At 43.0% G+C, this 136,085-nt stretch overlaps 1 protein-coding gene across 1 annotated transcript; it reads left to right on the forward strand.

Annotated features, from left to right (window-relative positions):
* The first annotated feature begins 11,455 nt into the window (after nucleotides 1-11,455).
* Nucleotides 11,456-120,005, forward strand: LOC132870906 (probable ATP-dependent RNA helicase ddx6). Its single transcript, XM_060904883.1, has 13 exons — nucleotides 11,456-11,569; nucleotides 55,165-56,077; nucleotides 56,208-56,271; nucleotides 75,285-75,389; nucleotides 75,477-75,606; nucleotides 84,183-84,329; nucleotides 93,838-93,932; nucleotides 96,203-96,325; nucleotides 96,413-96,541; nucleotides 96,667-96,783; nucleotides 96,874-96,937; nucleotides 116,738-116,839; nucleotides 116,954-120,005. Exons 2-13 carry the CDS (start codon nucleotides 55,899-55,901, stop codon nucleotides 117,145-117,147), a joined length of 1,449 nt encoding a protein of 482 aa, XP_060760866.1. The 5' UTR covers nucleotides 11,456-11,569; nucleotides 55,165-55,898; the 3' UTR covers nucleotides 117,148-120,005.
* The last annotated feature ends 16,080 nt before the right edge of the window (nucleotides 120,006-136,085 follow it).

Genomic DNA, 136,085 nt, shown 5'->3' on the forward strand with positions numbered 1-136,085 from the left:
CCTAACCTGCATGTCTTTGGACTGTGGGGGAAACCGGAGCACCCGGAGGAAACCCATGCGGACACGGGGAGAACATGCAAACTCCGCACAGAAAGGCCCTCGCCGGCCACAGGGCTCGAACCCGGACCTTCTTGCTGTGAGGCGACAGCGCTAACCACTACACCACTGTGCTGCCCTCATATTGTGGTACGTAAACGTTTTATTCCGAGAGAAAGCTTGCAGTGAAGTTGTCAGTTGTCAGTGCAATAGCTATGCAGTCTGGTTAGTCAAATGAGTTTCTATGGATTTTCCCCACCAAGTTGCCGTTGCCTTGTCCACGGCTAACGTTTACACATCGCTAGTTAACTTGGACACTGTTAGTCAGTATGGAAACACGGAGTTACGCTAACGTGAATAACGTTAACTTATCTGAAATCCTTTCAGAAATATGTTTTAGCATAATCTTGTTAAATGAGCATAATCTAGAAATCTTTCTTTTCTAGTAGTGTTAGCTATCCAATATGATTGAGTTTGAAAACAGTTTGCTAGCATGTCAGGTGAAGCTTCACTGACTAGCTAGCTTAACGTTAAACTACCATGATGGCACAGCATGCGCTCATTTTGTGAATTAACATTTCTGTCTTTGGTAACGGCACTAGGTTTTGTAAGTGTTGTGGCAATAATACAACAATGCATTGATAGAAAATGTACTTTTAATACTTAAGTATTTTTAAAAGTGAGTACTTCAGTACTTTAACTTAAGTAAAAAATTTGACTGGACAACTTTCACTTATATCGGAGTAACATTTGACCAGTCTGATCTGTACTTTGACCAGAGGTGGACAAAGTACCCAGTGTGGCAGCAGGGGCGTGGTCAAGCGCCGGTCTGTGACAGGAGGGTGGAGCCAGGGAAGGTGAGTGGCAGAATCGCTTCACCTGACTGTAATTAACCTGTGTTTGTGTGTTTTCCCAGTAACCGCTCCCTATTTAAGGAGGCAGAGAGAGAGGAGAGGGAGCGCAACCCGGGATCAGACGAGTGTGTGTGTGTGTGTGTGTGTGTGTGTGTGTGTGTGTGTGAATGAATGAGAGTACTTACACTGAAAAGTTGTAAAAATAAATCGCCTTGTCTGCCTCCAAACGTTGTCCTGCCGTCCTCTGTGCTCCACCCACACTCGATACGCGCTACAGTGGTGCCGAAACCCGGGATTAAGGTGGAGCACCAACACAGCAGCCCCATGGAATCCTCCCCGTTCGCAGACTTGGTCCACGCCCTCGCCACGGCTCAGCAGAGCCAGCACCAGGCACTTGTCACGCTCTGAAAGGAGCAGGAGCGCCGCTTTGAAGCCCTGGTGCTGGCCCAGCAGGAAGATCAAGAGGCATTCCGGCGTCTCCTCGCGTTGGTGGGGTCCACCAGCACCCCGGCCGCAGGCCCATCTCCCCTCACCTTGACCAAGATGGGCCCACAGGACGACCCCGAGGCTTTCATCACATTGTTTGAGCAGCAGCGCCAGCGCTTCCGCGCGCTGCGGATGGAGGAAGTCGGCAGCCCGTTCGCGTTCGGCCAGCAGCTCTGGGACGCCTGCTGACAGTGGCTGAGGGCCGAAGATCGCAACGCCGAGGGAATCATCGACCAGGTGGCGCTGGAACAGTTTATCGCCCGCTTACCAGCTGGAACCGCGGAGTGGGTCCAGTGCCACCGCCCGGCGTCGCTGGATCAGGCCGTAGGACTGGCAGAGGATCATCTGGCGGCTGTTCCGGTGGCAGGACAGCGGACGACATCATCTTCTTTCTCCTCTTCTCTCTCTCTTTCTCCCCCCCTCCTCCCGTGTCCCGTCCTCGCCCCATTCCCCCACCGCGGAGGCGGGGGCCGGCTCCACCCCAGCCGGCCCGCCGCACCCGTGGTGCCCTCCCGTTTCTCCCTTCTGTGTCTGTCTCTCCCCCCCCTCAGGTGAGTGAGCCCCAGAACACAGCTGCAGAGGGAAGGCCCGGGCCGGTTTGCTGGCGCTGCGGGGAACCGGGCCACCTGCAGCAACAGTGTGCAGCGATGGAAGTGGGGGCGGTGGTGCGGATCCCCGACGCGCCAGAGGCTGCCCTCGATCGGGCCGGAGCGTATCGCATACCGGTAAGTGTACAAGGGGCTACATATCAGGCGTTGGTGGATTCAGGTTGCAATCAGACCTCGATCCGCCAAAGCCTGGTGCAAGACGAGGCATTGGGGGGAGCACAAGGGGTGAAGGTGTTGTGTGTGTGCACGGGGATATTCACAGCTACCCGTTGGTGTCGGTCCACATACATTTCAGAGGGGAAAAATCGATAGTGAAGGTGGCGGTTAATCCTCGCCTTACCCACTCTTTGATCTTGGGGACTGATTGGCCGGGATTTCGGGGTTTAATGGCACGCCTAGTAAACAGTGGGTCCTGCCGGTTAACAGGGGAAGGTCCCGGTGTCGCTTTGGCTGGAGCTGCGGTCGCAGAGCCGTCTACGTCATCTCCGCGACAGAGTGAGGAGCCACCGGCCCCTCCTCTTTCTATTGGGGAATCCCTCGCGGATTTCCCACTGGAACAATCGCGAGACGAGACTCTGCGACAAGCGTTTGACCAAGTGAGAGTAATCGATGGTCAGACGCTCCAGCCGGGCGCCACCCCGTCCTTCCTCTATTTTTCCATTTTGAAGGATAGGTTATACCGAGTGACGCAGGACACTCAGACGAAAGAGCGAGTCACCCAATTGTTAATTCCAAAGAGCCGCCGGGAATTGGTATTTCAGGCGGCTCACTTTAATCCCATGGCTGGACACCTCGGGCAGGATAAGACACTCGCCCGGATAATGGCCCGATTCTATTGGCCGGGGATTCGCGGCGACGTCCGTAAGTGGTGTACGGTGTGCCGCGAATGCCAGTTAGTAAATCCAGCACCCATTCCAAAAGCGCCCTTGCGCCCCCTACCATTAATCGAGACCCCGTTCGAAAGAATTGGGATGGATCTCGTCGGGCCATTAGATCGGTCAACACGAGGGTACCGCTTTATATTGGTTCTGGTGGGCTATGCAACGCGATACCCGGAAGCAGTGCCTCTTCGCAATATCTCAACACGCAGTATTGCGGAGGCCCTCTTCCACATCATCTCCCGGGTTGGAATCCCGAAAGAGATTCTGACTGACCAAGGCATCTCGTTTATGTCACGAACACTGAGCGAACTGTATGGGCTACTGGGTATTAAGCCGATCCGCACCAGCGTTTATCACCCACAGACGGACGGTTTAGTTGAACGGTTCAATTGCACCCTCGAGAATATTATCAAAAAATTCGTAAGTGAGGACGCACGTAACTGGGATAAGTGGCTCAAACCCTTGTTGTTTGCAGTGCGAGAGGTCCCCCAAGCCTCCACGGGGTTCTCCCCGTTTGAATTATTATATGGGCGTAAGCCGTGCGGCATCTTAGATGTACTGCGGGAAAACTGGGAGGAGGGACCTTCACCGAGCAAAAACGAAATTCAGTACGTTATGGATCTGTGCGCAAAACTCCACACGCTCACCCACCTAACTCAGGAGACTTTGCGGCAAGCCCAGGAACGGCAAGCCCGCCTGTACAACAAGGGCACACGCCTTAGAGAGTTCACTCCGGGAGATAAGGTACTCGTCCTGTTGCCCACGTCGAGCTCCAAATTAATCGCCAGGTGGCAAGGACCCTTTGAGGTCACACGGCGAGTCGGGGACGTCGACTATGAGGTTAGGCGAACGGACAGGGAGGGGGCACTACAGATCTACCACCTCAATCTGCTGAAACTCTGGAACGAGGAGGTCCCCGTGGCGTTGGTGTCGGTAGTTCCGGAGAAGGCAGAGCTGGGGCCGGAGGTTCAAAAAGGGTCATTGGCATCACGTATCTCTCCGGTCCCCTGTGGAGACCACCTCTCCTCGACCCAACTCACGGAGGTCGCCCAGTTGCAGGCCAAGTTTTCGGATGTGTTCTCGCCCCTGCCCGGTCGCACTAACCTCATAGAACACCACATAGAGACGCCCCCGGGGTGGTAGTGCGTAGCCGCCCTTATAGACTACCCGAACACAAAAAAAAGGTGGTTCGGGAAGAACTTCAGGCCATGCTCGAAATGGGCATCGTCGAGGAGTCCCACAGTGACTGGAGCAGCCCGGTGGTCTTGGTTCCCAAGGCCGACGGCTCGGTCCGGTTCTGTGTGGACTATAGAAAAGTCAACGCGGTGTCTAAATTCGACACGTACCCAATGCCTCGTATTGATGAGCTGCTCAATCGACTAGGCACGGCTCGCTTTTACTCGACACTGGATTTGACGAAGGGATATTGGCAGATCCCCTTGACTCCATTATCCCGGGAAAAAACTGCCTTTTCCACACCGTTCGGCTTACACCAGTTCGTCACACTTCCGTTTGGGCTGTTTGGGGCGCCCGCTACGTTTCAGCAGCTGATGGACCGGGTCCTCCGGCCCCACGCCACCTATGCGGCCGCTTACCTAGACGATATCATCATTTATAGTAATGATTGGCAGCGGCACCTACAACACCTGAGGGCCGTCCTTAGGTCGCTGAGGCGGGCGGGACTCACTGCCAACCCGAAGAAGTGTGCGATTGGGCGGGTGGAAGTACGGTATCTGGGCTTCCACTTGGGCAACGGGCAGGTGCGTCCCCAAATTAATAAGACAGCAGCGATTGCGGCCTGCCCGAGGCCCAAGACCAAAAAGGGGGTGAGACAGTTCCTGGGGCTGGCTGGCTACTATCGTAGGTTTATACCTAATTATTCGGACGTCACCAGCCCGCTGACTGACCTCACTAAAAAGGGGGCGCCAGATCTAGTCCAGTGGACGGAGCAGTGCCAGCGGGCTTCTCTGAGGTAAAGGCTGCACTGTGTGGGGGGCCACTTTTACACTCCCCTGACTTCTCTCTCCCTTTTTTGTTGCAGACTGATGCGTCGGACAGAGGGCTGGGGGCCGTTTTGTCCCAGCAGGTGGAGGGGGAGGACCGCCCAGTCTTATACATCAGCCGGAAGCTGTCAGTGCGAGGGGCGATACAGCACAATTGAGAAGGAGTGCCTGGCGATCAAGTGGGTGGTCCTCGCCCTCCGTTACTACCTGCTGGGGCGCTCTTTCACCCTCTGTTCGGACCACGCGCCCCTCCAGTGGCTCCACCGCATGAAGGATGCCAACGCGCGGATCACCCGTTGGTATCTGGCACTCCAACCCTTCAACTTCAAGGTGGTCCACAGGCCGGGGGCACAGATGGTCGTGGCGGACTTCCTCTCCTGTCAAGGGGGGGGGGGGGAGTCGGCTGCGGGCTGGACGGGCGCCCGGCCTGAGTCGGGCGGTGGGGGTATGTGGCAGCGGGGGCGTGGTCAAGCGCCGGTCTGTGACAGGAGGGTGGAGCCAGGGAAGGTGAGTGGCAGAATCGCTTCACCTGACTGTAATTAACCTGTGTTTGTGTGTTTTCCCAGTAACCGCTCCCTATTTAAGGAGGCAGAGAGAGAGGAGAGGGAGCGCAACCCGGGATCAGACGAGTGTGTGTGTGTGTGTGTGTGTGTGTGTGTGTGTGTGTGTGTGAATGAATGAGAGTACTTACACTGAAAAGTTGTAAAAATAAATCGCCTTGTCTGCCTCCAAACGTTGTCCTGCCGTCCTCTGTGCTCCACCCATACTCGATACGCGCTACACCCAGCTTCATTACTTAAGTCTAAGTACAGATCCCACTGGTCAAATGTTACTCCGATACAAGTGAAAGTTGTCCAGTCAAATTTTTACTTAAGTTAAAGTACTGAAGTAGTTGCTTTTAAAAATACTTAAGTATTAAAAGTACATTTTCTCTCAACGCATCATTGTATTATTGCCACAACGCTTACAAAACCTAACACCTCTGAAACAATCAACCGGATTCACAAAATGAACGCATGCTGTGCCATCATGGTGGTTTAATGTTAAGCTAGCTGGTTAGTAACGCTCCACCTGACATGCTAGCAAACGCTTTTCAAACTTGAAATCATACTGGGTAGCTAACGTGACTAGAAAAGAAAAATTTCTACATTCTGTTTATTTGGCAAGATTATGATGAAACATATTTCTGAAAGGACTTCAGATAAGTTAACATTATTCATGTTAGCGTAACTCCGTGTTTACATGCTGACTAACAGTGTCCAAGTTAACTAGCGATGTGTTAACATTAGCCATGGACAAGGCGACGGCAATTTGGTGGGGAAAATCCATAGAAACTCATGTGACTAACCAGACTGCATAGCTATTGCAACATTATCACTCGCTCTAAAAGCACAGACAACTTCACTGCAAGCTTTCTCTTGGAATAAAACGTTTACATACCTCAATATGCTTCCACAGGTCGGACGGCAAGTTTTTGCAGGCAGTGATGTGGTTCATTTTAGGCAAACATTTAAAACAAAACAGATCTTTAATCCTTTCAGAAAACTGAAACATGGGTTCTAGCTATAGCCATGAGTGCGTGCGTTCTCCAGAAGAACCGCCTCCTTCCATTCTGTCATCAACTGATAGGGTTAAATAACGCTGCTGAGAAATCATTGATCTTGATTTTATGCAGTCTATAGACGTGACGTGACCCTAGTGATTACTGATAGTCTGTCTCAGTGTCACCTGCGAAAAAAGCAATCACATTTTAGAAAGGAAAAGAAAAAAACATCCACTTTCAAAGCTGCTTCATATTAACAAGGGCCTTGACAGAAATGTAATGGAGTGAAAAGTACGATATTTGCCTTTCAAATGTAGTGAAGTTAAAGCGCATATTCTGGACCAATTTTTTTTTTTATATGAAAGAATGTCCCTTTACACACTCATCCAGAAGGGTAATTTTGCACAAGGCCATCTGTCTACAGCAGAAAAAAATAAAATAACAAAACGCGTCTGGAAAAATCCCAAGGGAGTCTGGAGCCAGATTCGTGACGTCACCTGCAGAAGCGCCAGCAGGCTGCGCGAGCTTTGCACGGTTTCAGTGCACAGCCTGTGTAGACCAAGCGCTCCCATTTCTCTCTCATTGTCCGGTCTTTTGGGAAACGATGAGTACTAATCCCATCAAGATTGGTGTTGCTACACCCTCCTACGATACATCTGTTAACCATTTTAATAATTACGCGATAACGTTGAAGAAATTTGCAGAAAACCACCAGGTCGTTTTCTCATAAACAAACCAGCGCTGACGTAGGATTCAGAGGGAGGCGTCCCACACGCGACGTCACGAAAATCAATGTTTGCTGGGAAATCCAAACGCCAAGTTTTTTCAGAGGCGGACCAATTCGCCTCAAATGGCTTGATTTCAACTGAATTTTTCTGGTATTGCGCAAGGTAAAAAAAAAATTGCACAAAATACAAAATGTTACAGATATTTGACCAAAGTTTAATATAAAATAGGAGAATCACATTGATCTTGCTCCTGAATTTACCCGTGATGTGCACTTTAAAGTCCTAAGTTTACAAAAAAACAATACTCAAGTAAAGATTAGATTAGATAGAACTTTATTGATGCCTTTGGGCGGGTTCCCTCAGGGAAATTAAGATTCCAGCATCATCATTACAGGATAAACAGAGAATGGAAAATAGAGAAAAAACTTCTAAATAAATTAAATTAAACTAAGTATTTACATATACAAATATAAAAAGAATAAGATATGGGGAAGAGAGGAAGGGGGAAGGGGGGGGCGGCGGCAGGAGATATCTTGCACTTTGTATTGCACATTGTCCGGTATTGCTTATTGTCAGGCTAGGCTACTGCTCCTTCCCGTCCTCTGTCCTCCTGTTACTCCTCCTCCCCGCCAGAGAGGAGTTGTACAGTGATGGCGTGAGGGACAAAAGAGTTTTTGAGTCTGTTCGTCCTGCACTTGGGAAGGAACATTCTGTCACTGAACAGGCTCCTCTGGTTGCTGATGACGGTGTGCAGAGGGTGACTGGCATCGTCCATGATGTTCAGTAGTTTGTCCATCGTCCTCTTCTCTGCCACCGTCACCATGCTGACCACAGAGCCGTCCCGCCTGATCAGTTTGTCCAGCCAGGATGTGTCCTTGGATGTGCTGCCCCCCCCCAAAACAGGACACTGGTGACCACAGACTGATAGAACATCCACAAGAGCTTCCTGCAGATGTTAAAGGGCCGCAGCCTCCTCAGGAAGTACAGCCTGCTTTTTGAGTATCTGTACTTTATCACTTGTACAGGAAGGGACAGTCCTGTACAAGTGATAAAGTACAGATACTCAAAAAGTGGATCACTCAAGTAAATCTCCTTTGTTACTGTCCACCTCTGACTTTGACTTTAGTAATGAAGTTGGGTACTTTATCCACATCTGGGCTACAGAGGATGGATGGATGGATGGATGGATGGATGGATAATTTTGACTAACAACAGTCTGACTAAGCAATCCAGGGAATGATAATGCCATTTAAATGCATTTATACCAGACCCTCCAGGATGTTGCGATTTGCAACTTCAACGCAAATTCAACCAATCCCCGCGAATTCATGTGCGAGTCAGTGTTTATGTAGGCTTAAATTCTGTTACTGAAAGTGTGTTATGTTTACAGTGAAGGACTGTGTGCACTTTACATTATTTTTTTACTTAATACAAGAAATTAATGGATGCCAACATTTTTGCCAAAATGGTATTTTATTTTCCATTGTTTAGGCAGCTTCAGCATCATACTGTGAGATTCTGCTCAAATTGTTTTTTTTCTTCTATGAAGCCTGAGCCATTTATTTTATTAGTTTATAATTATTGTTTAATTTAGGCTTCAGGAGAGACTGCCTGCACACAGTACTAGTCTCATCTCATTATCTCTAGCCGCTTTATCCTGTTCTACAGGGTCGCAGGCAAGCTGGAGCCTATCCCAGCTGACTACGGGCGAAAGGCGGGGTACACCCTGGACAAGTCGCCAGGTCATCACAGGGCTGACACATAGACACAGACAACCATTCACACTCACACATTCACACCTACGGTCAATTTAGAGTCACCAGTTAACCTAACCTGCATGTCTTTGGACTGTGGGGGAAACCGGAGCACCTGGAGGAAACCCATATGGACACGGGGAGAACATGCAAACTCCGCACAGAAAGGCCCTCGCCGGCCACAGGGCTCGAACCCGGACCTTCTTGCTGTGAGGCGACAGCGCTAACCACTACACCACCGTGCCGCCCACAGTACTAGTATTAATAGTTTTTTTTCTTACATGAAAGCTGAGGCATTTATATTATATTTGAAGGTAACTTCATGTTGTGCTGTGAGGTTCTCTGCACTTTAACTTTTGAACCAACAGGTGCATTTGGATAAGTAAAGCCTATTTTTCTGCATTTTTGTAGTCCTGGTAATCTTTTATATTGGTAAAGTTGTTTATAGGACCAGGCCCTGTCCACACGGCAACGGATTCAGGTGAATCTGATAAAATTTATCGTTTCGGCCTGGCGTCCACACGGCACTGGCGTTTTGGGTGCCCCAAAACGATATTTTTTGAGAACGGGTTCCAGAGTGGAAAAATCTGGCAACGGCGCCATTGCGAAGTCGTCTGGATGAGTAGAACGGATTTGTTTACGATGACGTCACAACCACATGACTAGAACAAGCAGCACTCTCGTGCGCATCATTCGTAACAACAACAGAAGAAGGGGTTTATGCGCATGCGTCCTACTTCTTCTATTGTTCTGGTGTCTCCGAAGGGACCGTCTTACAGCGCACGTAGAGGTGTGGCATGTGTATTGCATCGTTTTCAGCAAGCGTTGCGTTGCCATATGGACCTGATATTTTACTGATCCGTTGCCCATGTGGACGTGATATTTTTTTTACCCGCTAAAAAAAAAATCTCATTGTTGTGTGGATGTAGCCTCAGTGTCTTTGTTTTTTAATCAATAGTTTTTCGGTAATAACTTAATATTTAACATATCACTCAATTTTAATCACAAAAAGAGAAAATCGCAACAATTTCTCGCAACTTTCACTTCCTCCCGCAATGTAATCACAACAAAAACCTAAAAAACACTAGCCTGGCAAGCCAGACTAAATGTGAATATTTAGTCTGGCCTCAATCCGTAGACATTTCCAAAGGGGGTGGGAGGAACAACCCGCTGTCTTTCAAACTGTCTCTGTGCGTATAGGCCAACGCTCTGACCAATCAGCGCAACCGTGACTGTGACGTAGTCAGAGCGACAGAAAGCAGTGGGGGAGGCCTTGAAATAAATCATTTTTCAAAATGCGTATTAATTAATAAACAGGTTCTAGATATTAAGAAGTTTGGAGATAATGACCACAAGTTTGGAGTCTGTACCACATACTTAACATACACTCTTTTTTTTTTCAAGTGTTTTTCAAGGGTTTGCTGAAACTGTTTTTGAGAGTTTTTATTTAGTGGTGTTTGGTGAAATAATTTCCCTTAAATTTAAAATAACGGAAAAATAAGAAACAGTCAAAAGTAATGTTTCAAAGCTGTTTATTAATTCTTTGTACTGCACAAACTAGCCCCATCCTTTTGGCTACGAGCGGAGCCAGCTGGTAGATCAGACTTTTGCCATAGCCGGTCGGCAAAACAGCGAAACGTCCTTCTTGAAAAGGAATGCGCGGAGAGCCTCTTCCTGCTCATGTTTCAACGAAAACTCCAAGTCTAATTCTTCTAAAACTGATTCCAAAGCAGAGTCAAACGCGCACTGTTCACTAGCCGTAGCCATCTTTCCTGCTGCGCTTTCTCCAGCGTCGCGCAGCTTTGTCGTCACTCCTGCAAAAGCCCGCCCAAAGAATCCAAACAAAAACCTTGCGTTGTGATTGGCGGGCACGATTTGATGCCCGGGGTGTTTTTGTTTATATGGTGCGAGGCTAGACCCACTCGCTAGGCAAAAATATTTTTGGCCGCTAGGCGGGTGGGTCTAGTTTACTAGGCTAAAAAAACACCGCAACATCAGACATTCTAGCCCCTCAACAATCACAGAAAAGGCCGGCGGAATCCTGGGAGGACTGAAAAACACTTCACTGGTCTTCCACAGGGCGGCACGGTGGTGTCGTGGTTAGCGCTGTCGCCTCATAGCAAGAAGGTCCTGGGTTCGAGCCCCGTGGCCGGCGAGGGCCTTTCTGTGTGGAGTTTGCATGTTCTCGCCGTGTCCGCGTGGGTTTCCTCCGGGTGCTCCGGTTTCCCCCACAGTCCAAAGACATGCAGGTTAGGTTAACTGGTGACTCTAAATTGAGCGTAGGTGTGAATGTGAGTGTGAATGGTTGTCTGTGTCTATGTGTCGGCCCTGTGATGACCTGGCGACTTGTCCAGGGTGTACCCCGCCTTTCACCCGTAGTCAGCTGGGATAGGATCCAGCTTGCCTGCGACCCTGTAGAACAGGATAAAGCGGCTACAGATAATGAGATGAGATGGTCTTCCACAGAGCTTTCCATCTCTGCCAGTTCCAGGCTCCGGGGTGCAGTGTGCTCCTCCAGCCTGTAGGTGGCGGTGTCGGATATTCCTCGCGCTGTGAGGCGGTAAAGAGAGGGCGACCGTGTTGTTGTTGTTGTTAAGAAGCACAACAAAAGGCGAGTGGATGTAAGACGCGCTATCGCTGCTGAGGTGTTTGAGGCGGTTTGTCCGGAGCGTGCAGGTGAGTGTGCGGAGGGGAGGAAGCCCGGCTTGGGGTTCTGGAGGAAGCGGCTGAGTGCGCTCTCTCTCTCTCTCTCTCCCTCTCTCCGCCCGAGTGCGTCACGCGCAGCTCTGGATCCGCACACAATGGCGGAGTGGAGAGGAGTTAGCATATTAGCACATTAGCTCTCCACAGCACAGCTCTCAAGTGTGTGTGTGGTGGGTTATTATTATTATTTTTAATAAACTAAACGAGCAGTTTTTCCTCTCAGACAGCGTTTAGTTAAATGGTTCCGGGCTGTAGTTGCTGTGCTTCCCCCTCGCTGTGTGTAATGGCTTCCAGCTGCCTCAGGACTGCACTGGCTTTACTGGGACACCATGCAGGGTTTGTCCAGTTCAGAGATTAAAAGTAAATATTGTCGGTTTATTCGGATATCCAGATTTATTTCAGTAAACAGATGCGTAATACACTCTGGTTCTTTGACTTGGATAGATAGATAGATAGATAGATAGATAGATAGATAGATAGATTTACTTTATTGATCCTAAGCTGGGAAATTTTGTTACAGCAGCAAGTTATCTTAAAGTTAAAATAGAATTAAAAAAAAATCCCAAGAACAATCTGACGAAACAATATTCAGATTTAAAAAAATAAAAATCTAGATATAGGCTTACTTTAATGTGTCTTTTTAATACTTTTTAAATTGGAGTCTCAATCAATTAATATTTAATTGTGATTAATTGCATCATTGTCCATAGTTAATGCACAATTAATCGCATCATTGTCCATAGTTAATGCGTGATTAATCGAATCATTGTCCATAGTTAATGCACGATTAATCATGAATAATCGCATCATCGTCCATAGTTAATGCATGATTAATCGTGATCAATCGCATCGTCCATAGTTAATGCACAATCGTGATTAATCACATCATCGTCCACAGTTAACACGCAATTGTGATTAATTGCATCATCAGCCGTAACTAATGCACGATTAATCGTGATTAATCGCATCATCCATAGTCAACGCACGATTAATCGTGATTAATTGCATCATCCAGTCAATGCACAATTAATCGCATCATCCATAGTCAATGCATGATTAATCGTGATTAATCGCAATTGCATCATCCATAGTTTAATGCATGATTAATCACGATTAATCGCATCACCCACAGTCAATGCACGATTAATCGTGATTAATCGCATCATCCATAGTAATGCACGATTAATTGTGATTAATCGCATCATCCATATTTAATGCACAATAAATTGCATCGTCGACCATAGTTAATGCACAGTTAATCGTGATTAATCGCATCATTGCCCATAGTTAATGCACGATTAATCGCATCATCACCCATAGTTAATGCACGATTAATCTCATCGCCCATAGTCAATGCACGATTAATCGTGATTAATAGCATCATTGTCCATAGTTAATGCACGATTAATTGCATCGTTGTCCATAGTTAATGCATGATTAATCGTGATCAATCGCATCGTCCATAGTTAATGAACAATTAATCGTGATTAATCACATCATCGTCCACAGTTAACACACAATTAATTGTGATTAATCACATCATCGGCCATAGCTAATGCACGGTTAATCGCATCATCTATAGTCAATGCACGATTAATCGTGATTAATCGCATCATCCATAGTCAATGCATGATTAATGCATCATCCATAGTCAATGCACGATTAATCGCATCGTTGTCCATAGTTAATGCACGATTAATCATGATCAATCGCATCGTTGTCCATAGTTAATGCATGATTAATCGTGATCAACCGCATCGTTGTCCATAGTTAATGCACGATTAATCGTGATTAATCGCATTGTCAATAGTTAACGCACGATTAATCGTGATTAATTGCATTATTGTCAGTAGTTAATGTGCAATTAATTGCATTATTGACCATAGTAATGCATGATTAATCATGATTAATTGCATTATTGGCCATAGTTAACGCGCAATTAATTGCATCATTGTCCATAGTAACGCATGATGAATCGTGATAATTGCATTATTGTCCATAGTTAACGTGCGCTTAATCGTGATGAACTATGGCCAATAATGTGATTAATTGCATTATTGGCCATAGTTAACGCGTGATTAATTGCATCATTGTCCATAGTAACGCATGATAATTGTTTTTAATAGCATTATTGTCCATAGTTAACGTGTGCTTAATTGTAAATTTATCGCACTTTAAAAAAATCTCTTCTAAGTGTACCTTAAAGGAGATAGACAGAACCTTTTATTTTTAAATACATTTCTGAGTGGATAGTATCTCCATCCTTGACTCTTGTATGCTGCATAAAAAGGAATTTAAAGAAAAAAATGAGTTAAAATCAACCGCAAAGCTGGCATTCGAGCTGCCCCGCTGAGCCAGCCAGCCCTGAGCGCGTGATGTCACAGCGCTAACCGGTTTTAAGGCCGAGGCCTTTTACAGCTACAGACCAAAGTCATATAAATAAAAATTTCTGGTGAAAGTAAGAAATAGCGTTACCGACTCGCTCAACTAAGACTGATTTGACTTCATTGATTGTGGGTTGACTCTCATTAAAACAGGATGGGTGTTATAACTTACGCAACATACATGTACATGCATGCATTTTCACTGATAAAACGTAAAAGGCTCATTAAATAATCAGATGAACTGAGACGATCACATTCTGAAGCAAATTAAATAATCTTATACCGCTAACTTAAACACACAATACAAGTTACATGGATTAATCTAAATGCAGGTAAACGAGTGCTGTTTTTGTATCCAAATGAGTCGCATCTTATCAGTCTGTGTTCTCACTTCTTGAAGGCTGACCTTTTGTTTTGAAACAATTTGACTTTCAGTTGTTTGTTCAGTTCTCCGTTCATTCGCTTCTTCCATGGAAGGGCAAGCTATTGCTGTTGAGGCGAGCATATCCAGCGGAGAAATCAGACGGCTGCTACACTTATTCTCCGTTTTCTCCAGACGGAGTACTCCGCCATTACTGCTCAGCTCGCACTCCGAGAGAACTGGTGCAACTGAACTTGCTTTCCTTTTCTTGTAGTTTTCTTTTCCTTTAATTGTTGGGACCGCACCCTTTTTCAGTACGGGCTTATAGCCGACACTCCTCAACAGATCAGAGGTCTCGTACGAGTGTTCAGTAAAACGTGCAGAGCAGAGGAGAGACCACTTCGTAGCCGCCCAATGTGCTCATGAACTTCTCGCAAAACACGTCCAAATCTTTGCAGTTTGAACATTCTTGGGCCATGAATGCAACGTAAATCCACCTTTTTTCATGTCGCTGTACCGTCCAGCAACACATCTACGTGGCATGCCGATAAATTAGCTCAAAATGGAGGATCGGAGTTGCAGCTCTGTGTTTTAGTATAGCGCAAATGGCGATGAGACCGATAGACTTCCTGCTGTGATGTCACAGATGTCAAGGTCATTCACTCAGACCGCTACCTATATAAATCACTTTAATCGTAAAACTTACTATATTAGATTTATTGCTAACGCTTAAAATTATTCCTGTGCCATTCTTGAGGTCTCAAGGCATTTATAAACAAAAAGTGAGGCCATGGTTTAAAGGGATACTTTTGAAGTTTTTGGGGAGTGGGAGTGGACAAATATTTTTATTATACCCCCGCTCCGGTTTTTTTTTTTTTGGAAGCACCCTTTTACTCAGCAGCCACAAATCATAATCACTTGGTACCGAGGTTCAGCTTGGTGTTCTATACCGTGTATACTGTTTTCAGGTCTGTACCACATCGACTTCCTGTTTACCGACTGAATGGTTTTACGAAACGTATAGGGTGGATTTTGACGCTATTTCAAGAAGCAAAATGCGATTTCAAAATGACAGTTTAGCAGGATGCTGTTTGAAATCCCTGGGGAGAGACACTGCTCTTTACTTACTTGTTTCAGGGTTCATTATTTGTTGAAGTCAACATTCATAATAATAAGTGTCCTGTTCCTTCGATTGCTTGCATTCTGATATAAGTGAGAGCGGGGGGGATACGGAAGTGAGTGGTAGCTCACAGGTTTTGTTTTTTTTTTGTCTTTTTAATGAAGGTAGCACTAAATAGCGATGCTAATGAACTTGTGGCCCTCCCTAAAATAAATGTATACAATATAAACTATAAAAACTATTTACACTAAATTACAATAAAAACAATACGATAATCATATAGCCTCACAGCAAGAAGGTCCGAGTTGGAGCCCCGGGGCCGGCGAGGGCCTTTCTGTGCGAAGTTTGCATGTTCTCCCCGTGTCCGCGTGGGTTTCCCCCACAGTCCAAAGACATGCAGGTTAGGTTAACCGGTGACTCTAAATTGACCGTAGGTGTGAATGTGAGTGTGAATGGTTGTCTGTGTCTATGTGTCAGCCCTGTGATGACCTGGCGACTTGTCCAGGGTGTACCCCGCCTTTCGCCCGTAGTCAGCTGGGATAGGCTCCAGCTTGCCTGCGACTCTGTCGAACAGGATAAAGCGGCTAGAGATAATGAGATGAGATATAAAAGGCGCTGCTCAGAAAACGCCCGCTCTGAGAGATTCCTTAAAGGGCATAAGCTGTTCGATTCGCCTTGTAGAGAGAGGGAGAGTATTCCAAAGGCGGGTAGCAGAAACCGAAAAAGTGCGCCCGCCTTCTGTCTCCCTTCTGGCAGCGAAGATTAAGATCAGCATAGCGCGTGCGTCTTTTATTGACATAGCTATTTAGAACGAGTTGCTCACTTAAAAAGGTAGGAACGTTACCATAAATCCGCTTATGAACGAGAGCGCATTTGTTTATCTTAAACTGTTCGTGTACTGGAATCCATCCAAGTCTATTAAACAGTTCCACAGATGATGCTTGCGGTTCTGCGAAAAGAATAACTCTGGCAGCGCGCTTCTGTAATTTAAGAATTCGATTTAAACATTCTTTATCGCACTCAGACCATACTGCACTACCATATAATTAATGATTGGTTGAATTAAAGCATTATAGTATTGTTTACGTTGTGCTAACGGCAAAAACGATCTTATTTTCCTTAGAATTGCAATAGTTGATCTTGTTGCTTTATGCGAATGTATGTGGCCAGGTCAGGATGGATAAGGCTGGACACAGCAAAACTTTTTGTGCGTATTTTATTCCCCCCCCCCCCCCCCCCCCCCCCCCCCTTTTAAATAATTTTGAGGGTTTAAAAAAAAATCCAAATGCCAAATTTTTTCAGAGGCGGACCAATTCGCCTCAAATGGCTTGATTTCAGCTGAATTTTTCTGGTATTGCGCAAGGTATTACATTGATCTTACTCCTAAATATACCCAAGATGTGCCCTTTAACATCTGATCGCATTAACTTCGACAGCCCTACTTTTAATACATTTATATTTCACAGTTGGAGCTTTTTATGCCTGTACTTTAATGTTCTGGATCGTCTATCAGTGGCCTCGAAGTTTAGGGGAATTAAAGGGTACGAGTAAAAAGGCTGAAGCCGTGAGCCCCAGGCGAGAAAAATGGGAAGCTGGGTTTATCTGAGACGGTTTCAAGGCGTTTGGGGAGGAATTTCCAATTTACTGTAAACAGCAAAATAGAGTCTGAAGTGATGGGAATCAATACTAAAATTTTCACAGAACTGCCATATAGGAATGAATAAAAAAAAAATTTGACAATACAAAAGTTTATATATTTTTCATGTTTACAAAATCAAGTTACAGTAACTTGATTTTGTAAACATCGAAAAATATATCTAAGTTTTGTACAGTCAAATTTCTTTTTGATTCATTCTTCAATTTCTGAGCAATCGGAGTATTGATCCAATCCTAAAGGTTCTATAACAGCGTCTGTAGTCAGATCAGGTACTGAACTCGATTCAGGTGTTTTACATGTTCGATCTTCCCCTTTAGCCGCCTTTTTTTTTTTTAAACGAACCGCTCTGCTGCCTTTTGCACAAGTCTGTTCACTTCAGATCAATTCAAATTAGGTCCAATATAACACACACACACACACACACATGGAGTTGTGGTCAAAAGTTTACATACAGTGACCTGAATGTCATCTCGGATATGAATGTCATGGCAATATTTGGGCTTTCAGTCTCCTCTCATTATCTGTAGCCGCTTTATCCTGTTCTACAGGGTCGCAGGCAAGCTGGAGCCTATCCCAGCTGACTACGGGTGAAAGGCGGGGTACACCCTGGACAAGTCGCCAGGTCATCACAGGGCTGACACATAGACACAGACAACCATTCACACTCACATTCACACCTACGCTTAATTTAGTCACCAGTTAACCTAACCTGCATGTCTTTGGACTGTGGGGGAAACCGGAGCACCCGGAGGAAACCCACGTGGACACGGGGAGAACATGCAAACTCCGCACAGAAAGGCCCTCGCCGGCCACGGGGCTCGAACCCGGACCTTCTTGCTGTGAGGCGACAGCGCTAACCACTACACCACCGTGCCGCCCCGCTTTCAGTCATTTCTTTGAGCTGTTCTTTTCCTGTGGCAGAATGATTGTACAGCATACATCTTTAATTAAAAAAAACCACACACTAGAATTTGGTGCACAAGTTTTAATTTTCTTTGGGTTTTCTGAAATCAACACAGGGTCAAAAATGTACATACAGCACACCTAATATTTGGGTAAAATATCTCTTTGCAAGATTCACCTTGACCAAACATTTTTTGTTTACCATGAATAAGCTTCTGGCAGAATTCTGGTTGGATATTTCACAGCTCTTCATGGTAGAATTGGTAGAGTTCAATTAAATAATGTGTGTTTTTTTTTTTTTCCCTCCTTCTTGGTGTGGACTCGACTTGTAAGCACGCTCCATATGTTTTCAATAGGCTTGAAGTCAGGACTTGTTTTAAACTTAATATTCGCCTGCTTTATCCTCCACAACCAGCTCTGGTGCGTGTTTGGGTTTGTTGTCCTGTTGTAACTCCCAAGTCATGTTCAAGTTTCTGATGGTTTATGCTGAATTCTGAAGTCGTCCTCCTTCGTCATTATTCCATCCACTTTGTGCAATGAATCAGTTCCACTGGCAGCAAAACAGCCCCAAGCTCGCCAACTACTTCGTGCTGTTGAATCGGTGCCTTAAAGTGCACATCACGGGTAAATTCAGGAGCAAGGTCAATGTGATTTCTCCTATTTTATATTAAACTTTGGTCAAATATCTGTAACATTCTGCACTCTGTGCAATTTTTTTTTTTACCTTGCGCAATACCAGAAAAATTCAGTTGAAATCGAGCCATTTGAGGCGAATTGGTCCGCCTCTGAAAAAACTTGGCGTTTGGATTTCCCAGCAAACATTGATTTTCGTGACGTCGCGTGCGGGACGCCTCCCTCTGAATCCTACACCAGCGCTGGTTTGTTTATGAGAAAATGACCTGCTGGTTTTCTGCAAATTTCTTCAACGTTATCGCGTAATTATTAAAATGGTTAACAGATGTATCGTAGGAGGGTGTAGCAACACCAATCATGATGGGATTAGTACTCATCGTTTCCCAAAAGACTGGACAATGAGAGAGAAATGGGAGCGCTTGGTCTACACAGGCTGTGCACTGAAACCGTGCAAAGCTCTCGCAGCCTGCTGGCGCTTCCGCAGGTGACGTCACGAATCTGGCTCCAGACTCCCTTGGGATTTTTCCAGACTTGTTTTGTTATTTTATTTTTTTCTGCTGTAGACAGATGGCCTTGTGCAAAATTACCCTTCTGGATGAGTGTGTAAAGGGACATACTTTCATATAAAAAAAACACAAAATTGGTCCAGAATATGCCCTTTTAAAGTCAGCTTGAGAATCAATTCAGGCAAGACAAAAGCAGTGTACTTCAATGTGGATGTTCAACCATTGCACACTATGGATGGGTCGCAAATAAATCAAGCCTTGGCTGTTGGTGCAACAAAGAGGGAGAGGGAGCTCTATACTCACAAAGCCCTTGCCTGGAAATCTCCTACACAAGCTCAACAAAATCTGGACTAGTGATATACCAAACAAGATCAAGGTAGTTGTTCCAAGCAACTGTTGAAACGATCCTTCTGTATGGAAGCTCCACTTGGTTGCTGACCAAGCAGGAAGAGATGTCTCTAGATGGCACCTATACCTGCATGTTGAGGAAGGTTCTAAATTTTAGCTAGAGGGACAGAGTTGACAACAAGACGCTATACGGTAAACTACCAAAAGTCTCTGATCAGCGCTCGAAACTAACGGTGTCCCGATGTCCCGGGGACCATAAAAAATGTCATCGGGACACAAAATTATCATATCTGGGACAATCCCGGGACAATGGAAAAAAATAGATCTAGAAAAAAAGTTCTACATTAATATTATTTACAAAGTCGTAACACATACGTAGACATTCACCTAATTTGTCAATTTTAATTTTAAAACGTTAACAGCGAAACATACATAGTAGCTACACTTTCGATGCACCTGCATCCGTAGGCTACAGAGCAGCGCATTCTGTTCTAGAATCTTCGGCCGGAGTCCGCGTTATATGGACTTGGAATGGAATTGCTACCGCACACGCTGCGCCGACTCTTGCCAGAACAAAAATGCTGAAGTGGTTGAAGCGGACCGACCGCGGGGAAGAAACTGAAAGCCCAGACATAACGTCTCCGGGACCTTCAGGATCCAAAGTGTCATCGCCTGGTCTGCAGGCAACGCTAGCAACTGAATGAACTTAATGAACACTGTTAGACACGTTATAAAATACAACAGGAATGATGTGGATGATACTGACGGAAGATACCGTTCAACAGAATAAGTGAGTTTTCTTGGTGTCTTTCTAGTTCAGAAAGTTTAGTCAATCAGCAGCACAGCTAGGCTCAGACCTGCCACTATGCTGATGTCGCTAACATTTGCACCCGGCAGCGAAAGTTCATAAAATGGATAACGGAAAGTTCATAAAATGGATAACGGAAAGTTCATAAAATGGATAACGGAAAGTTCATAAAATGGATAACGGAAAGTTCATAAAATGGATAACGGTAATGGATAACGGAAAGTTCATAAAAATGGATAACGGTAATGGTGAAAATTATAAGTTGGCCTTATAAGTGCCAACAGATGTTCAAGGTATAAGTAGATGAAATGAACATACAGTAAAAGGGATCTTATTTTCAACTAAAGTGTACTGCAGATGTAGTGAGTTGAAACATTTTCTGAATGAGCTAGTTGGCCCCTTTAAATAAACGGGTATCTATTCATACAGTGAGATCGCCAAAGTTTAATAAACTGAAAATGCAATAACTGTCATTTTGAAGTAGATGATGTATAGGACATGTGTCGCTTGTGTCTTGTGACCAGGGCTGGAGTGGGCCCTGTTTTCAGTCCGGGAGTACATTTGAGTACATTAAAAAAGATAAAACAAATAACTGTTCTTTCACAATGCTTTTTATTTGGTTTAAATTCAGGTAGTGACAATGTATGTTGTTCGTCGTTCTCTGCATTACTTTAGGGTTAATAAAACTTCCATTACGCGGTAGTTTAATGACCACAAACGTAATGCAGAGACCGACGAACGATTTCATCTAGTATGAGACGGGGCTCCACTTAAAATTGGATGGTGTGTGGCCGCGTGTCTAATCCGCATATACATTTATCTGTGTCACCAACATGTCCCAAAGTTCCTTAGTGAAAATATTTGAAAACACATCCAAAGGACATGCATCTTCAGAAATCGGCATCTTCGGCCCGGGTGTGGGAATGAACTTTTACGTCGGGGGCGAAATCCAGCTGACTGCCACTCCAAATAGCAAAGCAGCGAGTATGGATGATTGTTTCACGTTATTTAAGACTAATTACACAACACATTTTTAGTCATATAATCTTAAAATAACGAAAGCACCCATCTCGCGTGCATTTGAACCAATGCTTGTGCATTACATGCCGCATACGCCTCGAAAATAATGGCAAATCAACAATGCTGGGTACTCAGCAACCGGCAGATAAAGCGTGAGGGCGCATTAGGCAACTCAAAAATGGTTAAATGAAATGTAGACTAAAGCAAGTGTTCGATTCTGCTTAGAATATTAGCATACGCATACACCTCTTCTAAGTTATATATTTAACAACAATTATTTAACATCAAATATGACTTCTAGGCCTATGTGTTCATAACCACAATGTGCGCACGCCTGTGGAAATGCACGGTGTGACAGCGAGATGAAATAGGCTGGATGAGGAAATAACGCGCAACAGCACATTTGGGACCTGTTCATCTAAAATTGTTAATAACTGAGATGTAAAGCAATGTCCGGTTCGTCTTAGAATTAAGACATACACCACATCTATACCGTGTAAATTGCGAGATTTCACATGACATCAAAAAGCTGAATTGACATCGCAAACTATCGACACATTATAGGCCTAGCATAGACTGATAAAATCGACAAACAGGGTTATCATACTCCATATCTTTCGTAACCTACCAGCTGGTCTTGAGAACATATCTGTCAATTTGGCACATTTTGCTGCCACCTCCTTCCTTTTTTTAAGCTCCGCCCTTTCGGTTCCACCTGGCCTCTTTCTGCCCTCCATCACTGACGCGTGCTGTTTCACGCCAATGTTGTTTAAGTTCCCCGCAATACAGAGGAGGAGTCGGGGGCGTCGTGGCTCAGGTGGTTAAGGCGCCATGCCATGAATGCGGGCGACCCGGGTTCGATTCCGGCCCGAGGTCATTTCCCGATCCCTTCCCGTCTCTCTCCCGCTCATTTCCTGTCTCTACACTGTCCTATCCAATAAAGGTGCAAAAAGCCCAAAAAAATATCTTAAAAAAAAAAAAAAAAATACAGAGGAGGAGTCTTGGACCAAACCAACTGCAATAGAGGGGAGGGGAGAATTTCCTTATTTGGTAGCGCCTATTTAATCTGCTGCGATGCTGTCGGCGTCTGGGCTGCCATGTGAAAATGCAGAGTGCAGTTGAATTGATGATTAATGCAAGAATAAGATCAGTGACCAAAATTAGTGAAAATTATTTTCCCCATGCTCCAAGCAGGCCACCATTGATGGTTTGGGCCGGGGATGGTCCCGGCTAAATATAGGGCCACCCCGGCATTGCTTGTGACTTATTGTAAAAATGATATAAAGGGTTCAAAATCACATAGTTACAAATATAATAGTAACTTCATATGATAATATTAACCACTGGTTATTTCAGAGAGGAAAAAAATGGGGACACTATTGCTTCCATTCGGGACAATACAACACAGAATTCGGGACCACTGGGGGACACAAAGAAAAAAAGTTAATTTCGAGCCCTGTCTCTGATACTATTCAAATCCGTAGACTCAATCTTGCTGGTCACGTGGAAGACCACAGTCAACATTCGTCGACACGCTCAGAGACACAGGCCTGCAACACATCGACAAGATGGAGTCTAGCATGTTAGATAGGAATGTTTGGCATTTGGGCCAAAAAAAAAAAAAAAGTGTTTCCGGTAACCCGACCGATCGAGAATTTCCGCGTCGAAATTGCTGACCGTAAAGATTTATTACAAATTTCCCTCGATATTTTAGTGTAAGCGGCGTTAGTTTGTCATAATTTTTTGTTTCAACGCATTCAAGTTGTGAAAGAAACGATAAAAAGTAAAATGTTTTGCCACTTCTATCAGCCCTCCTGCATAAACATGGAAGCGCACTTGTATACTGAAGGAGGAAGGCAAAACTGAGCCGAGCCGCCATTTTGAATCCTCATTCAAGGCTGTAATGCAAATTGCTTCCTCTTCAGTATACAAGTGCACTTCCATGGCAGGGAAAAACACTACATTTTGCCGCCTATGTAGTCCCCTATTTATACAAATGGGAGTCATTCAGGATTCAGCTATGTTTTTGCTCGACCCAAGTTCTACAGTAGGCTAGGCCGTCTGCTTTTAATGGAAGTAGCCTAGGACGTTATTTTCACGTTATTTCTTGATAGTGTTTTCACGTTATTACATGAAAATATCATGAAATAACGTGATAAGTTCGTATCATGAAATTACGTGATATGTTATTACATGATAAATATATTGTAAAAACGTGATAACTTTAACAATATCTTTTCACGTAATTACTTGATTCTAAGCCAATTTTTTATTTTGAGTGTGGCAGCAATACGCTTCTGTAGATCATAACTCGAACTCTCGCGATTTTTTTTTTTTTATTCGTTTAAAGATTTAAAACACTTATTTTATTATGATGTGTGGTATAAAGGATTCTGTGCCAAAATACTATTTTGTAAGATGTTTACTTAATTTTTTCGTACAAAATAAAAGAAAAATTAAGAGAAAAAAAAACCTTTTCCCTACCTACCGGCCTTATTTTAGTATTTCATGTTACCTGAAACACGCTATTTTTTTTTTTTTTTTTTTGGCCTTATTCTCGTTGTCCTTAGACATTGACCTGAGTAGTAGTAGAAAATAGCCCCAGAGCATGATGATCCTACCACCACCACCAGCTGGTAGTGTCTCTTTGTACATGGTGGTCATTGTGGCCAAACAACTCAATCTTTGTCTCATCTGACCATAGTTATCTTCCAGAAGGCTTTTTCTTTGTCCCTGTGGTCAGCTTCAAACTTTAGTTAAGCTTGAAGGTGTCAATTTTGGAGCAGGGGGTTATTTCTTGGATGGCAGCCTCTTAGTCCATGGTGATCTGTACTGTAGACAGTGATCCATCAGCTTGCACTTCATGGCAGGGCTGTGCCATGGTGGTTCCCAGGTTGTTCCTGACCATCCAAACCAATTTCCTTTCAGCTGAGGGTGACAGTTAGGGTTTTCTTGAAGCAAAGTGACTACACCTCACAATAACTTGCATAAAATTGTTTTGAACTGATCTTGGGATCTGCAGTTGTTTAGAAATGGCTCCAAGAGACACAACTCCGGAATGTATATCTGCGATCCTCTTTTTCTGAGATCTGCACTGAGCTCCTTGGACTTTCCAATTGTATGATGTTGGTCAATCCTAGGCCTGTCACGATGACGAATTTTGTTGGACAGTATATTGTCTCAGAAATTATTGCGATAAACGATATTGTTGACGTCTTTTCAGGACAATTTTATGCCACTAGTAAAATAATGATCATGCAAATACACCCTTTTCAAAGAACACTAAACTTTTTAATTAAGTCAACTTATTCAATTCAACAGTGGAACATAAATAAATAACCTAAAGAAATAAAACAAACAAAACCACTCAACAAAAACAATAAATAAAATACAATCTATGGCTCTTAAAAATTGCACTTACAGTGGTGCTTGAAAGTTTGTGAACCCTTTAGAATTTTCTATATTTCTGCATAAATATGACCTAAAACACCATCAGATTTTCACAAGTCCTAAAAGTAGATAAAGAGAGCCCAGTTAAACAAATGAAACAAAAATATTATACTTGGTCATTTATTTATTGAGAAAAATGATCCAATATTACATATCTGTGAGTGGCAAAAGTATGTGAACCTTTGCTTTCAGTATCTGGTGTGACCCCCTTGTGCAGCAATAACTGCAACTAAACGTTTGCGGTAACTGTTGATCAGTCCTGCACACCGGCTTGGACGAATTTTAGCCCGTTCCTCCATACAGAACAGCTTCAACTCTGGGATGTTGGTGGGTTTCCTCACATGAACTGCTCGCTTCAGGTCTTTCCACAACATTTCGACTGGATTAAGGTCAGGACTTTGACTTGGCCACTCCAAAACATTAACTTTATTCTTCTTTAACCATTCTTTGGTAGAACGACTTGTGTGCTTAGCGTCGTTGTCTTGCTGCATGACTCACCTTCTCTTGAGATTCAGTTCATGGACAGATGTCCTGACATTTTCCTTTAGAATTCACTGGTATAATTCAGAATTCATTGTTCCATCAATGATGGCAAGCCGTCCTGGCCCAGATGCAGCAAAACAGGCCCAAACCATGATACTACCACCACCATGTTTCACAGATGGGATAAGGTTCTTATGCTGGAATGCAGTGTTTTCCTTTCTCCAAACATAACGCTTCTCATTTAAACCAAAAAGTTCTATTTTGCTCTCATCCATCCACAAAACATTTTTCCAATAGCCTTCTGGCTTGTTCAAGTGATCTTTAGGAAACTGCAGATGAGTAGCAATGTTCTTTTTGGAGAGCAGTGGCTTTCTCCTTGCAACCCTGCCATGCACACTATTGTTGCTCAGTGTTCTCCTGACAGTGGACTCATGAACATTAACATTAGCCAATGTGAGAGAGGCCTTCAGTTGCTTAGAAGTTACCCTGGGGTCCTTTGTGACCTCGCCGACTATTACACGCCTTGCTCTTGGAGTGATCTTTTTTGGTCGACCACTCCTGGGGAGGGTAACAATGGTCTTGAATTTCCTCCGTTTGTACACAATCTGTCTGACTGTGGATTGGTGAAGTCCAAACTCTTTAGAGATGGTTTTGTAAGGTTTTCCAGCCTGATGAACATCAACAACGCTTTTTCTGAGGTCCTCAGAAATCTCCTTTGCTCGTGCCATGATACACTTCCACAAACGTGTTGTGAAGATCAGACTTTGATAGATCCCTGTTCTTTAAATAAAACAGGGTGCCCACTCACACCTGATTGTCATCCCATTGATTGAAAACACCTGACTCTAATTTCACCTTCAAATTAACTGCTAATCCTAGAGGTTCACATACTTTTGCCACTCAGATATGTAATATTGGATCATTTTCCTCAATAAATAAATGACCAAGTATAATATTTTTGTCTCATTTGTTTAACTGGGTTCTCTTCATCTACTTTTAGGACTTGTGTGAAAATCTGATGATGATTTAGGTCATATTTATGCAGAAATATAGACAATTCTAAAGGGTTCACAAACTTTCAAGCACCACTGTAAGTAAATATTAACTTGGCACAGGGTAATAAAGACATTCTTTTCTTCACAGGCAGCATTCTGCCAATCCAGTTTCTCAAAGGTTAGTACCCAGATAAACAAGGTGCAAAATAACTGTGTTGCCAGCTGTCATTTGGATGAACGCGATAACGTGTAGGCGAGGGCGTAGGTTTGGTATTAACATTGGTGAGGACAAAAACCCGGTGCCAACTTCAGGCCAACATTAGAGCGTCACAATATTTTGCTCCGTTGTGTTCCACCAAAAGAGTCTCCATCATCTCTCCAAAGGCCAGACTTTTAACATTTTGAAGTTCAGAACTGTAGTAATTCATGAATAATAATATGCAATTCATTTGATTAATTGCAAATCTTGCATGTGATGATTAACTCATTCTACCAGTTTGCAAATGTGTTTTACAAGCGAATACCGCACTGACTGTCGGGAGGGTGTATGTTCCTTTCCCTCATAAACGGAAATAAAACTCATCCGGAGCCTTAAACACTGTTCCATGAGGCTGCAGGGGGAGTCGCTCTCTTCTGTGGGATCTGTAACTGGTTTTAGAATGCTAGTTTAAGCTGATATGTGATTGGTCTAACGGTAAAACAGGACGAGGGCTCGAGAACTTTTTTTGACACGTTGAAAGGTTACAATTTTACTCGGCAACAGAATGTATCTGAATTCTGATTGGTGGTTGTTATATTATTGCCCTTTTGTTGTCTTCTTGAGCCCAGAGAGGGTTGAGTGACAGGGTTCTACAACAGGGTTTTTTCTAGAAAAATTTAGTATGAGGGCACTCACCATGGCGGGGGGGGGTGCCGGTTGTCCCCCCCCCTGCTGTGCAAAGCCTTTGAAAAATGCTCCAATGGGACATTCTGAGGCTATCTGAGAGGGAAATTGTAACAAATTGTCTGTCAACATTGAAAAAGAAAGTAGTAAGGCCAAATTAAAAAAAATAGTGTTTCCGGTAACCCGACCGATCGAGAATTTCCGCATCGAAATTGCCGACCGTAAAGTTATTACAAATTTCCTTCGATATTTTAGTGTAAGCGGCGTTGGTTTGTCATAATTTTTTGTTTCAACGCATTCAAGTTATGAAAGAAATGATAAAAAGTAAAATATTTCGCCACTTCTATCAGCCCTCCTGCATAAACTGAGCCGAGCCGCCATTTTGAATCCTCATTCAAGGCTGTAATGCAAATTGCTTCCTTTTCAGTATACAAGTGCACTTCCATGGCAGGGAAAAACACTACATTTTGCCGCCTATGTAGTCCCCTATTTATACAAATAGGAGTCATTCAGGATTCAGCCATGTTTTTGCTCGACCCAAGTTCTACAGTAGGCTAGGCTAGGCCGTCTGCTTTTAATGGAAGTAGCCTAGCCTAGGACGTTATTTTCACGTTATTACATGAAAATATCATGAAATATCGCTTCCGTAGATCATAACTTGAGCTCTCGCGATTTTTTTTTTTTTATTTGTTTAAAGATTTAAAACACTTATTTTATGATGTGTGGTATAAAGGATTCTGTGCCAAAATACTATTTTGTAAGATGTTTACTTGTGTTAATTTTTTCGAACAAAATAAAAAAAAAATTAAGAAAAAAAAAAAACTTTCCTACCTACTGACCTTATTTTAGTATTTCATGTTACCGGAAACACACTTTTTTTTTTTTTTTTTTTTTTGGCCTAATCATCTTCTGCCCCAGACAGTCATTGGCTTTCTTCCGCTTCGTGCCGCGGGATGACATCTTTAAATGCCCAAGTGTCAACAAAAACAACTCGCGAACTACTTCTGTCAAAAGCTCCCGCGCCGGTGGGTGAAAGGTCATTCAGTCTCGAGAAATCTCGCTCTACAAGTCAGCTGACCTTGTATGTAACCCATGTCAAATCTCGCGAGAGCAGCCGCGACAAGTAAACAACTAAACAACATGGCGCCTCAGTCTGGAAAACGCCAATCCGGATTGTTTTTGCACCGTCTGGCGGTGTATCTACGATTGGAATATTTTTGGAGCAATTATAACGTATTTGATGATCAGACACATTGTCACGGAGTCGGTAAGGGGGCGCACGCCAAGAGTAAGAGGGCGCAGCGCCCCTGTTCCCCCGTTTAGACGAAAGCCTGTACAGAGAAGTTTTTAGCCACCGCTTTCAAATGAACCCCCTCGAAAACAATCAGTTCAGCGGATGCATGTACTCGGTATGTGACGTTTTCAAAAGAGAGGCGGAGTCACCAAAAATTTCTGATTCAGAATGCGGAGGCTGTTTTGCTTATTATGTGAATGTTTTATTTGATTTAAAGGTGTCTGGGCCATGAACAAATGTCCACATCACTATCGGGTGGTTGTTGTTTATATGTGTCACGCTACCCGAACTCGGTCAGGGCTCTGCAGGGCTTAACTGAAGCGCTTCAAATTCAGGGTTAGCCGGCCGCTAAAGTTTGCAGGCGCTTCACAAGCAAGACTCGGTGCAATATTCGCCAGCATTAGCACGATATGATTTAATAATGTCTTTGTGACCTTAATGAACACCAGCAGCCGGTTTCACTAAAGTAGTTTAGACTGGTCTATGGGTTAAGATTGCTCTTAAGTTTCTTTATAGACCAGTCTAATGCAAGTAAGACAGTTTCACGAAAGTTAAGACTAATTTTTTTTTTTTTAAGTCTAATTTTAGGCTTAAAAAGTAAGACACACTCCCCCCCCCCCCCCCCCCCCCCCCCAGTCTAATATGGGTCTAAGAAAGCTTGAAATGTTAAGGCAGTGAAGTACATTGAAAGTATGTAATGCACAAATTTAGGCTATTAATATAATCTAACTATGAAGTATTCAATAAAGAACAAACAGTGTAATGCCAGCTTATTCATTTTATTACTTATAAATAATATATATCAATTCATTTATACATATAATTACATCACCACTCATCACTTATCTATCTCTCTCATACACACACGCACTACTACATCACTCCTCCATCTGCGCGAGTCTCTTCAATTTAAGTTGCAGTCTTTCCTTTTGGAGCTGCAAGACCACAATCTCCAGAAGGAGTTTTTTCTCCTCCAGATGAAGGTTGTTGTATTGCTTGTCAAGCACCATGGCCATGGTGGTGGTGGCAGATGTCTGGGAGTCCTCCACAACCGGTTCAGGGATCAAGGAAACTTAAAGGTCCCATGGCATGAAATTTTCACTTTCTGAGGTTTTTTTAACGTTAAAATGAGTTCCTCTGACCTTCTTAAGTCGCCCCAGTGGCTAGAAATTTCATAATGTGTAAACCAAACTATGCCCAACATTTGAGAATGGCGCGTCAAAACGGCGCGTTGATAAACTCTTCCCTTGCCTACGTCAGCAAGGGAGATGATCCCCACGCCCCCCCTCTGGATTCCCACCCACTGTATGGATTGCCCGCCCAGCTCAAAAGTTGCCACCAAACATGGAAGTTGCGCTGTACATGGATGTGACAACATAGAAAGGAGTCTGTTTTCACTGCCGACGGGAGAGCCCCTGAAGACGCAGTGGCTTAATTTTATTTACTCCAATAATACGCCGTCGAGTCTACCTAAGACGGTGCATGTTTGTCGGAAGCATTTTCCTGAGGAATGTTTCCACAACTTGGGACAGTACAGGGCAGGTTTTGCACATCAACTGTCACTGAAGCCTGGGTCCGTACCAAGCATCCCTGCCACATCAGCCACAAACACCGAACAAGTAAGTGTAGAACTGTTAAGTCGTTTTGCCGTGTTTTAAAATCGGTGCCACGTTAGCCTTGCAATGGCTACATTAGCTGTGCAGCTAACCGCTTCCTGCAGTTAGCCAGGTACTCTGCGCTACAAAACCAAAAAGCATGCAGCATGCTCTGTTATAATAGCCAATCAAAACAGTTTTTACAAAGACACCCACATTCTTTTTTTTTTAAGTCACTCGTTCATTTTATTTGTTTGTTTGTTCAGTAAAAACCCAAACATTTGTTGAATTTATTTTATTTCCTCGCGTCGCACCTTAATGACATCAGCGCGCAGTATTTTTCCCTTTGCGGCTTGTTCCTTCTCTCTCGCCATAGTAAGACACCCACATCCGCTTGTTCTGACCCACTGGAGGGAGCGTCACAGTGCTGTTAGCCAATCAGAGGTAACACGTTTACATGTCATGAATATTAATGATAAGACCCGCCCCTACCCTTTACCCTTCCCAGCCTCCTGCTTCTCATTAGCAAAACGACGCACTGGGAAAAGCGCTGAAATGGGGCTTTCTCCCAGGAGGCTATATCTACGTGCCGAGGGTTCATTTCGAGAAAGGCTGCGGATGTAACATCCGGAAACCTCCACGAGCCCGTTTAAAGCATCAACAAACCACCATGCCATGGGTCCTTTAAAAAAAAAAAAATCAGACCAAGGTTTTCATTATTAGAAACTGTAGTCACACCACAACATAGTATTTAGGTCAGCTTGTTCCAAACGTCTTTCTTTACGTGTACTACCTACTGTAGCTGAATTTAAATCTATGTTGGTCAAACCAACGACTATATAGTCTATGGGTCAAACCTATGTTCCATCATTTAGTAACAGACCTTGGCATCAACCGAGTGGAATAGCTATTTCGCCATCGCAAGGTAACTGTAGCTTAGCTCAGTGCTGTGGGAACATAATCTCCCCTACTGTTTATGCTGAAATGACAATAAAACCCCACTTGACAATGTTTATAACTTAAACAAGACACTACCTGTAATTTCCTCCTGATCGGTAGGCTCTTCGTGTAGGTACTGGGTGATGACAACTCCGAGGGTGAAGGAGCCTCAGCTTCAACGTTGCTAGGGGAGTTGCTGCTGGGTCTGGCGAAGCCGGTTACTCCGCTCTCCTTTCACTCCCCAGAATAAGGGCGACTTGTCGCCATAAATGTTGACCATTTCGGTGGTTACTTTTAGTTTCCGTTTCTGCACGGCAGCAACATCTCTTCTCGCAGATGGATTAACGCTATTCACAGACTATGTTATTTTTTCCCACACTTCGTTTTTTCTTATTGCTACATTCTTCGCTGAATTTGCCTAATAAAATGTCTTTGTAGGAATTAAATTCCTCTAATATAGCCAGATTTTCTGAGTGGCTAAACAGCACTGAACGACCACTGTCTGCCATTTTTTTTTTTTTTTTTGAAAAGTCTTAAAATACCCACAATCCTTTGCAGCATAGTATGACTTAAGATAGTTGGAGTCTTAACTGCTTTGTGCAACAGTATTTGTTAGACGTCTATGCTAAGCCCGACTATACCCGCTAGGGCTGCACAATATATCGAAAAAGTATCGATATTGCGATATCATAGTTTGCGATACACATACCGCAAAAATTACTTAAATTTCGATAAAAGGCACATTTTTCTGTGCCGTCCAATCACATTTGAATGTCAACAAGCGCCGCGGGATAACTCCGCCCCCTATTGCAAAACAAGTAAAAGCCTCGTGGTGATGGCGGAAGGCGGGAGCAAGTGTGGTGAGACAAACTTGATTTGGATTCAGGAGGGGTGACGCACTGCAAACTCAGCTACTTTGCAAGACGTACCTGTAAAACAGTGGTGGGGCGGCTCACTGGGACAAACACTGCTGTACAGAAGCATAAAAACATAAAACCGCGCGCGCGCGCTCTCTCTCTCTCACACACACACACACACACACACACACACACACACACACACACACACACACACACACACACACACACTATCTCTCACTCTCACACACACACACACACACACACACACACACTATCTCTCACTCTCACACACACACACACACACACACACACACACTATCTCTCACTCTCACACACACACACACACACACACACACACTATCTCTCACTCTCACACACACACACACACACACACACACTATCTCACACACACGCGCACACACTCTCGCGCGCGCGCACACACACACACACACACTATCTCTCTCTCACACTCACACACACTACCTCTCACTCTCACACACGCGCGCGCACACTAGCGCTCTCACTCACACACACACACACACTACCGCTCGCTCACTCACACACACACACTACCTCTCTCTCTCTCTCTCACACACACACACACACACACACACTACCGCTCGCTCGCTCACACACGCTACCTCTCTCTCTCTCTCTCTCTCACACACACACACACACACACACACACACACCACTGCTCTCTCACCCGCATGTGTTATTAACAGATTGCGTTTGAGTTTATGGTGAATCTGTGTCGCTCACCTTCATCTCCCGGGAGCCGCTGAAATTGCCATTTTGAATGCTTTATGTTAATGTAATGTAGTTTTCAGTTTTTTGTTTACTTCAACTTAAGACATTTTCTGCTGCGCTCACAAAAATTAAGAGATTTAAAAATGATTGATGGACACCATTGCAGGTGTAGCCATGTTTTTCCAATAAAAAATAATGTTGGAATGGAAGCGATGCATTGGGTGTTTTTTTTTTTTTTAAATGCTAGATACAGGGCAGAACGGCGAGTAGAGGTAAGAAAAACATTATATATTTATTGTGATACATATCGATATCGAGATATTCAGTCATGTTATCGAATATCGCATATTTTTCTAATATCGTGCAGCCCTAATACCCGCTGTCTAAGTTAAAGTCATAGTCTAACTTAGTGAAACCGGCTGCAGTTGTCTGTATCAAGTCGGATTGTTATTTCCATGCCGCACAAACTTAGAAACAGTCCTATTTGTATGTTGTCGTTTTTGCACACTGAATATGAACTGTCGTTAATAGGGCTGGGTATCAGTCAATTTCCTAGACCGATTCGATTTTGATTCTTAGGGTTTTAAATTGATCATGATTCGATTTGATTCAATCTGAATCAATTCAATCTGCTCCTTAATAATGAAAATATCCCCGTACAATACATTGCAAAATACACGTCTTAACAAAACAAAGACTGTAAACTTAAACTGTCACACTTAGGACTGCGTTGACCGCGATGTCCAGGTGTCACACGTGATAGCGACTCTGTTTGCTGACTGCATTTTCATTCGTATCGCGTCTTTCACAGATGTATACATCATGGGTATCACAGTTTCAGTCAGATGTTTACGTTGCACTAGCCTGGGAAATCCCATGCTGCTTTGCACAATCGTTCCGATCTGAAAAGACGGCATGGAAACTATGGTCTAAAGGCTCGCCTGAGTTAGGGAGCCAATCAGAGAGTGGGGAGGGGTGGAAAGACGGTGACGCGTACTACTCGACAAACAGAAGCTTGTAGTTTATTTGGGACTGTTTACGGATCACATTTAACATGGCGGCGAGCGATACGAACCAAACTTTCGATCAAGCTTTAGACACTGTTCTGAATTTTTTTTAAAATTATTTTTGTTTTGCCTTCTCTTTCTCTTTCCTTCTCTTCTTCGCCTCTTCGTCGCTCTAACTACATCACCAGGTACAACTGCCATGATTGGCCATGGGCTACGTATACGCCAAATGATGGACATTCGCAATGTCCAATAAACGGCCGTTGACAATCGTAAACCACACCTCCCCTACGAGAAATTCACTAGGTGGATTCCAGACCATATTTCACTTGTGATATGGTCTGGTGTTAACCAGACTAACGTTGCACCATAATGTAGTGTGGTGAGCCGCCTGAATCCTTAATTTTCCACTACCGAGTATGGGCGTAAATCTCTGCAAACAAAAGTTGCGATGGCCTCTGTTATCTTTATGGCCCGTGGAGACCCTGACGGTAATGCTAGCAGGTCCTTCAGTTTCTTTTGTTTGCTCCGGGCGGCTTGCTGTCGGAAGCTAAGGTTGGCGTAGTGCGGTACCTTGTCAGGTGGTGTCTGAGGTTTGTAGTATTCCTACAATAACTGAGCTCTGCTTGGCATAGCTTGCAAACTACCTCGGTTTTATCAAGCTCTTCGTCCTTTGTCGTTTTAAATTTGAAATGATTCCACACGTCAGATTTCATTTGAGACGGCTTGCCGAGCGGCGTTTTCCCTGCCTCAGCCATGGCTCTGGCCTCAGCCATTTTGTGTGTGCTTGAACGTCACGACGTACGACTGCGCAGCTGCGTCATCACGCACGAGACGGCTGAGGGAGGAAAATCACACAACATGCGAGATCAGGGCTTTGAACCGGTTCAAGGAACGAAAACGAAAACCGGGAACTTTTTCTATTTCCCATGGAACAGAAACGAAACCAGAAACTTTTATTATTGTTTGTTCCGGAACAGAAACGCTTATTAAAAATAATGGTAACCGGTTAATACCGGTTTTTATTTCGTTCCTCAAAGTTTCCGTAGCCTACAAATAAAAAAAGTCATTCTTCTCCTGCGCAAGTTTCTATGACCCGCTGGGGTTCACTTCCTGTGTGACGTTCGCTGACTGAATGGAGAGAGCGGGAGGGTGGACTACTATCACGTCTCCACATCTTAAATAAGAGGTAAATATTGCAGTCTATCGTTATTCGAAAACGTCAATTTCAAACACGATATCAATATATTTGTCCACGTTAATGAGAGGCTCGCGAACATTAAATGACGTTAACCTCTGTTAGCCTATCAATGCATAGGGCCTGACTAGCCTTTGGTAACACACTAAACGAATTATCTTTCATTTTTGGCACTTTTTCTGTTTGTGTAGATGGGAGACATACTGAGAATCCAAATCGCCAACATTTGAAATAATAGTTTTGAATTATTTCTTGTCTTATTTAATGAAGGTTGTAATAGAATTAGCCTACATTTGGCTTAAGCTGGATGAGACCGAGGCATAATTTTATAGCCATTTGTTAAACAGCTGACAGGGAACGTAATTAACCATTCCGGGAACGAAATTTTTTTTGTTCTAACCGGTTCGGGAACGTCTATTTAATGGTGGAACCCAAAACCAGAAACGTTAAAATTCAGTTTCTGTTCGGAACGAACCAATAGGAAAAAAATTCTGGTTCAAAGCCCTGCGTGAGATTGTGTTGTGGGGGGGGGGAAACTCGATCTCATGCCCTGTGAATCGATAGTGCGAAATTTAAATGAAATTGATCCAAAAATTGATTTTTTTTTTTTTTTTTTTTTAAACCCAGCCCTACTCAATCACAGCACACGAAACCTTGTCAACACCTCATCAGCTAATCAGATTCCATCTTAGTTACAGCACACGGCAGCGCAAGAGCTGCCTCTGTTTCCTACGGATGTATTCCTATCTGGCCATTGTTGAGTCCAATAAAACTTGGTTTCACATCGCACGTTGCTTGGTTTTGTACCGATATGTAGACAAATATTTTTGTTACTCCGTGAAAAATCGCAGGATTTGCCGCCACCGACCGGCTACTTTTGAGACCTCTGGTATGTTTATGGTGAAGAAAGCATGGCTTTGAAGAATTTATATTTGACTCCCAGGAAAGTGATTTAAAATGCTTACAGCAGGGCTCGAAATTCGCGGTGGTCCGGTCGCCTGAGGCGACTTAATTTGTTATTTGGCGGGTAATTCCTGTCACTAGGCAGCCCGGCTGACTAGTTGAAAATAAAAAAAAAATATACGGGTTGTTTTACAGTCAGGGTACAAAGTTTGTGTCACAGGGGTCCAAAATTCAAACTGGTTCTTGTACCAGTTTTTAAGTGAAGGACAAGTTAAAGAACAGATAGGCATGTGTAATAGTTTGTATTATAACAAGATTAAGGGCTGGGAGAAACGAAGTGATTCTCGGAGAGGACTTTTTTTTTTTTTTTTGGACAATTCAGAATCCACGACTTCCATAGTGCTTTTAAATATAAGGCTGTAAGCTTTGTGTTAGTCGTCTCTAATATTTATGTCCCAATATCTTGACCACATTTTAGGATGAAAATGATCATTTTAGATATGTTATTTTATATTGAAAAATTAGCTGTCTCGGAGAGGACTTTTTTTTGACACAATTCCATACTAATCTGATCAAAATAGTCTGAAAACTTACTGGCATTCAACATTAAAACTTAACTATGTTTCCAATGATATGGAACCAACTATGTGTTTGGTGGTATAAAGAATGATTTAAGTGCATCCCTTTTGGAGCTACCTGTGGTCAAAAAAGCACTTTTTCTAAATGACACGAGTAATTTTGCTAAATATGACACACATTGCCATACATTCACCAAAAATAACGTCATCACCAAATTGTTTCTTGCATGGTAAATAGAGCTATCACAGGGCTACAATAAACAACCAAGTTTATTTAGTCAAGCCTTTTGATATTGAAGATAATTGTTAAATGTGATTTTTAGCTTGCGTACCCTGATTGTAAAACAACCCATATATGAAGCGGAGATTCAGACTAGGGCTGTGCGATAGAGCCCTGCACTCCCGCGGGACCCGACGCAAAGCAGTGCGGCGTGCGGGACAAATTTTGAAAGCTCATTGCAGGCAGGAGGGGGAGTGCACAATGCAGGAGCGGGTGGGAGAGGTGATAAGCTGCAGTCCCGCTAACTAAAAACGTGTTTAAAATAAAATTTATAAATTATTAATTTATCATATATAATTTGTGCTGGATATTTTATTTGGCGGGGCGGCACGGTGGTGTAGTGGTTAGCGCTGTCGCCTCACAGCAAGAAGGTCCGGGTTCGAGCCCCGTGGCCGGCGAGGGCCTTTCTGTGCGGAGTTTGCATGTTCTCCCCGTGTCCGCGTGGGTTTCCTCCGGGTGCTCCGGTTTCCCCCACAGTCCAAAGACATGCAGGTTAGGTTAACTGGTGACTCTAAATTGACCGTAGGTGTGAATGTGAGTGTGAATGGTTGTCTGTGTCTATGTGTCAGCCCTGCGATGACCTGGCGACTTGTCCAGGGTGTACCCCGCCTTTCGCCCGTAGTCAGCTGGGATAGGCTCCAGCTTGCCTGCGACCCTGTAGAACAGGATAAAGCGGCTAGAGATAATGAGATGAGATTTTATTTGGCATTAATAAAAACATTTTAAGATGCCTACATTTGCGGATGTGGTCTAATCTCGTGTACGTTTCCAATTCCTTTCCACTCTTCCGTGTTTGAGACCTCTACTGTGCGATATATCGAATATACTCGATATATCTCTGAAAATTGTGTGTGAGAGACTTATAATTATTATATCATAACTATCAAGTATTTTATGGTCATCTCTGCCGACGTGCGTTTGTTTCATGTTTTGTTGCGTTTGTTTAAAACCTTTTCCGGTGGTTTTCTCCCTGTCCCTCAGGCAGTAACGCGAGAGACTGCCTAAGGGTAAAAAAAAAACAACAATAACGTCACTCAATCCCGGGTGACATCTCAGTGCTGAAAGGAACTTGCGGGAAGATTTCCTAGTTTCGGTTTACAGCGCTGACTCAGTTCGTGCAATCGCTGGTGTTGCATAGGCGACTGTGTAAGCTCTGTCAATTTCAGCGACAAATTAAAAATGGAAGCGGACGAATTGGTTCCTAAAAGAACGAGTAAGGGGTCAGTCATCTGGTGCTTTTTTTTTTTTTTTGGATATCGCGAGGAGGACGTGGAACAGCAAATGCCAGTTTGTAAAGTGTGCAAAAAAAAAAAAAAACAGTATCAAAATACTCGGGTCTTGAAATAAATGCACATTAGTCATGAACAATGGGAACTACTCTCGTGTTATTTTTGACAGAAGTAAAATTCATACATGAACAAATTTTGGCGAGTTGATTTTCTGTTTGGCGAGTTACTTTGGAAGGGAACTCGTCCGGCTGGCTGGTGGGGAAAAAAATAAATAAATTTCAAGCCCTGTTGCAGGATGAATCATCAAAATGCTGTATTGTGTTGCCCAGTCAGATCTTCCCGACGATGCGTGTCCCACCCCCAGGAAGAGGCTTGTGCCGTTGCTGTAGAGTAGCAGCTCGCTAGCAGCGAACATGGCTTGTCGGTTTAAAAAGTGTGCAGGTTGGTGGTTATGCGAGTGCTTTACCAACTTGGTGCTGTTTAATGCTGAAATGTTTTCCTACTTCAGACGGCGTATACGATTCCCAGAGTCTGTCGATACGCTTGGAGCTTCTCCATCGGTAAGAGTCGCAGCGTGTCTCAGTTCGCTGACTTTCATAGCTGCGCTTGCGATTTTGAGGGCGTAAGTGTGGTCACGCTGACCGGTACGGCAAAATACAGCGCACTGAAGACCAAGCGTACTCAAAACAGTCGAAATGTTGAATGTGCAATACTGCACGCTTCTCATCCTCAATGGGCGCCAGCTTGGCTCTGGAAGGGAGGGACCATGTCATGTGAGGGATCCATGCACACAAGTGAGGAAGATATTAAAAACACATTTGTTTTTAGAGGTGACCAGATGTGGACAAAGTACCCGACTTCATTACTTGAGCCCCAGTACAGATCCAGGGTTCCCGCGGGTCCTTAAAAAGACTTAAATACAACTTTCGGTTTTTAAGGCCTAAAATGTCTTAAATTGTTTGGAATGAGTGGAATTTTCGAGAGGGAGGTATTAAATTTAATATTGGACCGAACGAGTGAAATGTCTCCATCCGGTTTGGGGTATTTTTTTAACCGTAATTTTAAAAGTGACCCGCGCACCTTTTGGGGGCAGCATTGGTTCTGTGCGTTCTGTGCATTCCGTAGATCAAGAACTAAAGCTAGGAGGCTGCTGGAGGAAGTGTGGTGCGGTGCAGTGGTTGTGAAGAATGAGAGATACACAGGTAGCTTACGTGGACGCTAGAAAGCGCCCCCAAAATAAGAAGAATTGTTTGCGATAAAAAGCGCTGGATCGCACAAATGTGTTTAAAGCCGGTACCGCAGCGCTGGGGACACGGCGGACTGGGAAACCTGGCTTTTCACGGACACGAGGCGCGCGCGTGTTAGCGGTCAAGCGCTCTGGAGTGAAACGCAGGGGGGTTCGCGCATGCGCACAAGAGTCAGGTGGAAAATGGGACTTATGGGAAATAATGATTAGCATCATTTTTTAAATATAATTAACATTGTTTATTGTACCAAGTTTAATATAAATATATAAACAACCTTTATTTCAAAACTCAATTAAAAAGAACTCCAGAAAATACAATAATTCTAAATATAGTACAATATAAATAATTTGTACAAAAAGTGTTTTATTACTTATCTACAACAGTGTTTTTAATATAAGAATAATATTAACAGCCACTAATAATAATTAGTAGTAATAGTAATTATTATTGATTGATTATTAATCATTACTACTTATGAATTAGTGATTAAGTACTAGGGATTATTAAATGTTATAGAATTAAGTTATTAAAAATTATTACAAATTATTAAAAAGTAGTAATTGGTAAATACAAACAAATACTCGGATTATAATTTTTTTAAATAGTGAACATTGATATAAAATAACTGTACTACTACTACTACTAATAATAATAATAAACTAATACTACTAGTAATACTTATCAGTACATTGTTATATCAATGTTCACTATTAAAAACAAATTATCTATAATCCATGAATAATTTTGTATCACTACTACTACTAATAATAAATATTTTTAAATAATTTTAACTAATCTTAACTCAATTTTATAGCATTTTTATAATCACTATTAGTATAATTTAGTAGTTGATTGCTACTTATTATTAAATTACATTTTGATAATCACTGCTTATTAAGTAGTAATTAATAATACTGAATTATAATTGCTACTCTAAGTATTAATTAATATAGCTAATAAGTAGTGATTAATGTTATAAAATTGAGTTAATTTTTTTAATTATTATTAAAAAAGTAGTTGTTTATTATTATCAGGGCTTTGAACCAGAATTTTTTTCCTATTGGTTCGTTCCAAACAGAAACGGAATTTTAACGTTTCCGGTTTTAGGTTCCACCATTAAATAGACGTTCCCGAACCGGTTAGAACAAAAAAATTTCGTTCCCGGAACGGTTAATTACGTTCCCTGTCAGCTGTTTAACAAATGGCTATAAAATTATGTCTCTGTCTCATCCGGCTTAAGCCAAATGTAGGCTAATTCTATTACAACCTTCATTAAATAAGACAAGAAATAATTCAAAACAATTATTATTTCAAATGTTGGCGATTTGGATTCTCAGTATGTCTTCCCATCTACACAAACAGAAAAAGTGCCAAAAATGAAAGATAATTCGTTTAGTGTGTTACCAAAGGCTAGTCAGGCCCTATGCATTGATAGGCTAACAGAGGTTAACGTCATTTAATGTTCGCGAGCCTCTCATTAACGTGGACAAATATATTGATATCGTGTTTTGAAATTGACGACGTTTTTGAATAACGATAGACTGCAATATTTACCTCTTATTTAAGATGTGGAGACGTGATAGTAGTCCACCCTCCCGCTCTCTCCATTCAGTCAGCGAACGTCACACAGGAAGTGAACCCCAGCGGGTCATAGAAACTTGCGCAGGAGAAGAATGACTTTATTTGTAGGCTACGGAAACTTTGAGGAACGGAATAAAAACCGGTATTAACCGGTTGCCATTATTTTTAATAAGCGTTTCTGTTCCGGAACACAAAAAATAATAAAGTTTCTGGTTTCGTTTCTGTTCCATGTGAAATAGAAAAAGTTCCCGGTTTTTGTTTTCGTTCCTTGAACCGGTTCAAAGCCCTGTTATTAGTAGTATTTCAAACAATTATTCATGGATTGTAGATAATAATTTATTTTTGAATAATGAATATTGATATAACAATTGCACTGATGATAATTAGTTTAGTTATTACAACACATTGATTAATATTGATAATGGTTATGAAAGGTGACAGTAGTTTTTCTGTGTTGAATGTAACGCTCTGATGATTGTATGACTGCATAAACAGGTTCACGCTGTTACCTGCTATAATGCAGAAGATACTCGAGAGCTTCCTCAGCCAGCTGTGTACTGTACCACACTCAGACTGATTTTGCTGTCGGACACAATCACACAAAGATAATCTTTGGTGATTGAAATAACGCCGGCTAAGGTTGTTCAGCTGGTTCTACTTGCCGTTTATTGTTTTCGTTTTTGAAATGATTCATGGTGTTTTCTCCAGTAAACCCCAGTCTTCTCCTTGCTGCTACAGTAGTTCTGCAGCCCAGAACACACGACTTTGCTTCAGCTGTTTGCATGTCGAACAGTTGCCATTGATGCACCCTGTTGTTCACCAATTGTGTGCATTCTTCGTAAAAAAAACTATTGCAGAAAACAGTTTTAAGTTGTCGTATTTATTATTTTCTTTGCCATGGTACAGTCTTAATTTTTCCATTTAGACAGGCATGTGATTTTTCCGCGAATTCGCGGAATTCCGCTTTTTTCACCTCAAAATTTGAAGAAAAAATTTTTCCGATTTTTCGCTCAAAAATCCTCATTCGTATCCTATTCATTCTGACTTTCAGTAATTCCATCATTGAGATGAAACGAGGTACGTGATTGGCCCATCGCTCTGTAACAACCAATGAACGCGCTTGTTAGATAGCTGTATGTAAGCTCGCTTCAAACAAAGAGTTGAAAGATGGCAGCCTCCGTGATCGAGCGTAAAGACTGTGAGACGTTTGTTCAGCGATTTCGTTCTTTGGGGATAGGGCAGAGGTCTCTGGCTGTCAAGTTTGGGGATGCTGGGACCTCCCCTGCCCGAGCTACGAGCGTGCAAAGTCGGGCTGGAGCCCGGGATAGAAACGAAACCTAAGTGAGTGAACATAGTAGTTTTGAATATCCTTAAGTGAGTGAACACTGGGGTTCTGAATATCCTTAAGTGAGTGAACACTATAGAGTTATGATTATCCTTTGGTGAGTGAACACTATAGAGTTATGTATATGAACAGGCTTTCGTCTAAACGGGGGAACAGGGGCGCTGCGCCCTCTTACTCTCGGCGTGCGCCCCCTTACCAACTCCGTGAAAACATCCCAGCAACACTACGTGACAATGTGTCTGATCATCAAATACGTTATAATTGCTCCAAAAATATTCCAATCATAGTAGATACACCACCAGACGGTGCAAAAAACAATCCGAATTGGCGTTTTCCAGACTGATGCGCCATGTTGTTTACTTGTCGCGGCTGCTCTCGCGAGATTTGACATGGGTTACATACAAGGTCAGCCAGGCTTTTAGGCAGGATTTTTTTTTAGGGAGTCTAACTTTTTTGCAGGTGTCACTGTATGTGGCGAGGTGTAGCGGCGCGTTGAGCGCCGCTGGCACGAGTGTTTTAGGGGGTTCCGGGGGTACTCCCCCGGAAAATTTTGAAATTTCTAATGCTCTCAAATGCTATTTCCTTCATTTTGACAGCAAATTTTGAGCAATACCGAAAATACATACATATTTTTGAGAATTATGTAAAAATGTTAAAGAAAATGTATTCAAAATACATGTAGGTATAACAGATTGGTAATACAATATCAACTTTGGGAACACCAAAACAAAATACACTGCAAACTGCGTATATTTTTAATGAATATTATTATTAAAATGGGTATATTTCTGGGATTTTTTGAGCTGGAGTTGCATATTAAGCATGACAAATTAGCTATAAAGCTTTCTGATCGCAGAATACTACATAAAGCTTGTTGTAGCTGTGTTTGTCTCAGTCAGTAGTGCACCTATTGCAATTGCATTACATGTGACAACCAACCCCGAACACGGTGTGACAACCAACCCCGGCTGACCAGTTTTGCTTTCAAAGCCGCTAGCGTCCAAAGATTTAGTATAACAAAGAAAAAAACACACAGGAAATATGGCTAAGTCTTCAAACATTATAATGGTATTCGTTTTTTATTTATTTATAACGAGGGCTCTCACAACTTTGAAATTAGTGCAGCCATAGAAACGCGTGTTTCTGTAGCTCTGCGGCGGGTGCCTATATTTTGTACTCTGGGCTCGTGCTGTTGCTATGGTAACCCTGGGCGTCTTCGGGAAAGACAGCTGTCAAAGCGAGACTTCTGAAATTTCCAAAATGGCGGTGTCAACAAAGCTTGTAGATCCTCGGAAAGCTCAGACTCGGCGATTTTTTAACATATTCAGCTAAGTTACCGGACATAACACGGGCGGAAATATTAGGGCGTCTTTAGGGCGTCGTACTAAAAAGTAGGGCGTCCAATTTCTTGTTTTTTTCAGTACAGGGCGTCGAAAAGACGCCCAGACGCCCCTCTATCTAAAAGCCTGAGGTCAGCTGACTTGTAGCGTGAGATTTCTCGAGACTGAATGACCTTTCACCCACCGGCGCGGGAGCTTTTGACAGAAGTAGTTCGCGAGTTGTTTTTGTTGACACTTGGGCATTTAAAGATGTCATCCCGCGGCACGAAATGGAAGAAAGCCAAAGACTGTCCGGGGCAGAAGAAGATTAGGCCAAATAAAAAAATAAAAAAGTGTGTTTCCGGTAACCCAACCGATCGAGAATTTCCGCGTCGAAATTGCCGACCGTAAAGTTTTTATTACAAATTTCCCTCTATTTTAGTGTAAGCGGCGTTAGTTTGTCATAATTTTTTGTTTCAACGCATTCAAGTTGTGAAAGAAACGATAAAAAGTAAAATGTTTCGCCACTTCTATCAGCCCTCCTGCATAAACTGAGCCGAGCCGCCATTTTGAATCCTCATTCAAGGCTGTAATGCAAATTGCTTCCTTTTCAGTATACAAGTGCACTTCCATGGCAGGAAAAACACTACATTTTGCCGCCTATGTAGTCCCCCATTTATACAAATAGGAGTCATTCAGGATTCAGCCATGTTTTTGCTCGACCCAAGTTCTACAGTAGGCTAGGCCGTCTGCTTTTAATGGAAGTAGCCTAGTCTAGGACGTTATTTTCACGTTATTTCTTGATAAGGTGTTTTCACGTTATTACATGAAAATATCATGAAATATCACTTCCGTAGATCATAACTCGAACTCTCGCGATATTTTTTTTTTATTCGTTTAAAGATTTTAAACACTTATTTTATTATGATGTGTGGTATAAAGGATTCTGTGCCAAAATACTATTTTGTAAGATGTTTACTTGTGTTAATTTTTTCGAACAAAATAAAAAAAAAATTAAGAAAAAAAAAAAACTTTCCTACCTACCGACCTTATTTTAGTATTTGATGTTACCGGAAACACACTTTGGCCTTACTTCTTTCTTTTTCAATGTTGACAGACAATTTGTTACAATTTCCCTCTCAGATAGCCTCAGAATGTCCCATTGGAGCATTTTTCAAAGGCTTTGCACGGCGGGGGGGGACAACCGCCCCCCCCCCCTTGAATGAGCCTTGAATGAGGATTCAAAATGGCACCTCGGCTCAGTTTTGCCTTCCTCCTTCAGTATACAAGTGTGCTTCCATGTTTATGCAGGAGGGCTGATAGAAGTGGCGAAACATTTTACTTTTTATCGTTTCTTTCACAACTTGAATGCATTGAAACAAAAAATTGACAAACTAACGCCACTTACACTAAAATATCGAGGGAAATTTGTAATAAAGACTTTACGGTCGGCAATTTCGACGCGGAAATTCTTGATCGGTCGGGTTACCGGAAACACACTTTTTTTTTTTTTTTTTTTTTTTGGGGCCTTATATCCAAATGAGAGTCGGAGCTTAAGCCAGTATCTCACTGGGCTGCGAGAGCCCGCAACTAGTTGGAGACACAATTGCGATAATTGTCGCTAATGCGCATATTTTTTTCATTTGGAATCACACTGAATTGATATGCGCGTATTTTACCGCAAGTGTTGTGTCTCCAACGAGTCGCAGGCTATCGTAGCCCGGCTTTCCCTCGGCAGGCAGGGAAGCAGAAGAAGCCTCACGGAAACTGACTTGAGAAGGGTTCGCAACGGCTTTGCGACGCATTTGCGGCTATTTTGAGAGAAATTTTGTCGCACAAATTTTTTGAACATGTTCAAAATTTCAGCAACGAAGGAGTGACACTTTGCAACTCATGCGAGGAAATTGAGAAGTGCCGCGAATGTTTCAAGGCACTTTTGAAGCTATCGCAGCCCAGTGAGAGACTACCCATACCCGTCTGGGTTTCTCGCTTCTTGAAGGCTGATTTTTGTGGCCGATTGTTTTGAAACAATCTGACTTTTAGTTCTTCGTTCATTCACTTTTTCCACGTAAGGGTGAGATGGCAGCGATATCCAGTTTAGAAGTCAGACGGCTGCTCCACTCATTCTCTTTTCTTCATACTGTGTACTCCGCCATTACTGCTCAGCTCAGGCAGTTACTAAAACCCGGGATGGAACGGGACGTCACCGGTTTTAGCAATGACCATGGGGAGGTCACTGTCCAAGCAATAGGTCACGCCCTGTTCCATCCCGGGTGTTAGCAACAACCCTCGGCTCACTCCGGGAGGACTGGTGCAACTGAACTTACTTTCCTTTTAATAAAAAAAGAACAACATTTCTTGTTTTCCTTTAATTGTTAGTACCGCACCCTCTTTCAGTACAGGCTTATAGCCAACACTCCTCAGCAGATCAGAGGTCTCGTACGAGTCTTCAGTAAAATGTGCAGAGCAGAGGAGAGACCACTTCATAGCCGCCCAATGTGCCCGTGAACTTATCGCAAAATGCGTCCAAATCTTTGCAGTTTGAACGTTCTTGGGCCATGAATACAACGTAAATCCACCTTCTGTCATGTTGCTGTACCGACCAACAACACATCTACGTGGCATGCCGATAAATTAGCTCAAAATGGAGGATCGGAGTTGCAGCCAGCTCTGTGTTTTAGTATAGCGCAAATGGCAATCAGGCCGATAGACTTCCTGCTGTGATGTCACAGATGTCAAGGTCATTCACTCAGACTGCTACCTATATAAATCGCTTTAATCGTAAAAATTACTATATTAGATTTATTGCTAACGCTTAACTATTCCTGTGCCATTCTTGAGGTCTCAAGGCATTTATAAACGCAAGTGAGGCCATGGTTCTGTGTACAGGTAGTCGTCGACTTGCGACCGATCGACTTTTTACGACCGTCTGGTTATGACTGGCAAGTGTTTCCCAGCTGAGCGTACGACAGTTTCCGCTCCTGGCACATGTGCAGTCTCTCTCGCGCTCCTCACACACGCCGTCATATAGTTTCCGCCCCAGCTCCTGGTTTATGAAACGAGCAAATCCTCCCGCCAGCCCGAGCGCTGCAACAGCTAATGATGATGTAGACGACCCACAGCCAAGCACCAGTGATGCCAGCGGTCACTAAACTTTGTATTTTGCTATGTTTATATTTGTATTTTGGTATGTGTTAAACTAAAATGTTTTCTATTTTTCACACCTGTATTTCGTATTTTTTGTTTTGCACATATTAAACAAATTGTACTGTACGCAGTGTAGTATGTAGTGTTTGACTTCAACCAAATAATGAGCCAAAGTAATGAAATAAGAGTGTTGATAAAATAAGACTTTAAGATGATTACAATATCATTACACATCACAATATACTTGCGTTCATTTAACATAGGCCGACTTACGACCAGATCGGTTTACGACCGGTCAGTCGTAACCAAACGCAGTCGTAAGTCGCCGACTACCTGTACATGCTTTGAGTACAGTACTCAAGTAAAGGCCAGTTTATGCTGACAACCCAGATCTCGCAGATGGCGTCTGCGTAGCCCCCCCTTCGCAGACGCTCTGCGCGCACCTCTCAAAAATTGTGACCACCGCAGACAGCGTCGCAGACAAGAGGGCTCGGATTGGTCCACTCTCCATCCGCTGTACACGCACTTCCGCTTCCCTACTTTCCCGGTTTGTTTTGTTTTCACGACTGCCATTTTTAAAAACACGAGCGAAGATGGAGCAGCACGAAGAGCGGTTGATCGAGGAAGTATGTACATCTATACGACTCCAGTTCTAGTCATTATAAGTAACTGGAGGATAAACACTCCACTAACCACACCCACCAACTACTCCTAGCGACTTCGCGCCCCCTTGCGTTGTGGCGGTGAATAACATCACGCACGCTTATTACTCCCCGCTCAACGGTAAATTACAACTGTCTGCGAAAAGCTATCTGCGAAAGCCTCGTCACAAGAGCATGCAGAGGCCCTAAATCTACTTTGTTACTGTCCACCTCTTGGAGGTGAGCAAGATGTGTGTTTTTTTTTTTTTTTTTGGGTCAGGTTCCACGACACTCGTGATCAAATGTCGTGATCGTCAGTACAGAGTGTGCTAACAGAAGTACACAAATTGAGACACAGCATAAGAAAGAAGCCGCCTTTATTTTTGTCACATGTACACTGAAGCACAGTGAAATTCCTCCTCTGAAGCAGTGAGCGCACACACAGAGCAGTGGGCAGCTATGCTACAGCGCCCAGAAAGCAGTTGCGGGTCCAGTGCCTTGCTTAAGGCCACTTCAGCCATGATACAGAAATATCAAATGTCATTTTGTTCAGACACGCGAGAGATCTGATCTCCTAGTGATGATGAACCTCATGTTGAACGTATACTTCAGAAACACGCAGCATCTCCTTGTTGAGGATAATGGCTTGAATTAAGGTGGCGGTGAGAAATCCTCCACAACTGAAAGAAAAAGACCTCCCGTTAAAGCCTCGGTCATAACCAGCTGTACGTGCTCCTACGGCCGGTCTACGTGCAAGAAACGCACGGAGGGCGCGTGTGTGACTTGCTGATTTTCGAACCGTAGACTGGCCGCAGACCGGCCGCAGAGGTTCTTTGTCATGTCAAACTCTACGGGCGCTTACGTTTTTTTCAGGTTGCAAGACAAACTTGCGGCCAACGTGCGTCTTTCTCCACGAACAAAAAAAACGCAGCGATTTGGGGAAACGCCAAAAATCGCACGGCCAAAAAATTGTACGTCCGGTTGTGACCTAGGCTTAAACTCTTTGCTGTTCTCAGTGTTTAGCCAGCTCACTAAACTACTGTTAGGTTTGCTTAGATTCAGTGGGGGTGTGGTGGATCATTAACCATTAACTTTTTAATCCACATGTCCACTCGGACAAGCAGCAAGATTTTTCACCCCTCCTGACCGTAACCTTTTTATCCCCCGCTGGCCGAAAGGCCCGAAGGAGGATTATCATGGCGATGTTCGTTCGTCTGTCCATCCCGGGAAGGGTACTGGCCTTCTGAAATCAACTCCTCTCTCAATTTTTGGAGGAATTTCATGAAACTTTGTAAGAGGCATTGTTGTATGTCGGTAATACACAGTGATTTTTGTGCAATTTTGGCACATTTTCCCCAGAGTTGTGGCCCTCGATTAACAACCTTGTACTTTGACAATTTCATGAAGGTGTATTTGCCTTCTGAAATCAACTCCTCTCACAATTTGTGGAGGAATTTCACCAAACTTGGCAAAAGGCTTTATGTGACGGTTATACACACATTGAAATTGCGTTTAATTTTCCCAGAGTTATGCCCTTGATTATTAACAAACTTGTACTTTGGCAGTTTCATCAAGGTGTGCTTGCTTTCTGAAATCAACTTCCCTCACAATTTTTATCCCCCGCTGGCCAAAAGGCCCGAAGGGAATTATGTCGTAGCGATGTCTGTCTGTCTGTCCGTCCGTCCCTCCCGGGAAGGGTACTCGGCTTCTGAAATGAACTCCTCTCACAATTTTGAAGGAATTAAACGAAACTTGGCAGGATTCTTTGTCGGTAATATGCATATTGCAATTTCATTCAATTCAGTCGCATTTTACCAGTGTTATGGCCGAGTTGCCAGCGGGGGATATTGTGCTCTGAGTACTCCATTTTATTCCTATGTATTTACTAGTTCAGTGAAAGGAAAGTGATTAACTTTGTTAATCAAAAAGTAGGTACAGTTCTGATAATCATTCTGCTTTAATGATTTATAATTTTTCAATTAAAAAAAAAAACCTATCCAAAGCCCCATTATGGTGCATGTGTTATAACGGGTGGTGTAGTGGTTAGCGCTGTCGCCTCACAGCAAGAAGGTCCAGGTTCGAACCCCGTGGCCGGCGAGGGCCTTTCTGTGTGGAGTTTGCATGTTCTCCCCGTGTCCGCGTGGGTTTCCTCCGGGTGCTCCGGTTTCCCCCACAGTCCAAAGACATGCAGGTTAGGTTAACTGGTGACTCTCTAAATTGACCGTAGGTGTGAATGTGAGTGTGAATGGTTGTCTGTGTCTATGTGTCAGCCCTGTGATGACCTGGTGACTTGTCCAGGGTGTACCCCGCCTTTCGCCCGTAGTCAGCTGGGATAGGCTCCAGCTTGCCTGCGACCCTGTAGGACAGGGTAAGCAGCTACAGGTACTGGATGGATGGATTGTTGTTTTTTCACTTTCTTTTGATGAAATGAAACTGAAAGAAAACAAGTTAGACATGATCAGCGGGACAGAATCACACTGAATGAAAACAAACCGTGAGTGAGTTTGGCACGGTCATAAAAATCCCCTGAAATATTTGACGTACAAAAAAACCCCCACAATGAATGAATGTCTGAATGAAATAAAGATTCACCACAGATATTTATTTTGAGGTATTTGATCGCCATTTCTCCCATTTCGATGAGTCTAATAATCAATAATTAGATATTACGACGTGGTTATTTTTACACACGCGTACACCTGCTGTATTTTTGCTTCCCCAGAAACAATAACACGGTCGGATCACTAGTTTTGTCAGAACTTTGATATAGCTAACTCTTGAATAATTACTATAAAAATGGTGGCGTTCACCGAATATTCAGCATGCGCTGTCGGCCAGCCAGATGCGGATTTGATTTTTCCGGACCCAACATTTGGTTGTCCCGGACAGTCGGGCTGCCGTTAATGCCAAGCACTATTGAACACCATTGGTGGTCGTGCGAATCAGTCAAGCACTTCCGTGTGCCGTCACTCCGACTTGATGTGAGATCACATGAACTCAAGCCATTTCCAGGGCTCGACATTAACGCTTGTCCGGGACAAGTGATCCTTTGTCAGACAAGTTCATCGTCTCCGTTACTTGTCCGATTGGACAAGTGCCAAAATACACAGATATTCGGGTTACAGATCAAATTTATCAGTTTATTGACATGATTTCCGAAGCATCTCACTCGACATATTGTTTTGATGAATCACCGGATGTTTCTGTTCGGAAAGAGCGATGTGCGCATGCGCAATAATCAGACCCTCCAGGATTTCACGATGTTGCGATTTGCAACATCAACGCAAATTCAGAGATTGAAACGGGCGGTCGCCCACTCGCCAATGCGAGTTAGAAAGGGTACGGGCGACTAGTGACATGTACTCGACCGAGTGGGCGACTGGCTCGCCACGCTATATATATCAAACTACTCACTGTCTCGATGGTTTCTCGCCCATTTTAAGCAGAACTTGGTCTATTTTACCGTTTTTTACGATAATTTCAATAGATTTTGTGAGACATTTGTCAAGTTGGCATAGACGCGGGCACCGCCATATTGTTTACGTGCACAGTATACACCGCTACATGCAGCATGGCTGCACGAAGTTTCGTTTCTTCCCGTTCATTTTCGTTGCTGCCCGTGAAGACAAATGTAACTTGAACCGCTATTGGTCAGGTAGATTAGACCCCCACAAAGTTTAAAAGTCCTTGGCTTGACATTTCTGACAGCTATCAAAACAAACGGATATCGCTCAACAAGTATGTGGCCCTTATTCAAGAGTGTTCACAAGAAGTCATCCACCATTCCACCCAAATCATCCACCAATCCATCTAGGAATCAGAATGAGCCGAATCAACCTCGCACCAGCAAGGATACACGGATCAATTAACCCAAGCCCTAAGGTTTTGAAGATTGTGATGATAATGAGATGACTGAGGAAGAAGTTTATAGACAGTTGAAATTGATCACTCGTGTATAATATGGTTGTATTGTATGAATAAATATATAAAATCGGCTTGAAATTTGTAATTATAAATACAGACCAGTGCTACTCCATTCGGACCAGTAACCCCAAATTCCCGTTTCGATCCCTGAAATTCAACCAATCCCCGCGAATTCAGGGCGGTGTTGCAATTATATCCAATCACCGCAACTTTCCCGCAAATTTGACCAATCGTTGGCGTCGTCTTGAGGTGATGTCGACAAACTACCTTCCGTGTATACGTTCAAGAGAAGCAGCATGCGTGAGTCAGTGTTTATGTAGGCTTAAATTCTGTTACTGAAAGTGTTATGTTTACAGTGAAGGACTGTGTGCACTTCACATTATTTTTTTACTTAATACAAGAAATTAATGGGTGCCAACATTTTTGCCAAAATGGTATTTTATTTTCCATTGTTTAGGCAGCTTCAGCATCATACTGTGAGATTCTGTTCAAATTGTTTTTTTCTTCTATGAAGCCTGAGCCATTTATTTTATTAGTTTATAATTATTGTTTAATTTAGTCTTCAGGAGAGACTGCCTGCACACAGTACTAGTATTAATAGTTTTTTTTCTTACATGAAAGCTGAGGCATTTATATTATATTTGAAGGTAACTTCATGTTGTGCTGTGAGGTTCTCTGCACTTTAACTTTTGAACCAACAGGAGCATTTGGATAAGTAAAGCCCATTTTTCTGCATTTTTGTAGTCCTGGTAATCTTTTATATTGGTAAAGTTGTTTATAGGACCATTTCTCAGTGTCTTTGTTTTTTTTTTTTTAATCAATAGTTTTTCAGTAATAACTTAATATTTAACATCACTCAGTTTTAATCACAAAAAGAGAAAATCGCAACAATTTCTCGCAACTTTCACTTCCTCCCGCAATGTAATTGCAACAAAAACCTAAAAAACACCGCGCAACATCAGATATTTTAGCCCGTAACAATCACAAAGGCTGCGGAATCCTGGGGGGGACTGGCTATTAGGGTGCATCAGTTGCCCCCTAAAAATGAAAAGTTCCTCCGATCATGATGCCTTTTTGGTTTTATGTTCCTTTTGGTAAGAAAACGCACTGGGTGAAATATTTTGACAAAATTCAAAAGTTTAATGGTGGCACCAGGAGCTCAAAGTTATGGAAAAAGCTGCTATTTTATGACAAAATTTCGATCACTTTTCATGAAACATTATGGCACCTTATAGAGTATACCAAATATCTTAGATCCACATTTTTAGTCCATATTCTAAATATATTATCAAGCACAGTTTGAGTTTTAGCTGTTCATTGAATCATTGTTCAACTACTTTTAAACAATGTAAATGTATTATGAATCACATAAATGCTTCTCAATCCCTTGCAAAGGTTCTTAACATGATCTCTGGGTCACAGGAAATCAATAAATGGAGTCCAACATTGTGATTCAAACTAGGGATGTTAACCGATGCCTGTTTGACCGATGGTTGACCGAATCAACGTCAACCAGTTAAAAAAAAAATCGTTTTGGAGCAGCGAACCTGGAATTCTGTAAACGCTTGGGGCACGCCATGCGGTGTAAGGACGACAGCTGACAAATCAGAAACACCCATTCAGTCATGTCCCGCCCTCCCGCCCCAGTTGAAGACAGCTGCCACTCGGCGAAAGAAAAGCCTCAGTGTTGGATTACATTTTATTTGTGTTTATGAATAAAAATGAGTGATTTTCGGAGTGGGGTATTTTGTAGACCAGTGTCTTCTATTTCAACTTGTTTAAACCTGTTAACTTGTTAGCCTATGCATTTCCAAGAACTGTTTTTTGTGTGACCCTTGACAGAAGTTGACTGTATTTGTGAAAAATAAAGTAATCAGGCTAGACTCTCTAGCTTACAAATTACTATTTTTTTTTTTTTTTTTAATTATTATTAGAAGGCACATGGAGTTTAGTCCTGCCTTGGCCAGTGCATTCCTTTATTTTCAACGCCATCATGGCCAACTGAAACTGTCTCCAAGCTGGGCATACGCTTTTTTTTTTTTTCTTCTTCCCAATCGCAGTATTCAGCTGCTGCTCACACTGTACGAGTGAATCGCAGGGGTAAACGGCACGCAGCTTACGATTCCTGTTCTCACACTATACGATCCGATGCTCGGATGCGATGCTCAGGATTTCAAACGGGTTTGATTTACATCCGATCGATCGGGAGGAGGTCGTGAGGCGTTAATCGCTTGTCGTTACCCCATGTATACTACACGATCCGAGACGCATGATTGAGCCAAAACTCGGCCCGATCTCCAAAATAGTCGCACGACTGAAAATCGTGTCAAAATCGGGCCAAAAATCGCACAGTGTATGCCCAGCTTAAGCTGGAGCCATTTGTCCTCCGCTCCAATACAAACCCCTCGACATCAGTGCCGCGTTTGACTAAATGTTTCGCGCTGTAGAAAAGGTAATGCGAGTGGAGGGCAGCGACTGGGACTGAATGTGCGGATGCTCGCAGTTAGATTTAGAATAGATTCTAATTCCAATTCTAGAATTTTAAACTAATAGGTTAACCGACTTTAACCGGCTAATGAGGCTCGGTGGTCAGTCAAGATTTTTTTTTTTTTTTAAGTTTTCGCCATCCCTAATTCAAACCTTACGCGAAAACATAAGCATTTTTTGGCAAAAAATGAACCTCATGGTGCCACCATTAGACTTTTGAATATGGTCAAAAAATTTTACAGGATGTCTTTATTGGTGAAAAGGAACACCCAAACAAAAATGCATCAGATTTTATGAAAGTGACGGCAACTGATGCAGCCTACTGAATATTCCGCTTGCGAAACCGGCCAACACCACTTCGTGTATTTGAGCTGAAAAGTAAACGGTCGTTTATGATTGGTTGGTTTTAATCGTGTCATACACGTGGATTTGTTGGCGGGATCATTATTCAACTGTATGTTTACGTTGAGTGTGGTAATTTCCAAATCTTTGGATTGTTGTTGTTCATTATAAAAATTTAGACATTTAGAAAACGTCCCCCCTGAAGTTCGGCTTCACAAAGAAGTCTAGTGAATCCAAGGCATCTGGTGCTGAAAAAAAGAGGAAACGATCACAGCAGAACTATGAAGGCAAGAGAGAGCGGAAATTTCTCAATTCTTGGAAGGATGAATTTGAATGGGTCCAAGACACCGGAGATGGAACGCAATGTTCTCTGTGCATATCGCATCCTACTGATGCTGACGTCTCGAGCAGCACGTTTAAAGGTACAGCTTCATATAGGCGAGACATTCTAGTGTCTCATGGCAAGAGTACAAGCGGTGTGATGCAATAAAGATTGTTGGGTTACAAATAGTGTTTTTTCTCTCTCTCAAATATATTTCTTCGGACAAGTAAATTTCCTTTCAACTTTACCCGACAAGTGGTTTCAAAAGTTAACGTAGAGCCCTGGATTTCATGATGAGTTTAACTGGTTTGTGTGTAGAGGTCTGCGCGGGACATAATTTTCAGTCCCGCTCCCGCAAAGAATTATGATTTTCAGTCCCACTCCCGCCCTCAAATCCCGCATGATGCAGACGTTCGCGTTATTTCTCACGAAAGTTCTCGTCATTGGCTTGGGGAATTAAACATGCTGAGCTCTCCACTGACCGATCCTTCACGTAGCGAGGGTGCGCGTTGCCAGGCGGCATGCGCAGCTGAGGCTTTACAAAGATGCCCATTGTGAGCTTCACTAGAGGAGCTCTGCTCTTCTGCCACGATCGGAGATCTCAAACACGGAAGAGCGGAAAGGAATCGGAAACGTACGCGAGATTAGACCACATCCGCAAATTTAGGCATCTTAAAATGTTTTTATTAATGCCAAATAAAATATCCAGCACAAATTATATATGATAGACGTAAATTAATAATTTATAAATTTTATTTTAAACACGTTTATAGTTAGCGGGACTGTAGCTTATCACCTCTCCCGCACGCGCCCGCATTGTGCACTCCCCCTCCTGCCCGCAGTGAGCTTTCAAAATTTGTCTTACGCTGCACTGCTTTGCATCGGGTCCCGCGGGACTCCCGCGGGAGTGCAGGGCTCTTTGTGAATGACGGCGCATCTTTCAGTCTCTTAATTCATCTCTGTAATAACATTTCACTCTAATGCTAATTATACTCCTTCCCCCCCCCCCCCCCCCCCCCCCCCCCCCAGTTTTACAGGTCTACTTGGAAGACCACACTGAGAAATACACACTTCCATACACACCATAAAAGCCGGAGCTGGATGCTGGAGTGCTGTACGGAAACTATAAAGTCATCTTTCAGTTTTGGACGTCTGTCTCTGGGGAGCGCCGATTTAAGCTTTGTGGATTTACGGACAACCAGAGAGCCCGTTTTTTTCTGACAAACAAACAAGCTTCAAACCTGGATGTTCTATTTAATCACCATTACCAAGGATTGACTTGTGCTTGTTCTTGGGGACAAAAATTAGTGACAAACTGTGAAGGAAAGGTCACGTGATCCAGAAAATATAAATTCAGGACAATACAAAGACACACAAAAAAAAAAAGAGCAATATTGAACTTCCTGATTCGAAGAGAAACCTTTTTTTGCTCGTCCTTTCTCCAACCTGCAGGCGTATAATTTTCTATACTCCGAGCAGGTGTATTATATTTATGCATATAAATGGTTATTTCTCTTCATTTGGAAGAGCGTTCATGTTAAACCTATTCCTGTGACGTCAGTGACTCTCCTTTGAAGAGGTTGCACTGTACATGTACATAGCTGTAAATATTTTTAAATGCTAAACGACCTAATTGAGATTCTATTATACCATTGTAAATGTTTTATTAGACCTTTTATATACCAGTTGTTGTAAAAAGACAAAAGCGATAGATAACTGGTGAACTTTTGATAAAGCGAAACAAAAGACGACGAAAAGACGTGATGGCTACTGCGAAGATGGAGAATGTAGGCGCTGTCGCAATGGGGATCAGCAAGCAGAACGGGCAGCTCAGGGGGCTGAGCTCGCAGTCGGGACCCACCGTTCAGAGCAATCCATTCGCAAGAGTTGCTACTGGAGGCCAAAAACCTGCTGCAGACTCTCAGGAAGGATCTGGAATCAGGTGAGTCATGCATCAGTCGAACGTTTTATGATAAAGTGATAGTGTGCCAGGGATGCATGCGTATCTTTAGAAACAAAAATGTGTCTACAGTATCTGTGTCTGTCGTCTTGAGCTGTTCATTTGGTCCTAGGTTTGGTGAAGACTGGAAAAAGAGCCTGCAGCTTCCACCCAAAGACAATAGAGTGAAAACTTCAGTAAGTCCCACACAAGCTGCCGTATTCTGATTTGTGTATTATACAACCGCAAACCTGAAAAGGCTGGGATGGCGTGTTAAACTGAAAACAGCGATTTGTAAATGAGCTATAATGCATGGATGCAAACGGCGCGCCTTTTGGCGGATGCCGCCTTTTTCACGGCTGTCTGGGGGGGCTTGTGTGAATTGCGCAGATCCGATGAGGTTTTTTTTGGGGGGGGCGTTGGAGTGTCTGAATAATTTCATCAGAGTAAATTCTGTATTAAAATTACTAAATAAGCAAATGCCGTTACAGTCCATGAAACAGGAAGTATAGACCCTTTTCAGTCACGTGACCTTCGTAAACGCGACCACCATTTTGGACATGTAGCAGACTTCGGCTCGAATTGGTTTGAATGCGAGGAAGGCGACAAACGGAGAACATACAAGAAAAAGGAGCGAGATGCAGAAAACACCTTCGCTATCCAGCGACGTAGGGCATTTACAGGGCGAGCAGAGGGAGAGGTATTTCAAAAATTGAGGTTAGCAGGCTTAGAGAGCGACGTTTATCTATCTGCTTCCGCCTGGATTGTTTACAGACGTACGGAAGTACACGAAGCCCTCGTCTTTACCTGACTTCGGCCCACATGATCTTTATACCTATGTCGTTAAAAACCCATCGCCATACACAGGTATTGATCTGAAAGCTCTTGTTTTGAACACTTATTTGTAGGCAGTGCTTAATTTGTAAAGTGGGAGGTCCTGGAGCGCAGAGGATGAGTGGCTCCGGTGCGGAAAAAAAGAGGGGGGGAGGGGGGCGCTGCGCTGCGCTTCTGGGCATGTTTTGTAATAACACTGCAAATTAAGTTCATCTGCAGATATTTTGTGGATGTCGTTTCATGAGAGAAATCACCAACAAGACGGATATCAAAATCAGACATTAACACTAAATAAACTTGCATTTTTTAAATTTAATTATTTGGGGTTTTTTTTTTTTTTGGGTTACATAGTCAAAAGAGGTGTCGGATCACCGGATCCAGCTGCCGGAGCCAACGCCCGAGGTTCCGGAGCGCGCTCCGGCTTGCTCCTCCTCAAATTAAGCGCTGTTTGTAGGACACTGCCTCTGATCTGTCCTACAGTCTACCAACAGCAAAGGAACACAATGCTAGCTAATGTTGTTAGCTAATAGCTACTACAGAAGAACAAAGGGGTTACAATGGGTTATTTTAGCCTATTTGGTTACACACTCGCCGCCACAGAATGTTAACAGCAATGTAATGCCTTTTCTGGCTAATTTTATTCGTCTTACCTCCAACAAAGTGGTCACTACACAAGCGTTGGTATGCCGAGGGCTGCCAATCTTTCCTGTTAATGGCCGCTATCCATCTTCTCCGTCAGTCAGCATCTACCGGGATCCGATAAAATGATAACCCTTGCCTTGTTTGTTGATGGTTACTACATCCAGGTGCACAACAATATAGTGGCATGATGGAAGTCTTGCTGAAAATAAACACTTTCTTTGCTGCCGTTCCTCAATGCTGGCTGTGGTAAACTACTGGTAGTACACGTCCAAAATGGCGGCCGCGTTTGTCGTGACGTCACGTGAAAAGGGTCCATAAGTACGAGAAGAAAACAGTAAATCAGAAAGCTGCGCACGTAAAGCCAATTGGCTGCGCGCCATTATCTGCTGCTGGCTGCACTTCACTGCACGCGCAAGGATTTCCATCAGTCCAACGCAAGTTACGTAATTGGCTTTACGTGCGCAGCTTTCTTTCTGATTTACCGTTTTTCTTTTCATACTTGTACTTCCTATGTTTCATGGACTGTAACGGCATTTGCTTATTTAGTAATTTTAATACAGAATTTACTTTGAAATTATAATCAGACACTCCAACGCCCCCCCCAGAAAAAAAAAAAAAAAAAACAACTCATCGGATCTGCGCGATTCACACAAGTCCCCCAGACAGCCGTGAAAAAGGCGGCATCCGCCAAAAGGCGCGCCGTTTGCATCCATGATAATGTGTAAATAAAAACGTGTTCGCTGGACTGAATCTGGTGCCCCGTTTTAAGTGAGGTCAGTCAGCGGGCTGGTGGCGACCTCCAAAAAAAAAAAAATCAGGCACAAGCCTCCTGTAATCAGGGTGTCTGCAGATCCTTAAAGGGGAACAGAGGGCAATATATAGAGTAAATATAACAAAACCCACATTAACGAACCTTATTCAAGACTTATAAAAGTTTTTTGTTCTAAGGTTGGAAAGTTAGTGTTTTGAAAGTAGCTCGAGCAAACCATTTCCGCAGTTTGAACAGCCCGCCATGATATTCATTTTATCCAATCAGAATGCACGTTCATTTTCTCTGCGTGACACTCATGACGTATGTATGTGCCCAGTTGTGTTGGCTCATTGAGGTTGGGAATGGCGCGTGTGAATCGGAAAGTAGGATGAATTGTAAGTGATCGGCTACACAATGCCACAGTGTGTTGCTTTCGGGTGTAATAACAGGGCCGATGGAAAGCATAACGATCCTCCAGACGTGTCTTTTCACTCGTTTCCGCTGAAAAACACCAAGCGAGTTCGAGCTTTCTTCTCTTCTTTCGTCATCACCGGAGTCGAGAGGACCTCTCCTAGGTTCAAACTGGTACCCTTCTAAGCCATAGCCTGCTTGCAGTGTGTCTTGCGGGATCTCCTCGTACGATTCGACAGAGCTGTCGCTTTCACTTAATGCGCCCGACGCCATGATTACACGCTTCTGTCCTAGTGCAGTCGGTAGCGCTGGTGTCACGGTCTTTTAAAAATGGCGACTCTTGTGCCGTTTAGCGTACCGACTATTATATTTACAATTACCAAGATATTTCGTTGTTTTCTAGTACATAAATTTGACAGAATACTTAATACGTTACTTTGTCACATCAGCAACTGTATATATTATATTTGGTATCCCTTTAAAAAGTCTGGTATACAGTATATGGCGTTTAAGGCCTTAAATAGCCTTATATTTTGCTAATATTTCGAAGTGTGGCATTGATTTTCATATGGGTGGCATTAAATTTCATCGGGGCACAAAAATATATGTTTGTACTTTTATTTATTTATTTTTTCCGTGCTAACGTTGTTCAAACAGCGCACGTCAATGTGTAACAAGAAGATGGCAAAAAGACCGCTCTGTACCTAAAAGTACAGGCGTCACACAACACTTAGGGGGCAGTGTTTTCCTTATAGTGTTGTGGGAAAAGACGAAGAAGTGGTTTCTTTAGCGTGGCAGACATGTAGGATGGGGAAGTGTAAGTTTAGGGACAAGTGGCTTGAGGACCAGAAATATAGCGGTTGGTTGTCAAAAGCAACGTCCGAAAATGAAGCTCAGTGTAAACTCTGCAAGAAAGACCTAAAGTTGGGAACAATGGGCTCTACTGCCCTTGACGGTCACATGAAAGGGGAAAAGCATAAACGCTTTGCCGCCAGTCAGGTAACAACGGTTCCCATGCAGATGTTTGCAGCACCGGTTGTAAACGTTAGCGCAAAGCCCACTTTCCCTTCGGTGCCTACTTCTCCCAGCACAAGTGCTTTTGCCTCGACCGCTACGCTTAAAGTGCTGATGACACGTTTTTGACATCTTTGGCGATGTTTTATAACATAAGTAATTCCCGATGATCCATATATTATTAATTCACGAAGGCGCCTATTTTACAAGTTATGATAAACGCGGCTATTCGGGCAAATTTGACGGGGCTGCAGCACCCAGGTGTGGTTGCAATCAATTATTGAAATTAAGTGATCAATCTCATGAAATCAGTCTCATTAAATTTGAAGGTTAATAATTAAAATGAATCAATCCCATTGAATCGTTTACTTTGACTCATTTGAATTGAATCATACCATAGAATCATTCTCATTTGAAGTGAATCATTCAGTGAATCATTTAGTGAATCGTTCAATGAATCATTTAGTGAATCATACCATTAATCCTGGATAAATTACCAAACAGCTAGATTATGGTATATTTCCTAATTATTATTGATCACTTACTATATTACATAAATCTGCACCTTTTTGAATTCTTGGCGATTGGGGACTTCAGATATTGTTCACACCAACAAGATGAATACACAGCTTTGATAAATGAATTTATTATACAAAGATAAAAATAATCAATATATACAAGCAGTGAGGGGTGTGTGTATGTATATGTGTGTGTATGTGTGTGTGTATATATATATATATATATATATATATATATATATATATATATATATATATATATATATATATAAATAAAATTAGTGTGTGTGTGTGTTAGGCCCCTAGGCCTGAGCCAAGGTGTGTGTGTGTATGAGGGAGCTATAAAGTTTGGAATGTTCTTATCTGATGTTTTGGTATGTTGAGTGTGGAGGAGGGGCTTGACCATGTGTTTAGACAAAAGGCTAGTTCTGTATTGAGGTATTTCACCTGACGTCACAGGGTCACGTGAAGCCCCGGTGTCCGCCCCGGGGGCCGGCACGCGCTAGCTCAGTAAACTAGTAAATCCAGTAAAGGAAAAACTTGAGACTGAAAGGTTTTAACAGTCATCCAAATGACTGAACGTAAACATTGCTACAGTAACATACTAGCTACTGTTGTTGACATTAGCTAGTGCTAACAGCTAGCTGCTAGTACACTGCTACAACACAGACACCAACCCTAATAATACAGTTCTTGGTCATTGCCTGGTAACAGCAAATTTATAACGGGCCATGTCTCAACAGACTAAGAAGTTATTTCAATGACATTTAATAACATTTTATTTATCCTGAGGACCGAAAGTAAATGAAAATGTGAACAAACCTTAGCTGTAATAAGATGGCGACCACCGGCTCCAGGGACGACCCGCTGATGTAGGCATGTTACCCAGCCTGACACACAAAATATTTGTAGGTATCCAAACTCTTATACGCTTTCAGATCAATACCTGTGTATGGCGATGGGTTTTTAACGACATGGGTATACAGATCATGTGGGCCGAAGTCAGGTAAAGACGAGGGCTTCGTGTACTTCCATACGTCAGTAAACAATCCTGGTGGAAGCAGGTAAACATCGTTCTCTAAGCCTGCTAACCTCAATTTTTGCAAATACCTCTCCCTCTGCTCACCCTGTAAATGCCCTACGTCGCTGGATAGTGAAGGTGTTTTCTGCATCTCGCTCCTTTTTCTTTTGTTTTTCGTTTGTCGCCTTCCTCGCATTCAAACTGATTCGAGCCGTGCAGTCCAAAATGGCAGCATCACATGACTTGGTCACGTGAGTGAAATACCTCAATAGCTAACCAAAATGTTTGAGCATGAGGTAGGCCCAGATTAGCTTCGTGTTGCTAAGCTAAGACAAAAGGGAAGCTATCTAAAGTGTATCAGGCGTGGTCAGGCCTGTTGAGCACGTGTTTCTAAGTAACAAAAGGATTCCACACTCATAACATTACCAAACTCACTGAACTCTTAATAAGATCAAAATGTGTGTTAAGAGAATTGTTAGTAAGAGATAAAAGAAACATGCACAGCCTATCAGCTGAAAACAAATGAGATTAAACAAACAGAACAATTCAGTTCAACACGCTGCGTGTCTAATAGTGTAATGAATAAACCTGGGTTTAAATTCACACTTTCAATAAAGCAACTTCCTAAAACTAGCTTAATTATTATGCCCAAATATTTTACTCAATATCTTGCCTCTAGCAAAGTTCTGAGAAGATGTTCGCCGTTGCAGAGCTTCGCTGTTCATGAAGCACGTGAGTCGATTCCGTGGACAGAGAACTTCTCTTGATCCGACGCGTTGTTCGTGATGAAAGGAAAGTCTCTGATTAATGTGCACAGAACTTCAATCAGGAGGAATTCTGGTCACTCCTAATTACAAATTAAAACTGCGTTTGAGCTGCAGTCGTGACGTCACTTCTAATACGAATAAACCGGTTGTAACTCAGGTTGAGTTTAAAGATCGCGCTATTCTGGACTTTTACCTTGGCCAGTGGTTAAGCACAGAACGCGCTGGATGGTGAATCTTGCAAGAAGGAAGTGTTTTCGGGTTTGAGAGCATCTCTTTTGTGCGTCTAGATTCCTTGGAATCCGGACACGAGAGACAAAGAGCGGAGCTTCCGCCTGGACTTATGCGTGCATGGCGGACTGACGTAGATGATCCCGCCCACGCGTGATGTAGGTCACGCGGAAGAGGACTGGGAGTTGTAGTTCTTAGACACAGAATGGCGGCATGATACCTACACAGGAGACGGAGGAGGAGGAGCTATATGATGTCAGCGAAAGAACCTTCCTCCTAACTTACCAGTTTGTTGTTGATGCGACAGGTGTTCAGTTTGTCATTATTAGTATTATTATACATTTTATATATAATATAAAAAAATCTCCTTACCCCCAGTGGGGGGTGGTATCCATGTCATCCTCAAGCTCGGGTCCTCTACCAGAGGCCTGGGAGTTTAAGGGTTCTGCGCAGTATCTTTGATGTTCCTAGGGCTGCGCTCTTCTGGACTGAGGCTTCAGAGGTTGTTCCTGGGATTTGCTGGAGCCACTCTCCCAGTTTGGGGGTTACTGCCCCAAGTGCCCCCACTACCACGGGGACCACGCAATTTTTATATATATATATATATATATATATATATATATATATATATATATATATATATATATATATATATAAAATTAGTTATTATGACTTCGCGTTGTGTTGCCGGCTTTTGCTCCAAAACCCACAAGGATGGGGTAAGTTTATTCAAGTTTCCCAGAGATCCCGAGCTGCATGCGAAGTGGGTGAAGCAAGTCAGGCGCACTCGTGACAAGTGGGAGCCCTCACCAACATCCGTCCTGTGCTCTGAACACTTCGATTTGGATTGTTTTGACACCCTTCCCAGCTTAAAAGAATCTCTTGGGTATTCAGTTCAGCACAAATGTGTGTTACTACCATCAGCAGTGCCTACACAGTGTTGCCAGATTGGGAGGTTTCCCGCCCAGTTGGGCGGTTTCAAGTGCATTTTGGTGGGTTTTGAACATATTTTGGGCTGGAAAACGTCAGCAGTATCTGTTGCCAGATACTGTTGCCAGATACTGCTAAAGTTTTCCAGCCCAAAATATGTTCAAAACCCACCAAAATGCACTTGAAACCGCTCAACTGGGCGGGATTCCTCCCAATCTGGCAACGCTGCCAGTATTCCGGAGGGGGTCTACTCGTAGCTATGCCAGATCCAAAGACAGTCCTCCTGTCAGAACATGTGTTGTGAAACGACATAAGATAAAGGTACGTAGAGCTATAGATTCTACATGATAATCATAAATGTAATCATAAAGTCGGCGTGATATCAGTCATGTATTTGCTTGTGAAAGCTTGCGGCTTTCATGTAACTGCCGCCTAGCAACGAGAGGCAAAGGGTAAAGAGGGTAGACTATCATAGATTCTATTCGGAAGAGATCAACACAATTCTAGACTCCCAGAAGAGGAAGAGCTAACACTAGAGTTCACCGGCGTTTTCATGCGCCATTTCCATTGAGTAGAACCAGAGTAGAACAGCCAGTGAACCGCAGCGTGTTTTCCCGCTGACGTCACAACATGGCCGCGAGCCAAGGACCCAGTTTTCTTGCGCTGTGCAATTAAAAGTTGGATATTTGCGTAACAACAGCTTCTTTTCACGTAATTATAACAGAAATCTAACATGTTTGCCAGGGCATAGCCTGGACCCACATGGCCCTCATGACCCCTAGCCTAATCTGTTACTTTTCACATTTCATCTGTTTTTCCATACTAACGAAACCCCTGGTTATGGCCGAGTTGCCAGCGGGGGATATTATGCTCCCGGAGCACTCTTGTTGGTCTTGGGCAGGCTGCAATCACGACAGGCTTATCAACTTGTGGACGCACCTTCCCATGACTCAAGTGGAAGTCCAGAGATCATACTTCCACCCACCCACTTGCGCACTTCCTTGGGTTTGCTGTGAGTCTAAGGCCATCCTTAAAGTGCCATTCCACCTTTGGATGTATTCTTTGGCAGAGGTGGAAAGAGTACTAAAATATTATACTCAAGTACAAGTACTGTTACTCTGATGAAATTTTACTTAAGTACAAGTAAAGTTACCAAACAAAAAATCTACTCAAGTAAAAGTAAAAAGTAGATCATTTAAAATGTACTTTGAGTAAAAGTAAAACGTTACTTTTAACAGTGGGTGTTTTCTGCCTCCATTGTGTTGTGCAAAAATGAAAAAGAAGAGGAAACAAGGATATATGTACATCTCAACCCAGATGTTTTATTTAAAGGAAGTGTATCAAATTGAATGCTTAGGATAATGCTGCATTAAAACTGAGACAAACAAAAAAGGTCAATACACAGTCATGTCGTTTACATCGCCCTGACCCCACACAAAGCATTGTACACGAAATATGAAAGTGAAATGTTGCACCGAAATCTCGTAGCTTGCCTGTGTGCACTGTGTGTTATTGAACAATTCAATTCAAACATTATTTGTTTTGCTTAGTATTCCTTTCTGGCCTGTTGGATGTAGAATGGTAGGAGGACTGATCACGTCAGGTTGGCGAGCTAACTTGCTTGCATGATTAGCCAACCAAATAACAGACTAGTTACCGTTATGTTACAGTACCAACAGGTTGCTACTTCAACATTAGCAATGCCATCCACTATTTTTGGAATATAACCAGCCTATTGTCGGTTTTACTATGGAAAGGAAACATTATGATCGGGGCGCAGATACGTTTTTTGAACTGGGGGGGACAAAGCAGCCAGCAAACCAACCCCGATATGCCTGTCAAACTTCTTGTGGGTAACCATAGCAACCAAGCTCGAGCTCGCAACCTGTGCAGTCTGCGCAGCTCAACCAACCGAATATCAGTCTTTGTTTTGTTTTATGTGAGTTGTTGCAACTATGTATACACTGCTGTGCACCTCAATAAACCGAATGGTAATTAGTCTTTTGATTTTTCCGTGAGGTTTGCCTTATGCAAAGAAAGACAGCATAGACGTTTTTTCCTCCCTATAAGTGGGGGGGGGACCGAACGAGGTGAATTTAAATCTGGGTGGGACGAATCCCACCCTCTATCTGCGCCCGTGATTATAATGCCAATGACAATACTTACCTCAACATGCTTGCGCAGATTAGACGTCGAATTTTTGTATGCCGCAATGGTTGTCTTCTTGGGCACACATAATCTGCATTGCATAATGAAACTGTCACCCCTTTTCTCTACGAAGCTGAAGTGATCATGTATGTAGGGCCAGGGGTGCACTTCATTACTGGAAGAAATTGCGTTTTCTGCAGGGTCGTCCACCACAGGTTCCTCGGTCTCCTCCATGTCCGCAGGGGCGCTTTATCAACACCTGTGGCCCAGGGGCTAGGCCCCTCATAGGCTACCTGTCAACCCTACCCTTACCGTTGGCCAGGAAAACACTCTTATTTTATTTGCAATACGTGTCAAGCATTTACAGTGTAAGCGCGTAATTAGCCTAGAAGCCTACGATGGGTTACGTTTGGCTCAGCGTAGCTGCGCAAGGCCCATGCTCACATCGCTCAACACATCCGACCACAGAGGGAGAGAAGAACGCGCGCATTATCATTACAGAGCCGGTTCTGATTATTACCACGGACAGGACAGTGATACTGCGTAACTTTCACGCAGGGGCATGGCCAGAGATAACCACACAAGCCTGCGTGCGCTATAATGTAGACCTATGTGTTGTAAACATAAAACACACACCTACAGACAAGTCCTTTTAAAAAATAAAATACATAAAAATAGCTCGGCGGCATGAAAACAAACATTCACTGCAAGTCAAGGTACTTGGCTCGGCGGCCACATGAAACGTAAACACCATGGACAGCGGCCAAACTCATAACTCTACAGACCGAAATACACGAAACCAAGTCCTACTAGGGTCTATTTTACCGATCTATGTTCAAGCATCATGCAAGTCTTCCTTCTTCTTGAATGAGACCGTGCATTCAACTGCCTTTTTGACATGACTGCATCAAAATACCACTTGCAACAATATTTCACGCTAGGGCTGTCCCGATAGACGATGCCATCGTCCATCGACGATGGTGGTCATCCATCACGATGGAGAGCCACCATCGTGATACCATGCCCCCTCCTGTCATAATCATGCATATACGGTATCATCTGGGCCTATTTAACCTAAAAAGTTAGTTTTTTGTTAGTTTAGTTAGTTAGTTTTGTTTAATATATAAATATATAACAAATACATAATTATATAAATCATTATAAAGTAATATCCTATTACCGCTTGTTCACGTAGGCTATGGTGCAGGGACGTGCTAGTGAACATAACGTGGTTACACAAATACAGTATGCTACTAATAATAAATTTTGACTTCATTTTTTAGCCTACACTATATTTTAATGTAAAATTTGTCATGTTCAAACAAATAGCCACTATTAACGACTTCAGTCAGGAAATATTGCACCTTATCAAATGGCAGTGAAGCGCAGACTTCGGCAGAAGTCAAATAACTTTAATCTGGTAAATAGGCCTACTTTCAGACTCAAAATGGTCCACTCTAAGCCATAATGTCAAACCAAATGGAAGAATGAAGGTGATTCTGACAAATGTAAAGACAGTAAAAAAAAAAAATATATATATATATATATATATATATATATATATATATATATATATATATATATATTAAGTCATGATTTTAAAAGCTGGTGCAATAATTCAAACACTAATAAATTGGAAAAATTAGCGCGTTCAGGTGCGCACTAAAGGCCGAAACGCATCTTCAATTGATATGGCGTAAATAAACAATGAGTAATAGCTTAAGTGTAGTTTCTTCTCATAGTTTGAATACTAGTCTTTCATTGTTAGAGCAGATTAATATCTTACCGTGATCAGTGAGTGCTCGGGGAGGTTCATTTCCACCTGCGCTTTGCGCAGCTCATTTCTCCGAAGCCGGCTGTGCGCAAACAGTGTTGACTGCTCGGCAAACTCAAACGCTCGGTCTGTACTGGCCCTCTGTTGCGCAAGCGAGATGGTTATGGTTCAAATTGTGCCCAAAACAACTTAACCACGGCCATTTCAATTGCCTGATGGCTGTGACAATATTCGCCCCGTTGTTATACAGGCGATCTTTTTCTCCTCTATTTTCCATTCGGCAAGTGTCTCGCGCAATGCGTCTTCTAAATTGTCTGCTGAATGTGTGTCTGGCATGAAACTCGTCTGCAGGCATTTGGACTGCATTGCCCACTCTCGGTCCACATAATGTACGGTAGCTGACATATAGGGCATCATGTTGCAGCTGGACCACATATCCGTTATCAAGGCCAAATATTCCACATTTTTTCTTAACGTTTTTCTTAACCCACTCCCTATAAAATTACCAAATTCACTGAAATCTTGATGAGGTCAAAATATGTTTAATAAGGAAATTAAGGATGTTAGTAAGGATAGAAGAGAGCATGCACAACTTATCTTTTAAAACAATGGAGAGAGGATATGTAGAACTCGATGGTCAGTATGCACAATTAAACAGTTTCTGAGTTTAAATTCACATTACTTCATAAAGCTACAACCCCGATTCCAAAAAAGTTGGGACAAAGTACAAATTGTAAATAAAAACGGAATGCAATGATGTGGAAGTTTCAAAATTCCATATTTTATTCAGAATAGAACATAGATGACATATCAAATGTTTAAACTGAGAAAATGTATCATTTAAAGAGAAAAATTAGGTGATTTTTAAATTTCATGACAACACATCTCAAAAAAGGTAGGACAAGGCCATGTTTCCCACTGTGAGACATCCCCTTTTCTCTTTACAACAGTCTGTAAACGTCTGGGGACTGAGGAGACAAGTTGCTCAAGTTTAGGGATAGGAATGTTAACCCATTCTTGTCTAATGTAGGATTCTAGTTGCTCAACTGTCTTAGGTCTTTTTTTGTCGTATCTTCCGTTTTATGATGCACCAAATGTTTTCTATGGGTGAAAGATCTGGACTGCAGGCTGGCCAGTTCAGTACCCGGACCCTTCTTCTACGCAGCCATGATGCTGTAATTGATGCAGTATGTGGTTTGGCCTTGTCATGTTGGAAAATGCAAGGTCTTCCCTGAAAGAGACGTCGTCTGGATGGGAGCATATGTTGCTCTAGAACCTGGATATACCTTTCAGCATTGATGGGGTCTTTCTAGATGTGTAAGCTGCCCATGCCACACACACGAATGCAACCCCATACCATCAGAGATGCAGGCTTCTGAACTGAGTGCTGATAACAACTTGGGTCGTCCTTCTCCTCTTAAGTCCGAATGACACGGCATCCCTGATTTCCATAAAGAACTTCAAATTTTGATTCGTCAGACCACAGAACAGTTTTCCACTTTGCCACAGTCCATTTTAAATGAGCCTTGGCCCAGAGAAGACATCTGCGCTTCTGGATCATGTTTAGATACGGCTTCTTTGAACTATAGAGTTTTAGCTGGCAACGGCGGATGGTATGGTGAATTGTGTTCTCTGGAAATATTCCTGAGCCCATTTTGTGATTTCCAATACAGAAGCATGCCTGTATGTGATGCAGTGCCATCTAAGGGCCTGAAGATCACGGGCACCCAGTATGGTTTTCCGGCCTTGACCCTTACGCACAGAGATTCTTCCAGATTCTCTGAATCTTTTGATGATATTATGCACTGTAGATGCTGATATGTTCAAACTCTTTGCAATTTTACACTGTCGAACTCCTTTCTGATATTGCTCCACTATTTGTCGGCGCAGAATTAAGGGGATTGGTGATCCTCTTCCCATCTTTACTTCTGAGAGCCGCTGCCACTCCAAGATGCTCTTTTTATACCCAGTCATGTTAATGACCTATTGCCAATTGACCTAATGAGTTGCAATTTGGTCCTCCAGCTGTTCCTTTTTTGTACCTTTAACTTTTCCAGCCTCTTATTGCCCCTATCCCAACTTTTTTGAGATGTGTTGCTGTCATGAAATTTCAAATGAGCCAATATTTGGCATGAAATTTCAAAATGTCTCACTTTCGACATTTGATATGTTGTCTATGTTCTATTGTGAATACAATATCAGTTTTTGAGATTTGTAAATTATTCCATTCCATTTTTATTTATAATTTGTACTTTGTCCCAACTTTTTTGGAATCGGGGTTGTAATTCCTAAGACTAATTTGCCCAAATGCCAGCCTTACTTCCAGTAATCGATATCTCGATGCGGGATGCAGAGATTTCCCGGAGTTCCGCGGAGTTTCACAGAGCTCTTCTGTAACAAGCAGAGTTATTGAGCCGACGTTTTGTTGTTCGTGAGGAAGAGTCTCTGACAATAATGTGTACAGCGATTAAGTCAGAAGGAATCCGGTCGCTTCTAACTCTTAATTAACTGCTTGGGCGGCAGTCATAACGTTACTTATAATAAACACAAAACCGGTTGTAACTCAATATGAGTGAGACGGCGCAACTTAAGTATTCTTTTACCGTGGCCAGAGGTAAATACGAAAGCGCGCGGAGTCTTCTTTTTCTTACAAGAAAGACGCCTTGATCTCGGATGTTCTGATGAGCAGGGTATCTCTTTGTGTCTGCATGACGCGACGGTCCGTGATAGAGAGAGAGAGAGAGAGAGAGAGAGAACGGAAGTTGACTGAGCCACTTATGGCTTCAGGGAGGATGTGATGTAGGTCATCGCGGAAGTTGGTTGATGGGATTTGTAGTTCTAGACGTGACGGTACCTACAAAATAAATGTACTAATGCTGTGACCTGTACATGACCGCTGTTATGCGTGTCTGACCACAGCCCCCTCTTTTCCTCTTCAATACCACAAATGATATCGATCAGTTAGAGTGGCATGATGGGATGACGGCGTGTTATGCACGATCTCGCAATCCTAGCGCGTTCATATTTTCATACCCTCTCCTAGTAAACTTTTTAATGGAGCACATCACGCTCTACAAAAAGTCACCAACTGTAAGAGGTTATTGTATTAATACAGTGCCTTGCAAAAGTATTCATCCCCCTTGGTGTTTGTCCTGTTTTGTTGCATTCCAAGCTGGAATTAAAATGGATTTTTGGAGGGTTAGCACCATTTGATTCACACAACATGCCTACAACTTTAAAGGTGCCCCCCCCCCTCTTTTTTTTTTTTAAATTGTGACACAGACAGTGATTTAAGATGGAAAAAACAGAAGTCTGGAGTGTGCTCAAGTATTCATCTTGTATTGGTTCAGATTCTCAGTTGGATTGAGGTCTGGGCTTTGATTAGGCCATTCCAAGACATTTAAATGTTTCCCTTTAAACCACTCCAGTGTAGCTTTAGCAGTATGTTTAGGGTCAGTGTCCTGCTGGAATGTGAACCTTCGTCCCAGTCTCAAACCTCTGGCTGACTCAAACAGGTTTTCCTCCAGAATTGCCCTGTATTTAGTGCCATCCATCTTTCCTTCAGTCCTGACCAGCTTTCCTGTCCCTGCAGATGAAAAACATCCCCACAGCAGGATGCTGCCACCACCATGCTTCACTGTAGGGATGGTGTTCTCAGGGTGTTGGGTTTGCGTCACACATGGCGTTTCCCATGATGGCCCAAAAGATCAACACAGAGAATCATCTTCCATGTGTTTGGGGAGTCTGCCACATACTGTTGGGAAAACTCCAAATGTGTTTTTGTTTTTTTTGTTTTTCTTTCTGGCCACTCTTCCATAAAGCCCCGCTCTGTGGAGTGTACAGCTTAAAGTGGTCCTATGGACAGATACTCCCATCTCTGCTGTGGATCTTTGCAGCTCCTTCAGTGTTATCTTTGGTGTCTTTGTTGCATCTCTGATTAATGCCCTCCTTGCCCGGTCTGTGAGTTTTGGTGGGCGGGGCCTTCTCTTGTCAGGTTTGTAGTGGCACCATATTCTTTCCATTTTGCTATAATGGATTTAATGGCGCTCCCTGGGATATTCAAAGTTTGGGATATTTTTTATAACCCAACCCTGATCTATACTTCTCCACAACTTTGTCTCTGACCTGTTTGGAGGCTCCTTGGTTTTCATGTTGCTTGCTTAGTAGTGTTGCAGAGTCAGGGTCCTTCCAGGACAGGTTGATTTATACAGACATCATGTGACGCTTTGATTGCACACAGGTGGAGCTTAATCAACTAATTATGAGTTATGAAGTGAATTGGTTGGAGCAGCTCTTATTTAGGGGTTTCATATGAAAGCGGCTGAATACTTATTCACACGCCAGATTTCTGCAGGGCTGTGAAAAATCCGCGGAATTCCGTGAATTTGGCCGCCAAAAATATCATTTTAGTAAATCATCTAATTTTGCAATAAAAATGGGGGGGGGGGGGGGGTAGGTTTCTTTTGCGACAATGACAGACCGGTTTACGGCATTTGCGCCATGCTTACAAACCACGGCGCGAATCTTGTGCTCTTTAAACACGCTTTCGATATCAACGGTTTTGAAAAGGAGAATTTCGCGGTATGTCCGTGTCACGGAGGGACATCGTTCAGAGGGAGGACGGTGAGACTGACGATATCAAAAATCCATGGAATTGGCGATGGCTGGAGTTTAAAGTCGGTAGTGAATGAGCACATACGGAAGATAAAAGAACCGGGGAAAGCTTGCTGCATCTTGTGCCATCAGGATGTGAAGTACAGTTCTGGTGGAAGAACGCATTTGGTTGACCATGTTAAAGGAAAAAAACATGCGGAATTGGTGAAATTGAAGCTGTTGAACTATAGATTACCAGGTAGACCATCTTGTTCACATTTATATCTTCAATTTATAATAATAATAATAAGCAGTTCAAATTAAATGGCATGGTTGAGAAAATATTTGCTTTCAGGAGATGCTTCAAATCTATCAATATACACAAAATCTGTTCAGCTTCTGGGGCCCTGTGGGCCCCTGGCTCCTGGGGGGCTGCTCCCCCCAGACCCCCTGCTAAAATTGTTTCCTTGGATTTTGTCATTTCTATTTCACAGCCCTGTTTCTGTATTTTCATCTTGTGTCACAATAAAACAAGTCAAGTCAACTTTATTGTCAAATATGCTATACATGCTTGACATCCAGCACAGATTAAATTTCAGTCCTCTCTGACCCACGGTGCAAACAGGCAATGCAATAAATAAAAATAAAAAACAGAATAATTGAAAAAACAATACAAACAGTATAAACACTCTAGATAAGAACTAGACATAGACTAAACACTCAAACAATATAAACAGTATAAATAAACAGTATAAACACTAGATAAGAACTAGACGTAGACTAAGGCCATTATTAAAAAATGTTCTGTTTCCGGTCCACCGGCCGGGTGAGTGCCGTTTGTGCGGTTGAAAATTTTTTTTTTTTTTAACGCCGGTTTTTCGGGTTCGTAAATCTAAAATCGAACTTGACATTTACGCATTCCGCGCAGAATATAGAACTGAATCAGCTCTGCGCATGCGCCGTGCGGCACAAAAAAATGGCAGCCACCATGAAGGAAGAAGATCCGGAGTTTTCAAACATTTGCTTAAGTGTGAAATCGCAAAATGGTATTCTAGCGAACAACAGAATAGTAAAGATTCAGAAAAACAAATCATTCAGTGATCATTTTAATAGTGTAATTTCATCCGAACTAGGCCTAACGCTCGATTTAGAACTACAAAAAGTCTGTGTGTCGGACCATCACAAACCATTACTGGAAAATTCGTTTGATCTTGATCCATCCGAGACGTTACAAACAGCTTTTGAGTTTTGTTATGCGAAATTCATTACCTACTTTGTTAATGACCCTGACAGATCTGTAGGAGAACCTAATAGATCTTAATATTTTATTAAATGTGTCTGCTTTTGTAATAAAGTACTGAAAGAAAAAGCAAACACAGCATTGCGATTTCTTTTATATATAATATACGTAAATTGGTGCAAATAAACAAACAGTCAAGGGCACTTGAGGTATAGCAGATAAACATGAAATAAGCAGTATAAACCAGGGCTTTGAACCGGTTCAAGGAACGAAAACCGGGAACTTTTTCTATTTCACATGGAACAGAAACGAAACCAGAAACTTTATTATTTTTTATGTTCCGGAACAGAAACGCTTATTAAAAATAATGGTAACCGGTTAATACCGGTTTTTATTTCGTTCCTCAAAGTTTCTGTAGCCTACAAATAGTCATTCTTCTCCTGCGCAAGTTTCTATGACCCGCTGGGGTTCACTTCCTGTGTGATGTTCACTGACTGAATGGAGAGAGCGGGAGGGTGGACTACTAGTGAGTAAGTGCATTACTGAGTGTCTCTGAGCAAAGAAGAGCCTGAACGTTGCAACCTCCCTATTGGCTGTCTGTAAAAATGTATCAGTTGTTGCCCTTCCCACGGGAATCACCGCGGGCTCGAGAGACGAGACCTGACGAGTTAGTTCGTTGGTAGCAGAACAAAATGTCTGGACACAAATCGGGTTTTCAGAAAAGGAAAGAAAATAAACGGAGGGTTGAAAATACAAAAAAGGAGGCAGAAAATGCAAAACGAGTTTTAAGGTAGGACAAATGATTACTTTTCTGAGGCAGCCCGCCGTGGCTGCCTGCAGGCTTATTTATTATAGCCCATCTCATCTCATTATCTCTAGCCGCTTTATCCTTCTACAGGGTCGCAGGCAAGCTGGAGCCTATCCCAGCTGACTACGGGCGAAAGGCGGGGTACACCCTGGACAAGTCACCAGGTCATCACAGGGCTGACACATAGACACAGACAACCATTCACATTCACACCTACGGTCAATTTAGAGTCACCAGTTAACCTAACCTGCATGTCTTTGGACTGTGGGGGAAACCGGAGCACCCAGAGGAAACCCACGGGGAGAACATGCAAATTCCACACAGAAAGGCCCTCGCCGGTCACGAGGCTCGAACCCAGGACCTTCTTTATTATAGCCCATTTAGTTAAAATAGTTGATATAAAATGTTTATAGTTATGTGATGGTTGTCCTGATTTAGACTTTTTTTTTTTTTTTTGGGGGGGGTTGCGCGATGTTGCACCCGGGTCCAGATTAGGGCAGAACCGGTCCTGGCTACATTTCAGGTGTAGTTTGTTTTATGTATGTATGTACTTGCATAGATGTGTACTTGGTCTTCCAATATGGCGCCTAACAAAATCTCGCGGCGCGGTGACGTCATGCGGTAGCCCTCTATAGGGCCTGACTAGCCTTTGGTAACACACTAAACGAATTCTCTTTCATTTTTGGCACTTTTTCTGTTTGTGTAGATGGGAAGACATACTGAGAATCCAAATCACCAACATTTGAAATAATAATTGTTTTGAATTATTTCTTGTCTTATTTAATGAAGGTTGTAATAGAATTAGCCTACATTTGGCTTAAGCTGGATGAGACAGAGACATAATTTTATAGCCATTTGTTAAACAGCTGACAGGGAACGTAATTAACCGTTCCGGGAACTAAATTTTTTTGTTCTAACCGGTTCGGGAACGTCTATTTAATGGTGGAACCCAAAACCGGAAACGTTAAAATTCCGTTTCTGGGGCTTCGTGGCTCAGGTGGCTAAGGCGCCATACCATAAATCCGGGGACCCGGGTTCGATTCCGACCCGAGGTCATTTCCCGATCCCTCCCCGTCTCTCTCTCCCACTCATTTCCTGTCCTGTCTCTACACTGTCCTATCCAATAAAGGTGAAAAAAAGCCCAAAAAATATCTTTAAAAAAAAAAAAAAATTCCGTTTCTGTTCAGAACGAACCAATAGGAAAAAAATTCCGGTTCAAAGCCCTGGTATAAACAAACTAGCAGCTGTTAAGATGAGGTAGTGCGGAATAGTGCAAATGAGTGAGCACTTTCACCTTTAAAGTGGTCGGCATGTTGTGTAAATCAAATGGTGCTAACCCTCCAAAAATCCATTTTAATTCCAGCTTGTAATGCGACAAAATGGGGCAAACACCAAGGGGGGTGAATACTTTTGCAAGGCACTGTATACAAGTCTGACCGTGTGTGTGTGTGTGTGGTTTTTTTTTTTATTGTTTTTTTCCCCTCTTGGTATGTTTAACTGCAACGATTGACTCCTTTTTATCTCTCATAAGGATGTGACCGCCACGAAGGGGAACGAGTTTGAAGACTACTGCTTAAAGAGGGAGTTACTCATGGGGATCTTTGAAATGGGCTGGGAGAAACCGTCCCCTGTCCAGGTGAATCTCGTGTTCGTTTACTGAAGTGTCTGAGACGCTGATTTCAGTTTTAACAGTTTGATGTTCTGTTCTGTTTCGTGCTTTCAGGAGGAGAGCATCCCCATTGCTCTTTCTGGTCGTGACATCCTGGCTCGTGCCAAAAATGGGACAGGAAAGAGTGGAGCGTACCTGATTCCTATGCTGGAGAGGATCGACCTGAAAAAAGATTATATCCAGGGTAAACTGATGCGCTTCTGTTTTTGGATGAACCAGCTGCTGTGTTTATAGAGTAGGGGTGGAAGTAGCTTTTTCTTTCCCCATTATCGTCCAGAGCTGATGGACGAGAAAGACAGACAGGAAATTTAGGATGTCCACCCTTTTGGACGGGGTGGATTTCGAGGCTGTTCTGTGGTAATGAACAGATTCAACGTTTAAAAAAAAAAAAAGTTTGAACACACTTTCATTATCCATTTGATAATCCATTTATCAAATTGGTGGTCTGGTGTCGCCATGGCTGACGTTTTTACTGTTTTTGCCTCTCACCAGTCCAAAGAATCTGTGTATTGAATCACTTTCGAACCATTATCTCCATTATTAGTGTGCTCGCTTTGCAAGCACACTATTGTTCTCCGATCGTTTATTATTATTCCGCAGCCACTTTTTTGAGCCGCTACTCCTCCCAGGGCTTTCACCTATTGAATTTCTCGTAGGGGAGGTGTGGTTTACGATTGTCAACAGCCGTTTATTGGACGTTGTGAATGTCTATCATTTGGCGTAAACGTAGCCCATGGCCAATCATGGCAGTTGTACCCGGTGACGTAGTTAGAGCGACGAAGAGGCGAAGAAAGACTGTAACGCCAAACGCTGTTCTTTTTTTAAAACAAACTTTTGCTCTAAACTATTCAGAACAGTGTCTAAAGCTTGATCGCAAGTTTGGTTCGTATCGCTCGCCGCCATGTTAAATGTGATCTGTAAACAGTCCCAAATAAACTACAAGCTTCCGTTTGTCGAGTAGTACGCGTCACCGTCTTTCCACCCCTCCCCACTCTCTGATTGGCTCCCTAACTCAGGCGAGCCTTTAGACCATAGTTTCCATGCTGTCTTTTCAGATCGGAACGATTGTGCAAAGCAGCATGGGATTTCCCAGGCTAGCACCGATGTATTTTGTTGCGATGTATCTTACACCGGTGTAAATTTTGTGGAGCGTTCACACGTCACAAACCCGCTTACTAGAGAGAAGCGTGTTAGCACCGGTGCAGCCCCACTTGCGTTCACACGGCAGTTTTTGCGACCGTGCTATACGATAGTAATAATGCGGAAATTAAATATGCGCATGCGTGAAAATGTACTTCCTTTTCCCGGTTGTCATGGCATCACCAAGCACCGGGAAAACAATGTGGATGAAGACACCAGTGTTGCCAGATACTGCTGACGTTTTCCAGCCCAAAATATGTTCAAATCCGCTAAAATGCACTTAAAACCGCCCAATCTGGCAACACTGGAAGACACGCAGTTCTGTTGTTGATATTCGCCATTTTGGAAGCGCAAAATACCAGGATGCAAATTATGCAATGCCCGTATGTAATCAACTCTCCTCACGCGTAGCGAGTCTACCCCTGTAGCGTTCAGACGTCCCATTTTATATCGGTGCTGCCCTGCAAACTAGCATTTACTCCGGAGTAAATTTCTTAAACCACCTCCCGAGCAGGGTTAGATTTGCACCGGTTTAAGCAGCTTTCAGGGGTGACACCGGTTTAACTTTGTACCGTGTGAACGCTCTACCGGGGCAGCCCCGGTGCTACACCGGAGTAAAAGTTGCCGTGTGAACACCCCTTTAGAGACGCCGTTCCACTTCTCACTTGTCCGGCCTGTAGTGCAGATGTGTGCTTTTCGATACGCCTTTTTTTTTTTTTTTCCCCCCCCTTCTGTAGGCCAAACCGTAAGGTGTGCAGTCATGAAACTTGGTAGACTGATAGAGGAGTGGACCCTGATTGATTTCCTCAAGTTTCATGTTGGTACGTCTCACGCTGTAGCGCCACCAACTGATCAAAGTGTTACATGCGTTCATGCACGTAACGTTTGATCCGTATGTCCGATTTTCATAAGTCCGGTGCCGTTGGAATCCTTGGAGCTAGACGATTCCAACGCACCCTATGACGTCATTCTCCGCCTAATTAGATTTTCCACCATTTTTTGCATTTTGTCCAAAGTGAGGGTAGAGTGACCCTTAGGGTGGTCCCAAAAATTTTTTTTTTTTAGGATTTTGTTACGACCACCTTACCTTTTTTTTAACATTGCCTAAAAGAAGTTATTCTGCGAAATTTGGTTAAGATTGAACAATGTTTAGCGGTGCCACAAAGCCATTAAAATTTTCACTCCAGACACAATATAAAATAATGTGGCTTATTAACTGTTTCATATTAATACAAACAATACAGTAATATAACTTCCTGTGTTCAAAGTAACAATAGCTATTACTTGTCTGTGATTTTCTAAACCCTTCGGTATTCAGAGATGAGAATTTTCCGCGGATCCGCGGAATTCCGAGTTTTTCCCGCTGAAAATATCATTTTTGTAAAACGTGTAAATCTGTTGAGAAAATTTCGGGGGGTCGGCGCGAGGCGAGGTCCCAGGGTTCCTGCAGGTCCTTAAAAAGTCTTAAATACAACTTTTTGGTTTTCAAGGCCTAAAAATGTCTTAAATTGTTTGGAATGAGTGGAATTTTCGAGAGGGAGGTATTAAATTTAATATTGGACCAAACGAGTGAAATGTCTCCATCCAGTTTAGGGTATTTTTTTTTAACTGTAATTTTAAAAGTGACCAGCGTACCTTTTGGGGGCAGCATTGGTTCTGTGCGTCTTCTATGCATTCTGTAGATCAAGAACTAACGTTAGGAGGCTACTGGAGGCGGTTCAGTGCGGTATGGTTCAGTGTGGTGCGGTGTGGTGGTTGTGAAGAGTGAGAGATGCGCAGGTAGCTTGCACGGGCACTAGAAAGCGTTGATAATTATGGGAAGATGTCTGTTTAATGACAAGTGGTTGGAGGATGACAAATACCCCCAAAATAAGGAGAAGAATCGTTTGCGATAAAAAGCGCTGGATCGCACAAATGTGTTTAAAGCCGGTACCGCAGCGCTGGGGACACGCCCACTGGGAAACTGGCTTTTCACGGACACGAGGCGCGCACGCGTGTTAGAGGTCAAGCGCTCCGGAGTGAAACGCAGGGGGGTTCGCACATGCGCACAAGAGTCAGGTGGAAAATGGGGCTTATAGGAAATAATGATTAGCATCATTTTTTTACATAATTAACATTGTTTATTGTACCAAGTTTAATATAAATATATAAACAACCTTTATTTCAGAACTCAATTAAAAAGAACTCCAGAAAATACAATAATTCTAAATGTAGTACAGTATAAATAATTTGTACAAAAAGTCTGTTTTATTACTTATCATCTACAACAGTGTTTTTAATATAATAAGAATATTAACAACCACTAATAATAATTAGTAGTAATAGTAATTATTATTGATTATTAATCATTACTACTTATGAATTAGTGATTAATAAGTACTAGGGATTATTAAATGTTATAAAAGTAAGTTTATAAACGTTTTAAACCGTCATTGAATTTGAAAACATTCATTCATATATATATATATATTAGTGCTGTCAAAAATGTCGCGTTATTAACGCGTTAACTTGACTCAATTTTAACGGCGATAATTTTTTTATCGCGAGATTAACGCTCTGTGACATGATGTAGGTTTTTCATAAGCTTTTGAAACTGCCAGGAACTTGGAACAGAACAGAGACTTTGCTTAGAAAACCGATAGCAGCTAGACTGTAATGCCACGCCCCACACAGCCAGAGTCGTCTGCCCTCCCCCGAAGAGCCACGGTGCTCGGCTTAGGTTTCGTTTTCCCATCGGCGGCTCCAGCCCCACTTTGCAGTGGCTGTGACAAGACGTGTTATGCTCTGCAATAAAAAAAAGAAACACATTGGTACAACCAGTGTTTGAACTATGCCGATATTTTCGGGGGGGGTCCCTTATTTTCCCTTGGGGGGGGGTGCTTGCGCTTGTCTCAGAGCGCGGATCTCCATCGCGCGCTCACTTCGGATATGCAAATGCTTCCCGTTACACACGATTGCTGTCAATAAACATAATTTTGCCAATATTTTAGAGACCCCCCAACATTTCCCAAATCATGTTTTCAGGGGATCTCATGTCTGTTTCAGGGGATCTTGGATCCCCCGAGTACCCCCGTAGTTCGAACGGTGAGCAAGCCCATTCACTTTTTTATGCTGATAAGAGAATTACAATGGTTTTTCATGTGGCAAAAATGTGCAATTAAATTGCGATTAATCGCGAGTTAACTGACAGTCGTGACATTAATCGTGATTAAATATTTTAATTGCTTGACAGCACTTTTTTATATATATATATATATATATATATATATATATATATATATATATATATATATATAAATAAAAAAAATATGGGAAAGTTGGCAGACATTTCAGAGGTTTTTTTTTTTTTTTTTTTTTTTTTTTTTTAAATGTCCCATTCTCATCCCTGGGTATTCTGGTATCTTGTGGAGATAAAAGAACACACTAAGGACTTCCCGAGCAGAAGGAAGCTTTCTCCCAGACAGTTCCTTGGAAGTGGGACCAATTAACCAAACATAATCGTCCTTTCTGGTTTTGTGCTTTGCACCACCGGTGCTACTTGTATTACTGTTGCTAGCCATCTGAAAAACATAGAAAGAAAAACATCCACAACTTCATCAGCATATTACGATCAGTGCTCATTGTTTAAGAACCCCTTAGTGCATGAAAGTTAACCTTCTATCAGTCTATAAACTCTTCCTGCCTCTTTTCATAGAAGTGGCATATTCCCTCTAGAACTGTGACTTTTGGGGGGTTTGAGATCTTCTCTGCAACAGTCTACGCACCAACTAATGTTAATGGCTTAACCCGATTTGCAACCTCATGTGGCACCTCGAAATATTAACCAATTTTTCTGAAATTTTGCTTGTTGCCGCCTTTTAGCCTATGTAAAAAAAAAAAATGATAGGGTGGTCGGAATGTTTTGGTTTAAAAAAAAAAAAATTTCCCATACATTTCGGGACCACCCTAGTGACCCTGGCCGCATGTTTTGTCCGATCATCACGAAACTTGGCATACATGATCTCCAATCCGTGCCTAATGAGTGATATTCGTTTCGCTCTCATACGTCGAAGCGTTTGCCTGTGGCAGCCAGTCAAAATCGATGGCGGAGCCGCCAATCAGGACGTGAGGTCATATCACGGAAACGCTTTGACGTATCAAGGCCATATTTAGTGACATGGCTTTGGACACCATCCAAACTACCCTCATCAAATATGGTGTCCTTTGGCCGCTACGGGGCGTCACAATTGGCAAAAACGTATTTTGGCTCATATCTCAGAAACGCTTTGACGCATCAAGACCGTATTTGTTGACATGACTTTCAGTACCAGTTCATGTACCCTCATCAAATTTGATGTCATTTGGCCACTAGGGGGTGCCACAATGAGCAAAAACTTGTTTTGGGTCATATCTCCTTTACGGATTTAGAATTGCATCTAAATTCTCATGTTAGTGCTGCTCTGGGACGTCCCTGTAAAGAACCTTGCCAGCCGGTCATCTCTGTGTGAGAATCCGCGTTGTGTCTTGGCCAAAGTTTCATGTGTTGACACACAACTTGTCGTCTGGGCGTGCGGTCGCCTTTCTTGCCGGGTCACCATGGCGGCGCACCTGAGCAAGCACACTTTTTCGCATTTTCTCCGGAAATGCATTCTAGTTTTTATTCCGTTTCACCCGTTTTTTTGGATCCACTACTCCTCCTAGGGCTTTCGAGAGAGAGACACCGTTCCAACGCTGAAACGTAGGGCCCGATCTGGAATGGCGTGCTTGTTAAAATGGTTGCACTACCCCTTGTCGTTCGTTCGGTATTCCCGTTTTTCGGCAAAATTCCATGCCATTGAAATGAATGGGTAGAACTTTGGAGTGATGTCCTAAGGAGCTCCTCCACTCTAGCGTGTTAGCATGCTAGCTGTAAGCATGTTGGCATGATAGTTGTTCTGCTACAGCTCAGCAAGCACACTTTGCATTTTCTCTGCGGAAATGCAGTCTAGTTATTTGTAACGTGTTAGATTTGACACGTTGCTGTAGGCCATTTTAATCTTTTTATATCGAAAACCAAAAGTGAGGGGGTTTGCGGACCATTTCTGGTCAAAACATTTTCAGTGTGGGTTTTTTTTTTTTTTTAATCCTATAATTAAAGATGTATTTCAGTAAGATTTGTGTAAACCATGGCTTGAATGAAGGACGGCACGGTGGTGTAGTGGTTAGCGCTGTCGCCTCACAGCAAGAAGGTCCTGGGTTCGAGCCCCGTGGCCGGCGAGGGCCTTTCTGTGCGGAGTTTGCATGTTCTCCCCGTGTCCGCGTGGGTTTCCTCCGGGTGCTCCGGTTTCCCCCACAGTCCAAAGACATGCAGGTTAGGTTAACTGGTGACTCTAAATTGACCGTAGGTGTGAATGTGAGTGTGAATGGTTGTCTGTGTCTATGTGTCAGCCCTGTGATGACCTGGCGACTTGTCCAGGGTGTACCCTGCCTTTCGCCCGTAGTCAGCTGGGATAGGCTCCAGCTCGCCTGCGACCCTGTAGAAGGATAAAGCGGCTAGAGGAGATGAGACGAGATGAGATGATTGATGTGAATGGGCATTGGGGAGTGTCGAGAAAATGTCTAGGAAAAAAAATAAATAAATTCCGGACCTGATTCCCAGGTTGGGTTTCCCCCCAGTCACTTGTGCTGAGGTCCTGGCTCAGATTTGTATATATTTTTTCCACATTATTATTTATATATTGCAAGTTTAACTGATGTTAAATATAAACTACTTTTTTAAATTTTATTTCATATTAATGAACTCAACTCCTCCTCCGTTTGCTTTGACAGAAAGCGAGGGTGCACCAAGAGCTTGCAAGATTGGGGGAAGTGGGTGGAGTCTCTTATCTGGCATTTTATTATGGGGAGTTTTTTTTTTTTGGGCATGTTTTTATGACGACTCGCACTAGCATACTCCAGTGTACAATTTAGAGCTTTGAAATTGAATCCAATAAAATGCATTAAGGTTGGCGGGTGATTTACGTGGAATAAACCTCACTGGATGTGATGGCAGTGTGAGTGTACAGGTTTTGATATTTTAAAGGTCACAGGCAAAGGTTTTCAATTTATGCACATTTGAAACTTTTTTTTTTAATATGTTAAACCGTCTAATTTTATTCTGGTCCCAAGAAGTATCGTTAATAAGTAGTAATTAGAATAAGTTAGCGAATTTCTGTTCGTCGATTTTCGTGACCACTCGGTGCGTGACGTCATTCATGGCAAACAAACCGCTTGAGTTGAGTCCGCTTCCGTTTACTTGCATCGCCGTTCGGCTTGAGTGCAGACATGCATTTGGAAATTTCCAAAGAAAACCCATGCCTTATTGTTGTGCAGCGAACTGCAACAACGGGACCGGTTCAGGAAGAAGTTTTTACCTTTTTCTGAGAGAGGAGAAGCAGCAGAGAGTGGATTGTGCATGTGAAGTGAGAGGGTTGGCAGCCGGGTAAATGCGCCACTCTGTGCTCTGATCACTTCGGGGGGGGGCATTGATTCATTTTCGAAGAATCCCCATCTGTCGGAGGGTTTAGGTGTCCGTGTCGGACAGAGAAGCTCAAACCTGACGCTGTTCCGACAAAATTCGAACACAAAATCAAGCAGTCAGAGAAGAAACGGAGCAGCAATGCTCAAGCAAAAAGGGAGAAGATTGGCGGTTTTTACTTTTGCTTGCAATTGACAAGTCAAGAATCCTGAGGGATCCTGTACAGTCACTGTGGAAATGAGACTAAGGGATATTTCCTCACTTAGTCGGCTATAAATAGTATAATGATTGTATTACTATTAGCGATATAAACGAATCCACGTTATATTATAGGGAGTGTGTGTGTGTGTGTGGTTTAATTATTCTTCAAAAGGGCTCTTATTTAGTATTACGACGAAAGTAGGGATTCATCATAACTACCAGGATAAATCGTTCGGGCGCGAGTCTTGTTGAGGTCCGGGGTCACCGCGATCAGAGTCGGCTGAGTCGCTGTCCGATTCCGAGGCCGCACGGTCAAACCAGTGAGCCACATTCACCGATTGCTTCGCAACGGCCACAGGTTCATACATGTACGGTTTCACCTCTCCATATTCAATCTGGAGAGTTCCTACTTCAGAATCGCTTTCAGACATTTTACACAACCTCTCACGACCAAAGTCCGTACACGTGTGCTCGGTTCGCAAGTAAACACAGAGCTGCTCCCGGTCCGTTTGGCTTAAATGACGTCATGACGACGGTCCCCCGGCGGTCAAAGTGCGCATCAGTGAGATCTAAACAAACCTTTGAAATTTGCACAAACCAGTATATTTTAACCGTTTTATTCAATTTTAGGGTGCAAATTAGACACCAGGAAGATTGAATTCACTTTTTGGGTCGTTCTTCTAGACAATAAAGCTGATATTCTACATTTCACCTCCGACCCTTGCCTATGACCTTTAATATCGCACCGACTTGGAGCTTTCTCTCTGCCTGACTGCCTGATCATTATAGCATAAAGATTTACAAGATTCTCTCTTTCTCTCTGTCTGTCTGTCTGTTTCTCTCTCTCTCTCTGTCTGTCTGTTTCTCCTTCACTCGCTCTCTGTCTGTCTCTCTCTCTCTCTCTCTCTCTCTCTCTCTCTCTCTCTCTCTCTCTCTCTCTCTAGCTTTAGTAATGGTGCCCACTCGTGAGCTTGCACTACAAGTCAGCCAGATCAGCATTCAGCTCAGTAAGCATCTTGGTGGAGTCAAAGTCATGGCCACCACCGGTGGAACAAACCTCCGAGATGACATCATGCGTCTGGATGAGATCGGTATGTATAAAAAAAAAAAAAAACATGAAACTAACCTGTGTGTCAGAATAACTTTACTTTTAAAGTCTTTTGCACAACTTGACCTCCTGTAGACCCCATAGACCCTGCGCATAACCAGACTGTCAGTCCAACGCAGTTGTTGAATTAATTCAATATCATAGTCGCCACTGAAGTCCACTCGATCCTTGTTTACCCTCAATGGATCGGTCACTCGTCAAACAGTCCGCCAGAATCCGAGTAGGGAATGGCTGAGCATAGCTGTCAGTCAAACACAAGTTAGCCAATGGGAATGCATTCCTGGACAGCCCACCCATAGACATCCTAATACATAGACGGAGCATCCAATGTAAATTCTAAAAGCGCTGACGAGATGCGGGGCCGCCATCTTGGAGTGGTGATCCGCTGCACTCAGTGTAATACTAAATACATTAGATCAGGGCTTTGAACCAGAATTTTTTTCCTATTGGTTCGTTCCGAACAGAAACGGAATTTTAACGTTTCAGGTTTTGGGTTCCACCATTAAATAGATGTTCCCGAACCGGTTAGAACAAAAAAATTTCGTTCCCGGAACGGTTAATTACGTTCCCTGTCAGCTGTTTAACAAATGGCTATAAAATGATGTCTCTGTCTCATCCAGCTTAAGCCAAATGTAGGCTAATTCTATTACAACCTTCATTAAATAAGACAAGAAATAATTCAAAACAATTATTATTTCAAATGTTGGCGATTTTGGATTCTCAGTACGTCTTCCCATCTACACAAACAGAAAAAGTGCCAAAAATGAAAGAGAATTCGTTTAGTGTGTTACCAAAGGCTAGTCAGGCCCTATAGAGGGCTACCGCATGACGTCACCGCGCCGCGAGATTTTGTTAGGCGCCATATTGGAAGACCAAGTACACATCTATGCAAGTACATACATACATAAAACAAACTACACCTGAAATGTAGCCAGGGCCGGTTCTGCCCTAATCTGGACCCGGGTGCAACATCGCGCTACCCCCCCCCCCCCAAAAAAAAAACCCACACACCAGTCTAAATCAGGACAACCATCACATAACTATAAACATTTTATATCAACTATTTTAACTAAATGGGCTATAATAAATAAGCCTGCAGGCAGCCACGGCGGGCTGCCTCAGAAAAGTAACCATTTGTCCTACCTTAAAACTCGTTTTGCATTTTCTGCCTCCTTTTTTGTATTTTCGACCCTCCGTTTATTTTCTTTCCTTTTCTGAAAACCTGATTTGTGTCCAGACATTTTGTTCTGCTACCAACGAACTAACTCGTCAGGTCTCGTCTCTCGAGTCCGCGATGATTCCCGTGGGAAGGGCAACAACTGATACATTTTTACAAACAGCCAATAGGGAGGTTGCATCGTTCAGGCTCTTCTTTGCTCAGACACTCAGTAATGGAGACGTGATAGCAGTCCACCTTCCCGCGCTCTCCATTCAGTCAGCGAACGTCACACAGGAAGTGAACCCCAGCGGGTCATAGAAACTTGCGCAGGAGAAGAATGACTTTTTTATTTGTAGGCTACGGAAACTTTGAGGAACGAAATAAAAACCGGTATTAACCGGTTACCATTATTTTTAATAAGCGTTTCTGTTCCGGAACATAAAAAATAATAAAGTTTCTGGTTTCGTTTCTGTTCCATGTGAAATAGAAAAAGTTCCCGGTTTTCGTTCCTTGAACCGGTTCAAAGCCCTGCATTAGATATAAACAGCTTAACGTTTTTCTATCGGCTACCACCACCAATCTGTTGCAAATAAAATGCGGTTTTAACAATCTAAATCCATTATAATGATTCAAATGTGTGTATGTTTTCTTTAAATAGATTGTTAAGAACATATCAAAGGGGAAATTAATCTAGTCAGTGAATTTATAAGAGCCTTTTACATCCTTCAACACAATCTGACCCCCCCTTCAGCAAAGCTGATGTATTCAGGTTGAGTGGGGCACTTTGTTTGGTATGTAGGACAATGTGTGATGACCATATATTGACCACAAACATTTTTTGTCTTGTTTTAAAGCATATCAAAACATTTATTTATAACAAATTAATGTCAAACATAAAAAATATAACAATGTAGTAAATAAATAAACTAGTAAATAAAAAAGGTAGTATATGAATAAACATTTAATAACAATATATATAATATTAGCATACAACATTAAAACATCACTCGTGAAACCACTACCTGATGACGATTTAAGTCTCTTAGCTCCTTCTCAGCTCTGGTAATATACTATTTAAAAAAAACAACAACAAATAGTACGGTAATGTTAAATCTTACTTGTGAAAAGGAATCCCCCTGCTTCTGTTTGAAACGGTTCGCTCGTTTGAGCAGGAGTACGCTCAGCACCAGCCTGGCAGCTTGTCTCTTGTCTTCTTTAGTCGTGCAGTAATAGACGGTACTTTTTTTTTTTTTTATTATTATTATTTCCCAAAACATTCAAAATACAAACAAATAGAGCACCATATATATACAGATCCAAAACATCAAAATAGTAAAAAAAACCACATAGCAATAAAGTAAAAAAATATGAACAAGAAAGGGGTTACTTAACTATCTTTACATATGTTAATCGAGTAAATCAAAGTCATCCAAAAAAGATATAAAATAACCGACATCCTTATTTTCAACTAACTTTAAAGATTTGGCAAAAAGCTTGAGGTCATTCTTCCAGTGTGTAACAAGGTTTAGTTTTAAATAAAACGACATTTGTGAATAAAATGTTTACCTAAAAGCAGGGCTTTGAACCGGTTCAAGGAACGAAAACGAAAACCGGGAACTTTTTTTCTATTTCACATGGAACAGAAACGAAACCAGAAACTTTATTATTTATGTTCCGGAACAGAAACGCTTATTAAAAATAATGGTAACCGGTTAATACCGGTTTTTATTTCGTTCCTCAAGGTTTCCGTAGCCTACAAATAAAAAAAGCCATGAGTGTCTGAGCAAAGAAGAGCCTGAACGATGCAACCTCCCTATTGGCTGTTTGTAAAAATGTATCAATTGTTGCCCTTCCCACGGGAATCATCGCGGGCTCGAGAGACGAGACCTGACGAGTCAGTTCTTTGGTAGCAGAACAAAATGTCTGGACACAAATCGGATTTTCAGAAAAGGAAAGAAAATAAACGGAGGGTCGAAAATACAAAAAAGGAGGCAGAAAATGCAGAACGAGTTTTAAGGTAGGACAAATGGTTACTTTTTAAGGCAGCCCGCCGTGGCTGCCTGCAGGCTTATTTATTATAGCCCATTTAGTTAAAATAGTTGATATAAAATGTTTATAGTTATGTGATGGTTGTCCTGATTTAGACTGGTGTGTGGGTTTTTTTTGGGGGGGGTAGCGCGATGTTGCACCCGGGTCCAGATTAGGGCAGAACCGGTCCTGGCTACATTTCAGGTGTAGTTTGTTTTATGTATGTATGTACTTGCATAGATGTGTACTTGGCCTTCCAATATGGCGCCTAACAAAATCTCGCGGCGCGGTGACGTCATGCGGTAGCCCTCTATAGGGCCTGACTAGCCTTTGGTAACACACTAAACGAATTCTCTTTCATTTTTGGCACTTTTTCTGTTTGTGTAGATGGGAAGACATACTGAGAATCCAAATCGCCAACATTTGAAATAATAATTGTTTTGAATTATTTCTTGTCTTATTTAATGAAGGTTGTAATAGAATAGCCTACATTTGGCTTAAGCTGGATGAGACAGAGACATAATTTTATAGCCATTTGTTAAACAGCTGACAGGGAACGTAATTAACCGTTCCGGGAACGAAAATTTTTTGTTCTAACCGGTTCGGGAACATCTATTTAATGGTGGAACCCAAAACCGGAAACGTTAAAATTCCGTTTCTGTTTGGAACGAACCAATAGGAAAAAAATTCTGGTTCAAAGCCCTGCCTAAAAGTAGTAAATTATTAATACCATATTCAATTTTGTTCTTATTTAAAAGCACTCCAAATTTAATTTCTTTAATGGATAAAGGGGCAAACTGAATCCCCCTAGACTAATAGACGGTACCTTGATATCTCGCGCTTTCTCACCACTCCAAGATGGCGACCGTATTTCTCGCGTCAGAACAGCCAACTCTCCGTCTATGTATTAGGATGTCTATGAGCCCACCCACACGTGAAGTTTGTGCCAAAACTGCAAGCAAAAAGTCAGGGAGCGCAAACAAGAAAGCTGGAATCGCAACCAAAATAAATTACGTCAAACAAAACTGAGAAAGACGCGGAACAAAAATAAAAGGTTTCTGAAGAGTAATAGACTGATATTTTGCACGATTACACGAATAATTTGTTTGGCAGTCTAAAAAAAAAAATTGACTTTTTGTATTTTGATTTGTCGTTTTTGTTTGATATTTCAAAAGTATTGTACGAACATTTTGGCACAAAATTGCTTCCATAAACTTTAACTAGCATTCATGAGCTTAGAGTTGAGGGAAGGAAAGCAAAGAAACGAAAGGTACCCAAGGAAGGAACATTTTATTTAATTATTGTAATCATGGTCGCCCTTCGGGTGACCAAACATCAACTTTTAATGGCCCTGGTCAGCTTTTCGTCGCCACTGGCAACCGTGCGACCGCCGAGTTTTCAACCCGGTCAAAGCAGAAATGATTTGTCAGACGTTTTGTATAGTGTTTTTTTTTTTTTTTAAATCGAATTTGCAAAAAATAAAAATGCTCTTTTCAAAATCCAGTGAATGTGGATAGAATAAAAGTTGCTCCACTCAATCTCATTGTACGTGGCTTATAGTCGACTCGGTGCTACGTGCCTCACCGGCTATCAGCTCATGTACGACTCGATTTTGTGGAATAACTGTTAAATAGCCACTCAGGATCCTGGGGCTGGAGTTCTGTGCACTTGAGCAGGAACGCAGTGGGGTGAACTCGAGGAGTTTTATGACAGATAAATGGTGAGAACACCACCTTAATCGACGTAATCTTACCTCTTGCAGCTTTAGCACCCCTGAATCACTCGGGTTGATGAACATGCGCAGTTTTAAGTAACCCCAGGTGTCGCACTCAAAACTTTGGCTACATCCACACAACGGCACCAAGATTTTATTAAAAAAAAATATCGCGTCCACATGGGCAACGGATCAGTAAAATATCAGGTCCATATGGCAACGCAACGCTTGCTGAAAACAATGCAATACACATGCCACACCTCTACGTGCGCTGTAAGACGGTCCCGTCGGAGACATCAGAACAATAGAAGTAGGACGCATGCGCATAAACCCCTTCTACCCGGTGTGAAGCGCTCTCAGGAACAAGCACACAACAACAAGAAGAAGATGGCTGCGACTACGTGAGGAAATCGTGCCTTCTGTGTGTACAAATTAGTTTTTAGTGTGCATAGTTTCATATCACTTAATTTTCTTATTGTGTGTGAACATTTTGAAAAGCATTCTTATCCAATAAAAAAAGAAATTCAAGAAATGGTTCAGTTACTTGTTTATTTAAAAGAAAAGCTGTATACAAAAGTGAATGCAATGCAGTGGTTCATACAAAACAGCGAGAGTGCTGCTTGTTCTAGTCATGTGGTTGTGACGTCATCGTAAACAAACCCGTTCTACTCATCCAGACGACTTCGCAACGGCGCCGTTGCCAGATTTTTCCACTCTGGAACCCGTTCGCCGGCGCCGTGTGGACGCCAGGCCGAAACGATAAACAAATTTATCAGATTCACCTGAACCCGTTGCCGTGTGGACAGGGCCTTAAAGGGTAATGAGAATGTATAACCCACTAAAACAGATATTTAAAGGGGTACCAAATATAATGTATACAGTTGCTGATGTGACAAAGTAACGTATTAAGTATTCTATCAAATTTATATACTAGAAAACAACGAAATATCTTGGTAATTGTAAATATAATACTTTATACACTAAACCGCACAAGACTCGCCATTTTTAAAAGACCGTGACGTCAGCGCTACCCACTGCACTAGCGGAACTCTCCGAAATAGAGGAGAGAAGTGTGTAATCATGGCGTCGGGCGCATCAAGTGAAAGCGACCGCTCTGTCGAATCATACGAAGAGATCCCGCAAGACACACTGCAAGCAGGCTATGGCTTAGAGGGGTACCAGTTTGAACCTAGGAGAGGTACTATGTAGTGGAAGTTCATTATGTCTAACTGTTAAAGCTATTTTAAGTTCGTTTCTTAAGACAAGGATTTTTTAAGATGTTACCTTGTTGACGGTTTCGGCGAGAATCTTCCGCCTTCTTCAAAACAGTCACCAGATGTCGAGTGGTGACGTGCCTTATCAGCTGATGTTACGCTACGGAGGCGTGAACGTCCCGCCCAATTTGACAGGTAGTTCACGCCTCCTGCTGTCAGGTTGCTCCCCCAGGATGCATCTGGTGACTGTTTTGAAGAAGGCGGAAGATTCTCGCCGAAACTGTCAACAAGGTAACATCTTAAAAAATCCTTGTCTTTTATTGTTTTATTGTTATATTTACTCTATATATTGCCATCTGTTCCCCTTTAATAACTTGAGAACATGCAAACTCCACACAGAAAGGCCTTCGCCAGCCACTGGGCTCGAATCCAGAACCTTCTAGGACCCTAGCACCTTGTGTTTTACGCATGATCTCCTGAGGAGCTTACAATTAGCTCAGACAAATAAGAACGTAAAAAACCATGAGCTCGTTTTTGCTTGGTACTACTTTTTGTCCAAGTCTCTGATATTTATGTAAAGTTGGATGAAATGGCTGAATATTTAACAGCTTCCTTTTGGCTTTAGGTAAGCTTGGTCCAAAATTTTCACGGTTCGATGGGCCTCTAATCCCTTAATAAACTCCTTGAGCCCAACCCCAGCCCATTCCCACTCGTGTTCACAAAGCTCACACATGACGGACAGGAGACGCGTCGAAAACGGAACAAGAATCCCAACCCGGAAGTCGGTTTTCCGAACAGGTTTTCTCAGCAACTTGTTGGTCTGAGGCTCTGTCTTTATAGTGAGAACAATATATATATATATATATATATATATATATATATATATATATATATATATATATATATATATATAAAATTTGTGTACAATTGTATACACGCATGCGTGCGTGTGTATATACTTTTTTTTTTTTTTTTTTTTTTTTTTTTTTTATCCTCCCTCCCTCAAATGTTATTTCCAGGGTTCCTACAGGTTTCTTCAAGTGAATTTCAAGGCTTTTTAAGACCATTTATACACAAATTCAAGACCTAATTTCGCATTCTGTGCATTCCTGAAAGAAAAATTAAAGGTTGCCTTTGATTACATTACTCAAGACAGAGGAATTGATTGTGCACATATGGTTAATTACTTAATTTGTCATGTAGTGTTGCTTTTACATAATAAATCGAGTTTATCAATATCCAGTGCCGTATTAAGCCAATGCGGTGCCCCTGGGCACTATACCTCAAGTGCCGCCCCCCCCCCGCGCGCACGCGTTCAGTAACCTCCTGCACACACAAACCTTGCCCTTTGCTGTCAAAAATAGTAGCATGTACATAAACAATAGTACACATAAACAAGGTCATTCTTCCTCATTGAAAATGTATTAAGTAGGCTACATCAGCCCATCAAATTCACTGAAAACAACCAACGATATGCATGTAGGCATATTAAAATGTCTTATTCAAAAGTGAGCAGCATTTGTACGTCTCAAGGGGATCCTCGTCGTGTTTTTATAAAAAAAAAAAAACGATCTAACACTAGAACATTTTTAATTGCAGCTACACGCCTGGAGTCTCTCTTTTTTTTTAACTTTCTCTTCGCACAACCACTCAATTGATGTCTGTCCATTTTTCATTTCTACCGCGGTTTTTAAAAAATTGATGCATTTCACCGTAGGTGGACTGGCTCAACTGACAGGTTGAGGAAAGGGGGGTTAATGGTCACATAGGCCACTCTCGCTCAGAATTATGATTGTTGTTCTTATGAAATTAGTGTTCATAATGAATTATATATGACTATTTAACAATGTCAAGTGTATAACCATTTTAAGTGTCCAAACATTCACGAAAAATATTTTTAAAGTTTCTGTCATGTGGTGCCCCCCCCCCCCCCCCCCCACTGGCTGTGAGTGGTTAGTGCCCCTGGGCACTGTGCCGCAGGCCCATATAGTTAATCTGGCCTTGTCAATATCAATTGAGAAACACGTAAAATAATAAAAGGTTGTGCTTACTTTCAAATGCGACAGCAGGTCTTTGGCGGTGGAATGCCCCATGAACTGAGAGCCAAGATATCTGGACCTGACCTGTCCCTCGTCCCAGAAGCGGACATGTACATCAAGCTGCTTTGTTTTCGTTACTTCACTCATGCTCTCGTCGAACATCAACACAAACGGTGATCGGTTGGCTTTAGACACCAGCTCGTCTTTGATGTGGACCGCGAGACCAAACTTTGCGATGTAGGCTGTCTTGTCGACACTGCATCTGAAGCTCTGAGCAATATCGGAGTCCGGGAACATGCACCTTAACAACTCTGAGATACCCTCGTTCGAATTATAGGACTGATGTTGCGCAATTGTGTGTAGAGTCCACGACACCTCCGCTTTCATTGTTTGTGTAGACCCAAATGTTGTGCGCAGATCTACTCTTGCAGTCGTTACATGAGGGACTACACTAGCAACGGGCTGGCTGGCATTCGCCACGCTAGGTAGTTGGCGAACGTTGACTGCCGCTTCAGCTGGCCGAAAAACACTGGCGATGGAAGGCGTTCGCGGTTTCTCTTTCATACATGCTATGTGTTTTGATGATTTCGCGTGCGATTCTAGCGCCTTCACGCCCATTGTGCCGAGTTTAAACGCCCTTTTACACACACGGCAAAACGCCTCGAATACATTGCCATCGACAGGTTTTACCCACTCGCGAAATGAAATATGATGCCTCCATGCCTCGTTAAACTTACATTTGCCCATTTTTCCATAGATAGGCCTATATGTAGGCTATAGACTTTTCGTTTATACTTTTAGACTTAATTCTCCAGACTTTCCTTTTACCGTGCGCCAAACAAGTTCAGGGATGTGTGTTCGAAGAATTTTGCCCTCGGGGTGTGCGTGCGATAGCATGGTTCCGCCCACAGCTCCAGTTCCGCCACTTATTTACTTACTTAGGCTGCCGGTACATTATTTACCAAAATAATGGCGGTTAAGATATTAAAAAAATAAGGAGAAATTCTATACGGAGAAGTTACATACTGTGCACAGATTTTAAGACCTACACATTAAAATTCAAGGCTTTTTCAAGGCTTTTTAAGGTATTTCCAAATTCTTAAATTCAATGCTTTTAAGGCTTTTTAAGACCCCGCGGGAACCCTGTATTTCTATAAGTAAGAAATTAAAAAAAGACTCTTGCACTTTTTTTAATTGATTTTGCTTTTAGTGCCAGCAAAACTAACAGTTTGAACAAGAATAGGTTTGAGTTATTTTGTATGTAAACATTGTTAAACTTCCTCGCGTTAAACTCAATGTGTTCTTGTCCGTCTTTTTTTTTTTTTTTTGTGTTGTAGTGCACGTTGTCATAGCGACACCAGGCAGGATACTGGACTTGATCAAGAAGGGTGTCGCGAAAGTGGATAAAGTTCAGATTATGGTTATGGATGAGGTGAGTCATCGTGATCTGCACGTTAGGTGATACTAAAGCAACTGGTTCATAATTAACTACTAGGATGGTTAGAGTACAAATGTGTGGTGGCCTGGGAAACTCCTCGTATGCTGTATAAAGGTCAAAAGAACAGAACGTTACCGCATCAGCCATATCGGTGTCTCGAGTCTCTGCTCCTGAGCTAAACGGGAGTTAGGGCATTTGAGGAACACGAGCCTTACTGTGTTTGCACGCTTTCTTGTGGGCGTGCCGTGTACCGTCTGACCGGCGTCTTTTAGCTCCGATAAGAAAAACCTGCCTAATTTTCGGTTGCTGAAATCACAACTCGTTGTTCGCTAGTCTGAACGCAGTGTTCTTGTGGCCCCGGACTCAACTGATCAGTGTTCGCTCTCGCATCAGCGCTGACGACGTCTCCGATTGCATATCTAAAGAAAAAAGCATTACAACTTCGTCATGACTGCTGTCGGTCTCGCTGTGGTCTTTCAACAAAACCTTGACTCTTGCGTTAGAAAAGAACATTTAGCTGGCAAGATCTAGCACTTGAAATGTACCCTTTCGACAGATTGACTGACTCTGTTCACGAGCAAAAGAAATTTCAGCGTTGTCTCGGTGAGATTTTTGTCTTTATACCCCGCTGGCCGATGTCCATCGGTCCATCCCAGGAAGGGTACTCGCCTTCTAAAATCAACTCCTCTTACGGTTTTTGGAGCGATTTCACCAAACTTGCTAAAAGGCATTGTCGATAGTACGCAGGTTGTTTTTGTTCAATTCGGTGGCGTTTTCTCAGAGTTACAGCTCCCGATTAACAGCCTTGTACTTTAGGGGTGTTCACACGGCAACTTTTACTCCGGTGTAGCACCGGGGCTGCCCCGGTAGAGCGTTCACACGGTACAAAGTTATACTGGTGTCGCCCCTGAAAGCTGCTTAAACCGGTGCAAATCTAACCCTGCTCGGGAGGTGGTTTAAGAAATTTACTCCGGAGTAAATGCTAGTTTGCGGGGCAGCACTGATATAAAATGGGCCGTCTGAACGCTACAGGGGTAGACTCGCTACGCGTGACGAGAGTTGATTACATACGGGCATTGCATAATTTGCATCCTGGTATTTTGCGCTTCCAAAATGGCGAATATCAGCAACAACAGAACTGCGCGTCTTCCAGTGTTGCCAGATTGGGCGGTTTGAAGTGCATTTTGGCGGATTTGAACATATTTTGGGCTGGAAAACGTCAGCAGTATGTGGCAACACTGGTGTCTTCATCCACGTTGTTTTCCCGGCGCTTGGTGATGCCATGACAACCGGGAAAAGGAAGTACATTTTCACGCATGCGCATATTTCATTTCCGCATTATTACTATCGTATAGCACGGTCGCAAAAACTGCCGTGTGAACGCAAGTGGGGCTGCACCGGTGCTAACACGCTTCTCTCTAGTAAGCAGGGTTGTGACGTGTGAACGCTCCACAAAATTTACAGCGGTGCAAGATGTATCGCAACAAAATACATCGATGCAAATACGTGCCGTGTGAACACCCCTTTTGACAATTTCATGAAGGTGCGCTCACCTTCTGACATCAACTCGTCTTACGATTTTCGGACGAACTTCTCGAAGCTTGGTAAAAGGCCGTGTTATATGACGGTAATGCGCATATTTCGTTTGTGGAAAATTTTCCCAGAGTTTTGACCCTTGATTAAATAACTTTGACAACTTCATGAAGGTGTACGTTCTTCTGAAATCGACTCCTCTGACCATTTGTGGAGGAATTTCACCAAACTTGGAAGGTTTTATGTGACAGTTATACGCATATTGAACTTTCGTTTAAGTTGGGCAACTTTTCCCAGAGTTATGCCCTTGATTATTAACAAACTTTTTTGGTAATTTCATCAAGGTGTGCTCGCTTTCTGAAATCAACTTCCCTTACAATTTTTATCCCCCGCTGGCTGAAAGGGGAATTATGTCGTAGCGATGTCCGTCCGTCCCGGGAAGGGTACTAACCTTTTGAAATCAACCCCTCTCACAATTTTTGGAGGAATTTCACCAAACTTGGCAGGATTCTTTGTTGTATGTCGGCAATGCGCATATTCCAATTTCGTTCAATTCAGTCGCGTTTTACCAGAGTTATGGCCGAGCACCCTCTTGGTTTCCATAGCAGATCCATCAAAGCGCGTTAGGCGGAAGAACTCAAGTCCGTCCGTCCGTGTGTCGTCTCCCCCACCCCCCACCCCCACTTCCTTGTTTTATCTTTTCATTTCAATCATGCCTCTGTCTCTTAAAGGCTGATAAGCTGCTCTCCCAGGATTTTGTGGTGCTCATTGAGGATATCATCAGCTTCCTGGACAAGAACAGACAGATTTTGTTGTATTCCGCCACCTTTCCCATCAGTGTGCAGAAATTCATGGTAAATTAGAGGAAGCCACGTACGAATGATCAGATACGCCACTGTAGCGGCAGCCGCCCTATGATGAATGTGCGTTCCTTCCTCCAGGCGAAGCATCTGAAGAAGCCCTATGAGATTAATCTGATGGAAGAGCTGACGCTCAAGGGCATCACGCAGTACTATGCCTACGTTACTGAGAGGCAGAAGGTGCACTGCCTCAACACACTCTTCTCCAGGGTAAACACACACGCACTTTTTTTTTTTTTTTTTTTTTTTTTTTTTAATTCTGACTGCAAACATGAGCAATAATGTGTACACCATCCACAAGTCTTTTTCAGTGTTTTTTCTTTTAATCTCCACAGCTGCAAATCAATCAGTCCATCATCTTCTGCAACTCGACTCAGAGAGTGGAACTGCTGGCCAAGAAAATTACCCAACTGGGCTACTCCTGTTTCTACATCCATGCCAAGATGATGCAGGTGTGTTCTTGAATCTGAATGCGGCAGTAAAAAACATGCAACAGTTTACCCAGTTGTCTTTGCTGCAAATTTTTTTTTTTCTTTCCCCAGGAATACCGAAACCGTGTTTTCCATGACTTCAGAAATGGGTTGTGCAGAAACCTGGTCTGTACAGGTGGGTTTGTCTGTCCATCTAATTAAAGCTGGGCAGACACTGTGCGATTTTTTTTTTTTTTTTTTTCTTTCTTCCCTTCAATCGCGGTATTCAGCTGCTGCTCACACTGTACGAGTGAATCGCAGGGGTAAACAGCACGCAGCTTACGATTCCTGTTCTCACACTATACGATCCGATGCTCGGATGCGATCTGACTGCTCACACTGTACTTCCATACACGACTCGTCAGATTCTTGTATCCGGAACTGCAACGTGAAAAAGAGGAGGAGGAGACCGGAAGTCTCTGTTTTCTCTTCCGTATCGGTGTTCGCGCATGTGTAGTGTGACAGGTTGAGGTAAATCGGCTCGTGACACTGCTTCAACAGTGCGATAGCCTCACGAGGGGCGACCAGGATTTCAAACAGGTTTGATTTTCATCCGATCGATCGGGAGGAGGTCGTGAGGTGTTAATCGCGTGTTGTTACCCCATGTATACTACACGATCCGAGACGCACGATTGAGCCGAAACTCGGCCCGATCTCCAAAATAGTTGCACGAGTGAAAATCGGGCCAAAAATCGCACAGTGTATGCCCAGCTTTAGCCGTTTGTCAGGCTGGAGTAGGTTTCCTGATGACGTTTCCCTTTAGGGTGAAAGAGCGAGTCTAAAGACTCTTAAGCAACAAACGTTGTCCTTTTTTCACTTTAGTTTTTATTCAATTTTAACACTTACAACAGAACAACAAATGGTTATACACTACCGTTCAAAAGTTTGGGGTCACTTTGAAATGTCCTTATTTTTGAAAGAAAAGCACTGTTCTTTTCAATGAAGATCACTTTAAACTAATCAGAAATCCACTCTATACATTGCTAATGTGGTAAATGACTATTCTAGCTGCAAATGTCTGGTTTCTGGTGCAATATCTCCATAGGTGTATAGAGGCCCATTTCCAGCAACTCTCACTCCAGTGTTCTAATGGTACAATGTGTTTGCTCATTGCCTCAGAAGGCTAATGGATGATTAGAAAACCCTTGTACAATCATGTTAGCACAGCTGAAAACAGTTGAGCTCTTTAGAGAAGCTATAAAACTGACCTTCCTTTGAGCAGATTGAGTTTCTGGAGCATCACATTTGTGGGGTCGATTAAATGCTCAAAATGGCCAGAAAACTGCCTCGACTATATTTTCTATTCATTTTACAACTTATGGTGGTAAATAAAAGTGTGACTTTTCATGGAAAACACAAAATTGTCTGGGTGACCCCAAACTTTTGAACGGTAGCGTATAATATGGGTTGTTTTACAATCAGGGTACAAAGTTTGTGTCACAGGGGTCTAAAATTCAAATTGATTCAAACTGGTTCTTGTACCAGTTTTTAAGTGCAGGACAAGTTAAAGAACAGATTTCAGGTGATTTTTTGACGTGTGTATATGGTAGTTTTATGTAATCTGCTATAAGATGGGAGAAACGAATGAAGTAATTCTCGGAGAGGACTTTTTTTTTTTTGACAATTCAGAATCCACTACTTCCATAGTGCTTTTAAATAAAAGGCTGTAAGCTTTGTGTTGGTCGTCTCTAATATTTATGTCCCAATATCTTGACCAGATTTTAAGATGAAAATGATCATTTTAGATATGTTATTTTATATTGAAAAATTAGCTGTCTCAGAGAGGACATTTTTTTGACACAATTCCATACTAATCTGATCAAAATAGTCTGAAAACTTACTGGCATTCAACATTTAAAACTTACAGTTGTGCTCAAGTTTACATACTCTGGCAGAATCTATGATTCTTTGACCATTTTTCAGAGAATATGAAAACACAAAAACATCTTTTCCACTCATGCTTAGTGGTTGGGTGAAACCATTTATTGTCAAACGACTGTGTTTTCTCTTTTTAAATCATAATGACAACAGAAACTACCCAAATGACCCTGATCAAAAGTTCACATACCCTGGTGATTTTGGCCTGATAACATGCACAGAAGTTGACACAAATGGGTTTGAATGGCGACTGAAGGTAACATCCTCACCTGTGATCTGTTTGCTTGTAATCAGTGTGTGTGCATAAAAGGTGAGTGAGTTTCTGGGATCCAGACAGACTCTCGCATCTTTCATCCAGCCACTGACGTTTCTGGATTCTGAGTCATGGGGAAAGCAAAAGAATTGCCAACAGATCTACGGGAAAAGGTAGTTGAACTGTATAAAACAGGAAAGGGATACAAAAAGATATCCAAGGAATTGATAACGCCAGTCAGCAGTGTTCAAACTGTGATTAACAAATGGAAAATCAGAGGCTCTGTTAAAACCAAGCAAATGCCACAAAGTATCTCGCCTACAATACGCCAAACAGCACAGAGACAAGCCTCAAAACTTCTGGAACAAGGTAATTTGGAGTGATGAGACCAAAATTGAACTTTTTGGCCACAACCATAAGCGTTACATTCGGAGAGGTGTCAACAAGGCTTATGATGAAAGGAACACCATTCCTACTGTAAAGCACGGAGGTGGATCGCTGATGTTTTGGGGATGTGTGAGCTACAAAGGCACAGGAAACTTGGTCACAGTTGAAGGAAAGATGAATGCAGCACGTTATCAGCAAATACTGGAGGCAAATTTGCACTCATCAGCCCGGAAGCTGCGCATGGGACGTACTTGGATGTTCCAACATGACAACGATCCAAAACACAAGGCCAAGTCGACCTGTCATTGGCTACAGCAGAACAAAGTGAAGGTTCTGGAGTGGCCATCTCAGTCTCCTGACCTCAATATCATCGAACCACTCTGGGGAGATCTCAAGCGCGCAGTTCATGCAAGACAGCCCAGGAATTTACAGGAACTGGAGGCTTTTTGCCAAGAAGAATGGGCAGCTTTACCATCTGAGAAAATAAAGAGCCTCATCCACAACTACCACAAAAGACTTCAGGGTGTCGTTGATATTAGAGGGGGCAATACATGGTATTAAGAACTGGGGTATGTAAACTTTTGATCAGGGTCATTTGGATGTTTTATGTTGTCATTATGATTTAAAAATAGAAAACACAGTTATCAATAAATGGCTTCACCAAACCACTAACCATGAGTGGGGAAAAAGTGTGTTATCATTTCATATTCTCTGAAAAAAGGCCAAGAAAGCAAAAATTCTGCGAGGGTATGTAAACTTATGAGCACAACTATAACTATGTTTCCAATGATATGGAACCAAATATTTGTTTTATGGTATAAAGAATGATTTAAGTGCATCCCTTTTGGAGCTACCTGTGGTCAAAAAAGCACTTTTTTTCTAAATGACGAGTAATTTTGCTAAATATGACACACATTGCCATACATTCACCAAAAATAACGTTATCACCAATTTTTTTTGCATGGTAAATAGAGCGATCACAGGGCTACAATAAACAACCAAGTTTATTTAGTCAAGCCTTTTGATATTGAAGGTAAGTGTTAAATGTGATTTTTAGCTTGCGTACCCTGATTGTAAAACAACCCGTATGCAAGGTTCTTCTGACGTTATCTTGTGTTTGTCGCCCTTTTTATAAACCCAGTTTGGTCTTCCTCTAGAATTTCTGCTTCGAGATGATTGTTGTATATATTTTATAATCTACGTTTAGTAATGAGGTCTATAATTCTCACAGTTCTCTTTATCTTTCCCTTGTATTATTTTTTTAAGTGTCCAATTAAAAGTGGCCAGGAGTAATGGTGCTAACTCTTGTTTAAATATTTTGTACCACTCTGCTGGGTATCCATCGCTACCTGGATATTTATTGGTTTTTTTTTTTTTAACGTACTTATTGCGTCACTCTCGTCTTCTATTGTAACATCGGCCGTTAACGTGTCATTTTGTATGTTACTAGGTCCAGTGAATTTAGAAATGTGGCAGAAAACAGAATCCAGGGACACATGTCGGCCCGGGGGCATTTTGAGTTATTGACAGATTCAGAAAGTACAGTTTCTAAGCTTTCCAATGATGCCTTCCATGTGGAGATCTGACAATATTTGAAGAATGTGTGGCCTTTTGAAAGTGTATACTTCTTAAAACAGAAAAGGGAGAAAATCGCCCTCAAAGTTTTCCATCTCAGCTACTCTGGGTGTAGGGCGGGTACATAATGGTGCTCATCTGCATGACATTAAGGAAAGCCCTACCCCCTACGAGCTAGCACGATGCTACTTTCATGTAAACAAATCACCATGTCAATTTTCCTTCCATGCAAAGTATGCCCAACACAATTATGAAGTACAAAAATAAGTCCTAAAGTATACTTTAACGTTTTGTGGTTGAAAAATTACTCACACCATAAGAAAGAAAGATAGCACGATGATGACACAACTAACACAACGCTAGTTTCATGTAAAGCCTCGGTCACAACCGGCCGTACGGTACGTGCTCCTACGGCCGGTCTACACGCAAAAAACGCATGAAACGCACGAGAGCGCACGTGTGAAAAGCACGAGAGCGCACGTGTGATGTGCTGATTTTCGAGCCGCAGACCGGCCGCAGATGCTCTTTGTCATGTCAAACAAACTCTACGGGCGCTTACGTTTTTTTCAGGTTGCAAGACAAACTTACGGCCAACGCGCGTCTTTCTCCATGAACAAAAAAAAAAACGCAGCGATTTGGGAAACGCCAAAAATAACACGGCCAAAAAATCGTACGTCCGGTTGTGACCTAGGCTTAACCAAACCACAACACTCTCCGTTACATGCAAAAACAACCACACAGCCTTAGATTAATAAACTTACCCCATCAGAAAGAGAAACGGCGCCTTGCACACACCAATGCCTCTGATGGAATGTAATCCTAGAACGGTCCGTGTATCATCCGATCATTCAAGTATTCCATTCAATCTGGAAAACGAGGTTGCGTTTTTTTTTTTCTAGAAATGGTGATCTCCGATGTAAATACCGAGTGTCTGTTTGCTTCGCGGTGTTTCAGCTCCTCTGTGCTCTGTTTAGCTTCCTCATTCCATAGTGAAATCACACGCCTGTATGCAGTTAAGTAGCCACGAGCTCAGCTCGTATCATACAGCTGATTCGCGGAAAAAAAAACCCAAAAGACTTAAATCATCATGTGAATGGCCCATATGGTAATTTACCCACACCCCCCAGCAGGCTACAGTCCTGACAAAAACGAGACAATTTGCAACAAAAAATGTATGCTTTTCCAACAAAACAATCTATTATCTGAAATACTGATTGCATTCTTCAAGATCTCAACTTGCACATGATGGAAAAAAACAAAAATCACAAATTTCGAAAAAAAAAAAATGCTTCTTTTGCGATTATCTCGGATTCGTTTCGGCCGACATGCGTCCCTGGATTCGGTGAGGGGTCACAAATGCTCTCATTTCTTCTTCATCTGCAGATTCAGGCTGTGTATAATTCCTCATAATATCGTTGAAAATAGTTCTGTTTCAAGGACTTGCTCTTTTTTTTCAACTTCATCTGACAATAAATCCTTTATCTTCGTTTTCAATGTCCTGATTTGTTGTTGAACCTTTTGAATCCTGTGTGTTCTGATGTTTCTGTTCCAATTCCCTTACCTTTTCTGTATATATATATTTTTTTTATATGACTCCAATTTAACTCTTAACATAGGCAGTTTCAGCTGTCAGTTTTTCCCTAAGAACCGCCTTCATGGCATCCCAGATTATTGTCGGGTCCACCTCTCCATTATCGTTTTTATTTCTGTTCATATCTTTTCTTTGTTCATTATTTAATATTCCTACATTGAGTTTAGAGTTTATTTTTAAAAGGGACAGTGTACAAATTAAACATTATCCTTGCGGTAAGGACAGATGTCTGTGCCAGGTTATAGCAGTACATGCTAGTTTCCGCCTGTAGTCCCTTGGCACGTGGATGTAAAAGAAGATAAATAAAATGTACAGGAAATGTCACCAAATCTGTCATTAGAGCAATTTGTAGTGGTTTAGACCAGTAGAATAGAAGTGGATAGCCTCGTAAAGCATACATAGCAGCGTCATTTTTCACAATCTCACACACGCACACACCATAAGTTAAGCGAAATGTGCAAAGGAATGTGCAAGTCAGTGCAAATATGCATTATCCCATCCCACTACCCCCTCTTTACATAGAGTACAAGTTTTACCACTCCAACCTCGAGAGAGAGAAAGCGCAAGACATGCGCTCCAAACCACCAAAACTTCACATTTCAGTAGGTTATACCCTCCCACACCTAATGGTCATACACAAGCATAATAAGATAAAATAAAAATAAGGGTGTATTCAGACCAGGATAGTTCGATAGTTCACTTGCTTTGGTCCGAACCAAATGTTTTTTTTATTTTTTCATTTTGGTGCGGTTCGCTTTCACACTGTACATTTTAGTAAGCGGACCAAAATCTGTCAACAAAGCCACGCGCCCTGAGGTCGTTCAGCTATTGGTCAGAGACGACACGCGCACAAAGCGTCAAGTTCAAAAGTAGTCATGGCGGCTTTCCGTGCTGTTATTCTTTTTAATGTCATCAAAGCTATACGTTTTTACTGTTTTCACAATTGTGCGATTACTATGCTGTTGTACAAGTAATTTATCAACGACGACGACAAAGGGCAAGGCGGCTACGGAGCATAGCGCTGATGAGCGCACATCATGTTGTGACAGTTCTGGCTCTTCACGCAATAGATGAATTTCTTTTTTGCGTCGCTAGTGCCGCCACTTTTTGAAAGAATGTCCCTGATTTTAATGTAGGTCTGACGGAGTTTCTTCACTTTTAGCCGACATTGTTCTGGCGAGCGCGTGAACCCCTTCTTCATTTTCTCACTGAATACAGCAAACACGTCGGCATTTTTGCGTGTTCTCTCCAAAAGCTCAGATATGTGGACATCTGCCCATATATCCACAAGGGTGCGCGTTTCTTCCTCGGCCCACGTTTGCCCCTACTCATTTTTTGTACTCTGTAGTCTAGCCTACCACTGGTCTGAATGACTGAACGACTGTTGTAAGGTTCCCTTGACAACCAAAACAGTGTTTGCGCTTTGCGGTGGAGTGTCAAGACTCTGTTTCCCATAATGCTCGACAAACGACGGAAGCTCCCGAGGTACAAAAAAGCAAAACTGTCAGATCAGGTCCGGTCTGCTTTCACACCTCCAAAAGATCCGCACCAGGGTTCCTTTGGTCCGGACTGAGTCCGACCTCGCAGCTCGGTCTCGGTCCGCTTGTTTGGTCCGGACCAGAGTTCAGTGGTTTGTATTCAGACCAACCCAAAAGGTCCGGACCAAGGGAAATTTGGTTCGTTTGGTCCAGACCAAACAACGTAGGTGTGAATACGCCATAAGAAAATCCCCCCCACACACACAGGACTCTCCCATCCCTCACAATCCCCACACACCCACAAACGCACTAAAAAGTGCAAGATCTGCATACCCCCCCCCCCCCCCCCCCCCCACACACACACACACACGCACACCATTCAATAAAATGCCCTAACTATCCTTTTCTATCCATGTGTGCATAATTGAGTTGATAATATCCATTTCTTTGTCAAATGTGAAAAAGACTTAAAAAAAAAAAAAAAGTCTCCACACTGTGCGTCTTTCTCTGTTATTTTATATTAATTTGTAAGTAGAGGGGATTATGGACGGACACATCTGCCCCACCGATCTCGCGTTCTTTCACTCTGAAGCCATCGGTCTGGTTCACAAAGAAATAATCAATCCTTGAATGAGTTTTATGAGCAGCTGAGTAATGTGTATAATCCTTATCCAAAGGGTGTAGGTTTCTCCGTCTATCCACCATCCCCATCTCTTCCAGTGATGCGTTTATGAATCTCGATAACTGCATTTTAGTTCTTTTAAGACTCGTTGTGTCCATGTTATGTTTCATAACATTCATGTCTCCCCCACATATATTAAGATTCCCTCCGTTTCTACAGCTATGACATCGAACAGGGATTTGAAGAAATGATCACTCTGGGGGTGCATACACGTTTATCAATGTCACTGGTTGTTTTTCTATCCTCCGCTTTACTATGATGTATCTTCCTTGTCTATCTTTGAGTTCCTTTTCATAGTCAACTTGAATTGTTTGATATTAATGTGTCCCTCTTTATATGCGCTGTAATATAAGTTCCTATAGCCGTATCTTTTTAATTTATCATGCTCTGACTGGGATAAATGGGTCTCTTGCAGGAATATGATCTGTGCTTTTTCTTTCTTCAGTTTCGTCATAACCCTTTCTCTTTTCTCATCCCATCTCTAGCCACTTTATCCTGTTCTACAGGGTCGCAGGCAAGCTGGAGCCTATCCCAGCTGACTACGGGCGAAAGGCGGGGTACACCCTGGACAAGTCGCCAGGTCATCACAGGGCTGACACATAGACACAGACAACCATTCAGACTCACATTCACACCTACGGTCAATTTAGAGTCACCAGTTAACCTAACCTGCATGTCTTTGGACTGTGGGGGAAACCGGAGCACCTGGAGGAAACCCACGCGGACACGGGGAGAACATGCAAACTCCGCACAGAAAGGCCCTCGCCGGCCACAGGGCTCGAACCCGGACCTTCTTGCTGTGAGGCGACAGCGCTAACCACTACACCACCGTGCTGCCCCGTCCTTTCTCTTTTCATTGGCATATTTAGACCATTTATGTTCAGCGACATGAATTTGACAATATTAGCCATCATTCTGTTTTGTCATTCTCCGACAACTCTGAACTAAATTCTCTGAACATTTAACATAACATGAAACAAGAGAACTTCCAGAGGTGGGGGGGATATTCCTCCCTCCCCAAGTCCCCGTTGGTGGGTGAAGAGGAAATCCTCATCTCTAGGAGAGGGCCCCTTCCTAGGCCCAGAGCTAACCCAACTTGTGGTGTCCCTAGTGTCTAGACAAGTCCAGCTTAAAATTACCTGACCTCTCCCAGTCGGTTCTTAACTCCGATTAAATAAATCTTTGAATCAGTCATTTCAACCCACGCTGTGGACAAAGTCCCATTCAATGTGCAGAGATGTATTCAAATAATGTTTGCTGTGATTAAGGGTTTTCCTCGGTCCTATCTTAGTACTTGTCTTTGTCCATACCTGTATTCTCTCTGACCCTCGGTGTTGCCTCCTTTTCTTAAGCAAAACATTCTTTACGGTTTCCACTGATAGTTTTGTAGTTTTCCTCTCACTCGGTTCGCTGCATCTTGGTTCCGTTCTTTTGCTGCCATCCTCGCATCTCCCCTCCCGTCACAGCTCCGGTGTCCTCCGCTGACATGTCCACGGTGTAGCCCCTTTCCTCCATGTCGCGTGCAGCTTCTCTGGCGCTCCCGTACACCTTCACACCGTCATCCCAGTGAATCCGTATTCTTGTGAGCGGCGTCTGGAAATGAATTCCCTTTTCTTTTAACTTTTTTTTTTTTTTTTTTTGATGCCCACATGTGTCTTCCATTTCTGGACGATTTCAGTAGGGTCGTCATGGTCAAAGAAAACTTGTTTACCGCAAACCTGTATTTTCTTCTGCCACGCTTTCTTTAAAATCATTTCCTTCATCTCAAGCTGTAGAAAGTTGACTATAATTGACCTGGGAACAGCTCCCGGTCCCGGTTTTTGGGCGAGGGCTCGGTGTGCTCTTTGGATCTGGAGATTAGTTCCTTCTGGCAGCTGGAGTTCAGTGCCTAGTAGTTGTTCCAAGTATTTGGCAGCGGAGCTCCCTTCCATCCCCTCCGGGATGCCAAAGACATGAATATCGTTTCTCCTTGATCTGCTTTCGAGGTCCGTTATCTTTTCTTGCATCTGCGTCAGTGTGTCGTTCGCGTCCGCCTGCCACTCTTCCAGCTCCGCTATGCGCGTCTGGGCTTCTGTGATGTTCATCTTTTGTGTCTGCAGTTTGCTGCTGTTCTCAGTGAGCTTGCGTTCAATTTCTTGTCGGAAGTTGCTGATTTCTTCCTTCACTTCTCTTTTCAGTTCGTCTTTGAGTGTGGTAAACTCGTGTCGTAGCTCTTGTTTAAGCTCTCTTATGTCACTTCTGATTATGGCGAGCCCGGCCCGGAGCGTCCCTGCCTCGCCTTGACAGTCTACTTTCTCTGCTGCGTCTTCCATCCTGTGTTCGCTAGCGCTAGCTTCGTGTTCGGAGATTTCTTCCATTTCGGGTTGTTCAGAATGATTGCTTAATTTCTTGTTGATTCTCTGGCTTCTTCTCTTTTCCTCTCTTACCTTGTTTTCATCTATCGAGTTGCGTTTATTTGTGGGTTTATTTTAACCAACTTGGGAGAGCTGGGCAAATTGCTGCTGCTCACTCCATGTTCCTGGAAGTCTCCCTTACGAACGTTGTCTCTTGTATGCGGTTTTCCTGAATTCACTTGTAAGGAGTCTTATGGCGTATTCACACCTACGTTGTTTGGTCCGGACCAAACGAACCAAATTTCCCTTGGTCCGGACCCTTTGGGTTGGTCTGAATACAAACCACTGAACTCTGGTCCGGACCAAACAAGCGGGCCGAGACCGAGCTGCGAGGTCTGACTCGGTCCGGACCAAGGAACCCTGGTGCGGATCTTTTGGAGGTGTGAAAGCAGACCGGACCTGATCTGACAGTTTTGCTTTTTTGTACCTCGGGAGCTTCCGTCGTTTGTCGAGCATTATGGGAAACAGTAGTCTTGACACTCCACCGCAAAGTGCAAACACTGTTTCGGTTGTCAAGGGAACCTTACAACAGTCGTTCAGTCATTCAGACCAGTGGTAGGCTAGACTACAGAGTACAAAAAATGAGTAGGGGCAAACGTGGGCCGAGGAAGAAACGCGCACCGTTGTGGATATATGGGCAGATGTCCACATATCTGAGCTTTTGGAGAGAACACACAAAAATGCCGACGTGTTTGCTGTATTCAGTGAGAAAATGAAGAAGGGGTTCACGCGCTCCCCAGAACAATGTCGGCTAAAAGTGAAGAAACTCCGTCAGACCTACATTAAAATCAGGGACATTCTTTCAAAAAGTGGCGGCACTAGCGACGCAAAAAAGAAATTCATCTATTGCGTGAAGAGCCAGAACTGTCACAACATGATGTGCGCTCATCAGCGCTATCCTCCGTAGCCGCCTTGCCCTTTGTCGTCGTCGTTGATAAATTACTTGTACAACAGCATAGTAATCGCACAATTGTGAAAACAGTAAAAACTGGAAAAAACATAGCTTTGATGACATTAAAAAGAATAACAGCACGGAAAGCCTCCATGACTACTTTTGAACTTAACGCTTTGTGCGCGTGTCGTCTCTGACCAATAGCTGAACGACCTCAGGGCGCGTGGCTTTGCTGACAGATTTTGGTCCGCTTACTAAAATGTACAGTGTGAAAGCGAACCGCACCAAAATGAAAAAATAAAAAAAACATTTGGTTCGGACCAAAGCAAGTGAACTATCGAACTATCCTGGTCTGAATACACCCTTAAAGTGCATATCACGGGTAAATTCAGGAGCAAGATCAATGTGATTCTCCTATTTTATATTAAACTTTGGTCAAATATCTATAACATTCTGCGTTCTCTGAAATTTTTTTTTTTTTTTTTTTACCTTGCGCAATACCAGAAAAATTCAGTTGAAATCAAGCCATTTGAGGCGAATTGGTCCGCCTCTGAAAAAACTTGGCGTTTGGATTTCCCGGCAAACATTGATTTTCGTGACGTCGCGTGCGGGACGCCTCCCTCTGAATCCTACGTCAGCGCTGGTTTGTATGAGAAAACGACCTGGTGGTTTTCTGCAAATTTCTTCAAAGTTATCGCGTAATTATTAAAATGGTTAACAGATGTATCGTAGGAGGGTGTAGCAACACCAATCGTGATGGGATTAGTACTCATCGTTTTCCAAAAGACCGGACAATGAGAGAGAAATGGCAGTGCTTGGTCTACACAGGCTGTGCACTGAAACCGTGCAAAGCTCGCACAGCCTGCTGGCGCTTCCGCAGGTGACGTCACGAATCTGGCTCCAGTCTCCCTTGGGATTTTTCCAGACATGTTTTATTTTTTTTCTGCTGTAGACAGATGGCCTTGGGCAAAATTACCCTTCTGGATGAGTGTGTAAAGGGACGTACTTTCATATAAAAAAAAAAAAAAAAACACGAAATTGGTCCAGAATATGCACTTTAAGAGCGTCTTTGCAGTGTGCATCCCCGATATAGACAGTAGTTGCTAAATCCACTCGGTTAACCTATTCACCAGTTAACCTAACCTGCATGTCTTTGGACTGTGGGGGAAACCGGAGCACCCGGAGGAAACCCACGGGGAGAACATGCAAACTCCACACAGAAAGGCCCTCGCCGGTCACGAGGCTCGAACCCAGAACCTTCTTGCTGTGAGGCAACAGTGCTAACCACTACACCAGTGTGCCGCCACCCCATTACCACCCCAAAGTGTATAACTGCAACTCGCAAAGTGTTTTTCATCTTGTACCACAGCAACATGTCGAGCGATTACAGTTTATAATTGATTAACAAATGATGTCATGTTCTTTAACCATTTCTAATTACGAGATTATTATATAACAAATATACAGCCATTAAGCCCATTTCTAGACCCGTTCAATAATATCAAGCTTGAGATTGTCGTACTCTATTGGTAGATTGCGCGGCTTATTTCTAGAAAGAAAATGAACTCCTCTGTCCTGAAGACGTTCCAGTAGCAGAAAATCTACTAATCGGTGCAAAGCACTGGCAACCATGTCTCATTCCTTAAAAGCTAAATAAATGTATTTTATTAAATAACAGCACATTTATTCACCTGAGATTGTGCGCAGTATCCGTCACACAAGCCCCGTTACTACACTGCACAAAATGATGTCTTAGCAAGTGAAAATTATCTTGAAAATAGTTGAAACGATCTAGCAGTTCCTGTTAGAAGAATACAAGACGCCAATTCTGAGATTATTAAACCTCGTTCTAGATTGCAACCAACTTTCTCAGACGGCTTATCAAGTAGAAATCTGTCCATGCAGCAAGATCATTTCACTGGTATTGAGTAACTTTCTCCTCAAATTCAGTTTTCAGTTTTTTGCACTGTATAGAAACATGAACATATAACCAATTCCAAAAGAAGCTGGGATGCTGTGTAAAACATAGCACAGTGTGGTGATTTGCGAATCATGGAAACCCTGTATTTCATTAGAAATGGTACAACGACAGCATATCAAATGTTGAAACTGAAGTTTTGTTTGAAAAATTATATGCTCATTTTGAATTTCGTGTCAGGAACACACACACAAAAAAAGCTGGGACGGGGCAACAAAAAACTGGAAGTGTGTAATGGGTTGTTGTTTTTTTGATTAAACTGATTTGGTTAATTGGTAACAGGTCAGTAACATGATTGGATATAAAAAGAGCATCCTGGAGAGGCGGAGTCTCTCGGAAGTAAAGACGGGGAGGGGTTCACCGCTCTGTGAAAGACTGTGTGGGCAAACAGTGCAACAATTTAAGGATAACGTTCCTCAGGGAAGAGAAAAAGCAGCCTTTATTTGTCACATGTACACTCAAGCACAGACCTGAAGCACACAGTGAAATTCCTCCTCTGCATTTAACCCGTTTGAAGCAGTGAACGCGCACAAGTGAGCAATAAGCAAGCACGTGCACGCTATGCTACAGTGCCCAGGGAGCAGTTGGGGGTTAGGTGCCTTGCTCAAGGGTACTTCAGCCCAACCTCAGGCCATGGCTGCCCCATATTAACCTCATATTTCATCTCATCTCATTATCTCTAGCCGCTTTATCCTTCTACAGGGTCGCAGGCAAGCTGGAGCCTATCCCAGCTGACTACGGGCGAAAGGCGGGGTACACCCTGGACAAGTCGCCAGGTCATCACAGGGCTGACACATAGACACAGACAACCATTCACATTCACACCTACGGTCAATTTAGAGTCACCAGTTAACCTAACCTGCATGTCTTTAGACTGTGGGGGAAACCGGAGCACCCGGAGGAAACCCACGCGGACACGGGGAGAACATGCAAACTCCGCACAGAAAGGCCCTCGCTGGCCCCGGGGCTCGAACCCAGGACCTTCTTGCTGTGAGGCGACAGCGCTAACCACTACACCACCGTGCCGCCCCCATATTAACCTAAGCAGTGTAAAATTGCAAAGAATTTGGCGATCACATCATTTACAGGACATGATATCATCTTGGCAATATTAAATGGTAGTCTAATAGACTACAACGTGAAACAGCTCACAAATGCAAGTTACCAAACTAAGTGTAATTTTAAACCACCAATGTCTCAGACAAATTAAGAAAATAATGTGCCAAACAATAATCGGTACATACAGGATGTCTGTGAAGGTTCTCAGTCATCCAGGTCATCGTAAACCGTAGGTGCTAAAGAAGGCAACTGGACTTGCTTGAAATCCTTGAAGACGTTTCACCTCTCATCCGAAAGGCTTCTTCAGTTCTGTCTGACTAGTGCGGACTTCCAGGTATTTATCCTCTAGTGGACCAAAAGCATGACATGGGTCATTGACCCTCTGTCATCCTCTAGGCGTTAGACCGGTGGTTTGACAGGGGAGTAAAAGAAGCCATCTTGGTCAACTTGGAACAACCATCACTGAATAGAGGAGGTGGTCTGAGACACCACGTATCAGCCACCTACAATGCAGTGGTCTACTTGGCACACTTCCCAGAAAACTGAATACACATCTGTAACAGTCCCTGATGTGGGTGGAGTACAGAAGTACGGCAGGCAGGAGTTCATGTTCACACACACACTCTCTCACACACACACCTTTTTTTTTATTTTACCTATTTTCTTAGCTTTTCAGCTTTGCTCGCACACAACACGCACACGTGTTCTAGTCGGGAGAGAGACCTCTTCTTTGCTCTCCCCCTCCTTTTATGCTCCACCATCCCTGCAAAAAAAAAAACCACACATTGACACCAGGTGTAATGACCTAACCACTCACCTTCCCCGGCCCCACCCTCCATTCACAAACTGACGCTTGGCCAGCCCCCACTGCCACATACCCCCACCGTCTGGCCTGCAGCAGACAACCCCCCCCCCCCCCCCCCATCCCCCACGGGACAAGAAGTCCACCACCGCCATCTGCGCCCCCAGCCTGTGGACAACTTCTAATTTAAGCAGCTGGAGGGAGAGATACTAATGGGTGATCTGCCCATTGGCATCCTTCATGCGGTGGAGCCACTGGAGGGGCGTGTGGTCCAAACGGAGGGTGAAAGGGTGCCCCAGCAGGTAGTATCGGAGGGCGAGGACCGCTCACTTGATGGCCAGGCACTCCTTTTCAATGGTGCTGTACTTGCTTTCACGCATTGAGAGATTGCGGCTGATTTACAGCATGGGACAGAACGGCCCCCAGCCCTCTGTCCGATGCGTCTGTCTGTAAAATAAAGGGAAGAGAGAAGTCAGGGGAGTGTAAAAGTGCCCCCCCCACACACACAGTGCAGCCTTTACCTTAGTGAAAGCTTGTTGGCACTGCTCCATCCACTGGACCGGGAGTCCCAGGAACTGTTTCACCCCCTTTTTGGTCTTGGGTCTCGGGCAGGCTGCAATTGCTGCAGTCTTGTTAATTTGGGGCCACACCTGCCCATGACCCAAGTGGAAACCTAGATACCGTACTTCCACCTGCCCAGTTGCACACTTTTTTGGGTTAGCTGTGAGACCTGCATGCCTCAGTGGCTCTAGGACGGCCCTAAGGTGTTCCAGATGCTGCGGCCAATCATTACTATAAACAATTGTCGTCCAGGTACGTGGCCGCATAGGCAGCGTGAGGACGGAGGATCTTGTCCTTGAGCTGCTGGAACGTAGCGGGCTCCCCAAATAACCCAAAAGGGAGCGTGACACATTGGTGTAATCCAAACGGTGTGGAAAAGGCAGTTTTCTCTCGGGATAGAGGAGTCAAGGGGATCTGTCAGTATCCCTTTGCTAGAGCAACTCGTCAATGTAAGGCATTGGGTATGCGTCAAATTTAGACTCCGCATTGACTTTTCTATAGTCCACACAGAACCGGACTGACCCGTCGGTCTTGGGAACCAGGGCCACTGGGCTGCTCCAGTCACTGTGTGACTCCTCGTTTATGCCCCATTTCGAGCATGGCCTTGAGTTCATCCTGAACCACTTTTTGTTTTGTGGGGGTTTGTTTGTTTTGTTTGTTTGTTTGTTTGTTTTTTCTCTTGTGTTCGGGCAAGCAGTAAGGGCAGCTACGCACTACCACCCCCGGGGGTGTCTCAGTGTGGTGTTCTATGAGGTGGGTGCAACTGGGAAGGGGCGAGAACACATTGGAAAATTCCTTTTGCAACTTTGCCACCTCCATGAGTTGGGCCAGTGAGAGGTGGTCTCCACAAGGGACTGGAGTGGTTCGAGATTTTTCTTTTTTTTTTTTTTTTTTTTTTTTTTAAACCTCCAGCTTCACCTTTTCTGGGACTACTGACGCCAATGCCACGGGGACCCCCCTCATTCCAACGTTTTAATCAGTTAAGGTGGTAAATTTGCAATGCCCCACCCCATCCATTTGCCTCACCTCATAGCTGATGTCCCTGACTCGCCGTCTGACCTCGAAGGGCCCTTGACACTTGACAATTAATTTGGAGCTCGACGTGGGCAATAATACGAGCACTTTGTCTCCCGGCGTGAACTCTCTAAGGCGCGTGCCCCGGTCATACAGCCGGATTTGACGTTCTTGTGCCTGCCGTAAATTCTCCTGGGTTAAGTGTGAGAGTGTGTGGAGTTTTGCACGCAGGTTGAGAACGTATTGAATTTCATTCTTGCTAGGCGAAGGTCCCTCCTCTCAATTTTCCCACAGCACGTCCAAAATGCCACGCGGCTTACGCCCATATAATAACTCAAACGGTGAGAAACCTGTGGAGGCTTGCGGGACCTCTCGTACTGCAAATAATGGGCTTGAGCCATTTATCCCAGTTACGTGCATCCTCACTTACGAATTTCCAAATTGTTTTTGAGCGTTTGATTAAAACACTCCACTAAGCTATCAGTTTGTGGGTGATAGACACTGGTGCGGATAGACTTAATCCCCAATAACCCATACAGTTCGTTCAGTGTGCGTGACATAAATGTAGTGTCTTGGTCTGTCAGGATTTCTTTCGGAATCCCAACCCAGGAGATAAGGCAGAAGAGTGCTTCCACAATACTGTGTACAGAAATATTGCAGAGAGGTACCGCTTCCAGATATCACATTGCATAGTCCACCAGAACTAAAATAAAGCAATATCCCCGTGCTGACCGATCTAATGGCCCAACGAGATCCATGCCAATTCTCTCAAAAGGGGTCTCGGTTAGAGGGAGAGGGCGCAAAGGCGCCTTTGGAGTGGCCGCGGGATTTACTAATTGGCATTTGCGCCACGCCGCACATTACTGATGGACATCCCCGTGAATCCCTGGCCAATAGAACTGGGCCATTATTCGGGCTAGTGTTTTATCTTGCCCCAAGTGCCTGGCCATGGGATTAAAGTGAGCCACATGGAATACGAGTTCCCTACGGCTCTTTGGGATCAACAGCTGGGTTATCTGCTCACCAGCTTGAGAGTCCTGCGTCACTCAGTACAACCTATCCTTAATGATAGCGAAATAGGGGAAGGCCGGTGTCATGCTCGGCTGGAGAGTTTGACCATCGATTTACTCTCGCTTGATTAAACGCATGCTGCAGGGTCTTGTCTCGTGACTGCTCTAATGGGAAATTCTCAAGGGAATCCCCGAGGGAGGGAGGAGGGGCGAGTTGCTCCTCACTCCTAGTATCGCCCTGATGCGGTGCTGATGTAGACAACTCTGTGACTGCTTCCCCAGCCAATGCCACACTGGGATCTTCCCGTGACGTATTTATGCTGGACCCACTTCGCATTGTGTTCCATCAATTCTTTAAACCCTAGCCAATCAGTTCCCAAAGTTAGTGACTGGCTGAGACGAGGATTAACCGCCGCCTTAATTCTATGCGTTTGGCCCTGGAATAGAATATGGATGGACACTAGAGGGTAATTGTAAACATCCCCGTGCGCGCACACAACACCTTCACCGCTTGTGCTGTCCCAAATGCCTCACCTTGCACCAGGCTTTGGTGACTTGAGGTCTGATTACAACCGGAATCCACCAATGCGTGATATTTATCCCCTTGAACACTTACCGGTGTACGATACGTTCCAGCCCGATCAGCAGCGGTCTCTGGCCCATCGGAGATCCGGATCACAGCTACCCCCTCTTCTGGGGGCTCTGACTGGAGATGCTCTGACTCCCTGCTGCGCCAGCACACCGGCCCAGGCTTTCCCTCTGCAGCGGCATTGAGTGTCACTCACCTGAGGAGATGACACAGACATGGAAGAGGGAGACAGGAGGACACCATGGGTGCGATGGGCTGGCTTAGAGGGAGCCGGCTGCCGCCTCTGCGGTGGGGGAATGGGGTGGGGAAGGGAAAGAGACCGGGGGGAGAGAGAAAGCGGGGAGAGGCACCTCGTCTGCTTGCCGTCGGAACCGCCTCCAGATGATCCTCCGCCAACTCGACAGCTTGTTCTAGCAAGGCCGGGTGATGACACTGGACCCATTCCGCCGTTCCTTCCGGAAGTCGAGAGATGAACTGTTCCAGTGTCACCAGATCGATGATCCCGTCAGTGTCACGGTCTTTCACCCTCAGCCACCACCGTCAGGCGTCCCGGAGTTGCTGGCCAAATGCAAACGGCCAGCTGACCTCCTCCAATGCCAGTGTGCGGAAGTGCTGGCGATGTTCCGGGGAGTGGCCGACACGCTGCAGGATGGCTTTCTTCAAGTCAGCATATGTTAGTCAGCAGGGAGCTGTGAGCTTTGCCTTACCAGTTAGAACCGGGAGGAGGCGTGCTGCTCAAGTGGCCACCCCCACGTTTCGGCCGCTTGCTCAAAGAGGGCGAGGAACGCTTCTAGATCGTCCTGCGGGCCCAACTTCATGAGGGTGCCTGTTGCAGTGACGGTTGAAGCCCCTACCAATGCTAGTAGATGCCAGAATGCCTGATCTTCCTGCTGGGCCAGCATCAAGGCTTCAAAGCGTTGCTCTTGCTCCTTCTGGAGGGTGATCAGTGCTTGATGCTGGTTCTGCTGGGCAGTAGCAAGGGCATGGATGAGCTCTTTGAATGGGGAGGACTCTGTGGTGGTTCCCTTCTGTACCTCCAGGTCACGGCACCACTGTAACAGTCTCTGATGTGGGTGGAGTACAGAAGTACGGCAGGCAGGAGTTGATGTTCTCTCTCACTTTATTTTACCCTTTTTTTTTTTTTTTTTTTTAAGCTTTTCAGCTTTGCTCACTCACACGTGTGTTCTGATCAGGAGAGACACCTCTTCTCTGCTCTCCACCTCCTTTTATGCTCCACCATCCCTGCAAAATACACACGCCCACACATTTAATTGACGCCAGGTGTAATGATTTAGCCACTCACCTTTCCTGGCCCCGCCCTCCATTCACAAACTGATGCTTGGCCACGCCCTCACTGCCACAACATCCACACCAAGACTCAGCTGACTTCAGTGACTCACATGATGGCAGAGAGAGCCAATGACTCTCTTGGCTGCTAACACCGTTCACACCTGGCCTCCAGTGACCCACACCTACAGGATGACAGAGTATCAACGACCCATGTGATTTCACCGACTCTCCTTAGGGTTGCTTTTGGTCCACTAGAGGATAAATACCTGGAACTCCCCACTAGTCAGACAGAACTGAAGAAGCCTTTCGGCTGAGAGGTAAAATGTCTTCAAGGATTTCAAGCAAGTCCAGTTGCCTTCTTTAGCACCTACGGAATAATCGGTACATTGGTATTTCACAACCTCTCTAAAGATTAAAGTGGTGTCTTTGTCTTTGTGTGACTCTTTACTCAACACAACTGGATCATTACTGAATAAAACGTTTGTGACTGTATGTTTATAACAGATTTGTTCACAAGAGGCATCGATATCCAGGCAGTGAACGTGGTCATCAACTTCGACTTTCCGAAGAATGCGGAGACGTATCTGCATCGAATCGGGCGCTCAGGTGACAGATCGTTTTGTTTCGTTGTTGATCTGCAGAGTTGTAATGCTTAGATACCATACACATCTTGTAGAAGGAACCTGTAGAAGTTGTCATGGAAACTTGGGTCTGTTTCAGGGAGGTTTGGCCACCTGGGTCTGGCCATTAACTTGATCACAGCGGAGGATCGATTCAACCTGAAAGCCATCGAGGACCAGCTGGTGACTGACATCAAGCCCATCCCCAGCAACATCGATAAAAGTCTGTACGTGGCAGAGTTCCACTCAACCAACGACGAGGCAGAGGAGCAGGAGACACCCCAAGACCCCTAAAGTACCACCAGAACTGGACAAGTCGGTGCCACAACGAATGGATGAGTCAATCTGGGGTGTGAAAGAGAGAGCGAGCGAGCATAGCCTAATATATTGAAGTATTTTACATTTTCAGTTAAGCAGTATGAAGATCTGCTTAACATTTCATCTTGGAGTCAAAACACATTGTACGAGGGTAAGTCAAAAAGTTCTAAGACGGATGTTATAATTTCAAAAGAATTCAAAAAAAGGAATACAAAATTCTCCGATGGAAACATCGTTTGCAGAAGTGTTTAGACTTAGCTTTGTTATTTTCATAAAGATTTTTTTTCAATTTGTCTTCGAATTTTTTGACACCCTCGTATATGCTCTCCTCTCCTCAGATCAAACCTGGCTTTGCACAAATATCAGCTTTTGCACTCTATACACACACACACACACACACACACACACACACACACACAAAAGCATGTGGGTCCCAAATGTCCAGTGGTATCTTTTGTGGTTCACTTTTTATTTCAAAAAATTGTCAAGGATTGTATCACTGGCTGAGCCGAACATGTATTATGCTTTGCACCAGAAAAAAAACCCCCCGCAAAGAACAAAATGTACATTCCAGTGTTCATTTCAGACTGTCATTTAAAAAAATATACTTTAGATAGATTCATAAGGATTTGGCTGAGATATATAAAAAAATAATTAAAATATATATACACACACACATTGTGTAAAGGCGGCAGTCTGGAGTGGATATTTATTTAGCATGATAATTTGAAGGTTTTCCCTATCAGCTGGATAGATACATAAGACAAGAATCTTATAAATATTGCAAAATGCTGCATTTGCAAAGTTCGCTCAAGGAATATAAGCCCTAAAGGCTGCCACCTGCCAGATACAGAAGCGTTTTTTTGTTTTGTTTTGTTTTTTTTATTTTAATTGATTTTTTTTAAACTCCCTAAAGTGCCTTACTCCATTAGATCCAACAATTTTGTTTAAATTTCTAGAGATTGTGTTAAAGTTGTAGTGGTGCTACTTTCCAGTTAAAGATGCGTAGTTTCCACGTTTGATAAATCATGCAAAGGGATTAGACATGATGAGGTGTTGGCGTCTTCCTAGGCTATAAGGTAATATGATGGCTCTCAAGAATTACATGAAACTGGAAAAAAAAATAAAAGCGATTTGGTGCTCAAATCGTTTGTGGAATATGAACGGAAACGTGTGGCGCTAAATTATCTGCAATTTTCTAAAAAGGCTTGAAGGAAACTCGTTCAGCATTTTCATGCGTAGTTCATCATTGCAATAAGTCATGGCAGCTAAAAATGCGTACGTATGACCCAAGCCTTTTTAACATTTTCTAATGTTTTCTACATTAAAAAAAAAAACATTCCGAGCCTAAGTAGCTTAATACCGTTTTGTCTTGATGTGGATCAAATTTTAATCCCACAAGTGAAAAGAATGAAAATTATTAGCGTGTGGTAAATGGTAGAGGTCTAAAATACATTTTCTCATTCACTCTCTCACTCTCACTCACACACACACACACACACACACACACACACACACACATACAGGTGTGTACACATTTGCAGGTCATTTTGAGTATTTTGAGATTTATTCCCTGTTTTTAATAGAAGCCGTCTGCGTGCAAAGCATAAAATCATACTCTCGCTTTTGTTTGTCTATTCCCAGGTTGATGATGATGATGATGATGATAATAATAATAATACCTTGCTCTTTAACTGGGTATGCGTGAATGTATAAAAAAATAAGTGAGTCAACAAAGTAGTTTGAATGGCTCACCTAGATCTTGTTTTGAGCTTTGACTTGAATTGAAGCGAATGTGTGGAATTTGAAAGCAAACTGTAGCATCTTTTTAATGTTGTGGCAGCTGTGATCATTTCCTGCTTAAAATGCTTTTACCCCCCCCCCCCCTTTTTTTTTTTTTTTTTGCGCTCGAGATCCTTGTTCAGACAGTAGTAGTGTAGCACCGCATCTTTTTACTGCTGAAGCCGGAGTTTGCGTCGGGTTTCGGCTCTTCCCCTCCAGCCGAGTCGGTGAAGCTGTTTGTTCTGAGTGACCCTTAAACTGCAGTCAAATTCTCCAGCGTTCAGGACCATTTCAGAAGTGTGAATTTGACTGCAGTTGGGGGGGGGACTGTCCCTACTCTGCTGTAATTTGTTGTACATCAGAGTTTAAAAAAAAAAAAAAGGGAAAAAAACCCAACCCTCCACCCTGATTTTAGTTCTTTTCACGCTTGTGTTCATTTCTCTTCTCGGTAGTTGTGCATCAAATACATAAGGGGGGGAGGGGGGCCTTTTTCCTATACGATCTTTGGATGTGTGAGTGGAAAGTCTGCTTAAGAGAGTGTAAACGTGTGTCGGGGGATGGGTTGGGGTTTTTTCTTTTTCTTTCTTCAGCCGTGTGTTAAAACTGATGACACTGCCTTTCAGGACATGAGCTAAAGCATTAACCAAAAAGCGCGTGCATGCACGCAATTGTTTGTGTGCGCGTAATTTTGCGCGCTCACGCGCGATTGTTGTGCGCACATGCGTGATTGTGCGTGTGCACGTAATTGTGCGTGCGCTCATGCGTGATGGTGTGTGCGAGATTGTGTGCGTGTGATGGTGTGCGTGTGATATTGTGTGTGATAGTGTGTGAGATTGTACGCACACGTGTGATTGTGTGCGTAATTTGTGCTTGTGTGTGTGCATGCTTGCGTGTGCGCTTGTGTGATGCGTGCGTGTGCGCGATTTGTGCGCACGTGTGATTTGTGCGTGTGATTGTGTGATTTGTGCAATTTGTGCTTGTGTGATTTGTGCGTGCGTGCGATTTGTGCGTGTGCGAGATTTGTGCGCACGTGTGTGATTTGTGCGCGCAATGTGCGTGTAATTTGTGCGCGTGTGTGATTTGTGTGCGCGCGCACGTGCGATTTGTGCATGCATGCGCTTGTGCGCGCATGCTCGATTGTGCTGATTGTGTGCGCGTGTGCTCGTGTGTGCCTGCTCACTCGATTGTGTGCGCGCGAGTGATTGTGCGTGTGTCCGTGCGCGAGTGATTGTGCGTGTGTCCGTGCGCGAGTGATTGTGCGTGTCCGTGCGCGAGTGATTGTGCGTGTGTCCATGCGCGAGTGATTGTGCATGTGTCCGTGCGCGAGTGATTGTGCGTGTGTCCATGCGCGAGTGATTGTGCATGTGTCCGTGCGCGAGTGATTGTGCGTGTGTCCATGCGCGAGTGATTGTGTGTCCGCGCGCTCGAGCGTGTGTGGAAGCAAGAGTGCCTACACTGAGATTAGATGTGTACCTGTTCTGTGCTTTATAGCTTGTGTGTGTGTGTGTGTGTGTGTGTGTGTGTGTGTGTGTGTGTTTTTCATGTGTTAAGTCCTCGGTATACTTCTTGAAGAGATGATGATATTCATCATTGCTGGCCAGAAAAAAAAAAAAGTAATCCGAGCCGCCTGTGACTGGAGCATTCAGCCAAAACGAATCCAGTTACGATATTCCAGTTTGTAAGATTGTTAAAGTTTTGGCTTTTCACAACAAGCTTCATTAAGCTGGAAGTGTACCGAGGCATTGCAATGTTCAATCCCAAAAGTTAGTGTGAGTAAACACTATTGGGGCTTTACGTAAAGTTCCGAATCTGAGCCAAAAGCTTCACAAATCAATATTCCTGTTGTTGCAAATGAATTGTAATATGCACAGTGATTGGAAAAGTTTCAAAAGTGTTTTGCCCCTTAGTTCCTTGTCTACAAATCGTCTAACACAGTAAATCAGTTAAACACTGAATTTACTGGGGGGAAAAAAACACCGCTTTCACTCATGCAATGGCATTTCAGGGCCACTGTTTGGGGGGGAATGAAAATACAATATTTTGAGAAAAAGATCAGAGTATGAAGTGGGAGGAGTCAGTGTTTTAAGAATAAAGGCATAATATTTCAAGAAAGTCACAATATTTTGGGAATTAAGTCATAGTATTATGACAAAATGGTGCAGTGAAAAATAAATAATTGTTTTTGGAACTTTGAAATGATGGTGCATGAAAATTGCATTTCTTGTGTTGAAGGCGAAATGGCAGGCAGTGGTCACTCAAGGCTATCGCCGGTTACATCTACGGTGTAACAGATGCAGTATAACACGGGCGCTCTCCGCACAGCTGGCAACCCCTGATGTATTTCATATTAGGCTTTAAAGTTTATCATACGAGTCCATATGCTATAATTTGTTGGGGACTCGGAGCGTGTCAAAGTCCACGCCTTCAGATTTGATAACATTTTGTCGACACAGCATCTCTGAACAGCACACGAACATAACCGTCCGTAGCCTTGAAGGCAAACGCTGCCTGTAATTTCTCCTCCGAAAAAAAAAGGCAACTTCAGTTCCTTAATGTCACTTATTTTGACACACAGTGTTATAGTATTAAGACTATCCTTGAAATATTGCTACTTTTCTTTTAATATTACAATGTTTTTTGTTTTTCCTCAAAATATTACGACTTTATTCTGGAAATCTCATGGTTGTGGATTTTTTTTTTTTTTTTTTTTGCCCTGAAACACTGTTCTATTAATACACCTTTAAAAAGAACTGTTCTGTTTTTCTAAACCAACTCAAACATTCTGTTCTAGATAATCTGAGGAGCATCTTTATTTTTATTTTTGGTTCTTTTAAAAACGTTTCGGACTTCAGTGGCTGGGGCGTGGACGACTGTGGAGTTTGGTGGGTTCGTTTTTCTTGTTAGAGTTCAGTTGTAGACTTTTTTTTTTTTTTTTTTTTAATTAAAAATAAAAGCTCTGCATTGGTGAAACAGTAAAATTAAAAAAATCTTAGCATTACTTTTTCTTTGTTTGAACACACATTGCAGAAGCTCAATTTGTTTATCTTTTTTTTTTTTTTTTTTCCCTCCCCAGTATTCTTTTCAAGCTGCCTCAGCAATGATTGAGAGATGTTGAGTTTTGTTCACAGAAACTGAATTCTGGTAAAGGGGTGGCTTTGTTGTTTTAATCCACTGACGGAAAATGAGTTAGTGTCCAAAGAATGATCTGATTTGATCTGATCTGATTGTTCATCTGATCCAGAGGAACTGATGCATCTAAAGAGAAATTGTATATTAGCTAAACATCACCAGTGCCTGGTTTCCTGTACAGAATACAACTGGAAACAGGAATTCAGTATAACATATTTGTTGATTGGCTCAGAACTTGTGCACCACTTATCAAACCAAGATTCTTGTGAACAAAGTCTCTCGCTCTCTGTCTCTCTCTGATTTGCTGTGTCTTAAAGTAAGCGAAACTCGAGCAGGGATGTGTTTGGGGAAAAAAATAAACTATTACCTGCATCTCACCTCTTGTGTTCTCGTTATTTCATACCTCCAAATGTCTCCATGTCGAGCTTTGATAATGTGCTTTCGTTTGATGAGGAGGTTAAGGCAAAGTGATGCCTCCTGGCAAGGTGAGTTTACAGTTGTGTACAAGTTCTTCAGATCTAACAGCTAATGTTTTTATTATTTCATTGTATGTGCAGAACATTAGGTATAATGTCTTAAAAGTGCATCAAATACAAAAGCATGTACGGTGGTGCTTGAAAGCTTGTGAACCCTTTAGAATTTCCTATATTTCTGCGTAAATATGACCTACGGTAAAACATCAGATTTTCACACAAGTCCTAAAAGTAGATAAAGAGAACCCAGTTAAACAAATGAGACAAAAATATTATACTTGGTCATTTATTTATTGAGGAAAATGATCCAATATTACATATGTGAGTGGCAAAAGTATGTGAACCTCTAGGATTAGCAGTTAATTTGAAGGTGAAATTAGAGTCAGGTGTTTTCAATCAATGGGATGACAATCAGGTGTGAGTGAGCACCCTGTTTTATTTAAAGAACAGGGATCTATCAAAGTCTGATCTTCACAACACATGTTTGTGGAAGTGTATCATGGCACGAACAAAGGAGATTTCTGAGGACCTCAGAAAAAGTGTTGCTGATGCTCATCAGGCTGGAAAACCTTACAAAACCATCTATAAAGAGTTTGGACTCCACCCATCCACAGACAGACTGTCTACAAATGGAGGAAACTCAAGACCATTGTTACCCTCCCCAGGAGTGGGCGACCAACAAAGATCACTCCAAGAGCAAGGCATGTAATAGTCGGCGAGGTCAGAAAGGACCCCAGGGTAACTTCTAAGCAACTGAAGGCCTCTCTCACATTGGCTAATGTTCATGAGTCCACCATCAGGAGAACACTGAACAACAATGGTGTGCATGGCAGGGCTGCAAGGAGAAAGCCACTGCTCTCCAAAAAGAGCATTGCTGCTTGTCTACAGTCTGCTAAAGATCATGTGGACAAGCCAGAAGGCTATTGGACAAATGTTTTGTGCATGGATGAGACCAAAATAGAACTTTTTGGTTTAAATGAGAAGCATTATGTTTGGAGAAAGGAAAGCACTGCATTCCAGCATAAGAACCTTATCCCATCTGTGAAACATGGTGGTGGTAGTATCATGGTTTGGGCCTGTTTTGCTGCATCTGGGCCAGGATGGCTTGCCATCATTGATGGAACAATGAATTCTGAATTATACCAGCGAATTCTAAAGGAAAATGTCAGGACATCTGTCCATGAACTGAATCTCAAGAGAAGGTGGGCCATGCAGCAAGACAACGGCCCCAAGCACACAAGTCGTTCTACCAAAGAATGGGTAAAGAAGAATAAAGTTAATGTTTTGGAATGGCCAAGTCAAAGTCCTGACTTTAATCCAATCAAAATGTTGTGGAAGGACCTGAAGTGAGTAGTTCATGTGAGGGAACCCACCAACATCCCAGAGTTGAAGCTGTTTTGTATGGGGGAATGGGCTAAAATTCGTCCAAGCCGGTGTGCAGGACTCAACAGTTACCGCAAACATTTAGTTGCAGTTATCGCTGCACAAGGGGGTCACACCAGATACTGAAAGCAAAGGTTCACATACTTTTGCCACTCACAGATATGTAATATTGGATCATTTTCTTCAATAAGTAAATGACCAAGTATAATATTTTTGTCTCATTTGTTTAACTGGGTTCTCTTTCTCTACTTTTAGGACTTGTGTGAAAATCCGATGATGTTTTCGGTCATATTTATGCAGAAATATAGAAAATTCTAAAGGGTTCACAAACTTTCAAGCACCACTGTACATGTTTTTATTCCATGGAAAAAGTAGCTGTATGTATAATAATAAACTAATGTTCAAGCCAGATTATATTAATTCACAGTCATATCCTGCCATAAAAATCCATTGCGTCTCTGAAAAAGGCTCAAGAAAGAGTCCTGAATTCTAAAATTAAATGTATTCTCAATTCCCCAAATTGCCATATCTTGCTCCTAAGAAATGGTGCTGGGTTCATACTAAAGAATTTCTCCTTAAAACCTGTTCACTGGATGGCTGAGAGGAACTGTTACTAAAAATTCTTAATCTGTGAGGGCGTGGTTTACCTTGTTGCTATGGATGACATCCTGTTTCATGAATGGATATTGACCGTGATCGGCTGATGTCGTATTGGCCCGTGCAGTAAACTCGTTGTCGGCAGCGGTGGCTGTCATCCAACACTAGCAATGATTACTGCTTCATTAGGATGCGCAGAAACAGAGATGGGCCGCAAGGCCCGCACCAGAGCGACAGAGTCGTCCGCAGTGGTGGCACGAATGGCCTGGTTGAGCTGCGATAGAATGTCTGGTTTTATGAGCCCTCATATACTCCCTCTGACGCTTGTCTTCAATTTCAGACACTGAGCTTTTAACTATGCTTCGCCATGTTGCTTTATCTGAGGTATCCCTTTCCCACGTCTGATCGAGAACTCCGGCATTCTTCATATTCCTCTTCAAGAAGTCTTTGTACCTCAGTTTCTGCCCTCCTTGTCTTCTCTTTTCTTGGCTCAGTTCTCCATAGAAAATGACTTTGGGTAGTCACGTGCCAGATGCGTCCAGCCCAATGAAGTTGGGAGTCTGTGATGAGCGCTTCCACACTTACTGTATTGGCTCGCCTGAGGACTTCTACATCAGGGACCTTGTCCTGCCATCTTATTTTGAGGATTTAATGCAGGTGTCGGAGTTGTAGCCTGGTCAGTTTCTTGAAATGTTTACGGTAGAGCGTCATGCATTTGGTGGTTTAAAGCAGAGATGGTAAGACTGTGGTGTTGTATACTTTCAACTTGGTGGTTTTGATGTCATGGCAAGACCATAGTTGCTTTTGTAATGCACTGAAGGCTTTGGTGGCAGCTTGAATCTGGCGGTCTACCTCCAAGTCTGAGGAGTTTGTGTTGGTAACTGCACTGCCTAAGTAGAGGAAACTCTCAGAACTCTTAAGAGGCGTTCCATTGACCAAAACAATGTTGTTTGACATTGCCTATGGCTCAGGTGACTGTTGGTACAAGAGTTTTGTTTTTGTGGTATTGATTTTCAGTCCAAAGAGAGTTGCAGCTGTGGCAAAGTGATCAATGATTTCCTGCATGTCATCCAAATCTGTTGCCACAAATGCAGAGTCATCTGCATGCAACAGTTCTTGCATGCAAATTTGCCAAGTTTTGGTTGAGGACTTGAGTCTGGCAAGATTGAAGAGTTTGCCTTCCGATCGAGTCCTGATGTAGATTCCTTTATCTAGGTTATTGCCCATAGTCTCTAGGACTGCTGTGAGGTAGAGTATAAATAATGTCAGGGCAAAAACGCATCCCTGTTTGACCCCATGATTGACAGGAAAAGTTTCATGAATGCCTCCTCCAGTCGAAACCTTTCCAGACCTGTTCTCATGGAAGAGCTTAATGAACTGTATCAGTCTTTCTGGGCATTCATACACTTCTAGTATCTTCCAAAGCATCTCTCGGTCAGTGGTGTCAAAGGCCTTTGAGAAGTCTACAAAAACCACGTATAGAGGTTGATGTAGCTCGATGGCTTTCTCTTGGAGTTGTCTCAGAGTAAAGATCATATCTGAGGTCGATCTGCCAGCCCTGAAACCACACTGAATTTCTGGAAGTACATTGTAATAAGGCCCTGATGTGGGTGGAGTACAGAAGCAATGGCAGGCAAGAGATGACGTTTACACACCACTTATTTTCATTTTGCTTTTCAGCTTCAATGTCTGTTTAGACACACACAGACTTGCACACGCAGAAACAGTTGTGTTCTGGTCTGGGGAGATCCCTTCTCTCTGCTCTCTCCCTCCTTTTCTATCCTCCACCGTCACTGCAACAAACACACCAACATTAGTTGACAATAGGTGCATTGACTTTGCCACTCGCCTTCCCTGGCCCACCCTCCATTCACAAACTGACACGTGGCCATGCCCCCGCTTCCACATACTACATCTGAGATTTTTAATTCTGTTTAGAACCATCTTGGCCAGAATCTTGCCTGCATTGGAAAGCATAGACATGCCACAGTGGTTTCCACATTTGCTTCTTTCTCCTTTCTTTTTGTAGATGATCACAATTAGTGTATCTTTTGAAGTCTTGGGGAAGACACACATTCTCCCAACATGCATTGTACAGTTTTAAGAGTGCAGTTGTTAAGCTGGGGCTGCCTCGCTTCAGCATGTCAGTTGGGATGCCGTCTTGGCCAGGTGCTTTGCCACATCTAGTATCCTTGAGTGCTTTCTCAAGCTCATCTGATGTGATGGGTACACACAGATCTTCTCTTGTTGGTCTCCTATCAAGCCAGCAACACACTTCAGGATCAGCTGACCCTTGCTGGTTTAGGAGATTGGAAAAATGCTCTTTCCACCTTCTTTTTATGTCTTCCAGGTTTGTGTGGTGTATACTTCCATCAGCACTTTTCACTGGTGCCACTACAGGTAGTCGTCAACTTATGACTGCGTTTGGTTACGACTGACCGGTCGTAAACCGATCTGGTCGTAAGTCGGCCTATGTTAAATGAGCGTAAGTATATTGTGATGTGTAATGATATTGTAATCATCTTAGGCTTATTTTATCAACATTTTCTTATTTCATTACCTTGGCTCATTATTTGGTTTAAGTCAAACACTGTATACTACACTGCATACAGTACAATTCGTTTAATATGTGCAAAACAAAAAAATACGAAATACGGGTGTGAAAAAAATAGAAAACATTTTAGTTTGAAACATACAGTTAGGTCCATATATATTTGGACAGTGACAATTTTTTTTTTACCTGTTTACTGAAATATATTCAAGTTATAGTTATATAATGGACAAAGTCCAGACTTTCAGCTTTCATTTGAGGGTATCCACATTAAAATTGGATGAAGGGTTTAGGAGTTTCAGCTCCTTAACATGTGCAACCCTGTTTTTAAAGGGACCAAAAGTAATTGGACAATTGACTCAAAGGCTATTTCATGGGCAGGTGTGGGCAATTCCTTCGTTATGTCATTCTCAATTAAGCAGATAAAAGACCTGGAGTTGATTTGATGTGTGGTGCTTGCATTTGGAAGATTTTGCTGTGAAGAAAACATGCGGGGCGGCACGGTGATGTAGTGGTTAGCGCTGTCGCCTCACAGCAAGAAGGTCCGGGTTCGAGCCCCGTGGCCGGCGAGGGCCTTTCTGTGCAGAGTTTGCATGTTCTCCCCGTGTCCGCGTGGGTTTCCTCTGGGTGCTCCGGTTTCCCCCACAGTCCAAAGACATGCAGTTTAGGTTAACTGGTGACTCTAAATTGACCGTAGGTGTGAATGTGAATGGTTGTCTGTGTCTATGTGTCAGCCCTGTGATGACCTGGCGACTTGTCCAGGGTCTACCCCGCCTTTCGCCCGTGGTCAGCTGGGATAGGCTCCAGCTTGCCAGCGACTCTGTAGAACAGGATAAAGCGGCTAGAGATGATGAGATGAGAATGAGAACATGCGGTCAAAGGAGCTCTCCATGCAGGTGAAACAAGCCATCCTTAAGCTGTGAAAACAGAAAAAAAACCCATCCGAGAAATTGCTACAATATTAGGAGTGGCAAAATCTACAGTTTGGTACATCCCTAGAAAGAAAGAAGGCACTGGTGAACTCATCAATGCAAAAAGACCTGGACACTCACAGAAGACAACAGTGGTGGATGATCGCAGAATAATTTCCATGGTGAAGAGAAACCCCTTCACAACAGCCAACCAAGTGAACAACACTCTCCAGGAGGTAGGCGTATCAATATCCAAATCTACCATAAAGAGAAGACTGTATGAAAGTAAATACAGAGGGTTTACTGCACGGTGCAAGCCACTCATAAGCCTCAAGAATAAAAAGGCTAGATTGGACTTTGCTAAAAAACATCTAAAAAAGCCAGCACAGTTCTGGAAGAACATTCTTTGGACAGATGAAACCAAGATCAACCTCTACCAGAATGATGGAAAGAAAAAAGTATGGCGAAGGCGTGGTACAGCTCATGATCCAAAGCATACCACATCTGTAAAACACGGCAGAGGTAGTGTGATGGCTTGGGCATGCATGGCTGCCAGTGGCACTGGGTCACTAGTGTTTATTGATGATGTGAGACAGGACAGAAGCAGCCGGATTAATTCTGAGGTATTCAGAGACATACTGTGTGCTCAAATGCAGCCAAACTGATTGGTCTGCGTTTCATAATACAGATGGAAAGTGACCCAAAACATAAAGCCAAAGCAACCCAGGAGTTTATTAAAGCAAAGAAGTGGAATATTCTTGAATGGCCAAGTCAGTCACCTGATCTCAACCCGATTGAGCATGCATTTCACTTGTTAAAGACTAAACTTCAGACAGAAAGGCCCACAAACAAACAGCAACTGAAAACCGCTGCAGTAAAGGCCTGGCAGAGCATTAAAAAGGAGGAAACACAGCGTCTGGTGATGTCCATGAGTTCAAGACTTCAGGCAGTCATTGCCAACAAAGGGTTTTCAACCAAGTATTAGAAATGAACATTTTATTTACAATTATTTAATTTGTCCAATTACTTTTGAGCCCCTGAAATGAAGGGATTGTGTTTAAAAAATGCTTTAGTTCCTCACATTTTTATGCAAATCATTTTGTTCAACCCACTGAATTAAAGCTGAAAGTCTGAACTTCAACTGCATCTGAATTGTTTTGTTCAAAATTCATTGTGGTAATGTACAGAACCAAAATTAGAAAAATGTTGCCTCTGTCCAAATATTTATGGACCTAACTGTACCAAAATACAAATGTAAAACATAGCAAAATACAAAATTTAGTGACCACTGGCATCACTGGTGCTTGGCTGTGGGTCGTCTACTTCATCAGCTGTTGCAGTGCTCGGGCTGGTGGGAGCATTTGCTCATTTCATAAACCAGGAGCTGGGGCGGAAACTGTATGACGGAGAGCGCGAAAGAGACTGCTCATGTGCCTGGAGCTGGGGCGGAAACTGTATGACAGAGCGCGAGAGAGACTACGCATGTGCCGGGCGGAAACTGTTGTACGCGGTGAGAGGCGCTGCCGGAAGCTGGGGCGGAAACTGTTGTACACTCAGCTGGGAAACACTTGCCAGTCATAACCAGACGGTCGTAAAGTCGATCGGTCGTAAGTCGACGACTACCTGTATATTGCTTCTTGGTCCATAGAGTCTTCATTCCGGTGAATAATCCATGGTAGTCCTTCCTGTCTGCCAGTTCCTGTAGTTCCTCAGCTTTCTTGCACCACCATCTGTCTTTCATGGCTCTGATTTCTTGCTGTACTTTCACGTTAATGTTTGAAAGCTTTCATGCTTCTATCGGAGTTCTTTTAGATGTAGGTTATAAATGTAGCTTTTTTTTCTAACAAAGCTTGGATAGACTCAGCCTGTTCTTGAAACCAGTCTGGTGTACTTTTCTTTTGCTGTCCAAGTACATCACTTGCAGTTGTGTACACAATATCTTTCAGCCATTGTCACGTCCTCAACATTTTCTGTGTCTTCTTGATCAGGGATGTTTTCCTGTAGAGCAGTTGTAATAGCTATTTTGAGTTTGCACTGTCTCTCATCATTCTTCAACTCGTCTATGTCTAGTTTCTTTTTTGTTGTGGAGGCTGCTGTCTTGTGTCTAGGAAATGCAAGTCTGAATCTCAGCTTTGACTGGACCATATAGTGGTCTGTTGAGCATTCAGCTCCTCACATTGCCTTTGTTGACAGAATCTCTTTCATGTTGGATCTACGAATCATGACCTAATTAAAGACATGTAACTGTTTAGATCTTGGGTGGCACTAGGTGAAGTAATTTTTGTCTGGTTGGCGAAAGTAGGTATTAGTGATGCATAGTTCACGTTGAGGCGGCATGGCGGTGTAGTGGTTAGCACTGTCGCCCCATAGCAAGAAGGTTTAGGGTTCAAGCCCAGTGGCCGATGGGGACCTTTCTGTGTGGAGTTTGCATGTTCTCCCTGTGTCTGTGTGGGTTTCCCCCAGGTGCTCCGGTTTTCCCCCACAGTCCAAAGACATGCAACTTAGGCTAATTGGTAGCTCTAAATTGACCATAGGTGTGAGTGTGAATGGTTGTTTTGTCTCTGTGTCAGGACCTGGTGACATGTTCAGGGTGTACCCCGCCTCTCACTCATAGTCAGTTGGGATAGGCTCCAGCTTGCCCGCAACCCTGCACAGGATAAGTGGTTATGGATAATGGATGGCTAGTTCACGTTGAGTACAAAAGTTGAGCATGAGTTCACCATTTGCATTCCTATTTCCCTTGCCAAATTTTCCAGTAGTACCTTCATGTGTTACATTATCATTCCCTACTCTTGCATTGAATTCTCCCAGGAGCAGAAGCTTCTCTACCTGCGGTACCCTGTCTACCACACCAGCTAATTTGTGATAGAAAGCTTCTTTTTCTTCATCAGGCTATGTCATGGTAGGTGCATACACATTGATCAGGTTTAGATAGCAATCATTCCCTGTAGGTACATGTAAACTTATGATTCATTCAGATATTCCGACTGGTAGTGATGGTAGTTTGCCAGCTCTCTTATTTGAAATGGCAAAAGCAACCCCTGCATTTTTTTCTTCCATCCGTATTCCCACTCCAGAAGGTGTAGTCGCTCTCTTGCACTTGTCCTTGGCGTTCAAGCCTTGTCTCTTGGAGTGCAGCAATGTCAATCCTGTAGCAATCTAGTTCCTTCACGATCAGAGCTGTTCTACACTCAGGTCTCTTATCGTTGTCCAACATGGTGCGGACATTCCAACATCCGTATTCCCACTCCAGAAGGTGTAGTCGCTCTCTTGCACTTGTCCTTGGCGTTCAAGCCTTGTCTCTTGGAGTGCAGCAATGTGAATCCTGTAGCAATCTAGTTCCTTCGCGATCAGAGCTGTTCTACACTCAGGTCTCTTATCGTTGTCCAACATGGTGCGGACATTCCAAGTCCCAACTATCAATTTCATGTTCTTCGTCTTTCTACCACTATTATGGAGACCCGCTGGCCGCGGTGAGCCAGCCAGGTAAGGACTGGGTAAGCTTTCTTTAACCCACCATTTCTAGGGGCTTCCCTTTCCAGGACAGGTAGTGCTCTCCCTAAATAAGGCTGCCTGGGCACCCGCAATGCTGCCTCAGCTCACTGTTACCCAGAGCTTCAGCGAGGCTGCAACCATCAAATGCGAGCTGCCTGTGTGTAAAGTTCCTGCAAGCAACGTCCAGCTTCTCAGACTTGCTGCCATCATATTTACTCCATCACCACAGGGCTTTCCTATTCTCCTCTCCTAAAGAAGCGCCTTGCACAGTAAGGTAAGGCAAATAATGTTGTGCCCCCATTGTGTTGTCTCTCTGGACCTCCAGACCTAATGCCAAGTGGTGCACAAAAGTACCACAGACCTGACTGGTATGGAAGTTGCCCCACAGTGACAACTGCCTTGCCGAGTGATGCCATCCGTTGGCCATTTCAGTGGTTCTTCCGCATGCCATCTGGTGGTGTGCCATTGGGTTCATCTGCCATGTTGCACCAAAAAGTGCCCTGCTGCCAGCTGCTTATTGGTGATGTACTATTTAACCCATAGCAGGAAGTTCCCGCTATGGGTTCCTGCCGGGAACCCAGGCAGGTGCTACCACTCCGGGTCAGAGCAGACCTGGGAGCAATGCTGATTTAAGGGGTAACTCCACTTTCCCCAATACTCAAGTCCTCCTGGACCTGAGACTCACCACCAGTTGCAGCTTAAAGTCATACCCAAGCCTAGGAATGACAGTATAATGCATTATGGATAGAAATATAGAATAGGATAGAGTAGGATAACTTGGGAGAGAATACAATATGACAGAGTATACATTAAGATAGAACATAAAGAATAGAATGCATGTTCACAGAACAGAAGAGAACATGACAAAAAAATATAAAATAGGATAGACATTAGGACAGTATAATATAGTAAATTAAGAGAACAGAAGGGAATATGATGGAATAGAAAGCATTTTGAAAACATAGAAAAGTGACAATTCTACATGTTTTTAGTTTGCAGAAAAGAATAGACAATCATGACAATACAACAGAATAGATTAAAAGAAAGAAGGGAATATGACAATAGAAAGTAAACTCATAAATCCACTGCACAATGGAATAAACAAACTCAAACATGAAAGCAAACATTTTAAATGCCCTCATGTTATCATGGTCATCAATTTTTTCAGCATAGCCTATATGAGTATGACACAATTTTTCATTCATCATTCTCTGAATGACAGAGTTGTCCAAAGTAGCCACAGACCATGATGCTCCCACCACCATGCTTCACAGCTAGGATGAGGTTTTGATGTTGGTAAGGTAAAGAGGAAACCATTAAACAATGTGTTCAATAAAGACAATAAAACAAACAATTGTGATTTATCGGTTTGGGCAGAGTGTGTTTGGTTATAATTATGACTTGGATGAACAGATCACATTTTGTGGAATTAATGCAGAAATTTTCTTGGAATTGTAAGTAATTAATCTCTAGCTCTATCAGTCGCAGTAAAACTTGGCACAGTTTTTGTTGGAGTTACTGATTGCAGGTAATATAATGTGACTAATGTAATTTCTGTGATTTTTAGTTACAGCTTTTCTCGCAGTTCAGTGTTGATTAAAATATTGACAATACTTGCCCTTAGAGTGCTCTATATACAGTTGTGGTTAAAAGTTTACATACAGTGACGTGAATGTCATGGCAATATTTGGGCTTTCAGTAATTTCTTTGAACTGTTATTTTTCTGTGGCAGAATGTACAGCATACATCTTTAATTAAAAAAAAATCACTAGAATTTGGTGCGCAAGTTTTAATTTTTTTTGGGTTTTCTGAAATCAACAAAGGGTCAAAATTATACATACAGGGTCAAAAATATACATACAGCACACCTACTATTTGTGTAAACTGTCTCTTTGCAAGATTCACCTTGACCAAACATTTTTGTTTACCATGAACAAGCTTCTGGCAGAATTCTGGGTGGATATTTCACGACTCTTCATGGTAGAATTGGTAGAGTTCAATTAATTTTTTTTTCTTGGCATGGATGCGACTTATAAGCACGGTCCATATATTTTCAATAGGGTTGAAGTCAGGACTTGTTTTAAGCTTAATGTTAGCCTGCTTTATCCTCTACAACCAGCTCAGATGCGTGTTTGGGTTCATTGTCCTGTTGTAACTCCCAAGTCATGTTTAAGTTTCTGATGGTTTATGCTGAAGAATTCTGAGGTAGACCTCCTTCATTATTCCACCTACAACCCCGATTCCCAAAAAGTTGGGACAATGTACAAATTGTAAATAAAAATGGAATGCAATAATTTACAAATCTCAAAAACTGATATTGTATTCACAATAGAACATAGACAACATATCAAATGTCGAAAGTGAGACATTTTAAAATTTCATGCCAAATATTGGCTCATTTGAAATTTCATGACAGCAACACATCTCCAAAAAGTTGGGACAGGGGCAATAAGAGGCTGGAAAAGTTAAAGGTACAAAAAAAGGAACAGCTGGAGGACCAAATTGCAACTCATTAGGTCAATTGGCAATAGGTCATTAACATGACTGGGTATAAAAAGAGCATCTTGGAGTGGCAGCGGCTCTCAGAAGTAAAGATGGGAAGAGGATCGCCAATCCCCCTAATTCTGCGCCGACAAATAGTGGAGCAATATCAGAAAGGAGTTCGACAGTGTAAAATTGCAAAGAGTTTGAACACATCATCTACAGTGCATAATATCATCAAAAGATTCAGAGAATCTGGAAGAATCTCTGTGCGTAAGGGTCAAGGCTGGAAAACCATACTGGGTGCCTGTGATCTTTGGGCCCTTAGACGGCACTGCGTCACATACAGGCATGCTTCTGTATTGGAAATCACGAAATGAGCTCAGGAATATTTCCAGAGAACATTATCTGTGAACACAATTCACTGTGCCATCCACTGTTGCCAGCTAAAACTCTATAGTTCAAAGAAGAAGCCGTATCTAAACGTGATCCAGAAGCGCAGACATCTTCTCTGGGCCAAGGCTCATTTAAAATGGACTGTGGCAAAGTGGAAAACTGTTCTGTGATCAGACGAATCAAAATTTGAAGTTCTTTATGGAAATCAGGGATGCCGTGTCATTCGGACTAAAGAGGAGAAGGACGACCCGAGTTGTTATCAGCGCTCAGTTCAGAAGCCTGCATCTCTGATGGTATGGGGTTGCATTAGTGCGTGTGGCATGGGCAGCTTACACATCTGGAAAGACATCATCAATGCTGAAAGGTATATCCAGGTTCTAGAGCAACATATGCTCCCATCCAGACGACGTCTCTTTCAGGGAAGACCTTGCATTTTCCAACATGACAATGCCAAACCACATACTGCATCAATTACAGCATCATGGCTGCGTAGAAGGGTCCGGGTACTGAACTGGCCAGCCTGCAGTCCAGATCTTTCACCCATAGAAAACATTTGGCGCATCATAAAACGGAAGATACGACAAAAAAGACCTAAGACAGTTGAGCAACTAGAATCCTACATTAGACAAGAATGGGTTAACATTCCTATCCCTAAACTTGAGCAACTTGTCTCCTCAGTCCCCAGACGTTTACAGACTGTTGTAAAGAGAAAAGGGGATGTCTCAGTGCTAAACATGGCCTTGTCCCAACTTTTTTGAGATGTGTTGTTGTCATGAAATTTAAAATCACCTAATTTTTCTCTTTAAATGATACATTTTCTCAGTTTAAACATTTGATATGTCATCTATGTTCTATTCTGAATAAAATATGGAATTTTGAAACTTCCACATCATTGCATTCCGTTTTTATTTACAATTTGTACTTTGTCCCAACTTTTTTGAAATCGGGGTTGTAAATCTTCAAAGTTTCACCAAATGGCTTTATTTGTGCAATATGAAGCTGATCTTAACTCTCATTTATACATCACAAAGAAGGAGAAATCAATGTTAATTACAAATACAATTATAAAATATGCATAAATAAGCACCGAATGTTATTCACATCTACCATTCTCTATCAAAATAAAGTAATAAAAGATTATTTCTAATCCCCTCTTTGTGCTCTGTCGGCTTTGTATTTCTAATTAGGGACTACTAGTGTTTATATGAACCTTGAAAAAACTGTGTGAGCTGCGTCCAATAAACAATTCACATTAACTGAACTGAAATTGACTCTTGCTTTTCTGACTTCCATTTTTAAAAATCTCATTCCAACCACTAAGATCTCAGTATTTTTCATCAAAACAACTAGTTATATTCTAAAATAGTTATTTATTTACATGAATCAGTTTGATTTGAAAAAATAAGTAAGTAAAGCTGTGAAAACTCGCTTCAAAGTCTCCCGTGAATCATAACGTCAAAACTAGCAGACGGAAAATTTTGCTGAATACTTCATCAGAAACCGTGCGAGCGAGAGAACATCCCTGTAAAAGTTCTGATTGATATTCACGAGTAATCCAGGCAGAAACCGATCAGAAGAGAGAGAGAGCCTGACCGCTTTCCCATGACTCAAAAAGCACTAGCAGTTTCCTGAGGCCACGCGAAAAGAGAGTGCACTCTGTTGTACTGACTTCGACCTGCCGTTACTCCCAAAGTACTGAACAGATCATAAGGAGAT

This window comes from Neoarius graeffei, chromosome 22, assembly GCF_027579695.1.
Source record: "Neoarius graeffei isolate fNeoGra1 chromosome 22, fNeoGra1.pri, whole genome shotgun sequence".
Taxonomy (NCBI): domain Eukaryota; kingdom Metazoa; phylum Chordata; class Actinopteri; order Siluriformes; family Ariidae; genus Neoarius; species Neoarius graeffei.

What these genes read in the sequence shown, in the direction of transcription:
- LOC132870906 (XM_060904883.1), top strand. Translation starts at nt 55,899, where the DNA reads ATGGCTACTGCGAAGATGGAGAATGTAGGCGCTGTCGCAATGGGGATC. An exon ending in AGAAACCGTCCCCTGTCCAG is followed by an intron (nt 75,390 to 75,476) that starts GTGAATCTCGTG and finishes TCGTGCTTTCAG; the next exon opens with GAGGAGAGCATCCCCATTGC. An exon ending in AGATTATGGTTATGGATGAG is followed by an intron (nt 93,933 to 96,202) that starts GTGAGTCATCGT and finishes TGTCTCTTAAAG; the next exon opens with GCTGATAAGCTGCTCTCCCA.